Source organism: Phragmites australis, chromosome 7 (genome assembly GCF_958298935.1).
Source record: "Phragmites australis chromosome 7, lpPhrAust1.1, whole genome shotgun sequence".
Classification (NCBI taxonomy): Eukaryota; Viridiplantae; Streptophyta; class Magnoliopsida; order Poales; family Poaceae; genus Phragmites; species Phragmites australis.
Genome location: NC_084927.1, coordinates 16,932,543 through 17,076,721, shown reverse-complemented (window position 1 = coordinate 17,076,721; position 144,179 = coordinate 16,932,543). Strand labels below are relative to the sequence as shown.

At 44.7% G+C, this 144,179-nt stretch overlaps 5 protein-coding genes and 2 pseudogenes across 5 annotated transcripts; 6 read left to right on the top strand and 1 right to left on the bottom strand.

Moving 5' to 3' along the window:
• Positions 1-15,393: 15,393 nt before the first annotated feature.
• LOC133923455 (homeobox-leucine zipper protein ROC6-like) lies at positions 15,394-17,168 on the top strand. The gene is made up of 5 exons (XM_062368751.1): positions 15,394-15,456; positions 15,553-15,786; positions 15,942-16,092; positions 16,172-16,572; positions 16,785-17,168. The coding sequence occupies exons 2-5, from the start codon at positions 15,553-15,555 to the stop codon at positions 17,166-17,168; spliced, it is 1,170 nt and encodes a 389-aa protein (XP_062224735.1). The 5' UTR covers positions 15,394-15,456.
• Positions 17,169-46,089: 28,921 nt separating this feature from the next.
• LOC133924045 (phospholipid-transporting ATPase 2-like) lies at positions 46,090-68,363 on the top strand. The gene is made up of 25 exons (XM_062369417.1): positions 46,090-46,315; positions 46,986-47,168; positions 47,740-47,953; positions 49,609-49,725; positions 50,905-50,997; positions 51,072-51,246; positions 51,363-51,529; positions 51,698-51,802; positions 52,968-53,065; positions 53,159-53,301; positions 53,887-53,983; positions 54,066-54,175; positions 54,255-54,419; positions 55,150-55,304; positions 55,420-55,500; positions 55,596-55,716; positions 56,500-56,603; positions 57,387-57,518; positions 62,169-62,322; positions 63,719-63,836; positions 63,966-64,139; positions 64,255-64,306; positions 67,469-67,596; positions 67,680-67,830; positions 67,930-68,363. The coding sequence occupies exons 2-25, from the start codon at positions 47,047-47,049 to the stop codon at positions 68,176-68,178; spliced, it is 3,225 nt and encodes a 1,074-aa protein (XP_062225401.1). The 5' UTR covers positions 46,090-46,315; positions 46,986-47,046; the 3' UTR covers positions 68,179-68,363.
• Positions 68,364-70,944: 2,581 nt separating this feature from the next.
• Positions 70,945-73,128, top strand: LOC133925425 (pentatricopeptide repeat-containing protein At2g13600-like). The gene has a single exon (XM_062371357.1). It carries the CDS (start codon positions 70,945-70,947, stop codon positions 73,126-73,128), a length of 2,184 nt encoding a protein of 727 aa, XP_062227341.1.
• A 14,151-nt stretch (positions 73,129-87,279) lies between these two features.
• On the top strand, positions 87,280-90,567 carry LOC133924044 (70 kDa peptidyl-prolyl isomerase-like). Its single transcript, XM_062369416.1, has 11 exons — positions 87,280-87,625; positions 87,869-87,955; positions 88,086-88,346; positions 88,425-88,499; positions 88,592-88,672; positions 88,761-88,955; positions 89,056-89,321; positions 89,409-89,534; positions 89,643-89,789; positions 89,874-90,001; positions 90,119-90,567. Exons 1-11 carry the CDS (start codon positions 87,382-87,384, stop codon positions 90,285-90,287), a joined length of 1,779 nt encoding a protein of 592 aa, XP_062225400.1. The 5' UTR covers positions 87,280-87,381; the 3' UTR covers positions 90,288-90,567.
• A 1,211-nt stretch (positions 90,568-91,778) lies between these two features.
• LOC133925670 (U1 spliceosomal RNA) lies at positions 91,779-91,928 on the top strand (annotated as a pseudogene).
• Positions 91,929-92,474: 546 nt separating this feature from the next.
• Positions 92,475-113,639, top strand: LOC133925424 (RING-H2 finger protein ATL47-like; annotated as a pseudogene).
• A 9,419-nt stretch (positions 113,640-123,058) lies between these two features.
• LOC133923454 (uncharacterized) lies at positions 123,059-123,914 on the bottom strand. The gene has a single exon (XM_062368750.1). The coding sequence runs from the start codon at positions 123,856-123,858 to the stop codon at positions 123,283-123,285; it is 576 nt and encodes a 191-aa protein (XP_062224734.1). The 5' UTR covers positions 123,859-123,914; the 3' UTR covers positions 123,059-123,282.
• Between the last annotated feature and the right edge of the window lie 20,265 nt (positions 123,915-144,179).

Genomic DNA, 144,179 nt, shown 5'->3' with positions numbered 1-144,179 from the left:
TAAACAGGGTTCCATCTAAGGCTGTAGAGAGGACACCATATGAGATATGGACCGGGAAGCGTCCCGGATTGTCTTTCCTTAAGATATGGGGTTGTGAGGCTTATGTAAAACGTTTGTCGTCTGATAAGCTCACTCCCAAATCTGATAAATGCTTCTTTGTGGGATATCCTAGGGAAACCAAAGGATATTATTTCTATAACCGGGAAGAAGGCAAAGTGTTTGTCGCCCGGAATGGTGTCTTTCTTGAGAAAGAGTTTCTCGCGAAGAGAGTTAGTGGGAGTACGGTGCAACTCGAAGAAATTCGGGAACCACTTGAAAGTGTTTCAACTCCTATTGAACCACAACTCGGTATGCAAGATGTTGCAGAACCTGTTGTCGAGACACCAGCCCCACGTCGGTCGGAAAGGTTCAGTCGTGCACCCGAGCGGTTTATGTTCCTAACCACGGGGCAGCGCGACATATTATTGTTGGACAATGATGAACCTAAGACTTACTCGGAAGCAATGGTGGGACCAGACTCCGAAAAATGGCTTGGAGCCATGAGATCCGAGTTAGAATCCATGCGAGAAAACCAAGTTTGGAACTTGGTCGATCCACCTGATGGTGTGAAAACTATCGAGTGTAAATGGGTTTTTAAGAAAAAGATAGACATTGATGGAAATGTTCACATCTATAAGGCACGATTGGTGGCGAAAGGTTTCAGGCAAATTCAAGGTGTTGATTATGATGAAACGTTTTCGCCCGTCGCAATGCTAAAGTCTATTCGGATTCTTCTAGCAATTGCTGCATATTTCGACTATGAGATATGGCAAATGGATGTCAAAACGGCTTTCCTTAATGGAAACCTAAGTGAGGATGTGTACATGACACAGCCTGAAGGTTTTGTCAATCCGAAAAATGCTGGGAAGATTTGCAAGCTGCAAAAGTCCATCTATGGACTAAAGCAAGCTTCTCGGAGTTGGAATCTTCGTTTTGATGAAGTAATCAAAGGGTTTGGTTTCATCAAGAATGAAGAAGAGCCTTGTGTTTACAAAAGGACTAGTGGGAGCGCACTTGTGTTTCTGGTCTTATATGTGGATGACATATTATTGATCGGAAATAATATTCCAATGCTCGATGCTGTCAAATCTTCATTGAAAAAGAGTTTTTCAATGAAAGATTTAGGAGAGGCAGCATACATATTGGGTATAAAGATCTATAGAGATAGGTCGAAAAGACTAATCGGATTAAGCCAGAGCACGTACATTGACAAGGTATTGAATCGGTTCAATATGCAAGATTCCAAGAAAGGTTTCTTGCCAATGTCACATGGCATCACTCTCAGCAAGAATCAATGTCCTAAGACATCTGATGAGCTCGAGAGGATGAGTGCGATCCCGTATGCTTCTGCTATCGGGTCCATCATGTATGCTATGTTTTGTACACGCCCAGATGTCTCCTATGCTCTAAGTGTTACGAGCAGATATCAATCGAACCCAGGTGAATGTCACTGGGCTATAGTAAAGAATATCCTCAAGTACATGAGAAGAACTAAGGATATGTTCCTAGTCTATGGAGGTGAGGAGGAGCTCGTTGTAAATGGTTACACCGATGCTAGCTTCCAAACCGACAAGGACGACTCGAGATCGCAGTCTGGTTTTGTGTTTTGCCTTAATGGAGGTGCGGTGAGTTGGAAGAGTTCCAAGCAAGAAACGGTTGCTGATTCCACGACGGAGGCCGAGTATATCGCAGCTTCAGAAGCTGCAAAAGAGGCTGTTTGGATCAGAAAATTTGTTTCTGAGTTGGGTGTGGTCCCTAGTGCGTGCAGTCCAATGGACCTCTATTGTGACAATAGTGGTGCCATTGCACAAGCCAAGGAGCCTAGGTCGCACCAGAAGTCCAAGCACATACTTTGGCGCTATCACCTCATTCGAGAGATTATTGATAGAGGTGATGTAAAGATATGCAAGGTGCACACGGATTCGAATATTGCTGATCCGTTGACGAAGCCTCTCCCACAGCCCAAGCATGAGGCACACTTGAGCTCTATGGGTATTAGATACTTGCGGGATAGACTCTAGTGCATGTGAGAGAATGTGTTCTGTCTATGCTAATGTACTTTTGGATAATTGTTATCTGGTTCCATGAATAATTATCATTTACATTGATCAGCAAGTATGTGACTTGTTTGTGAAACTCTTTGTTTTTATGATGTTATTCTAAATAGTCCCTAATCTCATATCATTGTGTGGGACAATAATGATTTATAGATTAGCACATTTGACTGAATGATGATCATGTTTCACGGATCATAGATATGGAGATATCAAATCAGTAATGTGGACACATGTTAGAGAACATGATGTTGGATAGACCCACCCTGAGATACTGCTGGGATTGTTATTTTTAATGTGCCATCAGTTGTTATCTCAAATGGTGTACCTACAGAATCCTTTGACCTGAGATCATCATTGATTCCAGAATGTGTAGTAACACACTTAGGGGCTTCCAAACGCTATTCCGTAACTGGGTAGTTATAAAGGTTGCTTTCGGGTATGTTATGAAACATGTCGTGGGATGTGAGTGATCAAGATGGAATTTACCCCTCCTAAATAACGGGAGAGATATCTCTGGGCCCCTCGAGGTAGTTGGATTGGAAAGTGCATGGCCATGCCAATGTGATTAAAGAGTTAATCATGGTGAATCCACTACTTGATCGAGTGAATGGTCGAGCTATCACAAGGGTGGCACGAATCTCGCCTTGAGCTTGACTGGTATCGTGTGGTAAAGGGATTGGTGCATGAGTATATCAAGGTTCAGCCGATATGATCTTTGTGTGCATTCGGGAGTCAATATGTCCTGCTAGGTACCGCTATTGACTTGCAACTTGGAAAAGGGTTTCCGGATAGCGGCCGTTTACACATGAACCTAACGGGTCACACACTTAAGGGGATGGAATATAAAACTTGTACTGACTCTAGTGCAAGTGGGAGATTGTTGGTGATATGCCCTAGAGGCGATTGAGTTTGCGGATTGGATCTGCTAATGGGCTTTAATATTGATTAAAGGACCATTAGGGTTTAGAGTCATAATAGGCTTTAATGTTGATTAAAAGCCCATTAGCGTGCTCTATATAAGAATAGGCAGGGGCCAAGGCGCAAGGTGTTCTTCAGAAACCCTAGCCGCCTCCTATTCCCGAACTCCCTTCGAAACCCTAGCCGGGCGCGCAGTGCTAGCACACCGGCGCACGGCGATTCCATCCTTGTACGTGTGGATACCGTGGAGGCGCTGCTACTGTTGCGGTGCTGATCTGCTCGGGAGTACTCGGGACGTACCCGCGAGTACTCGGAAGGTGCTCGGGACGTGCTCGGGACGAGGTTGACGATCGACTACTTGACGCGCACGACGTTGGATTGGTCTGCTCCAACTCTTCTTCCGCTGCACTGCTCGTCAAGTGGTAACGATTCATGATCCCCTACTCGCATGGCTTCCTGGTTGAATGCGGTAGAGAAAATTTATTTTGTGCTAGCGTAGCCTACCCGCAACCCTTCATATATTACAGAATGCTTCAGTCGATAACAAAATGTTCAAAACCCAACACGACACTTCACGCTTTTTCTTCACACCTTCCTGGGTTCTTTGGCCGCCATGGTTATCCCCTTAGTCAAAGGGTCCTCCTTCGCTTTCGCTTGCAGCAAAAAGGTTCAATGAACGACCCTCTAATAATAAATACAGACAAAACATGTACTCACTGGCGATTGATTTCCACCTCCTATAGGTCGAGCTCGCAGCCGTGTTTACACCAATAATTGGTGGTGAATGACCGCTTAGTGGCCTTCAACGCCCTCGACATGGCCGAAGTTGACATATCCGTTGGGTAGCAGAAGGTGGGTTTTTGAAGTACAATGTGATGGTCACAGCCAGTCATTTCAATTGACTGCACTAAACTCCTGGCTGAGACCATGGCTTAGAAGTCACCGTACAAATAGGTCGCAGGCAAAGGCTTCAGCTGGTTTCACTCATCCATCTAATAAGTCTACCCAGCCCGACAAGATCAAGCGTTGGAGGCAGGGCCGAAGCACCAATTCCATCAAAGGTATTGCTAATGGCTTCGCAGGCTGCAACAGCCTTCGGCTCTAGCTCTCCAAGCACAGTGATGGCATCTTCAGATAGCGCCTTCACCTCATCCAGCTCTTCTTGCAGCCGCTGTGTTTTAGCTGTTTTAGCGGTGCAGAGGGCTTGTAGCTCTGAAACTTGAGCTTCCGATGCCATTAGATTCTGCTGGAGGCATGTGACCTCTTCCTCAGTGCTCTGTTTGCCTGAGCGAAGGGAGCTCACTTCCGTTTCAAGATGCTACAGGCACAGATCAGCGTCCCTCACTCGGCATGCGAACTCACATTTTTTTGGCTTCAGCCTTCTCTGCCCGAACCTGAAACATGTCCCTCTGCACCACTGCATTTCTTGTGTGGGCCTCGAAATTCTCCGCCTGCTTGCGCTGAGCGCGTGAGATAAACATAGCTTGTGATAGCGCGTGGGTATGAGAACGAATAACCAAGGAGATGATGTAGGGCGGTAATAAATGAATAAACATAATAAAATATATACAAATACCTTCGCAATGGCCATGTCGGAAGCGTCGATGAGTTCAGCAGTGGGCTTTCACACGAGAGAAATCTCAAGCTTGGGTAGAACAAAGGTGCTTAAAATCTTCTTCACATCACTGACCTCCCCTGAGCTTGGCTCAAACGATGAAATCTTGAAGCCTTCAGCTTCAATAGCCTTCGTGTCAATTAAGTTGATGTGACTCATAAGCCCCTTTCCGCCACAGTGGAGCATGGGTGGCGAAGTCTCCTCTTCTGTCTCTATGGCTCTGTGGCCACCGGACGACTTGTCAGAGGAGGAACTCACGAACGAAGAGGAGGACGATGAGTCAGCTACCGCCTCAACATTCTTGGCTCCTTCAGCCTCAGTTTCCCCTACCGCTGGCTCAGCGGTTATGTGCGGATCTGAAGGCTCCTCCTCCTCGTCACTAAGAATTAGTGTGGGAAGGTCCACGCGCACGCAAAAGGATGACTTCAGAGAAGAGGAGTGAGGATCTTGTGTGCCCTTCGGGGGCTCCTGTTGAATGGGTACAGCTCGGAGGGCCAGTGAGCCCTCGGGAGTCAATTCCTCGCGAAGGTCGTCGAAGGCCACTTCGCGAGGTCTCTTCCTTAGGGCGAGTGCTTTCTTCTTTTTTCCCCTTGCGGCGACGGGTTTGTGTTTCTTCGCTTGCTCTGGCTGCCAGTGGAAGGTTCTCCGTTGATATCGGTAGTCGAGGAGCCATCTCCGCTTTGACCCGATAAGGGCGCTGTCACTTTTGGTCTGTCCTTGTAGCCAAGACCTCGAAACTCAAAAATCTGGTTGAGCCGTCGGCTGAGACCTTGCTCAATGCAAAGCTGGGCTTCGCCCTGGGTGAACTTCCCAAGCAGCATCATGGCCTTAGCCTCCACTTCGGCTACCGTTAGGTCTGCCACAAAGCAAGAAGTGTAAGCAAATGACAGCTAAGGTGCACTTAGGAGCGTGATAAAAGATAATACCTATGAAACCTTGGAGAGCAAGATGGGGACGGCAGAGCCCCTCCGACCCTTTGTCTCCAAATTCTTGGATGGTCCAGTCCCGGCTGAGGGGCCATACTCCGAATGCCACGAACTCTTCTACGAGATCGCGAGTTGACAGATACTTCTCACACATGGCGAAGGCCTCAAGTGCCGGCCTTTGAGAGGCTTTCAGTTGCACATCGGGGGCGCGGTTCCCCTTCACTTCTTCGCACTTGGATACAAGAAAATCTTCCTGGTGCACTTTGTGGTAGAACCACCACTGCGTCCAGTCCTTCGGCCATTTATTTTTGTATACCACGACTGGCGTGGTCAGGCCAGCGTGGTAAGTAAACTTTAAGCATCCATAATGGGCTTAACTCTGCATGCTCTGAGTGAAGACCGGCTTTGGCTGATGGTGAAGCCTGTGGGTGGCGGCGAAGGCCCTGGCTGACGCCTTCGCTCCTTCGAAACGGGCCGCCTAGGTGAACAGGCCAAGTCGGACAATAGCGTTTGGCGTGAGCTGATGCAGGTAGACTTCAAACAATTTCAAAACTTTCGAGACCATCTCATCGCAAGGAAAGCGGAGACCCGCTCGGAAGTAGTCGACGAAGATGATAGCTTTGTAATCTTCGGGCTTCAACGTCTCGTGGCTCCCCGGGAGCCTAACCTTCGAGACATCACTAATCAAGCCCTCCCTTACCAGCCCAACCAGGACCTCGTCATCCACCTTAGATTGTCCAATCTAGTAGGTCTTCGGACGGTTTGCCTTGACCTTCAGAGCCATTGGCGTTGAGCTTCGAAAGCTAAGAGACTGCGAGAGACTGTGAGAGACTTCGGAAAGAAAACCTTCGTACGGGAGTTGTGGTTTCAGTGAGTTCAAGCGATAAAAATTAAACCACCACATGGAGCATATTTATAGCAGTGAAAACAGGGGGTAGCGACAGTTAAAATGAGATGCGTCGGAAGTTGAATCATAGTCGTAAAAGATGTTTCGGTATGAAGCGAAGACATTTAACGTCCCAATGAGTTTGACACAAAGAAATTTATGCTTATTAAAAAAATTATCCAACTTCTTAAGCAGAAGAGCATCATTTTGTACACTGAGCTTGATTACACCAAGTACACCTTCATTCTTGGGCCTAAAAACCATTTCTAAGCTGCAAGTGGTTGCATCCTAGCATTAATATCTGAGCCTCTCCACAAACAATGTTTTCTATATATGCCACTTCTTTTAACCACAATAGAAGGCAATTTGAGTGTACACATATAAAAAGTGCGCAGTGAGATCAGTCAAGAATTAACCTTTTCTAGTTCTCCTCTTGAGTAAAAAATAATGAGCAGTTGACCAATCGATGTTTAATTCTCTGGACCAAAGGGATAAAATCATCAAGTTTTGGTTTAGTTAGACGAAGAAAGGTAAAAGGTTGGGAACCCTTTTGGCAGTTGAAAGTTTTGTTGAGTAGGTCCATCTTTGCCTCATCCACATTAATGGTGTACATGCAAGATTTACTATAATTGACTTCTAGTGATGTACATTCAGCAAAAGTATTCAAGAGGACCTTAAGAACAAAGAGCTATTTAGAACATGCTTCCATGATGAGCAAAGTACAATCGTCATACTGAATGATTGGGAAGTTATTGCCAGTTCTTGGTATGGGCAAGAACAATAGTCCCATGTCCTTTGCTTTATTAATTAAGAACTGCTTGTAGCAAATCTGCACCAGTCACAAGTAATAGGAGGAAAAAAAATCTCCTTGAATTACACCCCTGTGACAATGAAAAACCTTTCCTAGGACTCGATTAAAAAGAATAGATGATGTGCCAGAGTTCATAATCCCTTGAATCCATTGTTTATAAGCATTCCTTAAGAGAGTGGCTTTATCCTCATGAACAATGAAAGACTGACCAGCCTGATCCGGTAGGGTTGTGATCACACTCTTCCTATATTTCATCGAGGCAGTTGCATGGAAGAAGTAAGTACCTTCATCACCAAATTTTACCCATTTGATTATTCCTCTCTATTTCTAGTAAATTTGTTGTCTCTGCAAAAGTGTAACAAGGTGGTGTTGTTGGAGGTTTCTGGAGTTCCATTTTTCTAAGCTCTCTTACTTCTTCTAGGGTATCCAGGAAAAAAATGGTGAGTTTGGTGTTTGATATGACTGTTGTCAGATTTGAAATCTTTGTTTGCGAGGCACGGAGCACTCTTCTTTGGTTTGTTTAGTTTTGTCACAATTCTTTTAGCCTTATCTACTAAAATTGTTTGAAAACACTAAGCATGTTGAACCACCCCTGCAGGAAATCATCGTGTTCCCTCCAGAAATTTTCAAACCTAAACATCTTGGCTTTAGGTATTGGTGGTGTGATAGAAATGAGGCATGGGACAAGATCATATGTGTCTCTAGAGAAATGGATTTATATGGGTTGTTCAATGTTTTTTGTGGTCACGATTTACTCTTATGGTACATGATTGCTGATTAGACAAATGCACTTATAAATTTCACTGAAAAGTTATGATTATCCTTATTTCAAATGATCTAATAATAACTTGGCAGGATAGGCATTCTTCAATTAGTCATTCATCTATTTATACATTGTGATACACTAGAAGTCTTCAGAGTACAACTTAGCCGTGCATCTTTGTATCGAATGTTTGAAGGATGGCGTCGATGGTCCTTTCCATGGTTTAACTCTACTGTGTTGCTTAAGAGCGAAATGGGGGAAAACCAGCTTGACCTTTCTTATATATGTATCCATTTCTAAATAACACTTTGTCATCATGACAGTTGGCCGGTCATCTCTTGATGCAAAACTTGTCACGGATGGCTTATGTTCAAGCGTATTATCAAGTGTATCAGCATGCTTAAATATGATGTGTTTGGATGTGATATGAGCGATTTCGTCCATGGCACATGTACAGAGCACATTGGGCATTTAGGAATAATATCGTGTGTGCCATGAGATTAATTATCAACAAATTGATCATTTTTAAGTTGATTGTAACAACTTATAATATCTGAAAATATGGTTGTATGGTTCTCCAATGTCAACAAAGGAAATATGCTTAGTAAAGAATATATCATTTTTTCTTACTTGATTATTAGCCGGATACACCTAAATTTAATCTATAATTGACCTAAAATCATATAAAATGCACCTAAATAATTTAGAATGCACCTAAAATCATCTTATACATCTAAAAGTATTCTATGATTGACCTAAAATCATCTAAAGTTCACCTAAATCATTTAGAATGCATCTAAAATCATCTTAAATTCAGCTAAAATTCTTTAAAATTATCTAGTCATGATCCATCCATTCATACTTTGTTTTGGTAGCGGTGTCGGGTTGGAGGACAGTGCGGTGGCATGTTGTGGAGGATGTTTGGGCTGAGGCGGCAGCGGATCGAAGGAGGTCGTGGTGGCTCATGGTGGAGGAGGTATGGGAAGGGGTGGCAATGTTGGTGTGGAGGAGGCCATGAAGGACTCATTACTATAGAAACATCCATCCTCGACCCTCTATCACTACCAGTTCCATAAAAATTGGCAGTAAAAAATCATTATCACTACTAGTTCATGTCATAACCCGGTACTAATAGATGACTATTAGTCCTGGTTTGTGTCACGAACGGGTACCAATAGCGGATTACAGGCAAGGGAAAACAAGTGTCAGTTTGTTTGTTTTTAGTGAGATATTAAAAAATTCATAAAATATTCATACTGAGTCGGATGCAAAAATCATTTATATGAGAATTGTAGCTCTCACCGAGATCTACAACTTTGTACTATACAACTTTTCATTTGAAGTAATTTTGAAGCCTAAATAATCATCAAAAGCAAACAACTTCAAACAAGAGTTTAAACCATTTGTATGTATAAACATATATGTATATATACACCTTTAGGTTTTAATTATCTTACTAATTTATTTTCTTTGTATAAAAATATGTTTTTTTCTATTATGAAATTGGGCTATTACAGGTTACCTGGACGTGTTATGTTTGGAGCATAAATGCTTATATGCTGGTCCTTACCTAACTAAACTATCACTGTTGACTCATCCCACCAAACTAACACATGGCCCGTATGAGCCTGCACCACTACTAATATTCTACAGTACTACACCATGTTGTTGTTGATTAGGTTGAATAGACCCACATATCAGAGTATTTGCTAAATACATTGTAAAATCTAATACATGCGTGGGCCAACATCACCACCAATGTGTTGATTCAATTATTTGCCGTATAAAATTATATATGCATGGGTCAACCCAACCTCGTCGAATCAGCCCATGATTTGAAAACACTCATGCAAAAACCGAAAAACTGACAAACAGAAAATCCCTATTCATTGATAAGAAAACATTCATTCTAAAACCAGAAAATCCTATTCCTTGACAGGAAGAAACTCATTCGGAGACCCAAAAATCCATATTCCTTGATTGGAAAAATCCATTCCGTGATTGGAGATATATGTTACCTTAACTGGAAAATATAGATTATGGTGACTGAAAAACGTATGTTGGAGTGACAACAAAAATATATGTTGGCATTACCGGATAATATATATAGTGTGACTGGAAAATATATTTTGGCGTGACCGGAAAACATGACTTAGCATGATCCAGAAAACATATGCGCGCTGACATGACTAGAAAACATACATGTTATACTCGAATCTGCACAATAAGAATTGGATGGTCACACAATGAATCGTTTAATAGCACACACACCGAAGTGTTTATACTCAAATCTACACAGCTGCCATAACTTGACCTCTGTATGCAATATAATTTGATTTAGTCTGACCAGTAATAACATATTTTCTGCATGGGGATTATTGCGTGAACTTCTGGTCTTTCTTTTTCTAAAGTAGTGGTAGGCATTGAGAAAGAGTTACTATGCACGTAGGTAGCCAAATTCTAAACAGTTGATCCTCGTTGTTTCAATTGGATTAGGAGACATATACTAAGTTCCATTCGTACAGAAGATAATGTTTTCTAAACAAACTACCGTACATTTAATATCATTTAGAATTTATAAGCACTGCATATGATGGTAACACTATTCTACACCTTGGGTAGAATAATATTCATACTGAGAAAAAACACTGTGAATTACTTAACCGGAATGCACGTAACTACCGAACATGCCCTTAGTAGTCACCATCTGTAGTTACTACTGATTTTTTTTTTCATTAATTCAGTGTGGTGTCACCTTATATTCCTATGACTCAAATTTTTAGTTTCCATCAGTGTGGTGTCACCTTATCTATCCTTGCATATATCTTCAACACGAAATACTGCAGGTTTATCGATCTTGTTTAGATTTTGATGCGCATGGACCTATATCTCAGACATGGGCCTGATAGATTAGAATGCCATTACTTCTTCCTGTTTTGATGGCATCGATTACTATGTTGTATATACTCCTGTTTTTCTTTTCAGTCTGCGTTGTTTATTTCCTGCCATCGTCCATTCCACAACTTGATCCGGGCAAACGAAAGATCACATGCCTGCAATATAATCCAGGACAACTGCAAGTCCTTCGTTCCTTAGTCAGCTGCATTGGATCAGGTGCGAGTCGCATGTCCTTTCTATGAATGAGTGGGAAAAAGAAGACGCTCAGGCCAAGCTTGTCGTTTCGCTGTCAGAAATTTCTGACGCGTGTAGATTAGCTGTCCCTGTCTAAAATTGACCACTGGAATAACTTAGAATTGAAAATTTGTGACATGGTTCCCCAATTATGAACAAAGCAAATATGCTTAGTAAAGAATTTTGTCAATTTTCTTTACTTCAATATTACACTAATTTGAATTTTTTGGCGGAATAACCATAATATATGCTGTCCTTCTATTCATTTTTTTCCCCAAGGAAAAAAAGGTAGCACTGTTTGAATGACATTAAACCTTACCAAACAAATCATAATTCACTAAGACACAAATGACAGTAGTGAAGTAGTGCTAGTGGTGACACCCAAAAATGGAGTGTGCCATAATGAACTGCATAAAGAAATAAATGTACAAAGGAACATATCCAGATTATTTGACAACATAATTAAATATTCGAATATTTCTGTATAACATTATTTAGTAGTACGAATTAATGTACTCCAAATATAAACACACTTATACTGTCACATTGACATCTGTACAATTATTCCATCATACTTTGACCCACTCTAAAACCTTTATATTTCAATATAGTTTCCCATTTCGAAACCAGTTTTATGGGCAGCTAGCTAATTCATAGGACCAGAAGAATCCTTAAATAGGGAGCAAGGCCACAGGTGTTTCTTGTCACCATAGTTCATACCCCTGTCTGTTGGAAGTCCCAACCACACCACAGTTTTTCCAAACCCATATTCCAGCAGTTTTTGTCATTCCCTGCGGTTCTTGTGTAGGGGACAACAGCTTCAACTCAAAGGTATATCACATGGAACACAAATCGCACTAGCTATTTTGTTGCATTGTTAAAGGTCATTGATTCATGTTGATTCCAGAATCATAATGATTTTAAGTATTATACACCCACAGTTGTGTCTTAGGGGAACATAGATGCTGGTAGTTGATTTGATAGAAGTACTTTCTGTGACAATGGCATCATGTGAAGAGGCAATATATGCTTCTGAATCAATCGTAAGCTAGCGTAGATCACACGGATCTGACCATAGAGTGTGTGGTTTTTCCTTTTTTTGCGGCATATGGAGAGTATGCAATTTGGGGTATTTGTAAAGGGGGCGCTTTTTCACACGTGCACGTGAGTACACACGATTTGCCCGTGCACACCCGCTTCCCATTTTCATGTTGTTTTGTTGTTTCCATTTTGACACACTGCTTTAGTTTGTGATCAATCACGAGGCATTTTGGCACGCATACAGTATCCATTTAATCCTTTTTTTCATTCAATCAGTAGTGGCACGTGGAACCGCACATAGAAAAAGTTACTACAACTATGTGTCATAAGGGTAAAAATAAGAATGAAAGCATTTGTAAATCACAACGGTGGTAAGATATCATATGTAGTCCAGATCCAATAGCGCAACTCCCCGTGGGCCCTAGTGTGCAGCCCTGGTCGCCTGAATACTTACATCGTTATGCCAGTGCATAAATTATCCTTTTCAATTTATAAAGGCAAATGCACTTGTTGTCTTTCTTATACTAGTCATCAACCCCTTCAATTTCTAGGCAGAGTATATGTTAGGTGATCTTTTGTTGCTGGAATATGCGCTTATCAATACTAGTAGTCTCTAAAGAGAGTACACGATATGGGGTCTTTTGCTGCTTGAATATGCACTTTAGAGAGATATTATCTTTTCAATCCAAGCGTGATACAACTCATTCATTAAGAGTACAGAGTTTTGATTGGGGATTTACTGTATTACTGCCTATCTTATATTATACAATATCATGCATGGATAAGATTTATGCGATTCTTCGAGCAGAATCAGGTCTTCTACATCTATCAATGGCTGCCATAACTTGAGCTCTCTATGCAATACAATTTTATTTGGTCTGACCAGTTATAACTTGTTTTCTGCATGGGGATTATTGTGTGAACTTCTGGTTTAATTTTCTTTCTAAAGTAGCGGAAGGCATTGAGAAAGAGTTCTTATACATATACGTAAACAAATTCTAAACAGTTGCTTCTCATTATTTCAATGAGATTAAGGGGTACAGACTACGTTTGATTTTCCCAGAAAATATTTTTTAAAACAAACTACCATAATTAAAAAGTTACCATACATCTAATATCATTTAGAATTTAAAACCATTGCAAACAAGATAGCGCTATTCTACACCCTAGGTAGAATAATATTCTACACCAGTAGTTGCTACTAAGAAAAAGCATTGCGAATTACCGAACCTGAATGCACAGAACTACTGAACATGCCCTCAATGTTGAAAAGAAAATAAGAATTCTCCACAACATTTATGTGGTACATTACATATATAGTTTTCTCTACTGTTTTAGATAAATACTTGTATATACCTTTGAGGTGCAAGCGTACAAGCCTTTTACACTATTTACTTTTGGTTGCTACTCTTTATTCTACGGTAGCAGACAACTCTTTACCCGAGAACATATCATGTGCTTGCTGTTCGTATGGTGCATCATTGTACTTCTTAGGTATAGAAGTTTAAAAAGATTCTCAGAAAAATGAGAAATATAGTAAAAGAGAAATCTTACATGAATATAGATCATCAGTGTTGTTAATTTTTGTACTTTTCAATTTTGTTTCTCTTAACTGCAATATGTCATCTTAAAATTTGTATGGTTCTAGGGAATGTCCTCCCCTACATCTCGAAATTAAATGTTTTGAGAATTCCTCAATGTTACTCTCACTTTTGGCTATCAGGTCACCATGGAGAACGAGGGGCCCATGAACAGCAACAGTGGCCATGATCTGAGCCATGACCTTAGAAACGATGACACCACCGACCTGCTATGGAACAACCTTGAGTATGATATGGATGCTCTGCTCGGAGCCAATGTCAATGCTAGCGCTTATGTTGCTGAAGAAGACGAGGACAACCATCCCAAGGACAAGAAATCCTCCAGGCGTGTAAAACGCCACACCATGGAGCAACTTCAAGCACTCGAAGTGTAATAGATTAAAAAGAGATGAATAATGGCATGTTTTGGTTCGAAGAATATATATGAGCTTATCTGTCTCTTCTAATTTTGCCCAGATTGTTCCAACAATGTGCTAACCCGGACGAGGAGACGCGGAAGACACTTGGCACAAAGATTGGATTGGAGGCTTGGCAGGTCAAGTTCTGGTTCCAAAACCGGCGCTCCCAAAAGAAGGTAGATCAACATACAACTTGTTACCTTCTTATAACATCGGTCGTCCTTTTGAGTATAATGCATGCGTAGCTCCAGCCACATTGAATATATCCCAAATGCCTGTTACTGCAAGCTTTCGATCATGGTAAAGATTAAAAATAATATATCTCTAATGCCTGTTACTGCCATGCATTGAATATGTCCCAAATGTGTAGTACTCAATGTATTTGACGAAGTAGAAACAATGGATAACAGATGTAGTTTGTATATGGTTGTGTCCAGGTGACATGGAAGGTGTTAGAAATACTTCGCGGTTTCGTGTGTATTATTAAATGGACACCATATATTTAGTATATTTTTTATTTATGAACGAACAACTAATATGTGGGAAGTTCACCTATTCATTTTATCAACTAATTAATATGTGCAGGTGAAGGCATGTGGGGAGGAGAACAGGCTGATTCGTTACCAGAATGCTGCCCTGCTCGCTGAGAACGCCAAACTTGAGCAGGAAATGCTGGCGCGGTCATGCTTCACGTGTGTAAGACTGGTGGCGCATGCCGAGCAATCGTCGGAGAAGCGGAGCTTGCTCATTGAGAATGCAATGCTTAAGACTGTCCTCAGTGAGCTCTCCCGCGGGGCGGTGCTTCCTCTCTCGGTGCCATCCATCCGCGACGGCGGCGCAGACCTTGCCAGACTTCTCCGACATGCAGAATGTGCCATGAAGGAGTTCCTAACTCTAGTGACGACGGCGGAGCCACTGTGGATGCCAACAATCGACGGTGAGGTGTTCAACCACCGGGAGTACAGCCCCAACGCGTTCCCGAGGCTGCTTGGACTCTGCCCAGAGGGGTTCGTCGTGGAGGCCACCAGGGAGGCTGCCATGATCAGGGGAACTACCACGGACCTCATCGGCATCCTCACTGACGCAGTATACACCCCTATCTGCATCTCTATTCCAGCAACGCTCATTACGTGTAATGTTTGTGCGCATCTCTGTGTTATCTCATAGGCCCGCTGGTCTGAGATGTTCTCTGGCGTGGTGGCAACAGTGAGCACCCAAGACTTCGGCTCCGGTGGCATTGCCCCATCATGTGACGGGCTAATTCAGTTGGTGAGTTCATGCATGCACTAGTGCGTCTATAGTCATGTTTATCGCGATCAATCACCCTGACCGATATGATCAATTGACTCTATTGAGCTCTTGCAGATGAATGCAGAGTTGTGGGTGCAGTTGCCACGCATGCCGAACCGCAGGGTCAAGTTTATGAGGTTTACCAAGCCGATGGCGAACAGCCAGCAGTGGGCTGTTGTGGACGTGTCCATTGATGGCATGCTTGGAGAAGGGCAGGAAGGCAGCATCGTGCCACCGGCTGGGCAAACGGGCTGCAGGTTGCTCCCGTCTGGCTGCCTCATTGAGGACATGGGCAACGGCTACTGCAAGGTACTGTACCACACAATTCAAAATACAAACCATTGGATCTGCCCTAGTGATATGTGACACTAGACGTTAGTTGATAACATATTATCATATGAATTTGCTGCACAAATTTCTTCTACTGTATGGGTATGACCCTGCAATTTGTTTGCGCATTCCAGGTCACATGGATTGTACATGCAGAGTATGATGAGACCACCGTGCCACCGTTGTTCAGGCCACTTCTCCGCTCCGGGCAAGCCCTTGGTGCACGACGCTGGCTCGCGCCGCTCCAGAGGCAGTGCGAATACATGGCCGTTCTGCGCTCCTTCCGTTAGTGATGTTTCTGTGAATTCATATTTGCATCGAAACTAAACATTTTGTTGATCTGTTTGCACTGAAAATTTCACAGCCACAACCGATGGGAGAAGGGGCATCATGGAGTTGGCCCAGCGGATGACAGCGAGCTTCCACGCTGCCATCTCCGGGCCGGTCACTCTGGCATCGAGCAACGTCTTTGAGTGGCGTGGCGGCAGTGGCACTGGCTCAGAGAGATTTGAGGTAGCCGTGCGCATGGTGACTTGGTGTGCTAGCAGTGTGCCTGATGGACAGCTTCCAGGCATGGTGTTGAGTGCCGCTACAACGGTGTGGCTGCCCAGCACGCTGCCACAGCATGTGTTCGACTACCTCCGCGATTGGCGGCACCATGGCGAGTGGGGTACACACACGCATGGTGCCACAGTGAAAGAGTTAGCCTATATCTCCACTGGTGGCTACCTCGAAGGCAATGCCGTCTCTGTCCTCCGCCCCAATGTATGTCTACACTCTTGGTTTTTCACATATTTATGGTTCCTTGTGTACACATTATTAAAAAGAAACACAAATATTTAGCCGTTACTCGTCGTTAACTTAAAAGTATTGTAGTTTAGAATTTTAGCACTCGATGGCTCAGTCACCTAGGTAGCATAAATGTTACGTATTCCATTTCTTTCATCAAACATTAGAACCGTTTGCTTTTCGTGCAGGTTACTGATGGAACAAACAGCAACATATTGATCCTGCAAGACGTGAGCACCGACGTGTCATGCTCGCTGGTGGTGTACAGTCCCATCGAAGAGAATGCGATGCTTGCTGTCATGAACGGTGGCGACCACACCTCTAGCTTCCTCCTTCCATCCGGGTTCGCCGTACTCCCCGACGGACACGGCCTGGCTCACCACAGTCCGAGCACCTCCAGCGCTTTTGCCACTGCAGGGTCTCTTGTCACCGTGGCGTGCCAGACACTGTTGCCAGGCATCACAACCGATAACCTTGCCACTGAGGCCTTTGACGATGCCGGAAAGCAGCTCTGCCATGCGATAGGGAAGATCAGGGCCGCCGTGGAAGCTGACATCATCGTTCCAGCATGATTACGCTGCTTTTTTGAGAGAATAAAATTTGGACACAACCAATATTTCCTTAGTGTAGCATATGGGACTGATTTATTCTGGTTCGTGCATTGGCTTTGTTTATGATAGGCCAACCCGTGATCGTTTCTCAGAATTTTACAATCATTTTTATTTCCAGTCATGCTTATTGTATTGAACCTCCTGTGTCATGGATTTCTATTGGTTTAATTAATTTGCATGATTTTAGGCTCAGCTTTTCAGGCCAAATGGCAACAGCTATATTTGCTTATCAGGACTACATTCTTTGGAGACTACATCCAATTAGAATTCACGGGTGCAGTGCTCCCAGGGGCACACTCATGCAGGTTCTCTGCAGCTCGAAAACTTGAACACACGCAGGAACTCGCCGGGAACGATCAAAGCAACGGAAGCAAAGTGAACTCGCCGAGACGCTGAACTCGACGAGATACAAGAAGAGCAGAACGAAGTCGCAAAGCTCAACGGAAGCAACCAGAGAGAAGCAAGCCAAGCGCTGAGAGACTCGAACTCGACGTGACTAGTACGTGCGAGAACCACCCGGTGACAAGCAAACTGGAACTCGACGATTTCGACGAGAGCAAAAACAGATCGATCCGATTTTCTGAGAAAAATTTTGGACTCTACTCAATTTACTTAAACCAGGGATTACAACTTTTATATATATAGCATCTGCTACCTAATCTAAATCGGATTCTAAACCGAATCAGATTCTAACTCAAACTCGAACTATACGTACTCTTTGTGTATACGAGCCATATATGTATTCCTTGCCGTGTAGAACCGAGTCTCCGACGTCCATGCTGGATTAAATTTAACATACTCCCCTCTAATCCTAGCACGGGCTAAGATCATGAACTCCCAGTAGATACCGTATGACTGCCAGCTTTACTGCCGACAATGCCTTCATCAAAGTGTTAGCTCGCAACTTCTTCGTGCAGATGAACTCCACCTCAATCTGGCCTCTTTTAACACACTCTTGGATGAAATGAAACTTGGTGTCAATGTGTTTACTGCGCCAATGAAACACTGGATTCTTCGTCAAACCAATCCTTGATTTGTTATCAACAAACAATTTGACCGCTTTCTCTTCTCCTATCAGCTCCCACAACAGACTTCTAAGCCATAGTGCTTGGCATGTCGTTGCCGTTGCCGCCATGAATTCAGCCTTGCATGAAGACAAAGCCATCGTTTTCTACTTCTGCAAGTTCCGTGACACCAGACTATCATTGATATAGAAAATCATACCTTCGATACTCTTCCTGTCATCCATGTCATTGGCCATGTCACTATCAGTATACCCAGTGATTACTTCTTCTGTTCCTCCTCTCATATACACAAGCCCATAATGAATGGTGCATTCAAATACCGAAGAATCTACTTCACTGCCTTGCGATGCATCACCGTGGGCTTCTCCATAAATCTGCTTATCACCCCGATAGCAAATGAAAGGTCAGGTCTTGTATGTAGCAAATATCTTAGACAACCAATGATGCGACGATACTCAGTTGCATCCACCGACTGTCCATTTAGATCCTTATGCAGCTGCGCCCTTTGTTCCATGGGGAATTTTGTGGGATTGCAATCCAGCATACATAATTCACCAAGGACCTTCTTCGTATAAGATGTTTGCTTGATTGTAATTCGCCCATCTTCTTGCACTACCTCAATCCAGAGATAGTAATTAAGCAATCCGAGATCGGTCATCTCGAACTCACTCATCATCTGTTGTTTGAATCCCATGATCTCTTCTGTGCTTTCTCCTGTCACAATGAGGTCATCAACATATACTCCGACTATCACACCTGCAAGACCTGATCCTCTTGTGTATACAGCCTGCTCTTCAGAACACTTGCTAAAACCAATCTGTTTCAAGCTTCTGTTAAGTCGAATGTTCCATGCACGTAGTGCCTGCCGGAGTCCATACAACGCCTTTCTGAGTTTGACCACAAGATTCTCTTTATTCTTCACTGCAAATCCCTCCGGCTGGGTCACGTGTACTTTCTCTTCGAGCTCACTATTTAAGAATGTCAATTTGACATCCAGATGATGAACTTGCCAACCTCGGTTGGCTACAACAGTAAGGATGACGTACGGTGTCCAGTCTAGCCACCGGCGCAAACACTTCTTCAAAATCGATTCCTTGCCGCTACACATATCCTTTCATGACCAACCTTGCCTTGTGCTTGATCACATCTCCTTCTGTGTTCTTCTTCAATTTGTAAACCCACTTGAATCCAATCGGTTTGTGACCAGCCGGCAATGCTGTGAGAGTCCATGTGTTATTCTCCTCTATGGACTTGATCTCCTTGGCCATGGTGTCCTCCCAAACCTGCTGCCCAGCGGCCTCAAGGTAGCAAGACAACTCCTCTGTCTCCACAAGCATGGCCTCTTCTTCCACATCTGCATCGAGATCCACTCTTGGAGCATCTCTCATGATGTCGTCGATGTGCCTATAATGCACAGGGCCCTCATCTGTGCTACTGCTATCGCTGCTCGACAGCGGTGTGGTCAGATCGTCAATAGGTGATTCAGGGGCCAGCGTCCAGGCTCTCTCCCTCCTGTATGCGCATGGTGTTGAAGTTGCTCTTCAACGTTTGCAGCCGCGCGTTCTTGACGCGATCCGCGCCAACGAACCTTATATTGAGACAATCCCATACCTCCTTCGCAGTTTTTTTTCTCGCCACCTGCATCAGGAGATCCTCCGGGAGTGCTTGGAGGACATGTGACTTCGCCTTCTTATCCTTCTTCTCGTCGATGGCTGCACCGGCCACTGGCTCGACTGCCTCCCAGACACCTTCATCTTCCATCATCGCCTGCATGCGAATCACTCAGCTCCTGTAATTTGTCGCCATCAATTGCGGGTACTGAAACGGCCCACTGCCGCTCTCCCGTGCCGCCTCACCCTGAGGAACATCGACATCTTCACAAGTTGGTGCCAACTTTGTTCCGAGAAGCAAGCTGATGACGCAGGTCAATCCAATGTATTAGACTTCTGCGTGTCCTGTCAGGCTCTGACGCCAGATATTGGTTTTGGCACCCACGATTAGGCGCTGCTACTTGACGAGAACTGCACCAACTCGAAAACTTGAACACACGCAGGAACGCTCAGTCTTTCCATTGCGTGCATAGACTTGTTGTAATTTTTTAGTGTTATATGACTCTACATATTTATGGTTTCTTGTGTACGTACTATTAAAAAGAAACACAAATATTTAGCCGTTACTCATCATTAACTAAAAAGTATTGTAGTTTAGAATTTTAGCACTAGATGGCTCAGTCACCTAGGTAGCATAAATGTTACGTATTCCATTTCTTTCATCAAACATTAGAACCGTTTGCTTTTCGTGCAGGTTACTGATGGAACAAACAGCAACATGTTGATCCTGCAAGACGTGAGCACCGACGTGTCACGCTCGCTGGTGGTGTACAGTCCCATCGAAGAGAATGCGATGCTTGCTGTCATGAACGGTGGCGACCACACCTCTAGCTTCCTCCTTCCATCCGGGTTCGCCGTTCTCCCCGACGGACACGGCCTGGCTCACCACAGTCCGAGCACCTCCAGCGCTTCTGCCACTGCAGGGTCTCTTGTCACCGTGGCGTGCCAGACACTGTTGCCAGGCATCACAACTGATAACTTTGCCGGTTCTCACCAACAACGCTCATGCCGGTTCTCACCAATAACGCAGAATAGGTCTCCCCTACAGTATTTCCCTTAATAAAATTACAAAGTGAAAACTGCAGCTTACCTCTTGGATTTCATGCCAAATGCTCGTTAACACTCTTCTGCCCATGCTCGATGGCGATCTTTATTTCTCCCTGGCAAGTTGCAACCTTTGCATCCGGTTTGGTTAGTGTTGCACATCCCAATAGACCTGCTGCTGCGCTAGCATTTAATTGTGCGATTTGCATGGGTGGGCCCCTTTGAACATTTCTCCCTCTTTCTTTTGATTAGTTATTGCTTCAACTTCATTCTATAGATTTGGCACCGATCATGGAATCAACATGAACACTATTTACATCTTTCTTGACCAATTACGGCCGCAATTAAAGCACACTGACCGACAATTTTCAAACATTCAAATGGAAAATTGTGAATCACATATATCAATTCAAATGGTTAAGGCGAACTTTTGACGAGACAATAGGTAATATATAAAATGGTCTGTTTGGTTGGTTAATGGGGCAAAATATATATGGCTGAGTAAAAATGTAACAGATCCGGTTGCGAGAGCTACCTTATGAGGAAGAACGTCGTAAACACCAGCAGATCAGTTATCCCATCAGTAGCTTCTAGCTTGTGCCACCAGGCCCCAGCACGGCTCGCCGCCAGGCACAAGTGGTTGCTCGCTCTCATCTGTTGAAAGGCTAGACGCAGGTTCATGTTAAAGGGCGTTGAGAAGAGCAGAGAACTTGGAGTGATGAGACCAAGCACAATCTGAGGATTCGGCCGGCAACGCCACGTGCCCCGGTTCGATGATTTTTGGAGTAGGCATAAAAAATGGAATGGCAGCCAGCTGATCTTGGTCGGCCCATGTGCCTACTAAGCCTTTATTGTATTTTTCATTTTCTTTATCTTTATTTTATATTTTATTTCTCTATCATGTTTTTTGATAATACTTTTTTTGGTCTTTCATATACACTCTACAATTCAAAAGAACAAAATCAACAGTTTGTGAAACCTAATTCTACAAATGTGGATGCTCAATTCAATATTTTGAAAAGTTGGGTTAAAAAATTTGCGTGACCTCTTTCATCATGTTGCAATAATGTATTCAATATTGTTTATATTATTCGTTGAAACTTATATTAGAATTGTTGAAATGGTGCATTTATTGGCGCAAATAAGTACAGCGAGAGTTTCTTCTACAGAGGAGACTCAAGTTTGGAGACAAAGTTTGAGAAGAAGAGACACCAAAAATGTATTGATAGTCGAAAAGATTGGTCAAAGGGTTTTTTGTGTGTATCTGTCCTTTTCCCCAGGGGACTATGGCCCCCCATTTATATTGTTGTACTTAGCTTGGTGTACAAGTTATCACCATGTACAAATATCTAGGACCCCGCTAAATTACATAGCCTTATCCTAAATAACTACTTTTAACCCTACATAGAAGATAAATATTTGTTATAGCAACTATCGCTGTACAAGCAACCCTGGGGTGAATCGATCGCTAATTGCGGCCTGGCGGTGCACTGTCAGGGGTGTCAGGATGACCTTCATTGCACTAAAGTATCAGGATAAGCACTACCTGCACTGGCATTAATTACCCGTCACTTCGTGTCAGATCGGTTGCATGGGGTGTCCTTTCTTCCCCGATATTATCTTTGGAGACCTGCTGCATCTTCGGGCTTCGAGAAGGCCACATAGGCACCGAAGGGGTGGGCCCGAAGGGGTCCACAGCCTCCAGAGGCTAAGCCTCCTGCTCAGAGTCTAGAGGCCAAAGACTCCGGAGGGACCATTGTGCGTAGGCTGGTCTATTTCCCCTAACAGTACCCCCTCATCCACTTGCCCCGATGTTCGAAGGGGGTGAGAGGACGTAGAGCAAAGCCAACTCCAGCCTGATATAGTAACAAGGATGCCCGGACACGATCCCTTGCCTCTGAGGAGTTTCTCAACGGGAGCTGTGAGCGTCGATGGTGAAGCTCGAGGCTAATAGTGTATTCTGAAGACATAGACATGTTTAGAGGAGACACTGAGGGAGGGAGTCTCTAACGTCTTCAGTGGCTCGTCATGATGATATAGGAGGTATACTTGTTTGTTGAAGCCAAAGCCCATCTAGGTGTCGTCGTCAGCACACGCTCCAGAGCCTATGCTGAGGTCAAAGGTGTGGTCGTTGTCAAGGCCGAAGACCAAAAAAGTATTGGCCGAGGTGACACGCTCCGGAGCCTATGCTGAGGTCGGGGTGTGGCCGTCGTTGAGGCTGAAGACCGAAGGTGTATTGGCCACGGCGACACGATCCGAAGCCTACGCTAAGGTCAGAGGTGCAACCGGCGTTGAAATCGAAGACCAAAGATTTATTGGCAGAGGATACACGCTCTGGAGCCTACGCTGAGGTCGGAGGTGCAATCGGCATCGAAGTCAAAGACCGAAGACGTATTAGCAAAGGAGACACGCTCCGAAGCCTACGCTGAGGTCGGAGGTGCAACCAGCATTGAAGTCAAAGATCGAAGACGTATTGGCAAAGGAGACACGCTCTGGAGCCTAATAAAGTTGGTACATACGGCATCAGGACCAGAGGCCGGAGGGGCGTTGGCAGAGATGACACACTCCGGAGTCCGCATTGAGGCCGATTTAGATCCTTCGGACTTCTTGATGACGAGTCCTCTCGCCACTTGAATTTGTCAGAGTGGAGACTACACGTGGGTGAGGGGGCTCCCCATGTTTTCCTATTTAAGAATGGAAGGATGGGATGTGTCACATGCGCGTTTGACTGGATAATACGTGGGTTCATTTGGGGTCTCATGCCTGTGCCCATGGCATGTACCGAAAGGAATCCAAGCCGTTAATACGATGGGATGTGCGTGCGAGACAACGAGGCATCACCGTAGGATATGGCTAGGGGCTCCGTGGGGAGTAATGGGGAATGCCATGAAATGACACCGCATCGGTTCTTCTTAATCTCCTGAGCGTACGTGGTTGCTTAGGAGATGTCGATAATCTCGACTAGTTCGACCCGGGTGGAGTCGTCTCGGTTGTCGGTGATGGCTTCGACGGCCGTCCTGCTTCCATCCTATGGGGAGGATAGCCGCCTGCCGCTCCGGCTCAACCCCTAATCCAAGGGATTGCGCCTGTCGAGATCATCGATACTTCTGATGACGAAGATGAGATCAACTGGGATCTCCTGGAGAGGGAGAGTGATGAGAAGGAGCAAGCGTCAACGACCCTAGCGGCGAAGGAGGAGGCCAGGAAGAAGGGAAAGGAGGCCAAGGTGGTGATTTCTTCGACTTCTTCCTCATCTTACGATAGCTCGGGGGCCGACTATTTCATCAGTTTCTGCAGCAGTAGGCCACAGATGAGGCACATATGCCACTTCATGCGCGGCCCCTGCCGGGACCCGTAGGAGGTGAAGGCACCCTTCTGGGGAGTTCTTATGAACTCGCGGGACATCCCTATCTCACGATCGACTATGGCTTCGTTGCAGGCCCTAATTGTCTTTTTCCACCTTGTACTCTTTCTCCCCATGGTTTGCTCTTTCGGGGTCTGTCTCCTCTGTAGCAACCTTTGTACTGTTCCTTCTTTGTACGCGCCCTCCGGATGCACAAGTTGCTAATAATATAACTTGAGCCTTTGGAGATGATTGTATTCCTTCTTGGGCCGAAGTGTAAGGGGATCCTCCAAACAGGTGACCACATGTCTGTGTGCCTTCGTGCCTTCTACCACGCCTCTCCAGCCATTTCGTAGGTGATGGTTGGTTTTGGTGACCGAAGTACCGAGACCTCGCATGGGTCCTAGCCTGAATTCGACCGAGGTAGGTGCCGGTGCGATATGGAGGGTCCGGACCTCATCGTTATGGCTGAGCATACTAACTTCATTCCTTCCTTGGGAGAGGTGGCCTCGGGGATCTAGTAGCAGTGCACATGCAGGGTAACCAAGGAGGGTCAGGCGAAGTAATGGAGACCTCGTCGTTCCCAGCCATCGCTCAGTTTCAGCACAACATACTCCTATGTCCTGCATCGGTATTGACTTCTTCCAAATTTGTTCCAGATTTCGATTCAAGGCAGTCCATCTGGAACTTTGGGGACAAGCTTCGGAGGTGGTCCTTGATCCTTCGGGTTCTTTGCCGCTGCCTGGCTCTGGAGGTATCTTTTCCGGAGCCTGGCGGTGGTGTGTTGAGGGTGAGGCCGATGCTAGGCCAGAAGGGAGGTCCGCAACCCCCTTGACCTTTAGCCGTTGCCTGGCTCCAGAGGCACTCTGTCCTGAGCCTAGCGGTGGATTTGTCGGAGGCCGATGCTACACCGAAAGGGAGGTCCGTGACCCCCTCAACCTTTAGCCGCTACCTGGCTCTGGAGGCACTCCATCTGGAGCCTGGCGGTGGTGTGTTGCGAGCGAGGCCGATGCTAGGCCAAAAGGGAGGTTCGTGACCCCCTTGACCCTTAGGCAGGCACCATGCACTAGAGCCTAGAGCACTTACAGCTGTCCAGACAGCAGGAGGGAGAGGGCAGCGAGCTTCCTCGAATCCAATCACCGCCTTCCTCATCCTCGCTGCCGCCAGATCAGGATGACCTCACCACCGTATCGAAGTGTGCTGAGTGAGGACGGCCCTAAAGTACTGCGAACCTAGCATCGCCCACCCTCCTCCTCTGTCGCCACTGCCGCCTCTAGAAGCTCCCCTCCCCCCGCGTGCCCCACCCGATGAACATGCCACCACAACCTCCCTCTCCCCGGATGCGCCGTCGCCCCCGGTAAAGGCTGACGTGTAAGTCATGACCTCGCAGCTACTGCACAACTTCGTCTCCGAAGCCGCACCCATGGACGCTGCGGCGGTGGCGGCTAGAATTAGGGTTTTGATCTGCAAGGAGCACAAGGTCGCCTTCTTCTTAGTCTGCTGCCATCCTTCTCAGACGCCTTTCGGCGATCTTTGGAGCATCGATCCCTTCGATATGATAGAAGCCGTAGTAGTCGTCTTAGGCCAACGCTCACCATCCATAGTACTCCAGGGCCACCCTCACTCAGCACACTTTGATACGGTGGCGAGGCCATCCTAATCTGGCGGCAGTGAGGATGGGGAAGGCAGCGACTGGATTCGAGGAAGCTTGTTGCCCTCTCCCTCCCTCCGTCTGGATAGCTGTAAGTGCTCTAGGCTCCAGTGCACGGCGCCTGCCTCTCAACCTGTGATGCGGTGACAACCTTCCCCCACCTCACCAACCTGCACCTACGGGCTTCATCAATCCAGGTGTTGGGGTCATTATTAAGGACCCCCAACGACCCTTTAGCTTAATTAGCTCAGCCTCCTAATGGTTGAGCCTGTCTCCGCCTTTCGAGGCCCCAACCTTCCGGATCCCAGCCTCCCGAAGGTTCGGTCTCCGAGGCTTCGGCCTCCTGAAGCCTCCCCCTTCCGAAGCCCCGGCCTTTCGGAGCTCAGCCTCCCGAAGGCCCGGTCCCCAAGGCTTCGGCCTCCCGCTGCCCGGGCCGGCTTGCGGAGGTTACTGGGTGAGTCATCGGGCCTTAGGAAAAATCTGCCAAAAGGGAAGAACCAGACGTACTTTGCCTGCTAGAAAGTGACCGCATTAAATGCCTAAGCTAGTGGACGCCGCTCTGACACCCCAGCATGATGGTACCTATCCTGACACCCCTGGCGGTGCGGCGTCGGGCCACAATTGGCGACCGGCTCGCCCCCTTCAAGGGACAGGCACCACGATAGTTACTACGATGGATATTTATCTCCCAAGAAGGGTATAAAGTAGTTATCCAGGATAAGGCCCAGTAATTCGGTCAGATCCCAGATATTTGTACATTGTGATAACTTATACACCAAGCTACCCATGGCCCTATAAATAGGAGCCCTGGTTGCCTGGGCAAGGAAAGGCAGGAGAAAACGGCAAAAAGACACAGAGATGGAAAAACACCAAGTCACGCTGTGATACTCCCCCCAAATCGATCCATTTTTTCTACCATCAATACATTCGTGGTGTTCCTTCCTCTTAAACTTTGTCTTCAAGCTTGAGTCTCCTCCTTAGAAGAAACTCTCACCATATTTGCTGGGGCAAGACGAACTCTTGCTCCAACAACGCGCCGTCCGTGGAGACTCGAACACCAAGTGCTACAAGAGGTAGGATGCCGCCCAAGAAAAAGACCACCAAGGTCGCATCGGCAGCAGCCGACCCCCGAGTCACGCCTTCACGGCAGTCCAGCTGACTATACGTGGTCGACACCGATAATGACCCCCCAGCCAGGGGGAACGGGAACCTTCCATCCACCACCGATCCATCCATAACTACAGCCACGGGAGACACTGAAGGGTTCTCTACCCCAGAAACCCAGCAGCAGCAAGACGAGGCCCCCACTGCTCCCCTAGGGGCTGTGACTGGCGCTGCCGCCGGAAACACCGCTCTGCCCGAGCGGCAATCATGCTTGGTGGCACTCCTGGCGCAGATGGAGGAGCTACGAACGGCCCTACGGGTCGAGCAGGAAGGTGCCCACACCTTCGCCGTCGTTCCCAGGACGGTCGGCTCATTTTTGACCCAAGCTCCACGAACAGGTGAGCCCCTCGGCGCAAGGACACGACCTGTTCGATCCCCGGAGCTCCAGGGCTGGCGTCGTGAGGACCCCCTGCAGGACCACGACTCTCCCCTGCAGACCGACCTACAGGCTACGCCCTTCCCAGAGGGTTTTTGGACCCCAAAGTTGCCCAAATTTAAAGGCGATTCAGACCCCGACGAGTTCGCCTGATCCTACACCCTAGCCATAGAGGCCAGCGGGGGTGAACCGGCCACCATGGCTAAATGCTTCCCCCTCGCCCTAGAAGGGGTGGCCATACGCTGGTTCTGGGCACTGGACCCCGACACCATTCACACCTGGTCCCAACTTCGAGACCTCTTCCGCAGCAACTTCCGGGGCACCTTCATCGAACCAGTAACCTCCGGCAGCCTGTTCACTATCAGGCAGGGGCCAGATGAAACCCTCCAGGACTACTTTTGAAGGTTCTCCCAGACCAAAGCCCAGATTAGGGGCATATCGGACTCTTCGGTCATCGATGCCGCAACCCAGGGCCTAGCCGAAGGCCCCCTATATGATCGACTAAACCGGCACCCAATACACATGGTAGAAATCCTCATGAGCAAGTTTGAGGAATATGCGCGGACAGAGGAGGAATAGCTCCACCGTAGGCGCTCACAATCTGGCGAAGCTTCCCATGCCAGTACCGAGAGACCACACTCGCAGGCCGGATTGTCACACACCCCGTCTCCGCCGACAAAAAGGAGCTTCGAGGAGGCCCTTATTGCCGGGTCCCAAAGGGGGCGGCAACGGCAACACCGAAACATCAGCAATATCAGCCCAAGCCACGGGGCTCCGAACCAAAGCCACCCCAGGGGACGCGGCCGAGGACACTCCAGAGGCCTCCCGGAGCGAACCCAGGCCCCAAACCAGCGTTCCGAGGAAGAATCCTGGTGCACTCTACATGGCGCGGGACGAGGGCACAATACTGATAACTGTCGAACCCTCACCACCTTCCGAGAGGAGTACCTCGGGAGGCAGGCGGTCTTCGCATCCAACGGTGGGGCCCCCAAGGGGCAGTTCGAAGATCGCAGGCCATCAGCCAACCGACGGGTAGACCACCTGGCCCCACAAAATCCTCCGCAACTAGCCCTACCTTCACCACTCCAGTCATCCCTAGAACCGCACGGTGACGAAGGAGCGCGGGGCAAACGGATCGTCCTCACCAGTACCGGTGGAGGGAGCTCCGGAGGCACTTCGAAACGATAGCGACGAGACTACGCCCATGGGGTGCACCACATCGGAGCAACTAGCATCCACTGACAGGCCCCCAACTGGGCCAACGCCCCCATAACATTCACCATCGATGACTCTGAAGGTGTAAAATTTCCCCACTCCGATGCCCTGGTCCTCTCAGCCAATATCACAGAAATCGAGGTCTGAAGAATACTGGTCGACAGAAGCAGCTGGCATACCTCCTATTCATGCATGCCTTCGACCAGCTCCGAATTCTGCGAAGTCGGCTCTCACCAAGCAGCAGACCCATCCAGGGATTCAATGGAGCCCCCCTCAATGCCTTAGGACAGATAGAACTCTCGGTCATCTTCAACAAGGGCTCTGCATAATGATCCGAGGTTATCACCTTCGACGTCGTGGACATACCATACGCCTACAATGCCATCCTAGGACAGGGGACCCAGAACAGATTCGGAGCTGTACCCCATCACAATTACCTCTGCTTGAAAATACCCGGACCCCAGGGGCTAATAACCATCCACGACGACCAAGATCTGGCTAGACGCATCGAGTATGGTCACCCTACTCCGCTCCCCAGTCGCCATATCCACACTATGGCATGGGAGGACTCGAAAGATCCTCCATCGGCGCACCCCGGGCACCGCTGCCCTCCGAGGCCACAGCCAGAAGGGGACATAAAGCTAGTCCCCATACACCAAGACCAACCCAACCGGACCTTCCAAATAGGGGCAGACCTCGCCTCCGGGCAAGAAACCCAACTTCTGGCCGTCTTGTGGAGTAACCTCGACATCTTCGCATGGTCCCCGCAAGACCTCCCAGGAGTCGAACACATCATCATCGAGCACTCGCTCCAGGTCGACCCGAAGGCAAGGCTCGTACGCCAGGGGCTTTGCAAGCTCTCCCCGGAGCGGGCAGAACCCGCAAAAGAAGAAGTCCAGAAGCTACTAAAAGCCGGTGTTATCCGAGAGGTTATCCACTCCGATTAGCTCTCCAACACCGTCCTGGTCAAAAAAACATAGCATAAAATGGCGTATGTGCATCGATTTCACGTCATTAAACAAAGTATGCTCCAGGGATCCGTACCCTCTCCCCCACATCGACTAGCTAGTGGATTCTACGGCCGGCTGCAAAATGCTAAGCTTCCTCGACGCCTACACCGGATACCACCAGGTGTGGATGGCAATGAAGGATGAGAACAAGACCAGCTTTATTACCCCCTTCGGAGTATACTGCTACGTCCGGATGCCCTTTGGTCTTCGAAACACCGGGGCCACGTTCTCCTGCCTAGTACACAAGGTACCGCAACAACAGTTGGGCCGCAACGTCGAGGCCTACGTAGACGATATCGTGGTAAAAAGCCAACTAGAAGCCACCCATATTGCCAACCTACAAGAAACATTCAACAGCCTCCGAGCCGCTGGCGTACAGCTAAACCCAGAAAAATGCGTATTTGGCGCTAGAGGCGGAAAAATGCTAGGGTATCTTGTCTCCCGAAGAGGCATCGAGGCCAACCCGAGCAAGATTCATACTATCATAGAAATGTTGCCTCCCGCCAATCCTAAAGAAGTACAACGCCTAATCGGCCGCCTCGCAGCCCTCAGTCGCTTCCTTGCTAAATCTGCTGAGCACAACCTCCCTTTCTTTAAAAGGCTAAGGGGCTCCGAGCCGTTTAGCTGGACACCGGACTGCCAGGCAGCATTCGAGGCCCTAAAAGGGCACCTTTCCCACCTTGAAACACTCATGATGCCCCTCCCTGGCGAAGGACTACTCCTGTACCTATCCGTCTCCGCATCCGCCGTCAGCGCCGCCCTAGTACGAGAGGAAAAAAGTAGCGGTCGCCCTACTCAAAGGGTCGTATACTACGTCTTGGAGGCCTTAACCGGGGCCAAGACACGTTACACTGAGCTCGAAAAAATAGCCTACGCCCTGTTGATTGCCTCGCGCGAGCTCCGGCACTACTTCCTTGCCTACGACATCAATGTTCCAACCTCGTACCCGCTAGGCGACATGTTTTGAAACTGGGAGGCGACAGGATGCATCGGCAAGTGGGCGGTAGAGTTAGCCCCCTTTGTGGTAAGGTTTGTAGCCCGCACTGCCGTAAAATCCCAAATCTTGGTAGACTTCATCGCCGAATGGATCCCAGCACCAACCGAACCCAACATTACGCCCACCCAAGACTTCTGGACCATCTACATTGACGGAGCATACTGCTCCACGGGCGCCGGAGCTGGCGCGGTCCTCATCTCCCTCACAGGCCAGGAGGTTTAATACACCGCTCTCCTAGATTTCAAGAGGACCAACAACATAGCCGAATATGAGGCCGTCCTCCTAGGCCTCTGAAAGGCCCGAGCCTTAGGAGCACCCAGAGTCATCATCCAAACCGACTCTCAGATCATCACCGGTCACATTAACAAGGACTTCCACGTCCACCATCCAGACATGATAACATACCTCGAGTCCATTCACAAAGTCGAGGCACACTTCCGCGACGTATCAATACGGAGCATACCACGGGCGAACAGCAATCAGGCAGATGCCTTAGAAAAAGTTGCAGCCACGGGCAAAAACCCACCAATGGGCACCTTCCTCGAGACCCTGCACCAGCCGACCACCAGAACCCTTGACGAGACAGTCGTCGCCATCCTCCCCATCCAAACTGCGAACTGGAGGGCCCCCGTGCTATCGTTCCTGAGAGGAACAACAGAACTGGACGACCCAATTACACTCCGCCGCATCCAACATCACGCCAGGGGCTACCATCTCATAAATAACGCCCTTTACAAGACAGGTGTCTGCGCTCCCCTCCTTTGATGCATTACTAAACAAGAAGGAGCCACCCTCCTCAGGGAAATACACGAAGGCCTGTGCAGCAATCATCTGGCTCCTTGTGCTCTAGCCGGTAAAGCACTTCGCCAGGGGCTCTATTGGCCAACAATCATGTCCGATGCGGAAGAACTCGTCCGCACCTGCCAACGATGCCAATGGATGGGACGACGAAGCCACTGACCTCCAACCTCTTTGCAACCAATCGCCCATATCTGGCCCCTGGCTTGTTGGGGTATGGACCTCATCGGTCCATTTCCCTGCGCCAGAGGAAACCTCCAATACGTAGTGGTCGCATTGGAATATTTTTCCAAATGGGTCAAGGCCGAACTCCTCACTGCGATCACATCAAAAAATGTCCAAAAATTCTTCTGGAAGAACATAATCTACCACTTCGGCATCCCACGACAACTCACGGTGGACAACGGCACACAATTCGACTCCAGGCCTTTTAAACAGTTCTTCGATGACCTCAGCATCGAATTATTCTTCGCAGCAGTTTGACACCCTCAATCCAATGGAGCCGTTGAAAGGGCCAACGACAACATCCTCTTCGGTCTAAATTAACGCCTTGTCGGCTTAGCTCGAGGCCTATGGTCGACAAATTACCCAAGGTTTTATGGTCCCTCCACACCACTGTCACGCGAGCCACCAGGTTCACACCCTTCCGCCTCTTATACGGAGATGAAGCCATGACCCCCACCGAGGTCAAGGCCTGCTCACTTAGGGTACAACTCCCACAAACTGACGGAGAAAGGGAGCTCTCCCTCGACCTTACGGAAGGCATGCGGCTCCACGCCATTCAGAACCTAGATCACTACATTAAGGAAACTAAGGCTTAGTACGATCCAAGGGTTGCGCCGCGAAACTTCAAACCTGGCGAACTAGTGCTTCGACGCGCCTTAGCCCTAGGAAAGCTACGCAACAAATGGGAAGGTCCATACCTGGTCCTCAAGTCTAACAGACCCAGCTCCTACCGACTGGTCGATACAGAGGGGACCCCCCTCGTACACAGTTGGAACGCAGAGACCCTCCGCAAGTATTATGTATAAAGAACCCCAACCTCAATACCCAAAAAAACCCCAGCATCTTGAAGGCATAAGCCTCCGTGCTGGACGGGCATTCCGTCCGCCATCTTTAAGATCTCACCAACCTACGTAGCGGATAGGCAAAGACCGCTCCAGGATCTTGAAGGCATAAGCCTTCGTGCTGGACAAGCATTCCGTCTGCCATCTTTAAGGTCTCGTCAACCTACGTGGCGGATAGGCAAAGACCGCTCCAGCATCTTGAAGGCATAAGCCTCCGTGCTGGACAGGCATTTCGTCCGCCATCTTTAAGGTCCCGCAACATGACAAATAAGCAAAGACCGCTCTAACATCTTGAAGGCATAAGCCTCCGTGCTGGACAGGCATTCCGTCTGCCATCTTTAAGGTCTAGCTAACCTACGTGGCGGATAGGAAAAGACCGCTCCAGCATCTTGAAGACAAAAGTCTCCGTGCTGGACAGGCATTACGTCCGTCATCATTTGGGCCTAGCAAACCTAAAATGTCGGATAGGCAAAGACCGCTCCAGCATCTTCAAGGTAGTGCCTTCATATTGGACAGGCATAACACCCCCCGTCATTCTAAGGCCAGGCCGCCCTAGGCATGGTGAGGGGATAAAACCCCCAACAAAACTGAGTATGTCACCTGACCCTTCCGATGCCCCTCGAAGTCTTGTGCCCCGTGGCCGCCAGACAACCACAAGATGCGAAGGGGCTGGGACAAGGGGCACAGGCGAAACGTCGGCGCGATCAATCATAAAAAAGGGAGAGGAAAAAGAACATACAAAAGTCTTTTGATACAGTTAACCGTTGTACATCGAATCTATGCCCAGCAAATTGGCTAGCCTACTATGCCCCCTTGTACCACTACGGCAAGACGAGGGTGCCCGACCGCCATGCCTCCCGAACACACCATAGGACCTGGAGAGTCGTCCACGACAACTGTGCACGGGAGGCCGACGCGAGCCCCCTCCACCAAAGGGGCTGCTGCCCGAAACAGAGACTCGAACCCGGGAAGACGAAAGATCCGCCGGGAAGGGATACGAGTCAAAGGCTGAGAAGTCCAGCTCTTCCCCCTGCCCTGCCGATGAGACCTCCGTGGCCTGTGCCTCCTCCACCTTCACCTCACCCAAGATAGACTCGAGGATTTCTGAAGGGACCCTTCCGTCAGAACCCCGGGGAAGGACGAAGCGCCGTAAGAAGCATGAGCCGCCAACCTCCTGGGCCGTTCGGGTCGCACACCAGTCATCTCTTGCGGTAAAGCATACATCCGGAGCGGACATCGGGGGATCCTCTGGCTCGACCTTAACCAAAACATTGGCAACTACCTGCGGGTCAACACGCCCATCAGAATCACAGGGCATAACAAAGCGACTCCACCGACGAACGAACGGAGTAGCCCACGACGCACTTGATCCCTCCCTGGAGGCACTATCCAAGGTATGGACGAGGCCTCCTCCAGCCTCGGGCCGCCATACCTATACATGCAGAGCAGACTCCGGTTAAAACTCAAAGGCTCAAACATCCCAGAAACAACACAGGTAAAACAAAGGAAGACAGGCGCGGTTTCCATCAAATAAAGGAAAGATTATATACATAAAGCAGAAGGAGGCGGTCAACATACTAGAACTCAGCCCCCCTCCCTGGAAAGAAAAGAAAACAAAGAGAGCCGCGATAGAGCTACACCTCCGGGGCATCCACGCTTGGCTCCGGAGGGCAACAACGCTAGACAAAGCTCCCCCAAAGGGCCGCAAAGCTCCTGTAAACTCCGGGTGAAGCACCAGGCCTCCCAACGAAGAACTCGGGCGAAGGCCCCCCGAGGCACCCGGAGTCCCCTGACCGGCCATAGAGCGCAACGTCATGCTCCGGCCATGCTTCGCCCATACGCCGCGACAGAAGCTCTCCAAGGCTGCGCCAATCTCCATTGGAGGTGCCTCTAGCTGGAAGGCCTCGACCACGGAGTCCGGCTCCTGCCGCTCCAGTTCTTGGAAGGGACCAACCCCTGCCTAGTGCAGTAGGGTCAGCTGAAGTGTAGCAGCCACACGAGCACTGGACCTCGCATAGACCTTTGCGGCCCTAACCATAACCTTCGCGGCAGACCAAAGCCAGAAGAGCGGCATGACCGACGCCTTCGAGTCGGAGGGCAGTGGCGGACACCGAGCCCCTCGGCTGCTCAAGGCATTAGAGGTAATTCGGGCCACCTCCGACGCTAGCGCCGTTAACTGCTGGCACTCCAAACGCAGTGCCCCCTCCAATGCCCGAACCTACTCCAACTCTCGCCGCATATTTTCCACCGCCGCCCGAAGGGTGTCAACGTCACTCTCAGCAGACACACGGGCTGCGTTGGCCGCATCGGCAACCTCCTTCGCCTCCCGGAGGTCTTCGGCAGCCTTTCGCGCCTCAGCCTCCGCACGCTCACGAAGCACCATCTCCTCATGAAGACGGCCCTCCGCGGACACCGCCCGTTTTCGGGCCTCTTGCAAAGCCTGGCGTCTGCCACCTCCTAGCGCCCTCATCAAAATTACTTGCTACAAAGCACCACAAAAAGATGGAAAAAGACAAGATAAGCTACCCAGGACCCAACACCGGACCCAACGATCATAACTAATACTACCGACCTGAAGGGCCGCCGCCGCCAATCGCGCCTCCAGCTCCTCCAGGGGACGCTGGTCCAACGATCACTCGACCTCCCCACTCCGAAGCAAAGAGGAGGCCGCAACGAAAGCCCTTGACGCCTCCAGGCGCAGTGTGAAGTCGTCCGAGGTCAGGATCCAGAGGCCAGGGCCCCCCTCAACCACTCCGAAGGGACTCCCGGTGAAGGGGACGGTGCCTCGGGCACCAGCCGCCGCGGGTGGGCCACCAGCTGACTCTGGGCCCCGCAGGAACGAAGCCACGTCCCCTAAGAAGGCCCTCGGAGACCCCCTCCGCAGGAGTCCGCGATCTCCGCTGGGCCTCCGAGGCTCCGAGGGGTGGAGTCAAGGTCGCATCTACCTCGAAGGTCCCTACAAAAAAAGAAATACAAATTAAGATCCCAGCGCACGACCAAAAGGGTATGACTAACCAAGCAAACCACACCTTGTTCCCCTGAACCTCTTACAAGAGGACCTGTAGCATGCTCAGCATCCGAGTCAATAAGACCGAAGTCAAAGTCCACGGAGGCCACACCTCTCCGTTGGCTCTGGCCGTGACCCGCAATATCCGGGGAGGCCCGGTCCTTCCCCTGGTCATCGCCACCACCCTGGCCCTCACCTCTGGACTGATCGCTCACACTCCTAACCCGCCTCAGGTGCTTCTTGCAAACTAGGGGCACCTCTGACGACTCGAACATCGAACCAGTATTCGAGCCTCCGGATGCTAAAGGCCGCCAGGCCTAGAGCGTCCTCGTACGAATGGGGGGGCCTGCACGCGCTCGTTTTCCAGCAGCCCTAGGTTCTGGAGGATCCCGCCATGCCAGAGCCCCATGCCAAGGTAAAAGCAAACACAATTGTACCTCTCCCAACTCCGTGCCAGGGCCACTTGCCGCTCCCGCTCCGCAATAGTAGGGGGGCCAGGATCACCTCCGCGATCTCCGCCGCGCGCTCCAGCAGGAGGTAGCTCTCTAAAAGAAAAAAGACAGCTCACATCGGCAGATTGAGAACCCAACTACAAAAGGAACTCACCAGCGCTGACGGGCGGACTGAAATACACCTTCGGCCACTTTTTCGCACCTTGCTCAAAAATGCAGTTCCAGCCCGTTTGAAGGGGCCGGACACGCAACATAGTGACCTCCTCCACGAGGTCACCCATGCTTATCTTCTCAGCCACCCTCCGGAGAAGGGCCAGCCGTGAGGCGAACTGGTTGTGCGTAATCCCCGTCTCTGGCTCCAGAACATACGTGATATCCCGGTTCATGGTGCGAAGGGACGATGCAGGGCTGACACTGTAGTAAAACCACCATTGCAACCAGCCGGTATACCACCGGCCATTGATGGCCTTCGCTAGGAAGGCATCGCGATACTGCGGCCGTATCTGGAAGTTGATACTCTCGAAACTAAGGGGCCTCCTCGTCCCCTTTACCTTGATCAACTTTGGCTGGCAGCTGGCAAAGTGGAGGGCCGCGAAGAAATCCGCCCTCCCTTCACACCCCTCCGCCCGCACGGCCCACTCAAAGGTGGCCAGGCGGGCAATGGCGTTGGCATGGAGCTGCGGGAGCACCCACGTAGAAGTGGCAGAGCACCTCTTCAAGCAACGACACTGAAGGAAAACCCAGGCCCTCCTCGAAGAAGGCTTCAAACACCACGACCTCATGGGCTAGAGGCTTCGGGACCTCCTCACCCAGCAAAGGCCGAGCGACGGCTTGGGAGGGGATCTTCCCCTCTCTAACCATCTGGTCGAGCTCCTCGTCACCGATGACAGATGATCTCAGCGCGGTGGTTTGCCGGGAGTGGCTTTTGCTGGCACGCCGGAGCTCCACTCCCAGCGGCGGCCCCATCAGCAACGGGGAAGCAAATGACACCTGAGGTTCCCCGTCGCGAATGAAAAGAGAACAGCTTTCGAGAGATGGATTAGACTGAAAATGAAATGCTGATTTTTCGGAACTATCTTCCTATGGGAAAGACTTTATTTCACAATCACTGTGTCAGGCTTGACAACATCATTGCGCAAGATTAAAGAAGTGTAGGGAAGACTAGACTTCGCTGACTAGGCTTAGGAGAATGATGGGGCACTGACTTGTCATGCTATGCGAGTAATATCTTAGATTAAAGAAGGAATACGCTGAGATCTAGTATCGACCACCTATGATGGATCAAAAAGGCCGAAGGTTGCGCTTCTAGGTTTAGGATACTATTGGTCACTCTATGTAGCGGTTGTGGTTCGGGTTTCGTCGAAGATAGCGATCGGGCGCGTGGCCACAGACATCGATGTCGGCTTCAGTGGTGTTTCAGTGAAACGAGGGAAGCATGGCGTAGAACGCGGAAAGACTAACTTAGCGGCATGGTTGGTTTTGGAAGGGGTCATCCGAGGTAGTGGCAAAATAGCGATTACTGCTTCTAGGTTTGGTGGTGACCGCGAACAGATGCAGGAACGAAGACGCTCGCGTTCCAAGAGATTGGCTATGAAATTTGAGAAACCATTTGAATAAAGATGTTCATATAACCCGGGAACACAATGCTATGGCATGGGTTTCGGTAGATCATCCACTGAGAGGAAGAACAATCAGTAGAGATGAAACGGGTGATGGCTGCGACATGCTGTGGTTGGCAATGCCGTCCTGGTCGTGTCGCTGCACAAACGGGGATGGGCTCCTAGGGTCATGTAGAAGACTCCATGAGACACGTCGTGACATGGTTGGTGCATCCATACGGCTTTCGGATTGATGGGGGATGCCAATGCAAATCCGGTGTGCGTGTAGAACACGTCCAGAAACCGGACAGCGGGTATGTCGACCTTGATTGCGGTAGTTTGGCTGCTCTACTGGCCGAGCTGGTTGGTGAGGGCATGGGGAACATCATGGGACATGCACCGGTCAAAGGGCTTGGTGATTTGACCTCTGCTCGGTAGGGAACATTGATGCCAATCGGCTACAGCGCGGCTGTCTCGCGGCTGTCCGCGACGGCGACGACTGTGGCGGCGTAGATCGGGCTTTGGCCGGGGCTATGGCTTGGCTAGGGACTTAGTATGATGCTAAAACAATAGTAAGGGATGATAAGAAGGGGTCCTCACCTTGCTTTGGTGGTCGAGGAAGAAGGATTCGCGGAGAAGACGACGTAGCGCATCACGGGCGACGACGACGACAGCTCCAGCGACGCACGGACAGGGTAGCAGCGACTTCTAGGGCTTGGAGGCGTGGAATAGAGGTAGGAGAGGGCGTGAAACTCATATATATAGGGCTAGGGGCGGCTGGATGAGGTGGAGTTCAAACCGAACACGAATCGGATTCGAGTTCGAGTCGGTTACGATTTCCTTTTTCGCATCTCTGTATTCCGAGGATGATATCTCTATCGTCCGGACTCCAAATTAGACGTTTCTTGATTTTAAATTATAGTACTCGAAAAGATCTACAATTTTGGTAGTCATTGGAACTTCTGAAAACGTCATCTTGATTTTCCAAAAATACACCACAAGATAAACTGTTTGAACTCGAACTTATCTGCGCAGCACTGATTTCAGGGGCCATAATTCACAGCTCCATTTTCCAAAAGGGGATTCCCATAGGTTCAAATCAAATCTCTCGACGTGACCTACAACTTTGGTATTGTCAAAATTTGCATTTGAGGCCGTTTTGAACTCCGAAACTTAATGACAAGAAGAGGCTGTCTAGGACTCCGCGAAAATTTGCAGATTTCGTGGATCCTTTGTTGGGCCATCTAGAAGACTTGGCTAAGGGTTTGGACTTGAGCAAGATTGAGCCCAAAGATACTTTAGGTATATCTAGGGTTTAGAAAAGAAACTTTTGCAGAGAAATTTGAATAGGATTTGAATTTAAATTGAGTTTGGAGTGAATTTAAGTGAAACGATTAAGATGGGGTTGAACAAAAATAGGAGCAGATAAGAAATTTGAATTTGGATTTGGGTAGAATTTGAGAAAGAGAAGAGATTGACTTTAAACAAGGATTTGTATAAGATTTGAATTGACCTGGAGAAGGATCAGGTATGATCAAGGATTGAATAGATGATGAATTCAAAGATTTTGAATTTCAACCATTAAGATCCTTAACTTATTCACTACTGAGTTTTGTAAAAACCTTTTCAAAATCTTTTTCACTCAAAACACCAAAGAGAAAAAAAAAAGAAAAAGAACTCTAATGCATTTACCTGCCTCCTAACAAAACTCAGCATGTAATGCACAAGAAATAATAACTTATATTGATTGATTGATTAAGAAAATAGGTTTTAAACCTATACTACTGTTGAAGCTATTCAATAATCTTGAAAAATTTTAGAAATCTGAAAATCAGGGTGTTACATCCGGCCATCTCCCCCGCCGCCCAAGTTTCGGCTTCACTCAGGGTACTCAGGTCAGCCATATGAACCGCAAGAGGGTGGCGAAAGGTGCTGAATTATGAGAGAGAGGGGAGTAGAGATCAAGGAACAACTCACGCAAGGCAAAATGTGCGAAGACAATGGCAGATGAGAATGAGGAGTCGGTAAAAGGGTTGCTCTAGGCAATCCCCCTCCTACTATAAATAGGGAGCAACTTGCCCCCTCCAGGCGGCGTGCGCACACGCCGTCCTTGTGCCTGCCAGGCCAAAATCATAGGGGAGCGAAATCGACTCTCTTCCTCCCCCCCAAAGACAAGACGACACGCGTCCCACGCTCCACCAGATAGGGCAGGACTACACCTCTTCCCAGGGTGCATTCAATACCCCATGTCGGCAACGTCATCCAACATGCCGTTCCATCACCTGGGTCAAATCGTCCCGGGCAAGCCAAGCGATTCTCGAACCACGAGCCATCAACCATAAGCCAGGGACCGCCGGGAGCCCTGCTCCGAAGGAACCACTGGCCCGATCGCTCCATCAGCCGCCCCCGCAAAGGGGCTACTGTTAGGGGTCATTGTTAAGGACCCCTGACGACCCTTTGGCTTAATTAGCTCAGCCTCCCAAAGGCTGAGCCTGTCTGCACCTTCCGAAGCCTCGGCCTTCTGGAGCCCAGCCTCCCGAAGGTTCGGTCTCCGAGGCTTCGCCCTCCCGAAGCCTCCCCCTTCCGAAGCCCTGGCCTTCCGGAGCTCAGCTTCCCAAAGGCCCGGTCCCCCAGGCTTCGGCCTCCCGCTGCCCAGGCCAGCTTCCCGTTGGTTACTGGGTGAGTCATCAGGCCTCAAGAAAAATCTGCCAAAAGGGAAGAATCAGTCGCACTTTGCCTTCGAGGAAGTGACCAGCATTAAATGTCTAGGCTAGTGGATATCGCTCTGACACCCTAGCACGATGGTACCTATCCTGACACCCCTGGCGGTGCGGCGCCGGGCCACAATTGGCGACCGGCTCACCCCTTCAGGGGGCAGGCACCACGATAGTTACTACGGTGGATATTTATCTCCCAAGAATGGTAGAAAGTAGTTATCCGGGATAAGGTCTAGTTATTCGGTCAGATCCCAGATATTTGTACATTATGATAACTTGTACGCCAAGCTACGCATAACCCTATAAATAGGAGCCCTGGTCGCCTGGGCAAGGAAAGGGGGAGAAAACAGCAGAAAGACACAGAGATGGAAAAACACCAAGTCACGCTGAGATACTCCCCCCAGATCGATCCATTTTTTTTACCATCAATACATTCGTGGTGTTCTTTCCTCTTAAACTCCGTCTCTAAACTTGAGTCTCCTCCTTAGAAGAAACTCTCGCCGTACTTGCTGCTCCAACACCAGGTTTCCTCTGTGTTCCCATTTCCATTTTGTCCTAATTTGACTCTGAATTCAGATATATTTAGCACTCTTCCATCCGTCTCCCATCTATTGATATTTGTTGCAGTTGTTTTACTGATTTTTGTGGCTGGCTGATTCAGGTAATCCAGCTTGGAAACAGCACTTAGAGTGATCTATTCTTCCCGTTCCTTTTTACCTGATGGAATAGAAAGACCATGAGTTTCCAAAAAGCGGAAACTGCTTTTGAGTCCTAATTGCTAAATCAGACGTCTATAGCCAATCTTTATTCGAAAGATTTTGAATTGTCTTGTAGGGATACTATTTGCATGACCTCCTTGTCAACACTACCTTTCAGGTCGGATTTGTAGTCTCTTCTTCTCTTTCTCCTCCTTATCATATTTGTTTCTGTTGCAGATGAGAATTCCTACCGATCTGCTTCCAAGAGACAAAATTTTGTTGGTATTAGCTTATACAGCACATAGAGGTACAGTCTTATGGTAGCACAAATGTTTTCTTACTGCTATCCAATGACAAATTTGTTGACTAACACGTTCTACTATGCTTACCACAGGCTACACCGACTGTCAATCTGGATTATGCCCAATCCAGCCATCGTAATCCTCCATTTTCCCTGGTCTGCCTCTCACTGTTGTGGCTTTTGTTACATCTATTTTCAAGATTAATATGATGGTATATGCTCAACGTTCATTTGTTTAACAAAACCGTGAAGGATAACTTAAGTTTTAATTTGTCTTTAACACAAATTGGCTGTGTTGAAATTGTTATTTCAGGATTGAGATCATTTTTTTTTTCAGGAACAAGTTCTTCCGCATGGCAACCAAGTACATGTGTTTGATGGGCTAAATGAATGATCCCATGGAGATAGGGTCTATTTTTCTGTATCGCTTTCTTACCTTTATGATCAATGTGTGTTTCCTTAACTATGTTATTGTCGTGAATGACTACAAGTGGTTTTGGCTGATCATTGCATGAATTATGGATCTAGCATTTGCTTCTATCAATGATAAGACAAACTTCTCCCAACTGAAATTGGCTTGCATTTTCTTCTCTCAGTGATAGGACAAACTTCTCCCAACTGAAATTGGCTTGAAACAATAATGCCACGTCTGTGATAGGTAAAAGAAATAGGAAATAAAGAGGTTAAAGAAATATGGTGTTTTACTGAGATCGGCTTGAATTGCTATCATATTCTCTAAAATTGCACATCCACATAGGTATCAGTACGTTTCAATGGTAATTGGTAAACCTCATATGACATATCCTTTCAAAAGTAAACCTCACATGCTGGTAATTGATAGCCCTTTTAGTTTCAGCTCTAAAATGATCTGGAATAACCATTGGCCCTCGTGGTGCTGGTAACCAGCTTCATTTCTACATACCACTTTCAGATTGCATGATTATGTTAAAGATTTAGAATTTGCTTTATCTATAGGTTGATTGGATGTCTCAAGCTCTGAATATACAGTGCAGTCCAGCAAATTCTTCAGGTGAGCTCAAAGTTCCTTAGAGTTGAATAAAGTGTGTTTTCTCTTCTTTTTTTTGTGCATGTCCTTTATTGGACATATGTTTCTGTTATCTGCCTACTGATTGCTGTCAATTTGATATTGCCACTTTGCTTGCTGTCAGCTTCAGCTAGTATTACTACTAGACACTAGACTAAGATTACTGTGACTTCTCTTATCAGTCATAACAGTTCCATCCATATTCTCCATCGAGATAATAATCTGCAAGTTGATTTTCATTTTTTTTTACTCTTTGTTGCGGTGGAAATGTTAGACATTTCCATGCATGCTGCTAGAGTTTTGGGTTTTCTATTGCCACCGACATATAGCTGCATCAAAATTTTAATGGTCATGCTTAGTAGCGTGCTCTATTTTATTTGCACCAAAAGATTAAGGTTGGGCACAATCTTTTGATGCAGACTGATCCAAACCAGAGTAATTTTCTTTACTATGAAGGCGCAAGTCAATTCATTCTTAACTGGAGTAAACTTTGTTGGCTGTTGTTTTCATTTGGATCATTATGTTGGGTTATCTAGATTATTTGCTCTTTAAATTGTGCAAACAAAATGATATGGTTTAGTGGTGGTAGGTAATGCACAGGGAACTCTTTCTTTATTCTTAATTCCAATGAGACGATGAGCTTGTGGTTGAATCTGAGAGGAATTTACAGCTGCATAACAGGATCTAATTTTTCTTCGCTTACAGATAGTTGTTGGATCTCATACAGCTGCACAACGAGCAGCCTATGCCATACCTGTCCTTGATTGATAATTGTTGGCTCTCATACACTGATTATGCCATGGATAAGGGATTCCCTCCATTGAGAAAAAAAAGATTTGATTATATAGGTTGTGGTGATGCTGCTAGACTGATTCATATATGTGTATGTTAATTGCCTAGCTATTTCCTGATTCTTCATCTATCTATATCTCTCTTGGTTTGGTTTCAGTGATAGTGATAGGATATGGTAGGTCAGCACTTGAGCAGCTTACAACAAAGCTAAATGCCAGCTGTATGAAAGCAGTAGCTGCAGTACCGAAGGTTGTTGGAATTGAGGCTGCCATCTCTTATGATATATCAATGATGGTATCTTTATCTTTTTTTCATTGCAGACTTTTTTTAATTTTCTCAAAAGTAGAGTGTTGTTTTCTATCTGAAATAAGGGTTCATAAAAATTTCTTGCTACAAACTTTGAAGCAAAAAGAGTTACAAAATCATGAATATTGTTAGGAGATGCCCAATAATAGAAGCCTCTGAGATTATGTATTCACATAGAAATCATGAGGGTGTGTGTATTACTGTCTACTTTATCGATGGAATATGTATTCTTCAAAATCAAGATGGTTTGAATTCAACGTTTAGATGCAATTCAGACATTAGTTTTGTCTTGAAATGATATTACTTTCTAGGATATTATAATTACTAGAGATTTTTTTACTAGAGCAACGATTGCTCATACTGTCAGACACGTGAAGATTCGTGCGGTCTGATTCTCCGGCAAGCTACTTGTCCTCTTCGGTGAGGTTTAGGGTTGGGATTACGGTAGGGCTTGGTACTGGGGTATAGGATTTAGATGTTGGACTCCTGGGCTGTAGAAGGGGATGAGGTCGACTGGGGAAGAAAAGGTGGCAACGATGGTGGAGGGAGGTTGAGCTGTAACTGCAAGACATTGGGGAGGAGCATGGGAGGGATGAGTGTTGGTGTAGAGGGTGTTGTAGTGGTGGCTGCGGAGCTAGGTGGGATAGGGATTAAGTGGGCTAGTTTGGGGTTGAGGCGGCGAGGGAGATCAAGACCACTCGTGCATCATTTGACGGCCGAAAATTCGACTAGTTGGAGTTTCAATACATCTTGGGGTAGAACTGCAAGCTCATGACTGAACTGGTTTGGATTGAGAAGTATCACAAATTTTGTTAGAAGCAAGGATTACACATATGTTTTTTTTCCTTTTTTGATAGTTTTTTACGCCTGCTCACTAGGCATCTGTTCATACGCGTACACACATCACACCCACTCACACTCCACGCACATAGTCAGATTTACAACTGCACACAACATAGAAGACCGCGTCCCTAAAAAGAAAGGTAGAGCCGAGGCTCCGCAAGTAACGGGCACATCATAATCCTCTTGTGGCATCACGTGAGGAGCCAATGAAACCATTATTTGGGGGCAAGCCCAAGTGAGCATGTACGTGTTGAGCTGCGCTTGAGCACGGTGGGGCTCACCGCACTCCAGATGACTTACCACCTGAGCTACCGCTCGGTCACCTTTTTTTTTATTATTGTTGTTTATGTAGTACCTGCTCATTTGTTCACTTGGAAATCGAATGTTGGGGGTAAGGAAAGAGTAAAGACGTCATCGACTTCAAAGAACTCGCTTGGTATATATTCTGGTGTGCGATGAAAACTGAGAATAGGACTAAGGCATGAGAAGCTATGTAGCTTTATTAGTAACAGAAGGGAATACTAGAATATATCATAATATTTGAAACAATACTTAATATCGAGTAGAATAGAATCTCCACTCTTGTTTTTTTTTACTCGGGATCTAGACGCGATGTAAATCTTATTCAACAAAAGGATAAGTGAAAAGAAAACATTTGTTGTTTTGCTCAGTTTCTTTCAGTGCCATAAGATACGATACTAATGAGTTATAAGCTTACAACTAATGAACAATTTGCATACATTCTAGACCATTTGTCGATGTATCTGAAGCCGAAGGGAAATAGCTCCTTGGTACAATGGTGCAAACATCCTATCCTACCCTTAGCTCACAATCTAAAGCGCATGCTTTGTCCCCTGTGGCACAAACGTGCTTTCATGAACACCTCTGCTCGGAATACCTTTTTTGCGAAATATCCCTCACATTGTCACCCACATTCGCGGTATGGTCGATTTGAGTTGTTATGGTTTTATCACCAGGCTAATTAAGGGTGTGTTTGGTTGCCTGCATGCCCTCAGCCTGACTGTATGAGTCATACAGGCTGAGTTGAGACAGGCTGTAGAGATGCAGTAGGGTCTGTTTAGTTGGCTGCATGTGTTCAGTCTAGTTGAGAAGAGATTGTGTTTGGTTGTCTGCATGAGTATATATTGTATTACAAAGAAACTCACTTTTTTTTTACCAAATAACCTATGTTGAAAATATTTTTATAAATTAGTACATCACTGGATAAGAATATTAGTGAATTTTTTTTATGATTTTTAGAGAATTTTAATTAAATATTGACTTAGGATTTTTAGATCAAACTAATTAAAATAGGTTGTTAGTGACCTCTAATTTACTCAAAAAATATTTAGAATTTTTGGTTCTCTAAATAAAATTAAAATTTAAATAAAAAAATCGTATGCACAGTATTCCCAGCCAGGCCCGCCGGAAATGACCGATTTCGGCGTTTCCCCGAGCCTGGTTGGACGGATGCAGCTGCATGAGCGGGTGCAGGCCATCCAGCATCCAAACGAATGTCTTCACGAGCGTACTGCATGAGCGGGTGCATGCACGAGCCGAGCCACCCATCCAAATACGTCCTAAGTTGACAGCGACACATGCTATATCGTAAAAAGTATTTAGTTACCGTTGCAAACACACATGCATATAACTAGTACTATAAAAATAGACCATTTAGCCACTCAAGAACTTTAACGTGAAAATAAGTTCAGAGAGAATAGACTAACAAAAATTTAATTAAAAAATCTAAGAAGTAAAGAAAAAAACTATTTTTTTTCGGCCAAATTGGGTGAGCCGAGATCGGATATTCGGAACGCCAGAGCATCATTTTTGTCCAGCCCAGCCCCGTGTTTGAACGGGTCTGGCCTGGAAGCATCTCAGCGAGTCGCACACTCACTCCATCGTTCTCTTCTCTCCGCCGGCGCCGGCGCCCGCGCCGCATCGAGTCTTCTCCCGCCGGAGAACGCCACCCACCCTACAGGGACTCCTTCCTCCTAGTCATCGCGGAGTTAAGATTCGTCTGGATTTTGGGACTGGTTCCGCTTCTAGGTAAGGAGCCCTACACCGAATCCAGATGCCTCTTTCTCTCCTCCATCAATTAATGACGGATTCGTTTTCTGCACGGTGGAGTTCTAATCGAATCCATTCATCCATCCTTGGTTCTGGTTCGGATCCAATGTGTGGCTGTGCGGATGCATTATTGATGGCTGGTAGCCTGGGATACTTGGGATCCCATTCCTTAAGATTTTTGGGGGCATTGCGTAATCCGTAGCGGTTTCTGTTCCTTCGCTTCCCCGATTGTCTGATGTGCGGTTTGGTCGGAAAATCTTTTTTCTTCTTTTTTTTTTCAGTCATTGGTTGGAAAATCTCAATCCGTGCACAATGTAGCGTGTTTCTTTTCTTTTGGCTAGGAGTATCGATGGATAGTTGTATATTTTGTTTGCTTAGCAGTAGCGTGTTGCCTCGTTTAGTAATAGTGGTGGAGCGACGCGGGAGTAACTGAATAACCACATGTTCAACACATGTACACCATTTCGTTTTTCCCTTCTGTCTCAGGGAGTCTTCAAAGATTATACAAGATGTACCAAAATGTATTCTTGAAAAGAAATGTTCTTATATGTTCATTGTTCTTCTAATCTTGTACTTGTTTTTGTTGATATCATGTCCATTTTTTTGGGACCATCGTTATCATGTCCACTGATGTTCACATGTTTAACAGCGTTTTTCAATCATAGTGATCACACCGCGAGAATGGCACGGAAGTGATGTCCTAGTCAACAATGAAACGTTTTGTCTATATCAACGATGATTCCTGCCAGAATTCCTATTGTGACAATCGAATATCCAATACCAAATATACTTTATGGAATTTTCTCCCGAAGAACTTATGGGAGCAATTCAGGTTTGTATCTGTTGTTGAAAAATGAGCAGTTCTGTCTCCATCTTAGCCTTTTCAGTTCTTAAGCAGCATGCTTAGCTGTGACTTTGTCGCCCTGATATTTGCAAGCTGATCAGCTTTGTGGGTTGCTTCATTTTTGCTTGAATACCCCAGAGATTTCTATTATTTGGATGTTCCCAACGTAAAACATTTTCCCACCATTTGATGCAAGCTGAAATTTTAGTGCCATGTTGCTTAATGCTAGTAGATAATACAATGCTTCAGCCCATTCTTGCGGGCCTCTTGTTTCTCTGCAAATGAAAAATACCAGCTTCATTTTGCTTGGAGAAGATGCTTAGTAAGCATAAACAATGACTTATTTGTAATTGGCTAGCTCTAATACTTGTCGTTGACCAGAACTCCAATATGGTGCTCTTACTTGCATGATGAAGCTAGCTGTAGAAACTCACTGTTTCTGTTTGTCTAATGAATTTTAATCCCATCACAATTTGTTTTTATGCACTAGATTACTTTGTTTTCTGTGTGCTAGACAACAAAATATTCAGAAAGATTATGTTCACTCTAAATATTTCAGGCGTTTCATGAATCAGTATTTTCTGCTAATAGCCTGCCTTCAGTTGTGGTCCCGTATTACTCCTGTAAGTCCTGCAACTACATGGGGTCCACTTATCATCATCTTCATAGTTTCTGCTTCGAAAGAGGCTTGGGATGATTACAATAGATATCTTTCAGACAAGAAAGCAAATGAAAGGAAAGTGTGGGTGGTAAAAGATGGCATCCATAGACAGGTTTTTCTTCTTTTCTTTTCTCCATTAATGTTTGCTCTCCTTCAACATGATTGAAAACATTGTCCTGTTGCGCCTAGTATAAGTTGCATGAATATTTTAGTTAATTATGTGATGCCATTGCCAAAAGCTGTTTGCTAGGCATAGTGTGTTATCTTGTTCAGATCCGCAGTCTGCACCACAAATTTGTTTATCCTAAAAGGCATTATAATTGTGCATTCAGTAGTAGAAGAAAAGGAACTTCTGTAAATCCTTAGATGCATCCTATTATTCTGCTTGTTTGGCCATCTCAGCTTGCCGCAGATGAGACATAAACCCGGCATGACACTGTTCAATAATGCTTGCATTAGAAATATCATGCCTGTTCTTGTTTGATATATCTGTTATGTGCTATCTATTTTAGAGATCAGTTTTAATGCACAGCCCTTATGCATCATATGTTACCTTAAACTTATGCTGACTAACTTGCATTACTTTCAGAGTTTTAGGTAATATGGTTAAAAAATATAAAGAGTGAATTTTCTTAATTGGCTGGTAAAGGGGTGTTTGCTTCTTTTTTTGCCTGTGTTGGAACTAGTGTAGCCATTGGTATGTTCTGAATACCAAGCAGTGTTAGCACTGGTATATGGAAGCATTGGTATTGATGAATGTGGATGAAAGTAAGGAGTTCTGCATGGGAGTTCTTGGCATTGACGTTGGTACGTGATATAAAAGGAGGCTTATCTACATCGGCTTTGTTTCAGTACCTGCAGCTATGGGATATTCTACAGCATTTTGTGCTGCATCCTGGAGAGGCCGATCATCACACATGGCTGTGGGATCCCTCATGCCAATTCAGCACACAGTCGGCCTCTCTCTCCTTTTTCATTGGTAGTGTGCGCTTTGAACCATGGAGAAGGCTATGTAAATCTTGGGTGCCATGCTGCTTTAAGTTCTTTATCTGGTTCGTGACCCTCAATCGTTGCTTGGCTCGCCGTGGTATGCCTCATCCGGTGAGCCGTCCCCTCTGTGACCAAGAGGACGAGACGGTTCAGCACACCTTGTGTTCTTGTGTCTTCGCTCGAGAATTGTGGTATAGACTTCTCAGCCGGGTTGGATTACAGCAGCTCGCACCATCCAATGCCGATGATAAATTTGCTGATTGGTGGCGCCAAGCACAACGAAGGGCAGGCAAGGACATGCAGAAAGGACTCAACACCTTGATCATCCTTGCAGCTTGGTGGTTATGGAAGCATCACAATGATTGCGTATTCAATGGTGCTGCCCCAAGAGTGGAGGTCGTTCTACAAGAAATATCCGTGGAGGCTCGACTATGGATCTCGGCGGGGTCAAGGGGACTAACTGCTCTATGGCATGACTAGACGCTGGAGTTCGCTCTTGGCCAGTTGGCGTGTGTGTAGCTGTGACTTGTTTTCAGTTTTGGTTTGGTTTTGTTTTTTTCCGTGTTCGCTTGCTACTGCTTTTAGGGGCATTGTAAAGGGACCGACTCTTTTCTTCTATCTATAATACAAAGGCGCGCAGCTCTTCTGCGTGTTCGAGATTTTTTTTTTTCATTTCTAAATTGAAACAAATTATATTTTTAATGATGCATTTATGATTGCTTGGATTTATTTTTGGAATATCTGTCATTTGACTGTCCATGTGCTTTTGTTTTCCAGATGAAAGCACAAGAGATACATGTTGGAGATTTAGTGTGGCTCCATGAGAATGATGAAATACCATGTGATCTTGTTCTTATTGGAACTTCAGATGCTCAAGGCATCTGCTATGTTGAGGTAAATGAAATTAACATTGGCTGCAGTCCATGTTTATTTGTTTTACACATTACAGGAATTTATGCTGTAATCCACTGGTACATATTACAGGAATTTATGACCTTAGCCAATGCTTTGACTACATAAGAACTTCATGTTAAACAAACCAAGCCTTAGACTTCATCAGAATCCGGTGGAAAATTGATTTTCCTTAACTGATGACCATGCGCGCTAATCCCACTGCATAAGTGGCCTAAGTATTTCATTATATTACTATGTAGAATATGAACCTGATATTTCCATTCCCTCAACTTAGAAAATGAAAGATACCTATTATGTAATGAAACAAAATTCCCTTCTCCTTTGCTTCATTCCCTCCCTCCCTCAAAACTTCTCTGCTTTGCTGTCCCAAGCTCAGTTTCTTCTCCCCTACTGTATTTCCCTAAAAAAAAGTTTCTTCTCCCCTGTGTCGTGTCAGCCCTTGAGCTTTAACACATTTTTCTTATGCCTTCAACATTGTTGCTGTCCCTGTTCTCCCCACCCCCCACCAACCCAAACAATATTGCTACCACTAATGCCCAAGCTTTGTACTGCAAACGCTTGCAAGTTTTCTTATTAGTTGGCCAATTATACTACTTTGGGAATCTTTTGAGTACTTGTGAGCTTGCTGCTCCTTGATTTTCTTGCTGCTACTACCTCTTCTCACCAGAACTGTTGTTTGCTTCTTCTTGTTCTTCCAAGATTGCGCTTCTTTGCTTGATGCACCCTTGTGGTGGCTTGTGGTGGCTTACCATGATTGTTGCCATTGGTCTGATATTTTGTTCTTTTGGAAAAAAAAATCTGAGAAAGAAGAAAAAGGGCTAAGAACATGCATGGTAGTTTGATCCTAGTAATTTTGTTCATATCATGACCTTTGCTATCTTAGTAGTTTTGGTCTTTTCAGATCTTTGTACACTCACTATTTATGACTTATAATGTATATTTGCTGCGGGGAACTCCCCCACAGTTTTTCTTAAAAAAAAATGCATGGTAAGCAAACAGAGTGGTACCATGATAAGCTAATGGAGTAGTAAAAACCTAACCGTTAGGAAATTCTGGTGGTATTAAACTGAACTGGTATGTCTTGGTATTTCTCTAAAGGCATGATACTTTGATAGTATAGCTAATGCTTAAATGTTATTATTTCCACATTTACTTCAGACTGCTGCTTTGGATGGTGAAATTGACTTGAAAACAAGAGTTATTCCTTCAATTTCTGCTAACCTGTCACCGGAGCAATTGGGGAAAGTCAAGGTGAGCCTTTGTGCCCTTCTGCTTCTTGGAGATTTCCTATGTCTTATCTGATTACCTCTCTTTGAACTGAGCAGGGTGTAGTCGAGTGCCCCAACCCAGATAATGACATACGAAGATTTGATGCTAACATGCGCTTGTTCCCTCCTATAATTGATAATGAGAAATGTCCTTTAACAATCAACAATACACTTCTTCAATCATGTTACTTAAGATACACTGAGTGGGCATGTGGAATTGCAGTTTACACAGGTAAATATAGAATTTGATGATACTATACTTGTTCTGCTTGAGGCACTTGTTGTGCAAGTAGTTAATGTGACGATGTTCTATGAGATATGATTAATCTTCCAAATCATTCATGGCAGGCAATGAAACCAAATCAGGAATGAGCAGGGGAACTGCAGAGCCCAAGCTCACTGCTGCTGATGCAATGATAGACAAGCTCACTGTTGCGATATTCATGTTCCAAATTGTTGTTGTTCTTGTGCTCGGTTTTGTTGGCAATATCTGGAAGGACACTCGAGGTCTTAAGGTGGTATTCTTTATGATAAGCATTGTCCAGGGGCAGAAAATTCACTGTAATTTCATATGGGCACTTTCTAATATATTTTGTTATGCAGATGATTATATTTGTATGGAATTGAATGGACATCTATGTGATTTGTTTTATTTGATCAGATAATTTCCTTCCTTTATGCAGCAATGGTATCTTATGTATCCTGCAAAGGGACCATGGTATGATTTCTTGGTTATACCGTTACGCTTCGAGCTGTTGTGTTCAATAATGATTCCTATCTCCATAAAGGTATGCTTGTAGATTGCATTGTTGTTTCCTCTTCCTGTGTTGCTTGTTTTGAAGCACTTTATCTTACAAGTATACAATGGATTATGCTGTGCTGGTTGTCGATGTTAATTTCTTAAAGGAGATTAACAAAGTTTTGCCTTAGTGATCCTTCATGTATATCGTTTACATAGACTAACACTGCCTGGCATGTATTTCTGTAGAAGTTCCAGTTTGTCATACTTGATTGAACCTTTAGAGTTGAGGGCCTGTGGCTAACATCCGACCTGGCTCGGATAGCTGTCCTGGCCCAAGTTTAGGGCCCTGTTGAAGGACTGGGGTAGAAACCAACGATCAGTGCTATTCTGCAAGACTGCAGTCTTCTGGACCTGCCAAAAAGTTCAGTCCAGTCCACCTATGTGTGTTTTATGTTGCTTTTGAAGCCAGACATGCAAAACCTTCCCTCACAGCCTTGACAGATCAACAAAGGATTGAGACTACATGACAGTATTATACACTATTTGAGATTTTTTTACCAGCTGCACATATATTATTTCCTCTAACAGAACTGCAAGTCTGCCACCACCACCATTGTGACCAAATTCAATTGCATACTTCACTAATCTGTTCCGGGAGAATACCTCTTTAATTATGTATCATCAATTTTTACACTGCTTTCTTCTCTGCATCAATATATATTCTATGTTCCAATAAAAAAATATTTATTTCATGTTTTGTTCATTGAGAGCTTAAGTGGTATGTAACTGCCAAAAATGCTTTGACTGTAGAAAGCAGAAAATTTCATGCAATATTACTTTTGGATGTAATCTGCTTGAGTGTTAAAAATAACTTCGATACTTTACTAAACTAGCTAGATTTGCTTAACCCTTTTTGAGTTTGGGAACAAATCCATGGAGAAGTTTTAGGAGGTTAACTTTATTTGACTATTGGATTACTGTTTTCTGTACGAAGGTTAAAGAGCTTTGACTGAGCTTAGCTTACCAGTGTAATGTCTTCACCCCTGCCATTGCCTGGTATGGATGTGTGTTGGAATGTCTAACTAGCAGATCCACGTAATGCGAGCGTAAATGAGTTATCAGTCACTTCAAGAATCCCAGATACAGTTAATAATTTTCTATACTCCCGTAATCTGTATTATCTTTAAATATTATTTATCCTTTGGTTGTAGGTTACTCTTGATTTAGCAAAAGCTGTATATGCAAAGTTTATTGACTGGGATGAGCAAATGTTTGATCATGAAACACGTACACCTGCTCATTCGGCTAAGTATGTGGTGTGATTTATCCATTTATATAAATTTAAATGTTTACCACATCTACATTCTTCATTTCTTAGAGCTTAGATAAGTGTATACTTCAGCACAGCAATTAGCGAGGACCTTGGACAGGTTGAATATATTTTGAGTGACAAAACTGGGACACTAACAGAGAATAGAATGATCTTCAGAAGATGCTGCATAAGTGATACTATGTATGGAAATGACAACGGAGATGCTGTAAAAGGTCATCCACTCATTCCTGATGTTAATTCCATACTAGTAGGGGACATTGTTTATCCTGTTTTCTCTATTCTAGTAGTGCTTAGTATGAATCATGTTATTTGTTTGAACAAATGTGACATCATGGCTGCTGGGAAGTGGCAACTCTCGTAGAAGAAACACATAATTTCTTGCAGCTTTGAATATCACTTTCTGTAGTTAACTAGTTGTGCCTGACAATGTTCATGGACTCCTATTTCTTGGGAGGGATGGAAAATAGTAGAAGAAATACATACTTTGCATAGCTTCATATAAACAAAATGTAGTTAAGAAATTTTATATACAGATGAAGGCGAAGGGATGAACTGTATTTTATTTTGTCGTTTTGGAACCACTAGATTTACTTTCAGAACTTCATGGTATCTGATTTTCCGAAGGTGCCGCCGCCGCTAGACTGCTAGTATGCTTCCAACATTTTGTGGTATTGTAACTCTCCTGGAAGTCCTATTCATGTCAATTTATTGTTACTGGTCAATAGTTTGTTGCGCTAAATGTGTTGCCAAACAGAAGCATACCTGTTATTTGGTCTCTGACAATTCCCTCTACTTAGATGTCAGACTTCTGAACGCCGTCTCAAGTAATGATCCTGATGTCATCAAATTTCTTATGGTCATGGCTCTTTGCAATACAGTGGTTCCTATCAAAAGGCAAGCGGACGGTTTCTTTCAATACTGTAATATGCAAATTTATGCTATTTAGTTGTTCCTTATATAGCTTCGATTCTTTCAGCAACGATGGTACTGTCTCATACAAAGCACAATCACAAGATGAGGAAGCTTTGGTCAATGCAGCATCAAACCTGAATATGATGCTTATAAGTAAAGACAGCAGTACTGCTGGTTAGTAAATGTTTGTTAGATTGTGATGAGATGATAATGCTTGTAATAATCCGCTTGATTTTCTCTGTTATTTCTACAGAGATTTGTTTCAAAGGATCTAAGTTTTATTACAAGTTATTGGACATTTTAGAATTCACTTCTGATCGCAAAAGAATGTCTGTTGTGGTAAAAGAAGGCCAGACTGGGAAGATCCTTCTTTTATCTAAAGGCGCCGATGAAGCAATTCTTCCTTGTTCTTATCCAGGTACATGTGCTATACAATAAAAGGTGCATTACTCTATCACTTGTTCTTATCCAGGTACATGGTATAGCAATGAAAAGTGCATTACTCTATCATACCCCGATATTGAATTTAGCCTATTATGCTTAAAATTTGGATCCACTCACAGGTCAGTTACATATTATACTTGAAATTTGGATATATTCTATTAATCATGAAGAGGAACAATTATAGATACTTATTCCAAACCTGTCTTTTGTTACATCAAAGTGACTAGAACAATTTAAGGAGAATTGTTTGTGTGTTATGGTACTGACCTCAATAAAAACTCTTCAGATGGGCCATGATATCATATGCTCCTTTGCTCTAGGCATCTTTTTTGTGGAGTGGTAGACCCTTAACATAACGTGTGCACCCACCACTCCCAACCCCCACCCCCCACACATGCATGCGCGAGAGGAGGCAGTCCTATGTGACCCATGAACCTACATAATTCAATTCCTAACTTGATTGGTGCCAATAGAAACAATATTACTGTGAACAGGTACCATTTTCCCCATTTTATTTAAATTTGCCAGGTACTTTTGGTTTATATTCTTCTTAGCACTAGTTGTGTTGTGGCTCCATTTAGCACAATCAAGAATCATGATATTTAAGATGTTGCACCAAATGATCAAATGGCTAACTGTTTTTCTTTTTTACAAGAGAATACTGTGTCCTTTGGATTCTAATTTATCTAGCACATGTATCACAGGACAGCAAATAAGGAGCTATCTTGAGGCAGTAGAAATGTATTCACAGTTGGGATTGCGGACATTATGTTTGGGATGGCGTGAGTTGAAAGAAGATGAATATAAGGATTGGTCCAAAAAATTCCAAGAAGCTAGTTGCTCATTGGACAATAGGGAGGTACTGTGTTCCAGGCCTTAGCAATTATTCTGGTTTAACTAGTTTTTTTTTTTACCTTATTAGTTCACTCATTTGTCTCACCAACTCTTTAACTGCTATGCTTCATCATATACAGTGTAAAATTGCTGAAGTCTGTCACAGCTTAGAGCGAGACCTTCATATTCTTGGTGTTACTGCCATAGAGGACCGTCTCCAGGTATACCTTGTTCATTAATTGCTCTCTTACAATCAGGAGAATATCTGTCACAATTGTACATTTGCCACCTTGCCTCCCTTATATTCTTGTGGCAGGATGGTGTTCCTGAAACCATTAAATTATTGCGGAATGCTGGAATTAATGTGTGGATGATAACTGGTGATAAGCAAAATACAGCTATCCAGATTGGACTTCTTTGTAACCTCATAACCTCTGGTACAGTACTTTTACAAGAAATTTGCTATATATTAAATTTGCCCAGTCACCATGTGCATCAATACGAGTTGTCCCTTGCAAATGTTTTCCACCACATGCAATTTATTGTCCTATCGCAGGATGAACGATGACCAGCATCTCTTCAGTCATTTTGTTGTTGCATTGCATGAATAAGAACTTTACCTTCAATCGACTATCTGTTAACATCGAATCCGTGGTTGAATAAAAACTTTATCTCCAGTATAAGATGGTCTTCATTCATTCTCTTCGGCATAGGTGCCCAAATGCTGGGCTTTGAGTTACAACTAGAAGATGATTATTGCAGTTTGCTTTTAACCTATGTATATCGGAAATAGTAAAAAAATACCATCTTATTTGTACTTCAAAGTTTACTAGTTGTATTAGTCAGAACAGAATGATGTTCCAAAATGGCAACTTTGCATTCTAGCCTAGTCAAATTAAGCATAAAATATATGGAGAGTAGTAGTTGCTGGATGTTATTACATGACTGTACTGAAGGACCCTGATAACTTGTCTAGCAGCCATATGACCAGTCTTTTCAATTTGTTTCTCTAAATTTTGGTGTAGGGCCACACATGACCTATTTGCCATATGAGTACAAAGGCATTTAACAGTTTTAGTCATGAAACCATTTTCTTTCTCATGAACTATTTTGGTTTACAATGTAGTTACTACTTCACTATGTTGACAATATGAATTTTTCATCTGGTATTTATCAACCTGTTAGCAAGATCATCACTTCATATCTCACACCTCCTTCAGAGCCCAATGGCCAATTGTTGTCTATCAATGGAAATTCTGAAGAGGAGGTATTAAGAAGCCTAGAGAGAGCATTGGTAACTATGAAGACTACACGCGAAACAAAGGTATATCTATCTTGGATTCCATATTGTATTTATCAGACTTGACACATACCAAGTATTTTCAGTATCTTTTTATTAGTCTATAAGTAAATGGTAGTCAACTTTAGCTCCAGCCAATCAGATGTTGAAATATTACCTTCATCAAACAGACTCTTCCTTATTTTTAGGCTCTAGAGGATTTTTCCCTCAATCCCTCCTCCTTTATTCAAAGGAGAATTGCAAAAACTTCCTCTGAGTTTTGATCCCCACCCCCCAGTCCAACTCATTTTTTAGCAAAATCCTCCCTACAAGTATGTAATGGTTTGGAATGCTCCCTGCCGCTAATCATTCCATGTAATGAAATTTGATGACTTGACACCATTATATGTTGACTGGGACTAATTCCACTGCCCCCTTGGTCTAATGGGTCTGGCTTGCGCCGTAAGAGCAGCCTGGCATGATGAACAAAGTCTGAAAATGTGTGCAAATCAAATGGTTTATTCATCGCACCAGGGCAGGCTTAAGGTGTGGGATCGATCCAGTAGGCCAGCAGGGCACCGAACTCCGCCCCAGATAGAATATAGTGGTGTTATGCCATCTAATTCTGTTAGGTTACAGTGACGTGACTAACGGCAGGGGGGGCTTTCAAACCATAGTGCACTTGTTGTAGAGGGGAGTTTGTTTAAAAATGAGTTATAGGGGGGGGGGGGGCTTAAACTTCAAGTGACATCAAGTATTTTTTTTCTGGGTGGACTCGCTGTTTGTTAAGCTGACTTGGAGTACATACTGCCAATTCTGTTTATCCAGGACCTTGCATTTGTTTTGGATGGTTGGGCACTTGAAATAATTCTAAAGCATTCCAAGGAATCTTTCACTAGGCTGGCAATGCTGTCAAGAACAGCAATATGCTGCAGAATGACACCTTTGCAGAAAGCACAGGTTTGCCTTCTGCCCTTACTGTCACTGTCTTTCCTAATCAATCATTTGACATGTGTTGGAAGTGCTCTAAAAACAGAACTCTGAACTCAGGTGGTTTTAGCTGCGATTCAGCACCTTCTCTGATGTTTTTACCCCTTTATTTATAGCCGGTGCTTACAACTAGATAAGGCCGTAGTGGCCTGGTAAACATGGCCTTAGTGGCACCTAAAACTCAGGCATGATCTAACTTCCTAACTACTTTGACTAAAGCCTTGAAGAATAGCTTCTACAGGCCACCAAGTGCTCCTTTGTTGGCCGCTCCATGAAGCGACTCACGAACCCGACGGCGAACGTCAGGTCTGGCCGCATGTGGACGAGGTAGCGGAGGCTGCCGACGATACGCCGATACTCCGTGGCGTCCACCTCCATGGCCGTGCTGTCCCTGCTGAGCCTGAGCCTCTCCTCCATCGGTGTGTAGACGGGATTGCAGCCCTCCATGCCGCCCACTGCAGGATCCGAGCGGCGTAGTGCGCCTGGCCAAGACTGATGCCGCCGCTGTCCTGCTGCACTTCGATTCCAAGATAAAATGAAAGCAACCAAAGGTCACTCATCTGGAATTTGATCTTCATCTCGCCTTTGAACTCCTCCACCACCACCATGGTTGACCCGGTAATGATCAGGTCGTCCATGTAGACCCCGACGAGCAGAGTCGTGCCGCCGCGGCCGTGCCGGTAGATAGCATGCTCATGTTCGCTCTGCTTGAAGCCGTGATCCTTGTGTGGTTGAGCTTCGCGTTCCAAGCCCGCGGCGCCTAGCGTAGGCCATAGAGCGTCTTCCGCAGCTGCAGGACCTTCCCCTCTTTTCCGGCGATGATGAACCCCGGCGGCTGCCTCACGTACACCTCCTCCCTCAATTCTCTGTTGAGGAAGGCAGATTTCACATCCATATGGTGGATGAGCCACCCCTCCTGGGCGGCAAGGGCGAGCAGCAACCGAATGGACTCCATGCGGGCGACGGGAGCAAACACTTCGTCAAAATCAATGCCGGCCTGCTGGATGAAGCCCCTCGCCACAAGTCGTGCCTTGTGCTTGAATACTGCATCGGCCTCGTTCTTCTTCAGCTTGAAGACCCATTTGAGGCCGATCGGGCGATGGCCGTGCGGCAGATTGACGAGCTCCCGTGTCTTGTTCCGTTCCACGGCGCCGATCTCCTCACGGATGGCCGCGCGCCACGCCTCGTCACGTTGAGCCTCGGCAAACGAGCATGGCTCGCCTGCGCTTGCCAAATGCAGTTCAGCCTCGTCTAGCTCCCGCATCGTGAACCCCGACGGCACAGCTCCAACCCTGACCAGATTGTCCACGGTGTGGTAACGTACTGGCTCGTCGTCGTGCGTTGTGTCGAGCCTGTCGGCGTCGTTTGTTGGCGGTGAGACGAAATTCGGCACAGGCGGGGCCGGAACGGGCGTTGATGTCGCCGGAGTGCTTGGAGTAGCGGCAGTAGTAGGCGACGTTGAAGCGGGTGGTGAAGGAGTCCGAGCTCCTTGCGCTGGCTGGATGGTCTTGTCTCCCCCGTAACTTGGCGCAGGACTCGCTGCCCGCAACTTGGGCGAAGGTGTACTTGATGATGAAGTCGTTGACAAGATGCGTGCCATCATTGTTCTCCGCCGCCCAATGCCAGCCTTGATCCTCGTCGAAAATGACGTCGCGGGCGATGCGCACGCACCGCGTCACCGGGTCCAGAAAGCGGTACGCCTTCACCCCTTCCTTGTAGCCGATGAAGACGACGGGGGTGCTGCGGTTGTCGAGCTTGCGGAGGTGGCCCTACTCCTTCACGTATGCCAAGCAGCCGAAGGTACAAAGAAACTGGACCGTTGGCTTGCGTCCGTCCCACGCCTCAGGGAGTTTTGCCAACGAGGCTTTTGGTAGGGGAACAGTTGAGGAATACCGCCGTAGTCACCGCCTCCCCCCAAAATTCTGAAAATTCTGCCGGCATGCCCCTCTGCTTCAGCAGCGCGCGCCATGTACACCACGGTCTGGTTCCACCACTTGACCACATCATTCTGCAGCGGGGCGTAGGGCGCGGAGAAGTGACGCTGCACTCGTTGGTCAGCGTAGTAGGCGGCAAACTCCAGAGACGTGAACTCGCCGCCGTTGTCTGTGCAGAAGACGCGCAACCGCTGCCCGCCCTGGACCTCCGTCGTCGCCTGGATCCTCTTGATCGCGTCAGGCGCACCACTCTTGGCCGCGAGAAGCACCACCCACATGTACCGGGTAGCATCATCAACCAGCAACAGGAAGAAACGCTGCCCGCTTGGTGTCGGAGGTGTGATGGGACCGCAGAGGTCGCCGTGGACGAGTTCGAGCGGCTCCTGCGCGCGGTACTTGGCTTGCTTCGGGAACGCCGCGTGCTGGTGCTTGGTGACAACGCAGGTGTTGCAGAGCTGCTCTACGTGTTCCAGTGGCAGCAGCCCACGCATCAATCCATAGCGGCCCATATTCTCCAATGAGTCAAAGTTGACGTGCCTGAAGCGATCGTGCCACCGCTAGGCGTTGTTGTCGTGGCATGCGGCGAGGCAAATCGGGCGAGCGACCTGGAGACGAAGGACGTAGAGGTGATTGTGGCCGCGCTTGACCTTGGAGAGGAGGCGGCGCTGCCGGTCCTAGATCCGCAGCACGTCGTCCTCAATCAGCACCTGCGATCCGCTCTCGTCGATCTGCCTGACGCTGAGGATGGAGTTCCTCAGCCGCGGAGGATGGAGTTCCTCAGCCGCGGAATGTAGTAGACGTCGTTGAGTGCCTTGTGCTCGCCATTCTTGCCGACGAAAATAACGGTACCGCACCCACGGATGTCGAGAGGGAGTCGTCGCCGAACTTGACAGTGCCAACCACTGCGCGGTCGAGCTTGGTGAAGACGTCGCTGCGGCCATCGTATGATTGGTGGTACCGGTGTCGAGGTACCATCCTTTTAGGCGGTCGCCATCGTCGTTGGTGTCGAGGAACACCTGCGCCCGCGGCTCGTCGATGTGGAGTGGTGCGAGCTCGAGTGGTGCAGAGATGGCGTCGACTTGAGCCATGAGGAGTGCTGGTTCTTTGTCAGCCTCCTCCGCCTGGACCAAATTGACCCGTTCCTTCTTGGCTGGCGGCAGTCCTTGGCCCAATGGCCACGGCGCTCGCAATTGCGGCATTTGTCATCGCATGGCCCTTCTTTGCCGCCGCCGCTGCTCATGTTCTGCGGCGCTCGCGACCGCCAACGACTTCTGCCGTCGCCACGGCCCGACTTGGTGGAGCCCTCGCCCGGCTGGCGCTCCTTCATCCGCTCCAACCACTGCTCTTCGGTGAGGTAGAGCTTGCTGGGTACTCGTGGCGGCTCCGGCGGCTCGAGCGGTCCTCCGCCGCCTTCAGGAGCCCAGTGACTTCCTCCAGCGACAACTCGGAGATGTCGAGCAGGGTCTTAATCGACAATGCGATCTGCGAGAACTTGCACGGCACAACACGTAAGAACTTCTCGACTACATTTGATTCGTCGATCGATTCTTCGAATGTGACGAGATTGGTGAGGCGCAACGCAAAATCGTCGACGTTTTCTCTGTCGCGGAATGAGATGGACTTAAATTCCTTCCTCAGCTGCTGCGCCTTGCCCTTCCGCACGCGGTCACTCCCGACGCGCATGGCTCGGATCGCCTCCCACGCCTCCTGCGTGGTCCGCTTGACTACGAGGCCGGACATCATCTCTGGGGGCACGGCATGGAGGATGACTTCCAGCGCCATGCGATCTTCCTGGACGTTGGCGGCACCGTACTCGATCATGTCCCAAAGACCACGAGCTTGCAGCATCACTTTCATGAGGAGGCTCCACTCGGTGTAGTTCATCCGCGTGAGCGTCGGGTACTTGCCGCCGTCGACTTCCTTAACCACTCGCTCGACAACAACCTCATGCCCACCATGGTCACGGTGTCGCGGTTGTCTTGGCGGTGGCGAAGGGGAACAACGTCGGTTCTGACGACGCGGGCTGCGGGACGCACCAGGGATGGGAGCAGACATTGCCCAGGACCCTCAACGCATGCTCTGATCACCAATTGTTGGAAGTGCTCTAAAAACATAATTCTGAACTCAGGTGGTTTTAGCTGCGATTCAGCACCTTCTCTTGTTTTCACCCCTTTATTTATAGCCGGTGCTTACAACTAGATAAGGCCGTAGTGGCCTGGTAAACATGGCCTTAGTGGCACCTAAAACTCAGGCATGATCTAACTTCCTAACTACTTTGATTAAAGCCCTGAAGAATAGCTCCTACAGGCTCTGACCGACTCAAACCAAATTGAGACATGCACACAGGATTACACTAACAACATGTGTGTTGATCGTTAAGAAAAATTGAATGGCCATCAGCATGCATCATGCTTTCATACTAAGATATTGGATGGCCTCTTGACTGAGAAAATAATATCGGGGATGTCACTAGGTTCAGTAGTATGGAGCTTAATATCTTCTGTTCAGAAGTAGTAAGATGAATAAATAAGAATGCATAATTGCAGATAGTCTTATGATGGAGATTGCATTGATTTTTTTTTTTTGTTTGTTTTGATGTAACAATTATGATTCTACTTAAAACATGGCATGTGGTATTGCTATGTAGCCGTTGGTCGATTAAAATACATTGTTGGCATTTGTGCAGCTTGTTGGGCTCCTAAAGTCTGTTGGTTACCTAACTCTAGCAATTGGTGATGGTGGTAATGATGTTAGAATGATTCAAGAGGCTAACATCGGAGTAGGGATTAGTGGTAGGGAAGGACTGCAAGCTGCAGGAGCTGCTGATTACAGCATCGGGAGTAAGTTTTTTTTGTTATTGTTGCATGAATTCCTAATTTTAGTCATTGTTTAATCTACACAGTAATCCGCATTATTGATATTATTATCTGGCAAAATGTAAATGTGGTAAGGAAAATCCGCATCCGACTGACAAACGGATACAAATACGGATATATCCAAAAAAAAAATCCTGGATATGGATATGAATGTGGTATGCAAATTCTTGACAAATAAGGATGTGGATGAATACCTTTCTGGAATCTAATTAGTCGGCCCATTCTATTATTTTCTCTTGATCTCTCACCTAATTCCTTCGGTACATGTTTCACTTCCCATATGTTAAAGGTTCTACTGTCGTCGCAACATTGTGTCACATGGAAGACTACTAGTGCTCATTCTGTTGGCTGTCTTTTGATTTGGTTGCTTTTGTGGGTCTGAAGTACTACTTGTGAGTGGTCACTTAATTATATAATGTAAGTAGGAAGAAATGTTAGTTCACATTAATGGCCAATGATCACTTGACACATAGTTATATATGTTGTCAAATTTCAATTTGTTATTAGCCATGGCTTATGAGATCCGTGAACAGCTAAAATATGTGGTTCCCTATGTTGAATTGCCATCATGCTCGTGTTATATAAAATCATTGTTCCGGAGTTTGTCATTAAAGCTGTAGGATATTCATATTCAACCGAAGTGAATAGATATTTGGATTTGAACAATCTGAGTTGTATTAGTATTCAAGGATATTCGAATCTGTATTCGTATTTGTATTCAAATTCATTTTAAAATATAGATACTAATGTGGAAAGTGCACTATCTGATTGGAATCCGATCCTTTTCCGCCCAGCAGGGTAAACATCCTTCGGAGAGGTTAGATGGTGACCACTTGAAGTAGAACAGCGCTAGGTGAAGGATATCACCGATTGGGGAAGAATAGATTTAAAACAGCTGGCGAAAGCCAAAGGAGATAGCTCATCAGCACGGGAAGGACTTAAGAGGATTCTCTTAAATCATCTTTGCTTGATTAAAGTAAAAGATAGCTTGAGACGCTTGACCTCTAAGAAACAATTTTTTACTTAAAGAAATAACTTACTAGAGATACGGACCTTAAATAACCAAATCAATCCAATCTAACACAACCGTGAACCACAGGGGATGTGGATAGTACCTGGGTGCTACAGTAATATTGCGCATAACACAAACATTTTCTTTTCTTTATCCATCCAAAATTAGTTCATTTGCCATCTAATGTAGTTTCTTTAATCGATAAATAATGTTTTCTTTATTCATGGTCTTTTTCAGTTTTCCTGTCATCTCATTGTCCTTCTGCACTTCACCTCCAAATTCATCTTTTTAAAAAAATCTAATTATTGATATTATTTCTCTCTCTCTCCCTTTTTTTTTTTTTTGCAGAGTTCAAGTTTCTAAAGAGGTTGATACTTGTTCATGGTCGATATTCATATAATCGAACAGCATTTCTTTCACAGTACTCCTTCTATAAGTCACTTCTGATTTGCTTTATACAGATTCTGTGAGTCTCCCTTCCTTCTAGTGCTCTTCCCATTGGCTGTATTTCTGATTATACTGATAAGCTACTGCTACTGCGTTGCCTTTTCATATGGGCTTTCTGCTACAACTGCTCACCTGGGTCCTCTGTTAGGTTTTCGTTTTTGTCGGGGCTCTCTGGAACTAGCTTGTTCAACTCGATTAGCCTGATGGCCTATAATGTTTTCTACACAAGTCTACCTGTAATGACTATAATTTTTGACAAGGATATCTCGGAAACAACTGTTCTGCAATATCCCCAGATTTTACTGTATTCTCAAGCTGGGAGGTAAAATAGAATGTTGCATTCCTTGCTTTTGATATTTTGGTTAACTTATACATGCGTCCTAGAGCTGATTGCATCAGCATTACTGTATTACTAAAATGAGTATTTATCTTGCCAGGCTTTTAAATCCAAGTACTTTTTCTGGATGGTTTGGGCGCTCATTGTACCATGTAAGATAATATTTTTCTTCCATTTCGTCTTCTATGTTGCATCTGACATTGCACATCATGAAGAGTCTATCAAAGATTTAAAGTGCTGTGCATTTATTATTGGGATAGTGATAGTCATCCTGGAGTCATTCTGTTCAAATATCTCCTTTTCTAGCAGCCGAATAGTACAATATTTTATGGGCAACGCACACCACTTGCTTACCGATTAGTGCCTGAGTTTATAACCTTTGTTCCCGAATAAACATGAACATACAAACTAAGATTCAATCTGAATATTGCTTTATGAGGAAAATGTATGTGAATGCATGCATTTATGCTTTTATCATCTTTTATGATTGTTCTTTTTGTCTGTAAATGGGTGCAATGGGTAAGTTATGTATGTTACGAATAGCACTTAATTGTATTGAGTAGCCCCATGGGCAATATATAGAGTACATGAATGCGTATAGGAAAAGGACTCTACTAATGAATACGTAAAGGATTCAATACTCCTAACACCCCCCTCCCCTCCCTCAAGTGCAAGGCGTATGCAACAACGTTACATTTAAAAGAGTGGTCACTAAGTGCTAAACGTACACAATATAAAATTGATACATCCAAAATCTGTCTCTTCAAAGCCGTCGTAGAGTGGAGCCTTGGTAACATGTCGAATCAAGTCAAAGAAGTGCAAAAAGAAGCACATAAGTAGAGTCGTGGCGATGAGAACAAAACTGTCCTTAGTCAAAAATCACAACAACGTGACGACGAGTAGCAAGATGACGAACAAAATCGCCTTTAGATCTAGAAAAAACCAAAACGACAAAAGAGTGCCCTAGATCAAGAATCGCAAACAAAGCGATGACGAGTAGAGACGACAAACGAAGTTGACACTAAAGCTACAACAAGACCTAGATGACAGTTTCATCAATAACGACGACAAAAAATTAGCTGACTGACGAATATGTGGACTCGCACGGCAAAGACGAACTCAGAGAAACTTGGATGTGGACACAACGGAAGTAAAGACTCTAAAGGAAAAATAGAGATACTAGCAATGAAGGTGGAGGCAACAAGACTACCAAGAGCAGCGGAAGAAGAATGAAGCCAATCAAACTCTCAGAGACACTGTGAATTATGGCGGCGAGGGCCAATAGCAACCAGAATCCTCTTGCAACAATCCTGAAGTAGAAGTGGAAGGTGGTAGAGTAGCCAAACCAGCATTACCCATCAAGGCAAAAGTTTGAGCCACAGAACTAGCAAAGGCTGATGGTGTAGAAGCCATAGTGACAGAACCAGCGGCGCCAGTAGGTGTAGAGACACCAAGGCAACGAAACAACGTAACAATCTCCTATGTGTCAGAACCAGTAAGACCCTACTGAGAACCTTCAGCGCCTGATGAGCCACCAACGCCCTTAAGAGAACGCCCTGTACGAAGATCCTTCTTCCGAAAACAATAGACCTCCAAATGGCTATCCTTGTCATAGTAGGTGCAATGAAGACCAGCACCGCCCCTGCCACTCCCAGAAGAAGGCACCATTGGTGGAGGGGTGGTAGAATGAGACGCAGATGAACAAGCTGCTAGAACTGAAGGTAGTTGTAGAAGTCCAGTAGCACAAAGAGAAGCCTTCTCAGCACGAACAACATCAAGAGCATCAATCAGAGACAAAAGGATCATGAGCAGCTGAGCACGAAGAGGCTCAAACTCGGACCGCGGATGTCATAGGTGCGACGAATCTCCATATGAGTCTTTTGACCATGACAAAACCGACACATGCTAGGAGATAGCTGTGGTCCAAGAGTGTCAAGTTGATGCCACACAACAGACATCTGGTCAAAGAAATCAACTGTAGAATCACCCTGCTGCAAGGCCTGCTCCTGGCGTATAACAGCAAAAAAAGTGGGCTGTCCAATAGGCTCATAGCGTTGATGAAGAAAATCCCACATTTGTTGAGCAGTGCCCAAATCAATGACATCACCGGCAAAGTGCTCCCGCATACTGGCGACAAGAATAGAGCATGCACAAGCATCCTTATCCCGTTGTGTTTTGTTAGCGGCAAACTGAGCCTCAAAGGATGCCATGGTGTCTTCATGATCAAGAATCAATCATCAATTTGCTTCCTCAGTAGCCTGATCAGAGATTGCATGTGTGGAGAGAACACGAGGACATGCTAGACAAGGTAGCTCTCCAATAAGAAAATCCCAAAGCTGCAGCCCACACATGTGAATGTTTATGTGAAGAACCCAATTTGGATAGTTAGTACCATTGAAAAGCATCGAGCAACGAGGAAGGAAAACATGACCAAAAGAGGACATTTTTTTTCGACCGAACCGCTACGCTCTTTTACCAAAGATAACAGAGATCAGACGGCGCGTGACACAGACCAGCGGGCAGAGGACGGCGACGCGTGTAAAGATCCAAAGATGGGCACGGCGGCAGCCCCCAACGTAGAAGAGGCGTAGGCGTGGGCGGCGGCGGCCTCCGACGAGTTCCTGCATGTGACAAGCAGCCGATGATGAAGATCCAGCGGCGGCGGTGAATCTTTCGATGGCGATGAAGATCCGCCGAAGAGAAGAGAGGATCCGCCTGCGCAGATCTCGATGGTGCGACCAAAGCAACGAAGATGATCCAGCGGGCACGGATCCAGTCGACGCGGTGATGAAGATCCTCCAACGATGAAGATCCTCAACGAAGAAGAGCTAACGGCACAGATCCGGTCAACGCAGTAGCTTTGATCTGGCCAATCCAGATGGGTCCGTGCCCACTCCTGTTGATGATGACAAGTCGGCAGAGAGAACCGACGGAGGAGTCGACAGGATAGACAACGAAGATAACCACAGGGACATCCAGAATGAAGGCAAACCAGCGACGAGTAGCGGCTCAAGATGAAGAGCCGATACTCAACGATGATGGTGATGTGTGCAAGTGCAACACACAGTGAGAGAAAACCCTAACCCTAAACTTGGCTCTGGTACCATGTTATGAATAGCACTTGATTCTATTGAATAGCCCCATGGGCAATATATAGAGTACATGAGTGTGTATAGGAAAAGGACTCAACTAATGAATACATAAAGGATTCTATACTCCTAACAATGTACAGTACCTTACTTCCATTGCATAAGCCTCTAAATGCATTTGAAATTTATTTTCTGTAATGAGATTCTAATGTCTTGAAATTTCAGGCGCTTGTTATTTTCTTAATCACAATATGTGCATATGCTGATGAGAAAAGTGAGATAGATGAACTCTCAATGGTTGCACTATCAGGATGCATTTGGTTGCAGGCTTTTGTCGTGACGCTGGACACAAAGTGAGTTCTCATGATCACTAGTTACTACAGACGCATTGGAGTGATCTATAATGTATCACTGACATCATCTTCCGTGCCTTCAGCTCATTCACTTACCCACAAATCATTCTCATATGGGGAAACTTTGTGGCCTTCTATATGATCAACTTAATACTCAGTGCAGTACCAACCCTTCAGATGTATACAATCATGTTTCGCCTGTGCAGTCAACCTTCATACTGGATCACCATGGCTGTAAGTGTACTATTTTTGTACTACACTATCTATCGTAATTCGTAATGACAACCAAGCCTGATCTTTTCTCCACTACATGGTGAAAACATCTTCTCCCAGCTGATCGTTGCGGTAGGAATGGGTCCGGTGCTGGCTTTCAGATACTTAAGAAACTTGTATCGACCAAGTGCCATCAACTTACTTCAGCAGATCGAGCAGACCAACGGATGTGTACAAACGTCCAGAGATCTGGAGCCGGCACTTGAGTCGGCAAGATCCAATCTCACTAATTTACTGACTGGTTTGTGTAGAAACAGGGGTTTAAATTATCAGCCTTTGCTTTCAGATTCTGCAGAGGCTGCGAGATGATCCATGAGTGTATTGGCAGGCGGCAGCTACAACTGATCGACTAAGCTTTCTTTCAAAGTATAGAAGTTTTGGAGGCAGTTAAACAATGAACTTAACCCCTAAGAGTAGTAGGCTTACTGACCAAATGTTTCATGATAGCGTTCTGAAATAAGTCCTGTCCGGCAAGTCTCCTGCCCGTGAGATTTCATGGCCTGTTTGGATGGGCCTAACCCTCAATGGTTCGTTTTTGTTTTTGGGCGAATTTGGTATGAAGTTGCATGAAAGCTTGGTTGTTTTTTGAGCCATTTGTGTATTTGGAGCCTGCCTTATTCTGAGCTGTCCCTCCCCTCACTCTCCGCCCCCTCCCCTCCTGTCTCCCACCAACCCCTTCGTGAAAACCTAGATTGGACGGAAGGGAAAATAACACCGAGGACACGTGGACTGTGATTGCTCAAGCAGGTAGGAACTGGAGGATGGATTCAGTGGATTAAGGCTTCAATTTTGAAGGAATTTCAGTTGATTGTTCTGAATTTTTTTTTATAAATTTCATTGAAACTTCTCACTAACTAGGTCCAAAGCTTATGGATTTGAGTTGAAAGCTTATCACTAACTGGGTTCAAATTCAAAGCTTGAAAAATCAACTTAGAACTTTTTTGGAATTGAGTTCGAATACCCCTCAAAGAATTCAGAGTTTGAGAAGTTAACTTCAAAGTTATGGAGTTCAATGCTACTCTTTCACCGAGTCCAATGGTACGGCATCATACGGGAGGAATTATATTAGGAGAGTAATTTGTTGTCGGAACATGAGTTCTCTTCCGAATTTGGGTGGAAAAATTGACTATGTCTCAAAGTTGATGAACTTTTGATAAAATATTCAAAGTTGATGGACCTTTGATTATATGTTCATAGTTGGTTGCATAGTTTAATGATATATCTGATCTCTTTTCACAAATGAGGAGCAAATTACCCTATAAAACGATAAGTCTACCCTTCATAAACAAAGATCTCATCCAGAAGCTTGAACAGTTGCAATCAATGAATGATGAAGCTGCAAAAGCCAAATAACTCATGGCATCAAGCAATTCGACTACAGCCGGTGGTGCGAGTTTGTGTCGGAGATCGCCAGCATGAGCTGGCTACACCATCGCAACTTGGTGTAGCTCGGCTACCGCCGGTGGCGAGGCGAGCTGATGCTTGTCTATGACTACATGGTGAATGCAAGGCTCGACAAGCACCCATTCAACGCCGGCAAGTCGGTGTTGAGCTGGGAGCTGCGTGCCAAGATCGTTTGGGGCGTCGCCGTCCGGCTGTTGTACCTACACGAGGGGTGGGAGCAGGTGGTGGTGCACCGGGACATCAAGTCCAGCAACGTGCCCCTTGACGCTGACATGAACGGCAAGCTTAGCCATTTCGGCCGCGCGAGGCTGTATGACCATGGCAGCAACCTGTAGACAGCTCGGGTACCTCGCGCCAGAGATGAGCAAGACGGGCAAGGCCCGCAACCACAAGCACCGACGTGTTTGCCTTCGGCGTCTTCCTGCTCGAGGTGGTCTGTGGCCGGAGGCCCATGGAGAACAGCGACAACAAAGATCACCAGTAAGCTTCGGAAGTTGCCATCAATGAATGATGAAGCTGCAAAAGTCAAAGAACTCATGGCATCAAGCACTGCAAACAAAGATCAGCAGTATATCTACGAAATACTCGTAGCATCTGGTCTTCTACACAAATTCCTATACGAAGCCCATGGATAAAAAAATCCATCTTTCGCAGGATTCTATCCTTCCCTCCACTCTGGCTTCTAAAACCACCACAGCGCAAGAGTATAGTAACTAAGCAGAATCGATTCTATCAGTTATCATGTAAAAATTTCCCTGTACAGAAAGGGAAAATAACAAATCTGGGAAAATTTGAACAAAGGAAAGAACAAATCTACCGATAATTCGCAGTTGCAGCTCAACCACGGCAACTATTCACAAACTAATCAATCAGCCCCGAACCATGCGGCCACTCAGGCAAGGACGCCGACAGTTGAAACGGCTCGGGGAGCTCCACCCCGTAGGCCCCGGCGACCGATCGGCCGCAGCGGAACCAGCTCCACCCGCCCATCGCTCTCAAAGTCGAACGGGTAGTGCAGCAGGGCAAAACAGTCATTTAATGTGCAGATCTAGTTGCAATACTCAAAATAAAATTATGTTACAAACTAATCTTTATGAAATATATAATTAAATGTTCATCAACTTTAAATATTTTATCAAAGATTCATCAACTTTTTCGAGACATAGTCAATTTTTCTAATTTAGGTTGTAAAACCCATCTAAAAAATTATAGTTTTTTGAGAATGTACAAGTATTTAGGGCATAATTTGATTGTCTGTACCGTAGACATCCTGACTCAGCTCGTGTGTATATTCCTGTAGAGAATGTTATTTAGTTGTTTGTATGTGATGTTCCTTCATACATCTACAAATACAATTATACTGTTGGAGTCTAACCTGATGGATACATCCGAATTGTGATTCTCTATGAAGCGTGGATGTATTGCATCTGCTACAGTGTGATAATAGATCTAGTCGTTTGTCTTATGTGTAGGAGCAATATATTTACTTATGTAGGCAACAAGATAATTAAATATTTTTTTTCAGACATACTACATCCACTTAATATATTTTTATTTATTCAAAATATACTTTACAGCTTAAAAACAACTAAATACACTATTAGTAAACAATGCACCACTTCACAAAAGTTAGTGACAGCCCGCCACCGCGCGACTCGCCCGCTCGCATGCATGCTCCGTAGAGCCGCGCCGTTCGCCTTCTCGAGACCGAGGACACCGCCCAACCATGCGCTACCACGGCCGCCTTCCCGCGGCTCATCGGCCGCGCCCGACCAGGACACTGCGCGGCGCGCCATCGCGCAGCAGCGTGACACACGGCTCGCCCGCGGCGGCGACACCGCGGGCGCCCGCGACATGTTCGATGGAACGCCGCGCTGGGCCGTGTCCTCCTGGAAAGCTGCGGTCGCGGGCCACGCCAGGCGCGGGAGCGTCGCCGACTCGCTGGACGCCGTCGCACGGATGCATCGCTCCGGGGTGGGGCTCACCGAGGCCACCTTCGCGTCGGTGCTCGGCGCCTGCGCCCGCGGGCGGCTATTCCGCGTGGGCGCGCAGGCGCACTGCCAGGTGGTGAAGTCCGGGTCCGAGGGCTTCCTCGTCGTCGGGGCGTCTCTCCTCGATTTCTACTCCTCATGCTTCGATCTTCGCGGAGCTCGCGTGCTCTTTGAGTCCCTTCATCCGAGGAACGAGCTGCTGTGGAGCCCAATGGTCGTGGCGCTCGTGAGGTTCGGCTTGCTGAGCGAGGCTCTGGGTTTGCTCGAGCTCATGCCAGCGCCTCGCGATGTGTTTGCATGGACCGCTGTCATCTCAGGCTACGCAAAGGGCACAGATGAGCGCTGTGGCAAGGCGCTGGAGCTGTTTGTGCGGTTAGTGGCTGATGATGGTGTCATGCCAAATGAGTACACTTATGACAGTGTTCTGAGGGCTTGTGTGAGGCTTGGAGCGTTAGACTTTGGAAAATCAGTTCATGGATGTCTGATTCGTAGCGGATATGAGACCGAGCAGTTAATCACCAGTGCTCTTGTTGATCTTTACTGCACTTCTGATGCTTTGGATGATGCCCTGCAGGTTTACAATGACTTGGAAAGGCCATCCTTGATCACATCCAATACGCTGATTGCAGGGCTTATATCAATGGGCAGGACAGATGATGCTAAGATGGTTTTCTCACAGATGCCAGATCATGACTCGGGCTCCTACAATCTGATGATCAAGGCATATGCAATGGACAGAAGGATTGAGGATTGCCAGAGGATGTTTGAGAAGATGCCTCGGAGAAACATGGTGTCCTTAAACTCCATGATGTCGGTGTTTCTCCAGAACGGAAGGTTGGAGGAGGGGCTGAAGTTGTTTGAACAGATAAAGGATGAGAAAGACACAATAACGTGGAATGCTATGATTTCAGGTTACATTCAACATGATCAGCCTTCAGAAGCTCTAAAGCTATTTGTGGTCATGTGCCGGCTGTCCATTGAATGCAGCCCTTCTACATTCTCTACTCTATTGCGTGCCTGTGCAACTATTGGAACTCTTGAGCAAGGCAAAATGGTACATGCTCACCTCTGCAAGACTCCATTTGACCCCAATGGTCATGTTGGAACAGCCCTTGCTGATATGTACTTTAAATGTGGTTGCGTGAGTGATGCACGATCTGCATTTGGTTGCATCACATCGCCTAATGTTGCTTCTTGGACATCACTCATCAGTGGGCTCGCCCAGAATGGTCACTGGCTGGAGGCTCTAGTACAATTTGGGAGGATGCTGAGGCATCATGTCAATCCGAACAAAATCACTTTTTTGGGTCTCCTTATGGCTAGTGCTTGTGCTGGTTTTGTTAACAAGGGGATGAAAATGTTCCACTCTATGGAAAACTATGGACTAGTTCCAACTGTGGAGCATTATACTTGCGCTGTCGATCTTCTTGGTCGTACCGGACGTATCAGAGAAGCTGAGAAGTTCATCTCTGAAATGCCTGTGCCAGCAGATGGTGTGGTATGGGGAGCCCTACTTACTGCCTGCTGGTATTCAATGGACCTGGAGATGGGTGAGAAAGTAGCTCAGAAATTGTTTTGCATGGGCACAAAGCAGAGGTCTGCTTACATTGCAATGTCTAACATCTATGCTAAGTTGGGCAAATGGGAGGATGTTGTGAAGGTACGGACAAGATTGAGGAATCTCAACGTGAAAAAGGAACCAGGTTGCAGTTGGATTGAGGTCAAGGATGCAGTTCATGTATTCCTTGTGGACGACCAGAATCATCCCGCGAGAGATAAAATCCACTTAATGCTTGAAGATTTAGTATCTAATATATCGTTACATTCTGAGCCTGATGATGATTTGTATGCAGATCCAAAATAGTCACAATAACGCAGTTGCAATTATTCTTTTCCTGTATATAGATAGTACTGAAACCTGTAGACAACCTCTAAGTAAGAATTTATCTGTTCCAATCTCAGCTATGTGATAACTGTTACTAAATTTGTGATTGTCTAAGGTACCAGCACCGTGGGTAAACTGTATTCAGATACGCGTTTATATGCTGATGCTTCTAATCCTCAAGGAGGAATAAAATGCGCTAATGAAAAAAAAAGTCAGATTCATCAGCTGCAACGAGTTTACTTAGTTCAATTTGCCGAACGCATGTGACTACAGGTATGATTTGGTTTTCGTCAGATATCAGCATGTTACGGCCAACAAAATTTGGGAAGGACGCAGCATCTATACGACTGCAGTCCTTGATATGTAAGTCATGTCTGTGACAGAATGAGATTCTCTTCAGCCACTGATGATGTGCCATTTCCTTGATTTGTATCGTTGAAATTTCATCACGCCAGGTTGATTGCTAGATTCTTTCTATAGTGCCAAATCTGCTATGGAGTTTTGCTGCGGTGATCTTTACACATGGCCATTTGGACCGTTTTTACGTAGGAAAGAGATCTTCAATTAGAAAAGGGTGAATAGATGTCCTAATAAATTTCTTGTGAAATCGATGATCTTATTCTATTTGGATGATCCAACGTACTTAAAACTAAAGCAGAAGTAAAAATAAAGAGAAAATCGAGACAACACGACTTCATGAATGATATATGAACATATGTTCTATTTAAGATCAATTCATATGTCTTAGCACTCGAAAAATCACAACATTAAAAAAAAAGATGAACACTGAGCAACAAAACTCTCTAAGTTAATTGTTTAGAGGTAAAAGAATTCAAGACCCCATCACACAAGCGTGTGTATGTGAATTTTATATCTCTAGCAACAAGAAGAATAACCACACAATATGCGGAAATTTCAGTCTAAAAACTAAAACGAAAATCAAAGCCGAAAACTAAAAAACTTGCAAACTTTCAAGGGAACCAATAGAGGGAAACTAGAAGGAGGAAAATTTAAGTATATGCAAAAATATAAACTTCGTTACTCAAAGAGGTCAGTCCTATTTTAGGCGGATTACAAATATTTATCTCTCAAAACTCTCTCATATTACATAGGCTAAGCACTCATCCTTCTCTCCTCTAAAACCCTGACTCTAAGCTCTCGAATGGGTGGCACAAGGTTGCTCAAGTGGCCGATTCAAACTCTCTTATAGCTCTACTCCTCTATTTATAGGCCTAAGAAACTTGATCACTAAGTTTATTAGTTTTTCCTAAAGTACCCCTCTCTTGTAGTACACTTCTACCACCGAGGACACTTTGATCCATTTTCTTCTCCATTCATTGGACAGTCATGACGCCTTCATGACTTAGTTTTGTCTCGACATAAGCTTCACGATGGTGCCACATATTCCTCCAGTCCTCCCACAGTTTTGAGGTCAAACAGCGAAACCACCTGCACACTTCTCAAAGCGTGACTCGTCACCTTGCTTACACCTTAAGCAAGCACTTCGATGTCATCAACACGTGTACTCCGTGATGCTATCCTAACTGCCGGCAAGTCTCACCCGCTCCTAATCCCTCGGGCAATCTTGTCACTTGCACCGGCATCCCCTTCACTTGACTTTGTCAACACCCCGTCTCCATCCGCCTTTGTCACATCCCAAATTCTATATTCGCATGATTAAGCTTAATCATGCGTCATTAGCGTCACAATTAAATTCGAAGCAAATCATTTTGGCACATTCGTTTTGAGTCAATCGGATAAGAGAAAGAATTTGGGGAGAGAAAATAATAGAATTCGCAGTTAAAACTAACATTTTTCTCTTATATGTGGGACCCACCGGTCGGTCCCACACCTTACTTCTCTCTCCTTCTCACTTGATTGCCCCCACCAACGGCCACACCGTACCCACCTGCTCCCACTCCCTCTCTCCCGTGCTCTACCGAGCTAGCAAGGGCACCAGCTCCCTCTCACTCCCATCTCAAGCTCTCTCTCCCTTTCTCCCAAAATCCGATCTTAAGAGAAGGATTTGAGGTACGTATATGGTACCATCGCGATCCTTAGATCATAAGCTTTCTATCCCTCCAATTCGTTTGCTCTTTCCCAAGGATTTGTGCCAGATTTGATATCTTTCGGTGTTTAGGGTTGAAACGTGAAGAACACCGGATTTCTTCGTCTCCCGAGTAATTTCCTCCATTTCCTTCATCATCTGACGGTCACCCAACTCTATAAACACCATGGGTGAGTCTCCTCGGCTCCCATGGCATGGATGCATGAATTGGTTGGTCAAAATTTAAGAATTTAGAGCTAGGGTTGAAGTTCATGAGTTCTTGATGTTTTGGTAGCAATAGCCAAGTTTTGGTCAATTTTCGGCTTATATGTGTGGTTCTATGCGGTAGAGGAGGTCAAGATGATGCTCTATGTCCAAATCCTCACCCGAAAGGTTGCTAGAATGGTCGCCGGTGAGCTCACCAAGTTTTCCTAGCCGCATACAGCGGTCTGATCGTTGTTCCAAGGGTCCGACTGCCCCTCGGGCCGGTCTAATCGGCAAAACCTAAACCTCTCTGCACACTGGCGATCTGACTGTGATTTCCGGTGGTCTGACCATGACTCCCGGTGGTCTAACCGCCCCTGTTGGTGGTCTGACCGCGGTCACTCAGACAGAACCGTTTTCAGCACAGTTTACTGTTGGCTGAAACTTGTAAAATTCATAATAAATTATCTGTAGCTCCAAAAATTATGAAACCAACTTTTTTGGTTTCATAATAACCTACTATAACTATTAAAAATGTCCCCAACCATTAATATTTAATTAAATTTCTGAGATTTATTAATTAGGTTAAAGCTTCATTAATTCACCGTTAATTCATCGCAAGCCCAAAATGGGTAAAACCAATTTTGCTAGTCTCCTTATGACTTTTTCTATCTAGGAAAAATATTTTCATGCTTTATATGGCATATTTTATGGAAATTCATCAGATGTATATTGTAGCATGCATTATTGCATTTCACTTATGCTCATCATTGCATGCGCTTTTCTTTAGTGAACAAGGAGCCGGAGCGTGATACGACTGTGGTTGAATACAACTCTAATCTTCTAGTTTTATACGAGTGTTGCTTGGAAAATTATAGGTAGCCACCTGAGCAGCAAGGCAAACAACTAAACATATTGCACGTTTGTTCAATTGAATGAAGTCTAAAATTTATAAACTATGCTTATGTATGTTTGCATGTGTCGAGTAGAGATCGGGTACAAGTGGGTAGATCCTATGTTGAATCCATTATTTCTACATTAAATTGTTGCTCATCCTTTCCTTGTCATCTTGAGTATGTTGTTGGTGTCTAGATTACAAGTTAAATCAAAATGCTTAGCAATGCATAGGTCATTTGGTAGAAGTCGAGCGGTGAATTATTTCATCGTTCGCGAGTATAGGTGTTATTTACTTTCATAATGATCACAATGTTGGATATGGGTTGATGATGGTTGGATGAATGGTGAGTATGAGACGTGATGTGGGCGGTGCTAGGGCTGTTATCTACTCCGGAGGAAAGTCCTGGGGCAAGCCGGGAGATGAACCTGGACACCGTAGACCGCTTGCATCATTTAAGCACCGATCATCGGTGTAGTCGGCTTTAGTACTTACCTTACTCACCACATGCTGATCTAATGGTAAGGCGAGCCGAATACCTCTATATCTGTGATCATTTGGGTGTGAACATTGACGGTGTGAGCGGGCGGGCTTGTAAGAGGTGCTAGTTTGCTCCTGAAGTAGTTCTAGTACCTCCGTGCCAAGCGATGCATGATCTAAATGGGGGCTTATTAGGAAAGGTTTACATGTGTACCCCTTGTATGAATCTGTGTGGTTATGCAAGCCGTATGGTCCTCAAGTCGTGTGGGTCCAGGAGTACCCCTGCAGGTTGTAAAAATATTTCGAAATACCGCGTTCTCGGTCATGAGCATGTTTCTGTCCATCTGCATCGGTCATAGAGTTTTCGCTTGTGGTTGATGGTTGGATATGTAGGAGATCGTTGAGTTGGTCTTTGTTACATGTTTGTTCATAATGGTTTCAGTTATTTATGTTCAGTTGGTTATAGCAAGGTAGAGTTATGTTGCTGTTAGTTAAGTTAGTTGCTCACACATATATGTCTAGGTTTCTTACCGCTTATGTTTAACTTAACCATGTGGTTTTTCCTTACTAATGGCTCAATGCATAATCCTTGGACTCGAGCTATGTATATGTGCTCTTTATGGTTTAAGTCTTGCGAGTAGTTTCGTACTCATGCCTGCATTTTCAGGTGCTGCTGGTGAGGAAGAGCCGGTGTTTGGCTACTTCTTGCCTGTGATCAGGGTGGTGGGCAAGAGTAGTTCACCCTACTCTCGAAGGTCGTGTTTTGGGGTGGAGCCTAAGGACACGTGGCTCCACTATCTTTTATTGTATAGGTTTATGTTTCCGCTGCGTAGATGTTGTTGCCTTTTGATGTAAATTTTTGAAAATGGTTGCATGTTAAAGACTTGTAGTATAAATTTTAATTACTCGCTCTTTATTAAGCTATATTGTGATGTGTTATGTTGAAAGGCACGTGTTCCGATCTTGGGTACAAAACACATGCTGGGACTACCAGGATACTATTATGGTTAATCGTTGAAGTCTTGATTATGGAAATAATCGACTTAATGATTAATTAGAATACTGTTTGGATGGTTCCTCACAGCCTTCCATGCTCTGCTTGACCTCCACATGTTCAGCTAGAACTACCCTCGACTCCACCCGGCCTCCTTGATCATCCAGCACCAAGCACTCCGCTTGGCCCCGTTCATCCCGCCGTCAACCACCAAGTTGCATCCATCACATGCACACCATGAGACAAGTAAACACATATCTCCAACTCCAATTCCAGTTATCCATAATCAATATGCTCAAATGAAATCCCAATCAATTTAAATCACATCAACGCTCATGCAAAACTGAAGATCATCAAACTAAAAATAAATACCAATGTCAATCACTCATCACAAGTAAACCAAGACACATTTCAACTTGGTTTCTCAATCTCCCCCTTGATGAGTGCATTGACAACCCTCAAAGTACAAAGTTTTTTATTTGAAGAAATTAAAACAAGATAAGCTTATCCAAGTGACCAAAAACTTGAGAAAGAAAAAAATATGTCACTTGGCATAAGAAAGGTTGCAAAAGCTCTAAGAGAGGAAAAGACGAGCCAAAAAACTCAAAAGATCAAGAAAAACTCAAAAACCAAAAAACACATGCTCCTCCTTAATGATTGCACATATTCCATTTTTTTTTTGTTTCATTTCTAGATAAATGCAATTTTCTCCCTGTTTGTTGAATATTTGTGCATAATATCTTTGTCCATATTTTCTTCCCCTTTGGCAATGCAAACATCAAGGATACATAACTATGCAAAAGATGTGCAAATAAAATACAAGCCTACAAAGCTTCGCATATAGATCACAAAGCACTTGCAAGGACTAGAGATATCAAAGCACTAGGAGGAGTAAACAATATAAATCATAGGCGCACAAAGTCTCAAAGTGAGTTCATGTCACAAGCACCGGGAGTGAAGCAAGTTTTGATTATATTGTTCAATTATCCAAAATATGTCACCATAAAAGCATTCACAATTTCATGATCAGTGCAAAAGATTAGAAAAACTAGTGCTATGTCAAGTTAAAACTAGACAACCAAGTTCAGCCCGACAGGCTATGAAAACACCCACATATCAATCCAGGCCTTAGTTTGACAACATGAAAAATAACATTCTTAGCACATTAAAACGCACAAGTTTAATTTCTCATTTGATTATTTAACTATCCTCAAGTGAGTTTTAAGCAACCATGGGTTCATTTCTTTAACAAACTACATGAAGGCTTAAGTCACCGTATTGGATTCAATTTTAGCTCAAAACTTGATCATTCATTTTATTAACTCAACATAGGATTCAAGATATGCAATTTTTCACAAAGCCAAAACAAGTTGTGCCTTTGCGACACAAAAGAGCACATGCTCTCACAAGGGTTAATCATGGGCTAAACATTTACATAAACAAAGATCAAATACCCCTAATCCGTTGAACTGAATAAAGCCGCCTAGCACAAGCTTTTTACGGAACTAGCCCTAATTTAAGCACTGATCAAGCTAAAGCAAACACTCAAATATGACAAGAGATTATGTTTACATTTCAAGTTCATTCTTAGAAAAGACAAGGTTGCTCAACATATTTTATGTCATATTTCAATAAGAGCATAAGCTTACACAAATTGTTATGCATCCACTATACTTAGAACAAATTCACAACTAGTACAAGAAAGTGTAAAGAACATATAAGTGAGGCTTGCTAACATGATTATCTTACAAAAATGCTATGCAGTGCAAATACAATAAAAGTAAGATAGAGTATGTACAAAGGCAACCCCCTCTCATACAATGCCGTAGGTATGGTACACACCAACCTCTCCCCTCAGAAAGACAAATCTTGTTGCACCTAGAGGCTTGGTAAAGATATCGACTAGTTGGTATTGGGTATCTATGTAGCTCAACTCAATGTCTTCCTTCTTATTGTAGTCTCTCAGGAAGTGGAATCTCACATCTATATTTTTGATTTTGGAGTGTTGAACTGGATTATTGGCTAAGCTTATGGCACTGGTGTTGTCAAACAAAAGTGGCACAGTCCTGAAATCTAACCCAAAATCCCTCAAGGTAGCAACCATCCAAAAAATCTATGAGCAACAGCTAGCAGCAGCTACATATTCAGCTTATACAGTAGACTATGCAACGCAGGCTGCTTACGAGAAGAACAACATACAAGAGAAGTATCTAAGAAATGATAAGTACCAGAGGTACTCTTTTTGTTAATTATACAACCAACAAAATCCGCATCCGAAAAGCCACGAAGAGAAAGCAAAGAAGATGCAGAAAACCATAGGCCATACTCAAGATTGTGCTTAAGATACCTTAGAATGTGTTTCATTGATTGGCGGTGAGACGTCCTCGGTGAAGCCTAGCAGCGAGCACACAAGTAGACAGTGAAGTGGATGTCGGGTCTTGTCGCCGTTAGGTACAGGAGGGAGCTGATCATGCTCCTGTACTCCCGTTGGTCCACCTCCTCATCATCTTCATTTTGATCAAGCACGATCGAGGTAGTCATCGGTGTCGCCAATGGTTTTGCATCGCTCATGTCGAACTTTTTCAGCAAATCCTCGGTGTACTTTGTTTGGTAGATGAATGTACCTTACTTGCATTGCTTGATTTGCAACCTAAGAAAGAAGCTGAGCTCGCCCATCATCGACATCTCGAACTCCCTGCTCATAGTTTTTGCAAACTTGGCTACAAGTGCATGAGAAGAGCCACAAAAAATTATATCATCCACGTAAATTTGAACAAGTAAGAAATCATTACCATGCTCGAGAGTGAATAAATTTTTATCAGCTGACCCCATCACATACCCATGCCCTGGCAAAAAAGATCTAAGCCTATCATACCAAGCCTTAGATGCCCGTTTAATCCCATACAAAACTTTCTAAAGCTTGTATACTCTATGAGGGTATCTGGGATGCTCAAAGCCTTGGGGTTACTTGACATATACCTCTTCCTCTATAAAATCATTTAGGAAAGCACTCTTGACATCCATTTGATACAACTTGAAACCTCGGGATGCCGCAAATGTAAGGAAGATCCTAATAGCTTCTTAGCCTAATTACTGATGCAAAGGTCTATCTAAAGTCTATCCCCTCTACCTGAGTGAAACCATGAGCTACTAGTCTAGCCTTGTTTCTTACTACAGACCTATCATCTTCCTGTTTATTTTTGAAAATCCATTTGGTGCCTATGGTGTGAACATTTGAGAGTGGCTCTACTAGGACTCAAACTTGGTTCTCTCAAAGTTTTTAATCTCTTAATACATGGCATTGACCCAAATCGAATCAGGTAAAGCATGTCCAACATCATGAGGCTCAAAAGAAGTAACAAATGCAGAATCAGTGACATGAGCATAATAAACAGATTTGGACCTCGTTACCCTCTCACCAAGGTCGCCGATCATCAACTGTGGGGGATGTTGCCGCTGAAATTTTTGAGAGGCTTCACGTTGTGAGATGACCTCCCCCTCAAACACTGCTGGTGCAAGCTCGAAAGCAACTAAAGTGGAAGTAGAGGTTGCAAGACCCTCTGCCGGTGTTGAGGAGGTAGGAACCAGCTCAGGAGCGAGTGTAGTAGTGGGAAGTAGTGGATCATCCTCGTTATCCCCAGAAGCGGGAAGGTCTCTTTCTACAAAAATGCTTTCGCTCATCTCCTGATCACCTAAACACTTAAAGACAGGGCTAGCACAAGGAGTTGATTCATCAAAGGTCACATCACATGACTCCATGATAGTGTTAGTGTCAAGATTAAAGATCTTGTAAGAATGATCATGAAGAGAATACTCCAAGAAAATACCATCGGAAGAACACGACTCGAACTTGTCAAGATTACCATGCTTTAGGATGAAGCATCGACACCCAAAAACTCTCAAATGTGAAACATTTGGGTTTTTTCCCAAAATGCAACTCATAATAAGTCAAATTCAAGATCGAACGCAAGAAAGTTCGATTGGAGATGTAGCATGTCATGCTAATAGCCTTAGCTCAAAACTTTCTAGGAGTCCTATGCTCATCGAGCATTGTCCTAGCCATCTCCACCAAAGTGCGATTCTTCCTCTCAACAACACCTTTCTGCTGAGGAACACATGGGACAAAAAATTGATACTCAATGTCATGCTTAAGACATAAAGCATCAAAGAGATAGTTCTTTAACTCGGTGTCATTATCACTGTGAATTGCTTTCAATGCACCAAGGAGTTCTTTGAACAATCTCAAAGCCAAGCTCCAAAAGTGTGAAAACACTTCATCCTTGCTCATAAGAAAGAAAACTAAAGAGTAGCGAGAGAAATCATCAACAATGACAAGTACATACCACTTCCCACCCGCCGAACGAACACGGAAAAGACCAACAATATCCATATGGAGAAGTTCTCCCGATTATTTAGTCATCACCAGATTGACTGGTGGGTGAGAGGTGGCAACCATCTTGCCATGCCGACAAGAAGTACAAACGAGGTTCTTCTCATACTTGAGCTTGGACATTCCTTGGATCAAGCCTATGGCACTCATATAAGTAAGCAAGTCAAAGCTCATATGCCCTAGTCTCCTATACCACATCCAAAGATTAGAAGAATGTTGAGCAATCAAACAACGAGAAGAACCAAGTGACTTCAAAAAATCAGCTCTAAAAACTCTCCCAACTCTAAAAATCTGGCAAATCAAAGCGCCTGAATAATCAAGAACTTGAAAGTATCGTGTTTGAAATGCACTTCCAAGTCCTCATCCAACAACTGAGATAAAAAAAGCAAATTGTATCCCAGATGCTCCACCAAAGCCATATCCTTGAGATTAAAACTCTCATTCACCATTACCATACCTTTGACTTTCACCCTTCCTTTCTGATCATCCCCGAAAGTGATGTACCCATGCCGCTTCATCGGGGTGAGGCTGGAGAAACATGATGTATCTCCGATCATATGGTGCAAACAACCGGAATCAATGAGCCACTTGTTCTCCAGGCCTCCACCTACCACCTACATGCGAGCAGAGTAGTAGGTGGATGGCTCAGTACTAGGGTTAGTCATAAACTTCTTAGGAATCCAATACTGGGTCATTCGCCTTGAAGCAGTAAAAACATGTGTATGCAAATCAATACTAGTACGTTGGGGGCAAGAACCACGAAGAGAAAAATATGGTGCGCTAAAGCGCTGGAACTCAAAACCTCTTAAACGTGGATCAAAACCATATGAGTCATGGTAAAATCCACGTCGGGCACCACCTCTAGGAAGAGACTAAAAAACGCTAGAGACTTATGGGTAGGATCGAGGAAAAGGCTCATGTATACCAACAGAGGGGCAATATATGTCCCGGGTATTCCACTCTCACTCACGCCGCTCATCCCTCCTACGGCAAGAGCAAAACCCAACCAAGTGACTCTCTCTTTGACAGTAGGTGCAGTGGTAGCGTCTCTCGGGAATTTGACTACCAGTCACTCTAGGCTCTTTTATAGGGGCTCTAATCTAAGACTGTGAAGCTCTCTTGGATTGTGGTGTGGACTTCTTCTTGATAGGCTATGGTGTGGGTTTCTTATTGTTGAGATGTGGTGTAACATTGATTTTGGATTTCTTAGCTTCTAGGGTAGTAGATGTGGTGAAAACAGTATTACTCTCCCCATTGTAAGCCATCCTCTCAAAACCTAACCTAAGAGCCAAACCCGCCTTATAAACACACATCTTGGTCTTGGTAAAGATTAAATTAATTTTGCCCTTGCCTTTTGAGCATTTTTCCACTAGAGAAAGGAGATACTCATTCTCGGCTAAAAGCTTCTCAACTTGCCCTCTAAACTAGCTGAGTTTGTTCTGAAAGATGATGTAGGTGGGACAGTTCGACTGCACATCCTTTGAACTCCTAGCACTCTCCAATCTATATTCCAACTCCTTGATGCACACTGCTTTCAGTTCAACATCCTTTGCAAGCAAAGGGCAATTCATGCAGACGCCTAAGAGAATGGATCTAGACTCCTCCTTAGAGAGTTTTTCTCAGCAGTCTCAAGTTGATTGGTAACTTGAGCATGCAAAGCCTGAAGCTCGGCAAGTTCTGTCATAACCACAAAACAACTCTCACACTCCTCACCATCACGCCTAGACCTAAACAATGCAAGCTCAGATGAAACAGACTCATACTTAGGCCTAATCTCCTTCAACTCACGCATAGCTTTCTTAAGTAACATATTCTGGCTAACGAGAGCATCATTCAAGGTATCGATTTGGATGGAAAGTTAGTCATAGAAAGGTAATACCTCGGAGGGATCAAGCTCGGGGTCACTGTCATTGTTGTCATTTGCCATGAAGTAGAGGCCGGTGAGGTCCTTGGCCTTCTTCTTGCTCTTCACTTGCAGTTCATCCTCCTCTGAGCTCTCCTCCTCGCTTGAAAAGGTGTCGATGTCGCTGAGAGCTACCACGAACGCCTTAGAAGCCGCCGTGGCCGCCTTTCTTGGTCATATTGCCACGATTCTTCTTGAAGAAGGGCTTCTTGTTTTTCTTCTTGTGCTTTTCATAGTCGTGATCGCGGTCTTCCTTCTTCTTGGGCTTGGGGCAGTCCACCTTGAATTGGGTGGTGTCACACACTCAAAGCAGGTATGAGAACTATCCCTTCTCCGTCTCGATGGTTGTTATAGAAGCGGGTGAATGTCTTCACGATTAGTATCCTCATCGTCAAGCACATCCACTTGCTCTCTTATGTTAGAGACTAAGGAAGATAAAGTAAATTCACTAGATAAAGTGTTAACACAAGAAATAGTAACTTCAGAGTGGTTGCCACCGCTAGGTCCGGAAACTAACGCCATGTTCTGAGACAAGGGGTTTCCAAGATCAATCCGAGACGTCTTGACTATCTCGGTAGACTTGAGCTTGCTAAAGAGTTCATCACAAGTTAATGTGTCGTAACTTGATGACTCTTCAATGCTCGAGGTCTTTACTTCCCATATGTTATGATCCAGAGCATAAAGAATCTTGATCACTCTCTCGTGATCAGAATAGGGCAAACCACCAGTTGATCAAAGATTGCAAATAATTCCATCAAAGCGAGCGAACATGGCATCCAAAGACTCTTCAGGGTCTTGCACAAACATTTGATATTCTTAATTATATGTGCTTTACGTCTGGCCTTAATCCGATTATTGCCTTCATGAAAGACACTAAGAGTAGTCCAGATCTCCCAGGTAGTACGGAGGTGTTAAACCCTGTCAAACTCATTCCGACTCAGGCTTGTGAACAAATATTTCTGGCCTTATTGTTGGTCTCATACAGTTTGATTTGAACTTGAGTCGTACGAGCAGCCGGGATCTCGTAGTTAGAATCAACTACCTCCTAGATTGGACTTTCTTAGCTTAAGAGATAAGCCTCCATGCACACCTTCCAATACGAAAAATCACGGCCATCAAACAACGAAATCTTCCCACTTCTCTCCATGTCGACTACGGATCACAAAGCCAATTATGGTCAACAAGTGATTAAACCGGCTTTGATACCAATTGTAGGAACGAGATTGGTGACTAGAGGGGGGTGAATCAGTGCATTAGCAATTTTTTTGCGAAATCGATAGTCTTCTCCTATTTGGATCACCCAACGCACCTCAAAACTCAAGTGGAAGCAAAAATAGGGAGAAATTTTAACAAGAGAAAATCGAGGCAAAATGACTCCACGGATGGTATATGAACCATAAGTTTCATTTAAGATTAATGCATGTGTCTTAGCACTCGAAAGATCACAACTTGCACAGAAACAAGAAAAGATAAATACCGAGTAACAAAACTCTCCAAGTTGATTGTCTAGAGGAAAGGAAATTCAAGGCTCCATCACACAAGCATGTGTATGTGAATTTTATGCCTTTAGCAACAAGAAGAATGACCTCACAAGGTGCTAAAATTTCAGCCAAAAATCAAAACAAAAATCAAAATTAAAAACCAAAAAACTTGCAAACTTGCAAGGGAACCAACAGAGGAAAACTAGACGAAAGGAAATTAAAGCATATGAAAAAAAATATAAACTTCATCGTTTTTTCTCTCAAAACTCTCACCTATTACATAAGCTAAGCACTCATCCTTCTCTCATCTAAACCCTAGCTCTAAGCTCTCAAATGAGTGGCACAAGGTTGCTCAAGTGGTTGGTTCAAATTCTCTCATAGCCCTACCCCTCTATTTATAGGTCTAGGAAAATTGACTTTTAAATTTCCTAACTTTTTCCCAAAATACTCAATTCTTATAGTACACTCTTACTACCACCGAGGATATTTTGATCCATTTTGTTCTCTATTCATTGGGCAGCCGTTACACCTTCACGACTTAGCTTCGTCTCGATGCAAGTTTTGCGTTGGTGCGACGTACTCCTCTAGTCCTCCAATGGTTTTAAGGCCAAACCGCGAAACCGCCTACACACTTCTCAAAGCGTGACTCGCCACCTCGCTTACACCTTAAGTAAGCGTTTCGATGTCGATACATGTACCCTGTCAGACGATCCTGACGGTCGGCAAGTCTCTCCTGATTCCGGTTTCTTAGGCCGCCTTGTCACTTACATCGGTATTCCTTTCGTTTGACTTTATCAACACAACGTCTCTATCCGCCTTCCATACTCTGCTTAACCTCCACATGTTCAGCTAGAATCACTCTTAACTCTGTCCAGCCTCTTTGATCATCCGGCACCAAACATTCCGTTTGACCCTGATTATTTCGCTGTTGACCGTCAAGTTACATCTATCACATATACATCATGGGACACACAAACACATATCTCTGACTTCAATTTCCATTAATCTATAATTAATATGCTCAAATAAAATCTTAAATCAATTTAAATCACATAAACGCTTATGCAAAACTGAAGATCATTAAACAAATAAATACCAATATTAATCGCTCATCATAAATAAATTAAAACACATTTTAACTTAATTTTCATTTTATCTGACCTGACAATCATGCCAGAGAGATACTTATTCTCCTTTCAAGAATAGCGTGCAGCGCGATTGTCAGAACATGAAAGGTACAAGAATATTCTTTCATGTTACAGCATTATTTCAGTTAAACTACGGAAATTTTTGTGGTGTCAAAACTAGAAAATTTGTCATAAACGTTGTACTAGTAGTATTTGTTAAAATGTTAAATAATTTTAATATTATTTTTCTAAAAAACACAAATAATGAGATTATCATGTTACTACCATTTCAGTTAGACTGAGGAAAAATTTGCGTTGGCATCTTGGCATTTTTTTTTACAATTGGTGCTTGTGAAAGAGAAGGTGTTGTTGAGTTAGCTAAGGACCTTGCCTTTGTTAATCTTAAAGAAAGATAATGGATGGCCTTTCCTTGTTGGTGGACGCAGGTTTGCAGCGCAGTCTCTGGAAGCATCCACGGCCTTCCAAAACTCTCCCGCTCTTGCAACCGCTCTCCGGAAGCATCCACCAGTCTCCTGCCCCCGTCGCGCGGTCCACCCCCAGAAGAACTCTCCAGAATCGCGTGCGCCCCTATAAAATGCTGGCCCCGAACGACCTCGCTCCGGTGGCGAACGAGTCGCGGAACCAGCAAGAGCGCACAATTAACTCGGGAGCATTTCGTTGGTTGATTGATCTTTCCCAGCCGGAGAACCGATGGCGGACGACGCGTACGACCTCCCCGGCGTCGGCGAGGAGGAGGAGGAGGTGATGGGGGACCTGGAGGAGGACGAGGCCATGAAGGACCTCGACGGCGGCGACGACGGGGACGATGAGGACAACTTCCCGGGGACGATGAAGGTCGGGGAGGAGAAGGAGATCGGGAAGCAGGGGCTCAAGAAGAAGCTCGTCAAGGAGGGCGAGGGTTGGGACCGCCCCGAGACCGGCGACGAGGTCGAAGGTACGTGCCGACTGTCGACGCGTCTAGTTGTTCAGTTCAGCCGCTGCACGCATGAGTTGAAACAGAATTAGAAACTGCACGCTAAGCTCTGAATTTTGCGGATCAGAATGCCCGCTGGCTAATAGCTATGATGCCTAATGCCATTCAAATGTGGCTGTGATACATCATGTCGGATCATGATTTGTGCTATCTTAGAATGGTAGACAAGATCGATATTTGACAGATTTGAATTGTTTACTGCAGTTCATTACACGGGCACCCTTCTTGATGGAACGAAGTTCGATTCGAGCCGTGACCGTGGAACCCCCTTCAAGTTCAAGCTCGGGCAAGGTACTGCTATGTTGAAACAATTTCAAGTTTTGAACATATAATCATTAATCCAACAATTGTAGCATCAGTTTTGCTCCATCGGTTGAGCATTAAAGTAGCATTCATCATGTGTACTATTTGCCGTCCGCAGGGCAAGTGATAAAAGGATGGGACCTCGGCATCAAGACCATGAAGAAGGGCGAGAACGCAGTATTCACCATCCCGCCTGAGCTTGCCTACGGCGAGACTGGCTCATCGCCAACTATCCCTCCAAACGCGACGCTCCAGTTCGATGTCGAGCTTCTGTCCTGGGCCAGCGTCAAAGACATCTGCAAGGACGGTGGTATCTTCAAGAAGATCCTTGTTGAAGGCGAGAAATGGGAGAACCCCAAGGACCTAGACGAAGTTTTCGGTATGATGCCTTGTATTGGTGCTGATATTTTATTTTGAATACAGTTTTTGACATGTTTTGCTCAAATGATTCATGCAGTTAAGTACAATGCGAGGCTCGAGGATGGAACTACTGTGTCCAAGTCTGATGGTGTTGAATTTGCCGTCAAAGATGGTATGTATCTTGTAAGCTTTGTCCGTCATGATGTGCATAATTAACTCTGAACCGTTAGTCCTCTAATAAACTAAAAAAAATAATGTTGACAGGCTACTTCTGCCCGGCACTCTCCAAGGCTGTGAAGACCATGAAGAAGGGTGAAAAGGTGCTACTCACTGTCAAGCCACAATGTAAGTCTCCAAAATTCTGTAATTAGGTCTATTTTTTTGTACATTTTTGGATTTGGCATCAGGCATCATTAAATTCATTTGTGGTCAGATGGATTTGGCGAGCAAGGAAGACCGGCTTCAGGAGATGAAGGTGCTGTTCCACCAAACGCAACTCTGCATATTGATCTCGAGCTGGTCTCTTGGAAGACTGTGACACTGATCGGTGATGACAAGAGGATCTTGAAGAAGGTCCTCAAGGAAGGCGAAGGCTATGAGCGCCCTAACGATGGGGCAATTGTGAGAGGTGTGTGGCATATGCTACTAGAAATTCATGTGCTTATGCTCATCCCACCTGCTAAATGTTGCAATTCTGTTACATAATACAAATTGTTGTACCTGTGCAGTGAGGCTTATCGGCAAGTTGGAGGACGACACTGTGTTTGTCAAGAAAGGGCATGATGGTGACGAGCCGTTTGAGTTCAGGACCGATGAGGAGCAGGTCATCGAAGGGTTTGACAGGACAGTGGTTACTATGAAGAAAGGAGAGGTTGCGCTGGCGAGAATACCACCTGAACATGCTTTTGGATCCACTGAGACGAAGCAGGATCTTGCCGTGGTTCCTCCTAACTCCACTGTCTTCTATGAAGTGGAGCTTGTTTCCTTCGAGAAGGCAAGTCTAAAATCCCTCTTACTTGCCTGTCTATCTTAGTTGCTGTTGTTAATCTGAGAGTGTTAAAATTGTATACCTTTCTTTCAGGAGAAAGAATCTTGGGATTTGAAGAGCAACGTTGAGAAGATTGAAGCAGCTGCCAAAAAGAAAGATGAAGGCAATGCGTGGTTCAAGATGGGAAAGTATGCCAAGGCCTCCAAGAGATATGAAAAGGCAAGTGACAATGGCCTCTTAACCTAAACTCTGTTGTACATTGGATGTGACTACCTAGCAATGGGCCAATGGCTCTTACCTCCAATTATTTTTTCTCCTTTTAATTAGGCTGCAAAGTACATTGAGTATGACAGCTCCTTCAGCGAGGATGAGAAGAAACAATCTAAAGCTCTGAAGATCAGTTGCAAGCTCAACAACGCGGCGTGCAAGCTGAAACTGAAAGAGTACAGAGAAGCAGAGAAACTATGCACAAAGGTATTGTACAGATTTGTTATGTCTTGTCTTTTTTTCGATGTTCTGGTCGGTGAAAGTAAACTGAATGTGAGCGCTGGCAATCAGGTTTTGGAACTGGAGAGCACAAATGTTAAGGCCCTGTACAGAAGGGCGCAGGCATACATTGAGCTTGTTGATCTGGAGCTGGCAGAGTTGGATATCAAGAAAGCCCTGGAAATTGATCCCGATAACAGGTAAATTACCACTCTGCCAATTGAACTTCCATCAATTCTGATCCTTGAAATCTTACAAGGACTATCATCTATGCTCAGTAGCTAAACAAGAATAACGCCCCCTGTTCTTATCATCAGGGATGTGAAGCTGGTGTACAAGACCCTAAAGGAGAAGATGAAAGAGTACAACAGACGAGACGCCAAGTTCTACGGCAACATGTTTGCGAAATGGAGGAAGCTGGAGCACATGGACAAGGTGCCTGGGAAGCAGGAACCTCAGCCCAAGGCCATAGACAGCGCTGCATAAAAGCTCTACGCCTTGTCGCAAGGCCGTGTTACTACCGACTGGTTTCCATGCTTTAACTACGTGGATCAGAGGAGAACGGTTTAGCCATCTCTACTGTCACCTGTGTCGTCTGTCACTTCGTGTATGCTGCGGCGTTGTACCCATATGTACCCATCTCCGTTCTACGGTGCACTAGACTATGCTATAATAGACAATAGATCTACTGTATAATTTTATGGTCGTCCTGCAATGATATTTCTCCTCGTATCAGTTATGAATCGAGCATGGATTTTGAGTTGTATCGGGCAGGTCTGTTCCACGCTAATTACCGATCTTTTCTTGGTCAATTGGATTCGTAGATTATTTGGGGATTGTAAATGTCCATACTCAGGGCCTCTACTGTAGGAGGGAGATATTTACGTTCCTAAATCTACACTTCTGTCCAACTTCGCTCAGGTAAATTGTCATCCTGACAGCTCCAGTTCTCTCAAATTCAAGCTCTCAATATCGGTATTGAAAAAAAAAGAGACCATCTATCATCGTACTTACCATACTCTTCTCCTTGGGTTTCGGTAAGATTCATTACTACATGCATGAAGCCAGCTTCGTCCCCGACTGACCGACCGCGTGGAGACGTCCAATGCCATAGGAAATATTTACCAACACAAAAGTGATCAAGACAAGTCTGCAAGAAATCGCCCTTACGAGTTTCTAAGGTAGCAATAAACTCTAATTTCTGTTCTCTAGATGTGTCAAACATAAACCTATATTTAGGCTATCTCAAAAGATTCCCTTCATTCAATAACTCGTTTTTTAATAACTCTAATTTCTGTTCTCTAGAAATACATCAGTTCAATTTTCATACGACGCCGTGCATGTGCTCCAAGGGCCATTCCACCAAACCAGCCACTTTATTCAGTTTCCATAGGCGCACTTTACTTATTTATAACTGGAAAAAATTCGAACAGACCCAAATTTTTTTGACCGAAATAATATTTTTCTTTCACGCCCGGAATAACCGAAGTTCTATGAAATTTCACTAAAATTAAGATCCCTGATCGGTGGACCTTTTTAATGTCTTTTAGTGAGGGGTTGCGCACCTACCTCGATGTAAAGAGATCAAAATGTAAAACTTTGTAGTGCAACTCTTCGAAGACTTACTCTCAATAATTCTTGAACTTTTTTGCTTTGTTTTTCTTTTGGCTGACTAATATCAGGCGCAATCCGGTGGCTGCGGTGCTGCAGCCACAAGGCTTCGCTTCCCTTTTGCGCCTGCGGTCCGTGCGACCTGCGCGAGGGAGCCGTGCCGTGAGGACACATGCTCGGTAAACAACATGGAAGTCGGCGGGCTCTGTAGGCGGGCCTCTGTTGAGAAACCAAGTCCAATACGAACCCCGATTAGCCCAGCAGCAAACCACATGTTTAGCCGGCAGAATAATACCATACCGGCTGGCAAACCGGAGGACAGAAGTAGGATCAGAGTAAAGCAAGACCAGGAGGCACCTTGCAAACATACTTACCTGGATGGGGTCCATGGCCGATCAAGAAGGGCCATGGCCTAGGGCAGGAGCCTCCATTGCACTTGGAAGGAGTATTGGCTTACCATCTCCTTAAATAGGAGATTGAACGTCATAATTTATAATATTAATTTTTAAATATTATGAATATAAATAGTTTTGTTCTATTTTGGGTAAACTAAATTAATCTTGGTCTTTCTCCGTGGCTTGCATCATAGTCTTTTACAGTGATTTTGGGTATACTGGATAGCGGGTGCGTCGTTCATTTCAAGAATCGATGTGTGCGCGTTTAATGAACTCAGGGGTATAAAGAGTTATACAGGTTCAGACCTCCCAGAGGATAATAGCCATACATTCTGTATGTTGTATTATGGAGGATCTCAATCGGTTACAAAGTAGTTTTAGTTCGCTGTCATACTTGATATTCCTTCTTTTACAAACAGGGTCCCCATCCCTTTATATAGTAGGGATGAAAAAAGTTACACGTGGGTCCAAATAGAAGACCCTACTGATCCTAATATCTAACCTAATACATCATTACAAAGGACCGTTTCTGACCACTTGCTTGATTGGACTGTTTTTAGTGCCACCCCTCGCCTTCTTTCTCACCCTCATGCTTTTAGTGCCTAGAATCCAATTGCCTCCATCCCATCCTGCATTCTACCTTGTAGTGTCTGCAGGCCCGGAAGCCATGGCGTATTCCCTTCCCTCATCGCTGGAGAGGTCGTTGACCTCGGACGGCTCGACAGGGGAAAAGTTGGCTCCGACTCTGGATCCGCTCGCCGCGGCGCTTCCGAAGATGGCGGTTGCTGCAGGTACGCTTATGAGATTCAAGCCAGCGACCATCGAGCTCACACCCTTCCAAATAAGACTGCCCCCCTTCGGTCCGTCTTGATCTCCCACCCAAGCAGATCCCTCAGCCGAGGTTATCGATATCTCCAATGACTAGGAGAGGGTCGATTGGGACCTTCTGGAGAAGGAGATCGATGAAGAGGAAGAGTCACAGATGAAGCGAAAGGGAGGTCTGCATGGTGCGCCGGTGCCGGTCAACAGCCCTAGCAGGGTCTTTGCGTTGGCCACCTTCCCTGAACCTTATGCCGGTCATCGTTCGATCCCCAGAGTGGTGAGCTGTCGCTCCAAGGAGGAGTACAAGAGGTTCCTTGACGCATTCAAGGGAAAATAGAGGCGAGAGTTCAGCGGACTCTTTCTGTCAACTTTGCCAGGGAGGATAGGGCAGGCATATAATAGGATAGTTAGTCCAATTAGATGCAACTAGTTGCCATGTAACCTAACATTTCCATGAATGAAAAAGCATGGGGGTTGAACGCCTATTCTTACTCTATCCGCCTGCTAGTCAGGTTATTGGTGCGCGGAACAAGACAGGGCTCGACAAGTCCGTTGGGGGCGAGTAGCGCTCAGCCCTAGCGAGGACTTGTGGCATGGTGGTCGCTGTCTCTGGCCTCCTGGTCGCTTGGCATCTTGGTCACTAAGTTATATAGTGGCCGTCAAGCGTGGCCACATGCTGTGGTCAGAGAATAATATGTCGGGAGCCCATGCTTTGGTTGTGAAGTCCTGCAAAACAGAGAGTCTGGGTTTCTTTGTGAATTTAAGAACTTACAAATTGCATTCCACACTCGTCCAGAAGGTCCTACAAAATAGAAAGACAAGCCCGTCTTCGAGCGACCCAACACAAAAAACCTTTGCAATAAGGTAATGTTCCAAGAGTTATGTAATTTACGACTGTCCTCCATAGCTAGCTTGATCGTGCTAGGTCGGGTGATGGTGGCCACTTTTTAGGGTCCCTCCTATTTGGGGGAGAGTTTATTCTGGATTTGCCTAAGGATGAGGTTGCCTACGACCATTGTTCGCTTCCACACCTTTTGATCATGGTAGGGTCTGAGGCTCTGCTAATAACGGGAGGCTCGAATTAGAGCGCGATCGTGAAACTCTTCAATCAGGTTTATGTCATCCTCCCGTCGTGCCACCTGGTCGTTATCCAAGTAACTGTTGACTCAGGGTGACTGAAGGGCGATTTTAGAGGGGAGCATTGCTTTGGCGCCAAAATCCAGGAAGAAAGGGGTTTTGGCTGTGACCCGGCTAGGGGTCATTTGTAACGACCAGAGTACTGTGGTGAGTTCATCCACCCAGTGTCTTGAATAGTTTTTAAGCTGATTGAAGACCCGAGTTTTGATCCCTTGCAGTATCATCCTATTTGCCCTTTCGACCTGTCCGTTTCTTTGGGGGTGAGCCACAGATGCATAGCAAACCTTGGTCCCGATCTCTTTGCAATAGTTTTGGAAAGCACTACTGGCGAACTGACTTTCATTGTCCGTGATTATGTGAGCCCTCGTATGAACTTAATCGCTACTGTGGCGGTGATCTTCCTGACGGGCTCGGCCTCGATCTACTTAGTAAATTTGTCGATTGCCATGAATAGGAACTCAAAACCGCCTAGGGCTTTAGGGAATGGTCCTACGATATCAAGCCCTCAGCCAGCGAAAGGCCAAGAGAGTGGTATGATTTGCAGTGCCCAGGCTGGTAGGTTGGTATTTTAGCTATGGTACTGACACGACTCACACGGTTTCACCAGCTTGTAGGCATCCTAGGGGGCAGTGGGCCAATAGAATCCTTACCGGAACGCTTTTTCAAAGGGTGCGGTATGAAGCGTGGCTACTACATATGCCTCAGTGGATATCAGAGAGCAATGTGCTCCCCTCTTCTTGAGTGATGCATATCAATAAAAGGCTGTTGCTCCCTCGGCAGTAGAGGCGTCCCTCTACTAGGGAGACCTTTTTTGCGTCGCATCATCATCAGGGACTACTCGATTCTGAAGGTAGTCCAAGATCTGATCCATCTATTCTGTACCCGAATCGAGCATGGCGACCATATGATGGCCGCCCGAGATCGATGACACCGAAGGAGGCGTTTCCTTTAAAGATACCTTTAAAGGTGCTGCCTCAGGTTCTTCGTTTCCGAGTGGAGCATCCCCTTCATCTTAGCCCAAGACCACACTGGATGGTCGTGAGAGTATTTCTTCAAAGACTCTAACCAGGACAGGTTCACGAGAAGAAGCTAGATGGGCCAGCTCATCGGCTAGGAAGTTATCCTTGCGAGGGACGTGCTTGACCTCAAAGCCAATGAAGCGTCGCTCTAGTCTTCTCACTTCGATGAGGTATTCCACCATTGTCAGGTCAGATCACTGAAACTCCTTTTGCACCTGTTTCACAACTAGTAGCGAGTCCCCTATCACCAATAGTAATTTAATTCCAAGTGTGGAGACTGCTTGCATTCCGGACAAGAGACCCTCATATTCAACAGTGTTATTAGTGGCTGGAAAATATGATTGAACTATGTACTTGAGGATGTCGCCGGTAGGTGAGGTTAGAACCACTCCAGCCTCGACTCCCTTTAGTGTGAATGATGCATCAAAGTGCATGGTCCTGTGTTCGTCTACCTCTGGTCATTGTACCTGCTCAGGCTCGAAGGACGACCACTCAGCTACAAAATCGACCAGCGCCTAGGACTTGCTAGATGTTAGGGGGATGAACTGGAGATCGAATCCCCCGAGCTCTACTGCCCACTTTGCTATTCTTACTGTTGCATCTCTATTATGGAGAATTTCCCTAATTGAGAACAAGGAAATCACCTTGATTCTATGAACCTAAAAGTAGTGTCTGAGCTTTCTTGAGGCCATTAGGATGACGTATAACAGTTTCTGAGCCTGCGGCTACCGAGCATTCACGTCGTGCAGGACCTCACTGATGTAATACACTGGTAGCTGGAGATGTTCCTGCTCAACGATCAGGACCGCGCTCGCTACCTGTGGTGTTGAGGCAATATAGAGCAAAAGCTCCTCGTCGGGTCGAGGCGCGGTCAGTATGGAAGGGGAGGAGATGTACCTTTTGAGCTCTTGGAATGTCTCCTCTGCCTCTGGCGTCCACTGGAAGTGGTCATTTTTCTTCAGGAGTTTGAAGAGTGGCAGTCCCTTCTCTCCTAGCCTTGAGATGAACCTGCTCAGAGCAGTAATGCATCATGTTAGTTTCTGAACCTCCTTTAACTTGGTCAGGGATCTCATCCGATCGATGGTATAGATCTTGTCAGGGTTCACCTCTATCACTCGATGAGACACAAGAAATCCAAGCAACTTTCTTAATGGAACCTCGAATATACACTTCTCTAGGTTTAGATTCATGCGGTACTTCCGGAGATTGTCGAATGTTTCTTGAAGGTCTACGACCAGATCTATCTTGGTCCTACTTTTGATGACCACATCGTCCACATATGCCTCGATGTTTCTTCTGAGGTGTGGTCAGAGAATAATTTGAATACACCGTTGGTAAGTGGCACTGGTACTTTTTAAGCCAAAAGGCATTTTTTACATAGAAAAAGACCCCAAAGGGTGTAACAAAAGTCGTCTTTTCCTCATCTTCCCTAAACATACTAATCTGATGGTACCTCGATCGAGCATCTAAGAAACATAACAAATAACTGTCGGCCGTTGAGTCAACTAGCTGGTCGATTCGGGGAAGAGGGAAAAGGTCCTTTGGGCATGCCTTATTAAAGTCGGTGAAGTCGATGCATATTATCCACTTGCCATTGTGCTTCCAGACCATGACTGGGTTAGCCAGCCATTTTGGGTACTACACCTCCCAGATGAAGCCTACTTCTAGGAGTTTGTCGATCTCCTGATGAAGCGCTTCCTTTCGGTTGGCTGCGAATCGATGCACTTTTTGTTTTACTGGTCGTGCATGTGATCACACAGACAACTTGTGCTCAATCACATCCCTGGGGACTCCAGGCATATTAGATGAACTCTAAAAAAAGACATCCGTGTTTGCCCAGAGGAAGGTGATGAGCATGAGTCCCTATTTGGAGTCTAGTGCGCCCCCTATCTAAACCGACTTGGTCAAGTCATTGTCATCCAGGATCACTGCCTTGAGCCGATAGTCTAGGCTGGCAACGACATGGACCTTTACCAGTCACCCGCTGGGTTCAATGGTCACAAGTTGTGATCCAGGAGTCAGCTCGATCATGTCGAGGCTCCTCTTGTCGTAGTATAGGGCCATTTTGGCATTGCCAACAATGGTGATGGCCCCTGTTTGCCCAGGTATTTTGATCATTTGGTATGTGTAGTGGTCAATGGCCATGAATTGGGCCATCGATGGTCATTTGAGGATCACGTTATACGCGATCCCGAAGTCAGCCACATCGAATAGGACCCTTTCAATTCTGAAGTTGTTCGGTGAGCCAAAGGTAACGGGCAGCTCAATTTGCCCTAGAGGCTTAGCCGAGGAGCTAGGGTGATCCCGAAGAAGGGTGGGGATGGCCTTAACAAGCTCCTTGGAATCCGCAGGGTGTCCAGCGCGTCGGCGAAGAGGAGGTCGATCGAGCTCCCCCCATCGATGAGTACTCAGCCCAGCCAGATGTTCTACATCGTGGGTTCGACCATGATGGGGTAGTGACTAGGGTGTCTGACGCATGCGGGGTGGTTGGCCTGACTGGAAGTGAGCGGGACCTCCGACCACTTCACGCATGGACTCAGGTTTGATGCGGTCGCCCAGACCTTCCGGACCACCGACTTGTATTCCTTGTTAGAAGAATATGTCACGGCGCCTCCGAAGATGTGGTGGAACATGTGAACGGCCTGCTGGTATCCCAGTGCCGACTGGTTGGGGGCAGCCCCATCCTCATCGTCCTTGCCATGCTTGTGCTTGTGCTCCCCGTTCTAATTGTCGATGATGCCTCAGACGGCCTTGCACTCGGTCAAGTCGTGGACATCTATACAGTAGATCGGGCAGTAGCCTTGACCCTTTTTCCAATCTTTCTTCTTGAAGCGCCGGCATGTTAGGCTGGTTTGCTCGACCGCCAAGACCTTGGGAGGTCCGACATTGCGCTTGCTCTTCTTGTCCTTCCGGTTGACCCCTTCAGAAGAGGTAGGCTGGTCGGAAGCAGGTCATGGCCTGGTGTCGATTTGTCGCTCTCGGGCCTCGGCGGCCTACGCGCACTTGTTCGTGAGCTCAAAGATCTTGGTTGTGGTTCGGATTACTCATGTGGCCAGCTTCTTGACCATTTTCTAGTCTTTGACCCCCCCTGCTTGAACGCTATGATCACAGATCCTTAGAATGGTATTATGACATTTAGTGAAATGCCGTATGAAGTCTCATAGTGACTCTCCTTATCGTTGCTGGACTTGATATAGGTCATCCTTGACCCCTGGTCGGGCGTAGGTCCCCTGAAAGTTGATGACCAACTGGTCACACCGGTCCTCCCAGGAGTGAAATGACCCATGATGGAGGTTCATCAGCTAGGACTGGGCAGAACCAGTCAAGACAATAGGGAAGTGGTTGGCCATGAACTTCCTATGGCCTCTCGCAGCCTACACCAAGGTGGTGTAAATGTGTAGAAACTCCTCCGGGTTAGCCAAGACGCTATACTTCTTGACTAGGACCAGTTGAAACTTGTCCAGCTAGCACACCTCCTATAACCGGACGAATAGCATGTTGCACGTAGTCCCATAACAGGGAGCCACTCATTGTTGGGTGGCGGCACGCATCTAAGGGGAGAGACAGTTGTCTCGGGGTCCTGATGATGGGGTGGAGCTGTCTGACGCCTCCCTGCAAGGGGAAGGCGTGCAGTAGGTCTGCTTGCCCCCGCCTAGCCTGGTCCTCCTACTCTTTAGTGGCCACATGGCTCTGGATCACGCCACGGAGGTCACGTTGGCGTAGAGCATCACACAGGTCAAAGAAGGTTGGCCGTCCCAACGTGGCGGTGGTCCACGAGTACCTCTGTGGTTGTGGGAGCATGAGACTTATTCCGTCGTGGGCCCTACCATGACCCTTTGTAACTGTAACCCTCATCGACCTTTGCCATGGGCACGGTGCCTGTTGACACGATTTGGCGTCGGGTGGTATCGGCCAGGAGGGCGAGATCACGCAGCCACGGTGTGACAGGCGAGCCCTTCGGTATAAGTACTGGTGGGTGGCTAAGGAGTACTCGCAAGATCTGTAGGTTCTGTGCCAGCGTCATGGTCTCATATTCGAGACGCTAGGCGTGGAGCGGTGATAAGTCACGAAGGGGGAACCCCCGATGCTTTTGCGGCGCGATGGCCTAGGCGATGACGCCACCATAGACTACACCCTGTGTAGGGCTCCTCATGACAATGCTAGGGATGCAGGGGCTATCTCAAAGCGACTGTATGTCCTGAGTCGGTCTGGTTTCCCTCTAGGCATATAGCAGGGGGTTTGCCACCCGTGCTTGGGACGTGAGGGCCTCCAGCACCCTCTGCTACATGGTCCGCCATGCAGACCTCGCGTTGGGGTTCGGAGCTCCCGAACTCCATCTCAGTGTCCCATGCCTGGAGCACACCAGGTTCATCTGGGTGGTACCCCATGACGAATACCTCGTGTTGGCCGGGGTCCTTGGAATGGGACTCAGCGGTTGCTGTGGATCCATTTTTGGGTAACCTGATCAAGCTTTTCAAACTTGATGAAACGACGAAAACGCGCCCCTACCTAGCGCTCCAAATGTCGAGGGTTAGTCCCTGATAGTGATTTCGGGGTATGCTAGACAGCGGATGCATGAACACCATTTCAACAATCATTGTGTGCACGTACAATGGGCTCAAAGACATAGGGACTTATACAGGTTCAGGCCTCCTGGAGGATAATAGCCCTATGTCCTGTGTATTATGTTATGGAAGATCTCAATTGGTTACAGAGGTAGTTCTAGCTGGCTGCCAGACTTGATCTTGCTTCTTTTACAAACAAGGTCCTCATCCCTTTATATAGTAGGGATGAGGAGAAGTTATATGTGGGTTTAAACAGAAGATCCTGCTCATCCTAATATCTAACCCAAGCCATCATTACAGAGGACTGTCCTCGACCACTTGCTTGATCGTCTTGCTGACAACGTCCCATCTATCGTGCGACACCACGTCGACCTGCAAAAGTCCCACTCTGTAGCATAATGCTGCGAAATGGGACAAGGCCCCATGACATCGCACACTGGAGTTGGCGCCTGTGATAGGAAAACACTTGAGTGGATGTCAACAAATGCGTTTGGATAGGTTGTGTTAGATCCGACCCTACGATCAGTGAGGCCGGTCGCGGGTTTATGTGATGGTGCAGGGAGACTGGTCGCGTATGCCTCGTACTGGTCGTGAGAACCATACCCTTGTCACGCAACCGACCAGTTTTAGGAAATATACGCCTCTGGCCGTTACATCCCTCACAGAGCTTGTTTGCCAGGGTACCCCTTTACTCTATCAAAGCAAGTTCAAATATCTCTTTCACCCATTACCACTCAATTCCTTATACTGTTGAATGAATTTACGTGTTAGACCAAATAAGAAAATATAAATAGGGAAAATATGAAAAACCTTCTTTATCCTCTCTTCGACCACACGAGCGCTGGATTGAGCTCGGTCTAAACAGGCATTGTCATTTATGCAAGCCACCATCCCTACCCTTTCCTTATTGATGCACATATTGCACCTCGGTCTTGCCATAGGTGCAAAATTCACGGCTGATGACGATGAATATGTCGACCCAAAACAACATGTACAAGGGATGAAGTTCCCTAACCCCACCACAAAGAGATGTGAAAACCTAACCTAGACATGTGGAGGGTGTGCGCGGATGCAGGGCATGAGAACCTTATGGCCAAGCTTAACTATAGGGGTGAAAACAATTCGGAAATTATCCAGAAAATACATATTCAGATAGTCTCAGTTCAGATATTTTGTCGGATCGGATTCGAATTCGGTTATTTGTTTCGGATATGGATTCAAAGTAGCATTTTGTGTCAAAATCAGATAATTGTCGGATTGGATATTTTGGCTATCCGAATTTTAGCTCATCCTTAACTATTTTTCAGGCCCATAAGCTGCTTCAAAACATGGTGGCGGTCTGAAAATGGAGAGAGAGAGAGAGAGAGGAGGAGATGGGTTTCAGCTCAGGAAGATTTATATTTTGGCCCAAGGTATTTTTCAGGATTTCCTTTTATCTTTTCTTTTCCTTTTCTATTTTCTATTGTCTAGTAAATATAAAATTACAAATAAAAAACCAAAGAAATAGTGTTACACTCCAAATAAATCTAGAAAAATTCCAAGAAACAAAAGATCATGATGGTTCAAGCAAAAATATTTCTAGCTCCTGTCCATAACTCTAATTTAACTCTAAGTCTAATTTAGTTATTTCTAATTCATTTTCTATTATTTAGATAATATCTTTAGTGTTAATTAACTTATGCACTATTAATTAACTTAGATGTTGATGAGGATGTGAAGGTGGAGGACTTTTTGGATGAAATGGAAGAATGATAATGTGGGTGCTAGCCGCTCTATTTGTTATGGCATCATTGGTCCACTATTTCTTTTATTTGAATTCATAGGCGTATGGCTTAATTTTTATCATATTAGATTTCATTGAACTAAAACATGTTAGAGTAAGAGGATTTAGATGTTGATGAGGATGTGGAGGTGGAGGACTTTTTGGAGGAAACAGATGAATGATAATCTTAGAGGCCGGCTACTCCATTTGCCAAGGCCATCAATGATAATGTGGAGGCTGACCACTCCATTTGTACTTTTAAATATCTAAGTATTGTTGAACTTGCAGTCTTAAGTATTTGGGCATATTTTTCTAGGTCTTGTGAAAAATTTAAGAGGTTTCCTTTTTTCAAGAAATATCTGTAACTGTATTCGTTTCGATTCATATTCGCTTCATATTTGTATCATTATATGAAGGTATTCGTATTTGATCTGAATCCAACAAAAATATGAAAACAAATAAGGTAAATGCATTATCTGTCAACATCCAATCTATTTTCACCCTTACTTAACAATATATAGGCCCAACAGCATGTGAACAAATAGGCCTAGCTTGCGGTGGAAGAGGTCCAAGTCCACGATGTGCCCAGAAACATGTCAGCTCATGTTCTTTCTTTCTTTTCTAATCTTTGCGATTATCATGTTTTTGTGTGCCTTTCAACAATTCAAAATAATTGATTCAATATTTTTGTGAATTTAACTCAACAATTTCATAATACACATTCAACATTTTAAAAACTTGACACAACAAATTCATAAAACTATAGAAATAACTCAGCATTTTTTGAAACTTGATTCAATATTTTTCGAAACCTAGTTCAAAATTTTGAATGCACTAGTTCAATATTAGATGTGAAAATGTTGAAACAATATATTCAAGATGTTGAACTATTTCATTCAAACTATTGATTTTTTAAAGATTTTTTTTGAAAAATCTATTCATATTTGATCCTATTTTGTTGAATTAATTATAAACAACACCATAGTTCATATAGATTTATAGTTTAAACAAAAAAATAATTTTAAATTTTAAATACAAATAACTTCTCATCCTATCACATCCCATCCCATCCCATCCAACCATGGCACATGTCTCACAGCTTCCCAACTTGTGCCCGCATCTTCGCACCGTGCCCGCGATCTTAGCCATCGACTTCGGGTTGAATGAATCTCAAACACCACCCTGCTATTCGTGACATCTTCAGGGGCGCACTACCTATAGGATTTGCCTTGCGTCACATCAACCCGAGCCCATCCGGTACCTACTAGGTAGGTGGTAGCCGCTACCCCACTACTCATACCAGCCAGGTTCATGTTCACGCTGATATGTAGGGATTAAAGCGGTACGGGAAATCCCGTCTCGTCCCGCAACCATTTTCTATTTTTCCTGGTCATTTTTGTTTTCACGGTTGTTGTGCAGGAATGGGACAAAAACAGGATGGTGATGTCTGGAAATAGGGCCAAAAATGGCTACTGTCTTATCCCGCATGTTTTCTTGCAATCCTATTTTTTTTGGGGAAAAATATAGTTTTTATCTATGTTCGCGTACCTAGAGATCATCGTGGGCGGCGATGGAGATAAGGAGCCATTCAACTACGCAGTGCGCCTGTGCGAGTTTGACGCGGAGCATAGGCTCTGACTACTTCCGTTGTATGGGCATGCCTGTTGGAAATAATAGCATTTTTAGATTTAATCTAATTCAATTCATGATATAACAAGAACATGAATAGATGCAGATAATCAATTATCAACTAGCTTGGATGAGCCCCGACAAGATTCAAGTAGAATCAATTAGAATTGGACCAACCCCAATCAACCTCGACTAGATACTCGAGAAGAATCTTAACTAGCTCACTCGAGAAATGTATTGACTAAAACACTCGAGTAGTACATCAACTAGTTCACTCGATTAAACACAGTGTAGGATTTTAGTATACGTATCCGATGGCGACGTGATATGCAGAAACTCTCATGATGTTGATGCAGTAAGCGATGACAAAGACGAAATAGTCTAGGTTGATCTTAATGTAGCAAACGGCAACGACGGTGGCAATGTAGATAACGATGATGTAGAGGAAGCAAATCATAAGCAGTCGCGATGAGCGCTTCCCAAAAACCTTATTCGCCCTCTCCTGGTATAGGTTCTCAAGAGCAACGGGTTCTGGAGACCTGCTCTCCTGTTTGTCGGTGCATGCCAGTGCAGTGGGATGGAGTAGTCTACATGCAATGGCGCAACAGAGAGAAATTGCCCAAACCCTAATTGCGAATATGCAACTTGCTTCTCCCCTTGGTGTGGTGGCTGACAGATATATATAGAGGGAGAGTCATGTAGTTGAGACGCACCACGATCAGAGTCGGTTACGTTTCCATGATCTGAATCTTAACCGACACGATTTTCATATATTTATCCGTTTTCCCATGTAGCAAAAAGGAATAAAACTGCAAGAGGAAGCCGGACCTACGCAAGCAAATGGACCTAATTTTGGTGAACCATTCATGCAGGTGCTATGCCCCAGCAAGAAGAGACGAGTGAGCGAGTGCGTATGTTTTTCTAGTCCTCTCATCCACACATGCTAAATGGTTGGAGGAGAGAAACCCTTTTAATTTGGTCTTCGTTCACATCCACTAGCAAGGTGGGAATAAAGAAACACACCTCTCTCACATGGTTGGGCCTTTGAGATTTATTTGGAATTATACAAATATAATGCGCTTGTCACATCTCAAGGTGTTAATTACATAACTAAATATGTATAATCATCATGGCATCTTAAAATCATGTTTTAAGTGTTTAAAAATGTTTCAAAATATGTGTCTTGAGTCTATGCTTTTTTTCACCATTTATTTTGAGTAGAAATAGTTTGTAGATGGTTAGGAATACCCTAGACCTTTAGGGAGAATGGGAAAAGACCCTCCCCTGGTCCAACCGCACCTCCGCCAGTCTGATCGCTAGAGACATGCATAGCCATTTTTGCCTCTATCCCAAGGTGGTCTGACCGCCAGCACTCAATAGCTTTCCACTTAAGCCATCGATCAATCTCTCTCTTACTTCCTTCTCATGCTCACTCACTCTCTTCACACAAACTGAGGGATAGAAGGGAGAGGATGGCCCCGACAACTGGAGATCAATGGGAGAGGCTCCCCCATGCTCCTCATGGACTTCCCCTAGCTCATCCCCTTCCTCCTCTTCGCCGGAGGAGTTTCTACACGTGTTCATTCACCCCAAGCCCGTACACCACCTCGGAGCCCGATTTCCAAATCGGAGCTTCCCTGGAGTGATTCCCTCCAATAGGAAGCTTCCATACGCTAAGGTGAGACACCTCCTACCGTTTGTTTCTTGTCGTTCTCAAGCCCTAATCGGTCAGCTCCACCCTAGCTTAGATCCCATCCATGGAGCTTTCCAAGTTTGGCTCAATGAATATTGTGCAAACCACCTTAAAAGCACTCTACTAGTCTCCTAGAGTGTTTTGGTACCCTTCCTGGTCAAAGGCAGTGCCAGAGCATTCACCAGTGACCACGCCAAGGTGATGTCAGTAGGGCCTAGTAGTCAGACTGCCATTATGGCGAGATGGAACTTAGCCAATTAGTTTCAAGTTAGACTTCGTAGTCAGGAGTCAGACCACCGCTAGGGCCAGTCTAACCGCCTAGGGGTGTAGTCTGACCGCTAGAGCATGAAACTCTATGCATGCTGACAGTCTAACCGTCACTTCTTCCAATTTGACCACCAGCTACATAGTGCACTATAGTCTTTTGTTGTTTCATTTGAGGTTCAAATGTTTTATAACCCCATTCGTTTGCCGATCTTTAGCAAATGCTTTTGAAATACAGTGCTTTCCATACTAGTTGCGGTTTGTGCATCATAAGCATACATTTTCATCATCATTTTCTTATTCGATGCATTCTTGACTTATTTAGAGAGCAACATGCTGACGGTTCAAGTGATCGAAGGTGACACCGAACTACCGGTATTTTGTGAGTGCTGCACAGGAAGGGTCAGGCAAGCGTCGAAGAAGAAAGGCAAGCATTTAAGCATATTCCACCTTGTATTTTGGATCAAGTCGAGTCTAAATAATAAATTATGCTATATGTATGTTGTGCATTTAGTGAATCCGTATCGAGTTATTTGGGTAGAACCTATGTTGATGCATTACCTCTACCTTGAATGGTTGATGATCCGTATCCTTGTAGCCGGGGTTAACAATGTTGTTGTCTAACTTAAAAGTTTTCTACGATATGCTTAGCAATGCATAGGTTCTCGGTAGAAGTCGAGCAGTGGTTCAACCATTGTTCACGAGCTTAGGGTTTATTTATTGTTCACAAGGATAATGATGATGTTGGAAAGTATGAGTTGTGAGTATGAGGCGAGATGTGGGCGGTGCTAGGGGTAGGTCGGGAGAGGAACCCAAATGTCATAGACCGCTTGCATCATTTAAGCATCGACCATTGTTGCAGTTGCCTCTAGCACTTTTCGTACTAACCACATATATAATATGGGAAGGATGAGCCGAATACCTCGTGTAGCTATGACCTTTGTCTTGCACATCTTGGGTTTATCAGCATAATAGGCTTATAAGAGGTATCTAGTTTGCTTGGGGAGTAGTTCTAGATGACCGCCGCTCCTAGAGACACATGTTAATACAGTTTGGGCTTACTTGGGAAAGGTTGTAATGAGTACCCCGTTGTGTAGACATGTGTGGTCACGCAAGCCGAATGGTTCTCATAATGTGTGGGTAAAGATGTACCTCCATGTAGGGTGTATGAACAATTCGAATTGCCGCGCTCTCGGTTATGAGCATGCTTCTATCCAGTTGTAGCAGTCGTAGAGTATTGATGTGGGGTGATGGTTTGATATGTTGGGAAATGGTTGGTGATGTCTATTGTTGAGATAGGATGGTTCTGTTACAGATATGTTCATGATGTTGATATCAGGATAGCATGGTATATGTGGTTAAGTGTAGATGTTCACACCTTTGTGTCAAAAATTACTTTTGCATATGAATTTACTTAACCTTGTGGCCGATTCATTGCTAACACATCCAAATACATAATCCTTAGATTCGGGTTATTATATGTACTCATTATGGATTAAGTTTTGCGAGTACCTTCCTACTCACGCTGCTTTTACAAGTGTTACAAGTGAGGAGGAGCTAGTGTTTGGTTACTTCATGCCCGCTGATGTAGGTGACAGGTAGGTGTAGTGCAAACTACTATAGTGACTAGGTTTTTGGGTGATGCCTTAGGGCAAATGACTTCACCCATCTTTTGTTGTTTATAGATTTTATTTTTCACTACGTATTATCTATAGGAGGCTAGGAGGTGAGACTATTCTTTTATCCTCCTAGTGTTCGAGTGTTGTAAATTATTATAAATGATAATCCTCTAAAGACTTATAATATAGTTTTATTACTTGCTCTTTATTAAGCTTTGTTGCGATGACTTATGTTGCGAAGGCGTGCATGCCGATCTTGGGCACAAAACACATGCCGGGACTACTGGGATTACATCTAATTAATTATTGTAGTTATGATTATGTAAATGATTAGCTTAATGATTAATTAGAATTCAATTTGGACAGTTCCTCACAGGGCTAAGCCCATATATTCTAACAATCCCCCACCAGATCTCAAAGTCCCATGAAGATTTGTCTTTTCCTCAATATTGTTTGATATACCAGTATTTTAGTGAAGACTGTTAAGTTAAACATCCACCTAGAACATCAAGCTACACTCATTCACAACTTAGATAATGGACTAAGCCTTGAATTATAAGTCTTGTGCAAACAAGTTTCACTTGAAGTCATAACTGATACTTGGCTGCCAGTAGGCTACCCCGCTGATGGAGCATATAAGTCGTACTTCATGGTCTCTTCATGAGTTTATTAAAAATCACCCATATCTCATAGACTACGACCAACAGTCAGGCTCATATATGTGTGTTCTTTCAACAATGCACTGTAGGTTAGCATCTTCACTAATTAAAGCCAACAAAACATATTAAGGCAATGTCAACCTGCCTTACAGATTTCAAGAGTCTTGCATCTTTACTCAAGTAGGTTGTGTGGTACTCTTCTTCAGTTAACCAATAGTTTGTTTTTCTCAGGTCCTAATTCACGGGATCTCTGATCACATAGGTTAGGTCACCACTACTATATAACTCACATGGGTCTCATACCCATCTCCTTCGATGCTTTATCTTTTACATATCATGATAGTCCCTTTGTAAATTGATATGCCAGGTTTTTAGCTATTTGGATATAATGCAATGTTATCACTCTGTAGTTTCTCAATTTTTTGACAAATTTCAATATGCTCTTTACATGTCTTGAGGATTTCATGTTGTTCTTAGAACTGTTCACTTTGACAATAACTGATTGATTATCACAGTTCATAAGGATAACCACTATCAATTTTTTGACCACTGGCAAATCCATCAAGAGCTCACGCAGCCATTCTGCCTCAACAGTGGCTATGTCTAATGTTATGGATTCTGCTTCCATGGTTGACCTCGTCAATATGGTCTATTTGCAAGACCTCCATGAAACAATAGCACTGCCAAAGTGAATACATATCCACTTATGCCTTGATCTCATCAATATCATATATCCAATTGGAATCACTATAACCCTCCAGTATAGATGGGTATCCAGTATAGTGAAGTCCAAAATTCATAATACCGAGCAAGTAGCGCATGACTCGATCAAGCGCATGCTAATGATTATCACCCGGGCTAGAAATAAACTGGCTTAATTTTCTAACAGCAAATGAGATGTCAGGTCTTGTAGCACTAGCTAGGTACATGAGTGATCCGATTATCTAGGAGTATCTCAGTTGATCCCTAGTAACTTTTTTATTCTTTTGAAGTATTAAGCTAGGATCATAAGGCGTTGGAGTGATCTTGCTATCCATGTAGCCAAAACGGCTCAAGATCTTCTCCATATAATGTGATTGCGAAAGTGTAATTCCATTCTCACCTCTGATCAACTTAATGTTTAAGATCACATCAACCTCTCATAGATCTTTCGTATCAAAATTTCTAGACAGATACGATTTGATCTCATTAACCAAATCAAGATTTATCCCAAAAATCAAGATGTCATCAACATACAGGCACAAATAACTTCCTCAGCCTCACCATGGCGTAATACACATATCTATTGGCTTCATTAACAACAAAGCCCGTAGATGTTAATGTTCTATCGAACCTCTCATGTCATTGCTTAGGAGCTTGTTTGAGTCCATACAAATATTTCAGCAACTTACATACCTTGTCTCCTGACCTTCTACTAAAAACCCATCAGGCTGATCCATATATATTTCCTCATCCAACTCTCCATTAAGGAAATCTGTCTTAATGTCCATCTGATAAACGAGAAGACCATGTGAGGCAGCCAAGGAGAGTAGTACTCTTATTGTGGTCAGTCTAGTGACAAGTGAATAAGTATCAAAGAAATATTCGCCTTATTTTTTGTATAACTCTTGGCCAAGTCGAGCCATATACTTTTTGATAGTAGCATCAGACCTAAGCTTCTTTTTGAACACCCACATACAACCTATAAGATTACAACCATTAGGTTGATCTGTGACTTCCCAAGTCTCATTGGTGAGAATGGAATCCATCTTGCTATAAACAACCTCCTTCCAGTAGTCTATATCTGGAGATGCATAAGCTTCTGAAATCGACTTGGGAGTGTCATCCACAAGGTACATAGTGAAATCATCACCAAAGGATTTTATTATCCTTTGTCTCTTACTCCTTCTTGTAGCTTCACTGTCATCCTCCTCAGGGACTAGCTAGAGTGGTTGTTCAGAATACTCGAGTGGTGTGACAGGTTTAGGAATTATCTTAGAGGTTTGACTAGAAGTGTTACGTATATCATTCATAGGAAATATGCTCTCAAAGAAAGTGACATCTCTAGACTCTATAATTGTATCGACTAGAATGTCATATACCTAAGATTTAACTACTAAAAACCTATAGGTAATGCTCCAATGAGCATATCCAAAAAGATACAATCCACTGTCTTAGGTCCCAACTTGCGCTTTTTAGTTATAGGTACATTGACTTTCGCCAAACATCCTCAAGTGCGCAAATAAGAAAGTGATGGTTTTCTCCCTTCCTATTCTTCATATGGTTTTTTCTCCTTATTCTTAGTAGAAACTCTATTTAGAACATGACATGAAGTCAAGAAGCCCCACCATACCTTAGATAAATCCGCAGTGTTTAACATGACATTAACCCAGTCAGTCAGGGTGCGATTCTTCCTCTCGGCTATCTCGTTTGATTGGGGCGAATAAGGAGGCGTTCTCTCATGAATAATTCCATGTTCCTTATAGAATAAGTCAAAATCACTCGAGAAGTACTCTCTACTATGATCCGACCTAAGTCTTTTAATTTTTATTTCCATTGATTTTCAACTTCTGCCTAATAGATTTTAAAGTAGTCGAGGGTCTCATCTTTTGATTTCAATAAATACACATAACAAAATCTAGACGCATCAATAATTAAGGTCATGAAATATCTTTTTCTACCATTCGTCAACACACCATTCATCTTGCACAGATCTGAATGTATGAGTTCTAACGGTGCCAAATTTTTCTCCTCAACTGTCTTATGAGGCTTACGAGGTTGCTTAGATTTCACACAACTTTGGCACTTAGAAATTTCGACAATGGAAAATTTTGGAATTAAATTCAAGCTGGAAAGCCGAGTCATACAACCAAAGTTTATGTGACATAACCTTGAGTGCCAAACATTAGCCTCATCTCCATTAATATTGTCACAAATACAATTCACAGATTTATTACATAAATCAGAAATAGAAAAGTGGAACAAGTCCATGTTTAGACATAACTACTTTATTGGACTCGAGTACCACCTTAAACCTGTCTCTACGGAGAAGGGAATCGCTAACTAGATTCTTGTTTATTGAAGAGACATGATGCACGTTCCTTAGCTGCACAATCTTTCCCAAAGTAAACTTTAGATCTTCTGTGCCAACACCATGAACAGAAGCATGACACTCATTCCCTATTAAGATGGAAGAATCCTAAGCGGCATGATAAGAAGAGAATATTGAACTATCAGCACACACGTGTACATTAGCCCTAGTATCAATCCACCAACTGGTAGACTAATTCACTGAAAGAACAATATGTAGATTATCATACCCACTAGTTTTATCTCCAGTGTTGTCAATGGTCATATTTACAGACTTGGTGTTCTTCCCTTGATTAACCTTTCTTCCTATGCGGTCTCGGCAATCTTTGGCTCAATGGTCAACTTCGTCACACACAAAGCAAGGTTTATAATCTTTGTTCATCTTCTTCTTGAAGTTGGTGGTTTTTTTTGGCCTTGTTATTTTCCCCTTTGTACTTGCCGTTAGAGGATTGTTGCACCACATTTGTGCTAGCTATCCATCGCCTCCTTTGTTATGCACATTCTTAGCTTGAGCTTTATCCTCAATATCAAAAGACGTGATCAGACTCTCAACAAAAATCTCTTATCTTTTGTGTTTTAGAGCAGTGATAAAATTCCTCCACGAGGGAGGCAATTTGGCAATGATGCCCCTAGCCACAAACGTGTCGGGTAAGGTTTTAGGAGCTTGAGTTCTTTTACAATGCACAGAATCTCATGAGCCTGCTTGACAACCGATCGATTATCGACCATCTTGTAGTCATGATATTTCTACATGATATATAGTTCACTGCTTGCATCTGATGCACTAAATTTTGGATTCAACACGCCCACAACTCTTTTGCATCCTTTATGTGCAAGAGGGCTAAGAACACATCTGAAAAAGAGTGTGTTGGCTTCCTTGAACTTCTTCTCCTCATCAGAGAAAATAGTTACTTCAGATCTGCTAGACGCAACCTAGCAGTTGTTCATAGCCGTAAGCCACAGAGTGGCTTTGACCTGCCATCTCTTAAAGTGCACACCGGTAAATTTGTCCAATCTCAGTGCATTGGCAAAACCAGCTATCATTAAATCAAAGTGCCTACAATAAGGATTTTAGATTGTTAGAAATAATAGCACTTTCATATTTAATTTAATTCAATTCATGATATAATATGAACATGAATAGATGCAGATAATCAATTATCGATTAGCTCGAATGAGCCCCGACAATATTCGAGTAGAATTGACTAGAATTTGACCAACCCCAATCAACCTCGTCTAGATACTAGAGAAGGATATTGACTAGCTCATTCGAGTTCACTCGATTAAACACTTGAGTAGAATTTCAGTGTACGTACCCGATGGCGATGTGAGATGCAGAAGCCCCAATGATGTGGATGTAGTAGGCGATGACGAAGATGAAGTAGTCGAAGTTGATCTCAATGTAGTAGACGACGATGACAGTGACAATGTAGACAAAGTACACACGATGATGTAGAAGAAGCAAATCGTGAGGAGTGAGTACTTCCAAAAACCTTATTGGCCCTCTCCCGGTACAGGATCTCAAGAGCGATGGGTTTCAAAGACCTGCTCTCTCGTTCGTCGATGCATGCCGATGCAGCGAGATGGAGTAGTCTATGTGGGTGCCGGCACCCTTTTATAAGTGGGTGCCGAATCCCTTGGATCCTCGAATGTTGGGGAGGGTCTGCTATCAAAAGCAGGAAGGCCTGCTTGCGTTGGTTCAGATGGACCCACCATTCCCCTCTCGGGGGATAAAGAGGGAATCTTGCTGATTGGCGGAAGATCGTAGTTAATTCATGAACAATCAGCCATCGCACTGTAAAAATAGGATATGTTCGATCTATGGTTATTGGAGCCTCCTAAAAAGATCTACTAAATTCATCTAGTTGTTCTAAAGAATCAAAACGGTCGTTTTTAATGGAATTCCTTGTCAGCTTTCCGTGAAATACTCGTTTGGCTGACGAAATAAAATGACAGTGGCAAATATGTTGGCTCATTAACAAGGATTAGGCATTTCTTTAACTGTTCCTCCCCATAAAAGCCTTATGCTCGCTCTGGAAAGTAAGATAAAATTTTGACTAGTATGGTTTACGATCTGTAGCAATCCAATAGATAATTTAGATCACTTTTTACTATTGAATTGACCAATTAAGTAGCTCTTTCGGTTGGTGCTTCGCTCACTCATAGCGAGCAGTAAGATAAGAGTAGTTCTTACCAAGTGTCTTTAACTCTTTTTTCCATGTGGCCCCAGCTTTCAATGCAGGTCGAAGCATATAGTTGTCTGGATGGTTGAATGCTGTTAATGAAAATAGTAATTTGCTTTTCTTAACAATAGGACCTGAAGATTTTTTGGTTTATCATGCTATTGCTCAAGGTTTGCATACAACTACATTGATTTTAGTAAAAGGTGCTTTAGATGCACGCGGTTCCAAATTAGTGTCGGCGTGCGACGGCGCAATAGAGGGAAATTGACAAAGCCGTAATTACGAATATGCAACTCGCTTCTCCCATTTGTGTGGTGGATAGTAAATATATATAGAGGGAGAGTTGCGTGATTGAGACGCACCTCGATCGGAGTCGGTTACGCCGCCACGATCGAAGTCTTAACCGACACTATAGTATATATTTATCTGCTTGCCCACACAACAAAAATGAATAAAACCGTAAAAGAAAGCTAAACCTGCGTAAGCAACTGGACTCGATTTTGATGGACCATTCGTGTAGGTGTCGTACGTCCGTGCCCTCCGTCCTGGCCACGGTTCAGTGAGGCGAGCGTGAGCGCATGTTTTTCTAGACCTCTTATCCACACATGCTAAGTGGGTGGAGGAGAGAAACTTTTTTAAATTGGTCTCCATTCATATCCACTAAAAAAGTGAGATTAAAAAAACACATCTCCCTCATATGATTGGAACTTTAAGATTTATTTAAAATTATACAAATATAATGAGCTAAGCCCATATACTGTAACAACTCCTTCCACCTCAATTACATTGACACGTGGCTGCTCTCCAACTCGATGTGCCCGCTGTGCCGCGGGGGCTCATGGCCGAGGACAATCCGATGTTCGATTTCGAGGAGAGGCTGGAGGAAGGGCAGCTGTCCGAAGAGTGTGACGACGGGTTCGGATTGCCTGTGCCGAAGGCTGCAGGGGTGGCGCAGACGCCGGTGGCTGAGAAGAGGGTGTTCCCTGTGAGGCTGGGGAAGTTAAAAAATGTCGGGACCCAGGGTGCCGTGGAAGGTGGCAATGCCAATGCTAGTGAGTTGAGTAGTGATCAAGGGAGAGTAGCAGCAGCAGCTTGGATGAAAGGAGATGCTTCTCCATGGGTACTTCTGAGCTCCGGGTAGCTCTCCAGCCCGGCCAGATTAGAAATGGCGCTGCTGGTGGTGGTGCAATGAGAGGAAGGCCCGCTGGGTTAAGTTTGATCAATGCCGACATTATGGAGGGAAGGAAGATGCGCACGGAACAAAGGGGAGAGTTTGTCCGTGTCGAAGATTTGGCAGTGGTCTAATCTGAAGGGCAAGCTAGCTACCTGCTGCATCCCTGATGCTACTCTTAATTTATTGCTAATACTACGTGAAGCCTACATTCTAATTTACAATGTAGCCATTAGATGATTATTCTGTGAGCCTGCAGGGCGCATTTCATGAAGATTGGCACATATGTTGCACATTAGGTTGATTTCTCTAATGGTGTGTAGCTGTTTATGTAACTGATGTAAGTCCTATCAAACGGACAAGGACAACTCAAATTTGTTTTGCTGATACATCGGTATAAAATTTTATTGGTGTATTTGCTACGGCAACTGTGATTACAAACTCGAAATGAACGAGATAGAGTTCTCCTAAAGCAATAGTGACTAGACAATCTAAAAACAAAATACTTGTTTTTTATAGTGGCAGGGTTCAGAAAGTAAGAGTGAAGTATGTATATATAGTTGATTCTATGAGAAGTTTTCTAGCTCTTTAAGATATTGAAGTCCTAATTGGATGGAATTCTATAACCAGCATAGACTCATAGTTATGAGGTTGGGTCTTCCAGATCTTAATTATTGGTTTTCATCTGATACCGATATATTTTTATTTGGATTGGTTCGTTTTCGTATAACTGGCAATCTATTGTTCATTTTTGTTTCTGATTTTCTAATTTTTGTTTTTGTCCGGTTAAAAAAATATAAAAGTAAAAACGGCTAAAGGTTTTTCAACCGTTTCTATCCGTTTTCATCCTTTGGCATTGGCTTGGCACACGGGCCGGGCTGGTGTGGGCAACTGCCGCTGCCGCGCGCAACGTTTGCTCCCGCATCTCTCTGGCTCTGGATCAATAAAGCACGGGTCACGCTCCCCACGGCTGCAATGATGCAGCCCAAGGCCGTTTTGATTCCCTTGCGCCTGTAGAAGCCGCGGGCCCGTGCTTTATTGATCCGCTAGCTACACATGCTCGGTTAGTAACATGGAGTTCGTGGGTGGGTTGTGTAAGCGGGCTTGTATTCATGTATCGAGAAGGCGAGTCCAATACGAATCCGTGAGACTGCTGACCGACGATTTTTTTTATATATTTTATTTTTGTGATATTTTTTAAGAATACACGGTAGTTTCAGAAAATCACAGTCTAACTTACCGTTGCCCGTTTATGGACGAAAATAAGGTCTCATATATTGAATGAGCGAGATCTTGCGAATTAAATATTAACAGATGAGATTTTATGGACCTTGATGATCAGCGAATTAAATAACTGGAGACAGTAAGATCTCACCCGTTCAGCGAACGAGTACATCCCTGATGGTCAGCAAATTAAATAACCGGAGAGAGTAAGATCTTACCCGTTTAGCAGGCGAGATCAAGTTCTCGTCCGCTGAACAAGTGAGATCTTCATGTCGCTCATTCAGTGGGTGACATGTTGTACTCGTCCACTGAATGGACGAAATGTGCATATATAGAATTTTTTAATTTAACTGTTTTGTATAAGGCAATTTGAAAAATAATGCACATTCATTTGATGAGAAATGTTAGTTATGCAAATAGTTGTCGACAGTAGTTATTGTTTTGAAAATTTTGGTTGGATGTAAATTTATCGACATTTGTTTATTTATTTGATGTAAAATTATATAAGTAATCTTTTAGTGAAATAATGTTGGAAGGATATAAAATCTATTGTTTTGAACAATTGTAGTTGTGAAGCACTATTAGTATAGAACCCGACACGGAGGTTATATATACCGACAAACATTACATGGGACATGGGGTTTATCATCCCTACACGAAAGGACCCTAATCATAAAGAGATGACTAAAACAAACGTTGATATGTATGGTACGTCTAAAGACTAACCTAATAGCATGCCACTATTAATCCTAACATGCCTTAGCGAATGAAAAATTGCCAGGTTACAATAGATGTTCCCTACTGAGTGCACATAGGATATTTGCCCTTTCGCAGGGCTTCGGGGCCCTGCGTTTTAGCACGACGGACCCTTTCTCACTTTCTTTCCCTCTCGGATTCACATCCTTCAGCCGCAGCGTGCTCCTTCGCTGTTTTCCACATGAGTTGCTCCTCCTGACGCTTTAGTCGTAGTTCCTCATGCTGTTGCCCGTACTCCTGACGTCGACCCACCGCTTCTGGTGCTCATTTTGCTCTATGTCGAGTCATTCTATGAAGTCACAAATAGGTAGAGAAAACTAGACAAATGAAAGAAGATGGGAGATTAGTAAGACAGTGCATGAGATCATATGAAAAATACCACATGAGTGATCTATGTCGCTATGCCAGTGAGTACTCGTAAGTTCATGTCGAGGCTTGTCATACTGGTAATCGACACACATAAAGAAGTGTAGGCCATATGTGTAGAAGATGTACTGGGACTCGCGAAGCCTACAAGGTTGCCACCGAAGCACATTAGTTGTTCGACCCCTTAGGGAATGAAAATCCTTCAATATTTCTTATGTGAGCTTAGTGGAGCTGAGAAAGATATTATAGTTGAGAGAGCTGAGAAAGGAGCAGTGTATCAATGGATGAGGGCGGGGTTATTTATAGTGGTTGGGACTGGTGCGTGGACTGAGTGCATAGGATTCGCTATGAAAGCCGGAAAAAGTTATGGCATTAATGCTTGACAGAGATTTCCTGTGAAACTTGTTGCACAGGATGTAGTACTTCGCAGCCAGCACAGCTAAAGCCTAGCTGTACTACGGGACCTCCCTGGGGTCGGCATCCGCAACCTCTTTGGCATAGAGGATCATGCTCATCGAGATCGTATTGTCGTGGGTCTCGGTGAACATGACCCAACCGAATAAGCATAGGACGTACGCCTCCAGGTGGTGGGAGACATCCTCGTTGTTTGCTTGTGGGTGGATGTTGTCTGACTGTAAAAAAAGGAACAAGTACCAATATCTTATTCCGTTAGTAACGTAAGAGAGATGAGAAAACAATACAAGATATACTACAAGAAACTGAATGAGAAAGGCCTTCGTTGGACCATGCTTCTCGGTCCCTGGAAAAGGCCTGAACGGGGCTACACTGTCCCTTCGTTCAATGATAGAGAAGCGAGCCAGCATCTCATCGCGCCAGCCCATGCCCACGTCCCTAGCCCCAACAGTGGCATCCGCACAAGATAGGCCCATCAGGAGTGATACGTCCTCGAGCGTGGACGCCATCTCACCGCACGGGAGGTGAAACATGTGCGTCTTGAGACCCCACCTATCGACAAGGGCCACAAGGAGGGCCCTATCATAGCTGAATGGCTTCACTGCCTCTGAGGCCCCCACCAACATGTCCACCTCCACCAGCCGGCACAACGAAAATAGGCTAGCAACACGCAACCTGCAAACATAATACAATTAGCGACGAATAACAATAAAAATCGGTATGAAACGTTAAATGTAAAATGGACAAACCTCGGAATCCAACGCTCGTCAATCCTCATGAACTCATCTGGCGTATGAAGTCGTAGAACTAGGAGCTCCTTAGCCTACATTTGGTATGCTCCAGGTATGCCATACCTGCTTGTTCACAAGTTAGTTACATTTGTATATGCAAAACAAACACAAAGTAAGAAGTGTCGACCACTCTAGACTTTGGTCTAAACTAATCTTTATTTATGGGAACTGAACAAGTAAACGTCTAACATATAACATGATATAATAGATTTTTGAAATCGTACATAAATATGTGAATAAATCATAACCTAACACGTTACAACATTGCACATAGTGACAATCTCAGTACTAAAATAGTAAAATACAATGTTGTGCATATGAATATCCATCACACCATGAATTACAACACTAATCAATCTAAATGAGTCGACGAAGTCAACGACCGATGACACTGAGGATGTCTGCCATCTGCACCAGACCTAGAAGGACCTGCTTCTGCGGGGTTCACACTTGGGACACCAACGGTGTATTTCTTGTAAGTGTGTCCTGTTCTGTTACACTTGTTGCACAATTTTACGTGATGCCCAGCTTATACTTCATCCATGTCATTATGGAGCCTCGTAGTTCTGTGTCGTCCCTTCTTCTGCTTCATCTTGTCGGGATTAGGGATGAACACACAATCGGGTCCAGGTTCCTTAGTGAAAGAACCATAAATCCCGAAACCGTAGACCTCATAGTTCCAGGTGTCGAACAAAGTTTCCTTCTTGAAGTAGTTAGAGACGTACCTCTGAGTCCTCATACCCATCATAGCACATGGGAGCATGGCTTATGCAGTAGCATCAGCTTGTAGCATGTGCAAACGCACCTGTCATTGAAGATGGTGCACTCGTGGATAACTCTCTCTCACTTGCCCCCTCTCCTTCCTTTGTCCCTACATAGAATTTTATATATGTGCTGTAGTTCCCATGATCTTTACCCGGTGCATCTTTGCCTTCTCCACCTAGTATTTCATGTACTTAGTCATCTTCATCCCATAAATCATACTAGCATTATTCAGCACCGTGTGCGCTACTGTATAGCGGCCCCTGAAATACTTGCATGTCACTTGAAGTATGAACTCTACAATCCCCACCAGCGGCAACCCCCTCACACCTTTCATCACCTAGTTGTAAACCTCTGCAAAATTTGTAGTCATAATGCCGTACCTAGCCCTATTTGTGTCATAGAGAAGAGCCCACTTCTCCTTCGACTCATTCTCAATCCACTCACTAAATGACCTAGTAAATGACCAAATCCTCCGCGTGATGCCAGCTTTATTGTCCTTTGGTGGGGACTGAAGAGGTACTCGTTCGTCCTCTACCCCCCTCATGGGCATCCCTGCACGCTCCTATGTTTGCTTCTTCGTCGGCTCATCCAGTCTTTCAAAGAGCATCAAACTTACACTGCTGGTTCTGACTACACAACCGCTTGAACATGTTCATGAGGTTCTTGTTCTTGAATTGGTGGAAGAAGTTTGTACCCAAATGCCTCATGCACCACTTACTTTGCAAATCTGGTCACACAGGTCCAATCAAGCCATCGTCCGTTGTATTTTGAAGATCCAGAATTGCATTGAGCATCCCAGTACGCCGGTCATGTATAATGCACATGTTCGACCAAGCACAAACAATTATCATCCTCACACGGTACCAGAACTAATACCAACTGTTGTTGTTCTCGCCCTCCACAGATGTGAAGGCCAACGGTAGAACTTGATTATTCCCATCGACCCTAATAGCAGTTAGGATCTGTCCTATGAACTTGTCAATAATGAAAGTACTATCGATGCACAAGATAGGTCGACAATGTTTGAATGCTTTGATACATGCCCCTGTTGCGAAGAAACATCGCTTCAGGGCGTACTTGCCAGGTTTTGCAGGAATGAGTACTTATCAAAGTTGTAATACGTCCCCGGGTTTCTTCGAGTAATGGTCCACAACAAATATGGCAGATTCTCATACGACACTTCGTAGGTCCTGAACCTCATCTCAATTGCCTTTCTTTTCGCCCTCCATGCTTTGTTGTAGTTGATAGTGTACTTGTAATCCTACTTAATTTGCCTGATTATGGATCCTAGTTCGTAGTTTAGGTTGGTCACAATCTGGGCGTACATCACATTGGCAATAAAGGATGAGGTTATGTTCCTGCGGCTGGGCTCAGGTTCATCCATCATGCAAGTGTGCTCGACTACAATCGACACCTCCCAATAGTCAAACCACTTCCCCTTGAAGTCGTGCACCTACCACGGGCAACCCTCATTCGCGCACTTGACATCATATTCTTTTTGCTTGACTTGACAACATAAAACTACCATCGAAGCGGTATCACCCATTGAGTCACAACATCCTTCATGGCCTGACCGGTAGATTTATTTGAATAATCCGATGAATGTTCACCATTCGAATCGACATCCTCTTCATACTCTTCCTCAGCACCCTCCTCCTCCACGTACCCCCTGCCCTGCATCTTCCTAACTGCCTCCTTATTCTTTCATTGCACAAGCAACATAGGAGGCCAACCTCTGTGCACAACATCTTGCAGGTACCTCTTCCACACTTTATCTTCCCAGAGCGGGAAGACCTCCCAGTACACACCTTCTCTGTAACGGTTGCCCATAATACTAATGGTTATCTCTTAAATTTCGGGGTCTATTTTGAAACCCCGCATCAACCAGCCATAGAAGTGTCCGATACTTTTGTGCATAGGTCTGGAGATACCTTGATCCATGGACTGAAATACGGACAATACTACCCCTTCTAGACCATATAATATTTCATTGTCCCTATAAAAAAAATCCTAAACTACCACATACCCAACATACCTGGTAATTATTGACAAAAATCGTAACATTATTGCAACAGAACATAAACAATTATGTAAAACTACATCTACAATAGAAAATGCATTATAAACATAGCCCAACATGCAATCTATACTGCAACAAAATATTCCCGGGTCGTACATCAAACACATCTAAATCCTGCATCTACCACATCAGTTATGACTATACTATGTCTAAAACCTACATTTAATACCTACCATATGTATAAATACTACATCTAATTGCTAAAATATGCGTATAAATAAAATATAATTGCTAAACTATATCAAATCCTAATTCTAAAACTATATCTATATTCTAACCTACGTCTAGTGACTATCCTACCAGATTTATAAACAATTCTAAATCTAACATCTAATCTATGTCAAAACCTAACACTACTAATTATCCTACCGGGTTTGTAAAAAGAACAAAGAAAAAATATATCTCTTTTCTTCAGCACAGCTTCGCCGCGTAATTTTTCCTCCCCTCTCCTCTCCTTTCGGCTCAGTGGGAAACAAATGAGGCGTGACGTCGCTAGGGCCGCCGCACCGGTTTAAATACCTAAAAGATCTCACCTCCTCAACGGCGATACCTTTTGGATTGGCCCACACGATGAAGACGCCACAAAGGTCTCACCTACCGAATAGGTGAGATCTTCTTCTCTCCGGTTATTTAATCGTTAATTGCTGAGACTCATAAGATCTCACACGTTCAACGTACGAGACTTTATTTTCACCTGTTGAACGAGTGACGGTAAGTTAGACTAGCGATTTTTTAAAATATCGGTGTATTTTTGAAAATATTAACGAAATAATATATATATAAAAAAATTCACTGACCGACCCCCGAATCCCTGATCAGCCCAGGCACAAACCACGTGTTTAGCTTTAGCGGAAAGAACAGTACCATATCGGCTGGCAGAAGGGGTACGCGGTCTCTACCAAATTAATGCTCAAAGGTTAAGTAATTTTAATTGATTTTGAGTAGGCCAAGTTAGTTCAAAGGTTAGGTAAATTAGTTTTTGTTTGGTTGAGCAGTGCCAAATCGATAGTTACAAGAAAGTAATTATTGAATTTGGATCCGTTGCACCCTGGTTTCTGATTTTGACTAGGTTTGGGGGGGGGGGGGGGGTGGCGCTGTCGTTTGCCATTAGCCAATGTGCTCCATTCAGGAATGCTGTTAGAATTCAGACTTGAGGCTACCGGCCGCTTTTTACTCTTGTCGTTAAACGGTGAGGGCACTCGGGAACTGATGATTGCCGCATTGTTTGTTTTCTTTTTGTGGCCCAATACTCTTGGCATGCATCCGGCGCGTAGTTGGGAATTTGGTAGCCGGAAGGGTGCTTTCGGCTTCACCAGCGGCGGATCAAAGATTCAATTGTGGCTACAGAGAAGCTACCACTTCTAATATCTGTGACAAAGCAAATTACAATTCACAAATCATGAGCTCAAATCTGATTCGGGATTTACTAATCCCTAATCGGTTGAATCCAACCTGAGCTCAAATCTGAGCCAGCTGCAATACTGTAAACCTCAGCTTGAGCTCGGTTGACGGATGGACACATCCACCCCTGCTCAGCATTCAGTAGTCAGTACTTGCACGAGCGCGCACCCAGGTGTCCTGCTCATCGACAGCCGCCGTGTCCGCGGCATACGAGACCCGGATTCCCGCGAGCCCGAGGCCACCTGCACCTCGATCGCACGCCCTAGCTTGCGCTGCGCCGGCCTGTCCTTGTGTTCGTGCCCGGCCATCTCTCGGCAGACAAAAGCAGTGGGGGTTAAAACCGTCGACGCACGCGTGCGCGCATGTGCGCGTGATCGATGGATCAGGGGCATGAGCATGAGCCCGCCGCCCGGGGAACGAAGCGCACGCCGGCCGGCGCGCGCCGACGTCCCTCGATAGCGTGCTCGCGCGTCGGGGCGCTCGATCGAACATGTGGCCCGCTCGTGCGCGCGCACGCACGCGCAGTGGCGAACCACGTGAGCCTCAGCAGTCAGCACGGCACCCCCGCGGCGGTCGCATGTCGTGCCATGTGCGCGCCATGGGTGGCATGGCGTGGCTCGCCGTCGCCATTGCCGATGTCCGCGGCGTGCGCGTACGCGCGCACATGACGCCACGAGCGTGCGCGCGCGACCGGGTCAAACATGGCTGCGTTACACGAGGAGGCCGGGCAAGGGAAACAATGGAGGAAGCATCCTTGCTAAAAAAAAAAACGGCAACGCATGCCGTAGTGCTTTGTCAGCAACGCAGCATGCTTGCTTAGTTAACTGTGACAATTCCTAAAAAAAAAATGTGACACAGCATGCCGTAGCTAGTATAAGCACGAATACCGATTCTAGTATCCGGGGCCAGTCAGTCATACGTGGCTGTCATGTTCATCTCATGGATACATTCAATTATGAGATTAAAACTTTGAACTAAAAATTAATGTCCATGACTTCAAATTTCGAATTTAAACTTTTGACTGCGAATAGGAATGTATTGTAACGTCGTAAAAACGGTGGTATTTTGTAGGATTTCAATCCAATGGGAAAATCCATATGAACGTACTTAATTGGATTGAGGAAAATTTGCATGTGTCATGTTAAAATTCGCTAGAGTTATCCAATGCAACATCTCACATTCTCGTTACACTGTTTCTCTTGTTAGCATATACTGTACGTCTATACTCTTGCAAAGTTCCTGTGTTTGTATATCCGCAGGAAGGAACGTGCTTTGAGCATCACATCTAGTTCCTAGGTCTTCCTGCTATAGGAGCATGCCATTCATTCGTCTCCTATTTCTTGCAAACCCAGATCAACCACTAATGAGAAGGCCCCTTTGAAACGTGGATTTCCCCCCTGAATCCTACGTACGGGAATTGAACTGATTCATCTGAAATTCCTGTATTCGAAAAAGGGACCTCAAATAATACTCCATCCAAATCCCTCTCCAAATGTAGCATTCCTGTGTGTACTCTATGTAATTCAACTTTTGGTTCTTATTGCAACACTGGGTTTCTTGCTTGGGAGATACATTTCGTTTCTCTTTTCTTTTTTGCGCAAAACATCAGATAAATTTTCTGATCTGGTCATAATCCAAACACTAATGAACCTAAAAAGAGAAGGAAAACAAGGCAACCCCACCTGACTACAGAACAAAGGCGCCACAGTGCTGACATTTATGCTTGTTCGTTGTCTTATTAAATACCGTCCGCAACGAGTGGCAACATTTGATGTGAAATTTGCTATTTTAGTTATACACAAGCATGCTGAGCTCGACCAGCTGAGAAATTTTCAGAAACATGAAGCAAAAACATTGCATCTTCAAAACTTACATGCAGATTTGAATTTTGATCAATACAGCCAGCCACATGTGCCCCCGTAGATTTGAATTTTGATAACAAAATAGAAATGAAGGCCTAACATGCGTGCACAGAGTGAGCAAGAACTCTCGATCAGTTCCATCTGTAGATCATGAGAGGTAAAACTCTAGCTCAGTTATACATGGCCTAGCATGCTTTGCATAGCTCGTGCTGCTGCTGATGCTTTCAGCTGGAGAAATTAGCTTGCACCATGGCCATGGGGCAGCTGAAAACGGCAGACGAGCTCGCGGTGTCGTCGAGCTCGTCGTCGTCGTCGTCGAGGACGACGATTTCGGGGCACTGGCGCGTCGCCTCCTCTCCTTGGACGACGACGGCCCTCCTTGCGTCGCTCTTCGCCCCGCCCTGCAAGAAGCTGCGAGACCACGTAGAAGAACCGAAGCAGCCGGAGCCCGAGCCGGAGCCACTCGCGCTGCGATGGCAACTGCTACTGGAGTAGCTGCTGTGCTGGCCGAAGAATCGATGCTGGTGCCCGAAATCTCGCCCCATCTCGTCGTCTTCCTCGCGCAGACGCGGCCGAGGGCCGGAGGACGCGTCGGAGACCATGGAGTCCTCTGCTTCCTCTTGGTCCTCGCCCGCGTGCAGCACCATCCACCTCTGGGCGGGCTCGCAGTGCATCGCGTTGGAATGGTCGAGGTACAGAGTCCAGCCGGACTGGCACCCGCTGGTGCACCGCGAAGGCGAGCTCTCCATGGCGCCGAATGCCGCTTCTCTCGTACTCCACGGCACCAAATCTCTCTCCATCGACGACGATGATATCTGCTTCTCTACCTGTTGCTCTCTCGGAGAGTACTGCAGGTGCTCACTTGCAGACTTGCTAGCGAAGGTAGTGAACCAGTGAGCTGAGGTATATGACGAGTGTGGGGTGGGGATCTCGAGGCGAGTGGAGGGCTTTGTTTTACCCCATCAGCCTGCCCGCCCGCTCTCGGTTCCTGTCCACGGGCACTGGCACATGCTCGCGGACGTGGGAGGCGTGCGCGCGGACGAGCCCTGCACGTGCGCGCGCCGACGGGGATCAGCCGAGCCGGCGACCGCTCGACAGGGCTGCAGCTTGGTGTTGAGCTCGGCTCTGACGGGGAACACGGCAGCAACGGCGAGGTGGAAGTTCCTAAAAATTCCAAAAAAGAATCTGAGCTTTCTGTTTGCAGATTGGACGGCCGGTAAGCGCATCAAAGCCACGGTAACGTGGAAATTCCAAGAAATTCGAAGATACTACGCAATGGGCCTCATTATGGAATAAACATACAAATGCACAGATAATGGGCCAACGATGGACCCCCATGACAAGGTCAAACTCAAAACGTCGAGGAAGAAGCAGCAGCATTAGTCCACTAGCCGTGTGTGCCTCCGCCCCCGGTAGCTGACTAGTATTACAAGTTTGAGCCTGACAACGTTAGACCACTTCAGGGTTCCAAAAGAAAAGAAAAAAAATCCATTTACCATGAAATAAATAAATGCTCGTCAAGTTCGCCTTTATTCTTGAAAATATAGCTACCTTTTTAGTACAGTACCTCTTTTTTTTTTCCTTTTTTTTGGTTGCAGGATGGGTTTCTCCTTTCATTTCCTACACAAACGAGACCACTGCAAGAACCGGTTTTTTGGTATTTATTTCCCTGCTGTCAATACCTATGTGATAACGGTATCTGATACCGGTATCCAATGATATGCTCGAATATTTCGTCTTTGAGAAAAGTGGTATAAACCAGAGTCGAGTACCGGTAGAGTCGCTAGTTTTTTGCCGGTCCAGACTCGACTCCAATTTTCCTAGCGATCGAATGCGAAAAACCGACATTCCGACACAAACGATGCTCGATCGAGCTGGATCGACCGTGTTCAGGGATTTGGATTCCATTCAGAGTCGTCAGTCTCTTTACACCTACCGACCAGAATCTTCCAGACGTACACCAACTCTGTTTTGGAGGCAGTTTTAGTTAGGCAAATTGTTTGTTTCCTAATAAATATTTGCATTGTCATTTTTTTCCTTCCTGTTTTTTCGGCTTGTAAATCGGAAGAACAAAATGGCGGTAAGTTGGAAGAGCTACTACTATGTTTCCGGGAACAACGAGAGGACCTACTCTGAGAACAATAATCATCTACTCTGCTTCTAAGAAAAATGAGAACTGCACCTAGACAATTTGTTGCCACAAGCTCGGAGACAAAGAAAAGATGAGATTTCCATAAAATTATATGTGGACTGACAAAAACATTTCGTTAACATCATAGCAACAGTGGGAAAAAATATGGTGGCGATATCACCGATTGCTTAAAAAAATCAAATTAATTAAATCACAGAACATGACCTTGCATGCCCCTGCCATCACAATTACATCTCCTTTCTGGCAAAACTAATTTGTTGCCCCCAAACAAAAGAATGATCCCCTCTCCATCTATAACAGAGGGAGAGGCAAAACTAAGAAAGATCACAAACAGAGTATTGCTACATACACCTTGGTCATCTGCAACCTATTGCTAGCTCCAGTTGCAGGAACAGCTGCTTTGTTAGAAACTGCTACTAATTACAGCAGTGCGAGGGAGGATTAGATCCCGATTTCATGTCGCCGAGAATATCCACCACCATCCTGATCTCATCCTCCAGCCACCCTTCTCCCCTCAGCGTTCTCGCCGACACGACAAGGACGTTGAGGATTTGGATCAAGAACACGAGCAGCAACGCCACCTTCGCCATCGCCATTGCCGTTGTCACAACGACGGGAGACAGAGAGGGAGAGGGCTTGAATTGCCTGGTTCCGACTTCCGAGTATGGTGATGGAGTTCAGGTTCTTGATCGAGCTTGGTTTGGAGGAAGTGTTGCATGCCCGACCTCTCTTATATAGGTGAGGGTTGGGTGCAGGGGTTTGCGCCTGACAGATGCATGCGCATACGTGTCGCGCTCCCGCCGTGTAGAACCGGTCGCTGTTTTCCGAGTCCCACCTCGTACTTTTCGCCTGCCGGACAGGTTCCAACTCTTTGACCCTGAGCGGCAGCTCAAATGAAGGAATGGTCAGCACCTTTGATCTGCCAAAAAAAGAAAACCGACAGCAAAAAATCATCATGACTCTCTAACCCTGAAGTCAATCTTTCTCATGCGTGTTGCTTCATGGCAAGCACGGTATTTGACGATTGGAATTAACAGAAGAAAAGTCTGGCCCCATTGAGATACTGTGTTACAGGACCTAGTATTTGCTTGCAGTAAGATAAGAAATTCAGCACAGGGGCCATCTCTTGACCTAGTAGGTACTAGCAGCGATGGATCGACCGTTTCAGTACGACGTACAGCACGCATGCAACCAAGTAACTGAACCGTCCTTTCGTGACCAAGACCGACCCATGCGTTCAACATTTCACATCCTTGTTGAATAATCGCACATTAAAAATTCGTATTCTTTTCGTTTGACCTGAAGCTGTAAACGTTTAGAATTGAAAAGCACGCTTTCCGTCGCCGCAATGCACGTTCTTGGACTGGACTCTTCACCAGACGATCGATCCATCATCCCAAGAACTCAAGTGTGTTGCGCCGATAAGGAGATCGATTCAGACCGGAGCCCCCGCGTGGGAGACCAAAAGCTAGCGCGGAAAATTGAACGAGTCCCGCACGGGTTCGTCGTCCTCGCGCGCGTCTGAATAAGAATCAGAACGGATCAGAAACCAGCCGTAAACGTATAATAATACTGCTCCAAGAAAGAACACAAGACTTCAAACCATGTGTGCAACTGCACGCGTACTGTACTGACTACTGAGCCGTACGCCGCCTGGCTGTATCTCCATTGCACTGCAGCAGCTATATAAACGATCTCGCCATGGAAGGCTTTCCCAACCACAAGAGATCATCAAGCTCGGAAGCAAGCTCCATCGCGCTCTGTCTGGCTGTCTGATCTCTGACTCTGAGCCTACCTGCCTGCCTGCCGTTTGTACGACAACAGCGGTCACGATGAAAGCGACGGTGGCGTTGCTGCTCGTGCTCCTGGTGCAAATCCTGAGCGTCCTTGCCGCGGCGGCGAGGCCGCTGGAGGGGCACGCCGGAACCGACGACGGCTGGATGGAGAGCGGGATCGGGATGGTGACACAGTTGCTGCGCGGCGCCAAATCCGGGCCCAACGGACGCTCGCACTGCTGCTAATCGAGCGCGAGTGAACACGCACGCATGGGAGAGCAGCTGCTTCTGACGAATTCTTCCTTGTTTGAAGCAAGCATGGACACAAACCAAGCGAAGCCGTGTGACCATGCCTCAATGCGCACCAGGATTCTTTTTCTTCAATTTTTTCCCTTTAGTTTCGATCTCCTGTTTGTTAGGGGGATCAACCGTTTTGTTTTCTTTTTCTTGGAAGCCTGAAGTTGTAATTATCATACCGTGTACATGCATGATCCCATCTGTTGAACGCAACAGTTCATTCATTTCTTTTGACAAGAAGCTAGCGTCGATTTGCGTGATTGTCAATACAGATTTTGAATTTTGGACACTTGATATTCCAAGAATTAATGGAAACACTTAGGCTCTGTGTTTGCAACGGATTGCGGCAAGCTTATTTGGTGAAACAACCTTCTCATATTTTGGATGTTTGCTTAGTTACGCTACAAGATCTCCAAGCTTTTCCTAGTGTTATCTTTGAATGGACGACAATTATTGTTTTTTTTCTCGAATTTTTCTCGAATGGCTGAGGGTATTTTAGTGCAATTTGGATATTCCCCAAGCATGAAATTAAATTAGCAACAAAACATCACCAAACAGTAATTCCCAACAAGTCAATGGCATATAAAAAAGTGTATACATATTTCGTATACACTCAATTGCTCTACTTTGATTTCATACTTCAACTAAATCCTTTAGATTTGGCTCCCAACAGCCTAACAGTCTTGGTTTGAGCGTAGTGCAGCTGCCCGCTATTAAAGTATAAATAAATTGCTCGTGTTTCCTCATTAGCTTATTGGAGTCAACTGGCCCATGTAAACAGCTCCGTATCTTCCTTTATTCAAGAGAAATTTTTACGATAGTCCAAAATTTATATGAGTCACCTATTTTTAGAATTCAACGGTCTAAATTAGTCAGGATACTACTCATTTCTCAACGATAGTATAGGTAGTATATGTGAGTAGTATGATAGTATTAGGGTTATTTTGGGAAGAAAAATACGTGGTATGAAAGTAATTAATTGTAGTTATATGTCTCTAAATAGAGTAATATTTCATTGTCGTTTTGACATTTTAATCTGCATTCGGTATGAGAGTTCATTTACTACCCATTGGTTAGGGTTAGTGATCCGACGTTTGTGGCGTCATCTTTCTATTAGCAAAAGCATGGTGGGTAATTTTAACAAAATTATCATAATTACTAAAATATCCAATTACGTGGATCGTCGGATTAGATTTATACTACCTCCTACCTCTAGGTAGTATGGACCATCGTAAAAAAGCTCTTATCCAAACCACCGGATTTTCCTTGATCGTTGGTATAACACAGACACTGTATATGTGGAACTATTTTGTAGTTCGTAGCTTGTGTTCTTCCCAGGTGCGAAGCTACAGGTGCTCACCTCAGTGCACTGGCACCAAGGAACACTACTATGCAATATGGCTTCACTATTGGTTCTAAATTGGTTTTCATTGTCGGTTTTGGATCTGGCAGTACGTAAGGGGCAATGATAGCTAGGTCGTTATCACTGTCGAGCTTTCTAACCGGCAGTGATAGTATTTTTTTAAAAAAAGAAAGAAAAGACAAAAGCCCAGGCACCACCACGCCTGCTCCGCCGCTCCTAGGTGCCGACGCGGCTCGTCCACTGCTCGCGCCTTGCACAGTAAAATGAGGCGGCATGAAGGCTGTCGCCACAACACACCCTACCGATGTAAACCTCATCGGATCCGTCGCGCCCCGTACCACCACTCCACCGTGACCGCACACTCACTTCTCGCCGTGGCTCGTCTACCGCACGTCCTGCCTAGAAAAAAGCAGCGGCACGAAGGTAGTCGCCACAACACACCCTATCGATGGAGCCTTGTTGGATCCTCAAGCTCCACATATCCTCAAGCTCCACATCACGCCGCGCTCCTCGACCTTCACACGCTGCCGCTACAGAGAGATAGAAGGTGGTGAGGGCGGTGGCCGTGAGCTCAGAAGGAGGGACTAGATCTCGACAACGGTGGTCGTGAGAGAGAGAGAGAGAGAGAGAGAGAGAGAGAGAGAGAGAGAGAGAGAGAGAGAGAGAGGGATGGGAGGTGGGCGCAACGGTGGCTGTGAGTGAGAGTGGAGGGATGGGAGGTCGGCGGTGGCGGCAGAGATAGAGAGAGGAGGGACGCGAGGTGGGCGGCGGTAGAGAAAGAGAGAGAGCGAGGAGTATTGCCAAGTTCGAACTTAGGGATTTTCAGGCCGGGGACGGGACGTGGATGTGAACGCGAGACGACTAAAATAGATTCAATTTGATATTTGGATCCAGCTCCTAGGTTCACTATCGGTTCATAATAAAGACCGACAGCGACACTATCACTACTGGTTATTGTTATCAACCGGCAGTGATAATGACTTATCAGTGCTGGTTCTTTTCTAAAACCGATAGTGATACTGTTTTTCTTATGAACCTGTAGTGAAAATAATATCATTACTAGCTTATTATTGATTCAGTAGTGATGAGGCGGCAAATAAGATCATTTCTATAGTAGTGAAAAAAATCTCAATTATTAATAATTCAATTCCATCTCTTATGCACAATCTAATCTCAAATATGTGCACTACCAAGATTCAAATATATTAAGTGTGCCCTGGTTCTTCAATGTGTACACGTATGACATGCTACCTGCACTGTCTAGTCCCTGCGGCTGCTGTATCCCAGCCATCACGCTGCCGCCGCCGCTGTGCTGTGTGCCCGCCGGCCGCCCCTACCACACCAGCTCAGGATGGGGATGGAGACGGAGATGAGTGGGAAGCAGAGGAGGCTGACCGCTTGGATTATATTTTTTTGTTGTCTATGTATGCACGAATATCCAGCAAATGAAACCACAGGAGAACATCTGTTTTGACCTGAAAGCCCTCCAAAGTCCAAAAGTCAGCACACTGTAGGCGTAGCTATCGATATATACACCAGTATCTTCACTTGGTTTCGCTTCTGCAAGTTCTGGGACTCTTTCTCCTCCGGCGACTCAGGAGCCCGCTACCAGTCCAGAAAACCAAGAACTACTCGCAAACCAAAGTCCATCGACGAGGCCATTTCAAACCCCGCGTGGGCACAGGTATATGCAAACCGAGCTGTCAAGAAATTGAACGAGTCTCGCACGAATTCCGTGGCTGCTGCATGCGTTCGAATCCTTCACAACAAAGGAGAAGCAACAACACAAGACTTCAAGCCATGCGACCGTACGTACATACGCCCATTAGCCGACGCCCCCATGGCCCCATCGATGTGCCCTGTCTATATAAACGAACAGAGCTAGCTCACCGTGCAGATGCAAACCATCTTTCCCAAGATCGAGCTAGCAGCCTGGCACAAGGATCAACAAAACCTCAAGCTCGAAAGCAGGCAAACAGGCGCCGTGTCTCGCTCTCTCACACACTGACACACACGATTTTGTCTGCCACCATCGTCTCTACGACAGCAATGGCGGCGATGACGGCGAAGATGGCCAAGGTGGTGGTGCTGCTCCTCTTCTTGGTGCAGATGCTGAGCGTCCTCGCCGCGGCGGCGAGGCCGCTGGAAGGGGCCGGCCTGCTGGAGAACGGGGTCGGGATGGTGGCGGAGATGCTCCGCGCCGCGAAATCAGGGCCCAACCCACCCTCGCACTGCTGCTAATTGTCCTAACGATCACATATTTATATCGTTCCTTCAATTGGATGGATGGAGCTACCTCGAAGCAAAAATCTGGAAGTACCTACTTGAAGACAATAAGTAGCTAGAATGAACCCTAGTGTAACTGTAAAAAGTTGAAGCTAGTTACTTCCTTTTCTTTTCTTTTCTTGCTAGAAGATTAATGGACTTGTAATTATCATACGTGTACATGAGTCTAGCTTGTAAATATATGATTTCTTCATTTCTTTGGAATAAATTGACTTGCATATATATTAGCTTTTCGTATATATTGGATTTGCCGTTGTAAATGTCGTCCCAAGCTTTTATGCGTTTTCTCAATCGGGGTGATGGGTTTATTCTGGTGTGCCTAAATGACTATTTTAGTCGGAAAATGCTTCTGGCAAGATGGTTTGTAGTCCCAGTGATCTCAAAGATGGTTGTGTCCGTTAAATTTCTAGCCAGCGTTTTAGGAGATTCGCAAGCACAACAGTCTAAGAGGTTGTGTGTTCAATTCTTAGGAAATACCCGAGCGCGTATGTCGCATGAAAAATTACGTGACTTACGACTCCGGAGGGAGGGGAGGGTACATGTACATGCATTTTTTTTTTCTTTTTTGGCTCTATAGTAACTCGATCATGTAGCATATTATCATCGTATTGATGGTTTCTATTTGTTAACACTGTCTGTTCTATAACAAATGATAATATTCTGGATTACTATTATTAGAGAATCACTGACGTTTCAAAAATCGATGATAATTACGGTTCTGAACAGACAGAATGAAATGTTGAGCGGGCTTGTCACGTGATCTCTTTTTCTTCCTTTTTGTTTTCGTGTGGTCTTTTACGTCGTCTTCTGCATATAACTTTGTTGACGTCACCTCGTACGTATTGTTGGTGTTACGTACGTACTTACATGAACTATATTTATGCCTTGGTAAAAAGAAAACTATATTTATATATGTTAATTTTCTGCATGCCATAGAGAGACTGATTCATTATCTGAGAATCGGTCAGTCGGTCCAGCTGCGTTTCGCGTTGTGGTTGCACTTTCGGTCTCTCAGACGGGGTTCCTGCCTGCCTGACGGATAAAAAATTATTTTTTTTCAGTTTACGTGTTATAGATTCGTGCTTCACAAGTAGCCGCGGCGACTCATTCATTTTGAATGTATAAGTTGACTAATGAAAGTATTAGTACAGTCACTTGTTGTATTAATTGATGATCGAGTTCTGGCTGGAATTAGTATGTGTCCAATATCTCATCACCTCTTCTTGTTGAAAAAAAAAATCATATTATTTTGTTTGACCTAATGCTCGTTAGGAATCAGACGATGACGGTCTCCAAAAATGAAAGAACGAAAACTATGGACGAGTCTTTCACAGACTCTCACTACTACAGAATCCCACATAATAGCCGTCACCTTCAGTGCCGGTTCAAAAGAACCGGTACTGAAAGTGGCATCAGTGCCAGTTCTAAAACTCCCGCCTGCAATCGAGGGCTTAGGGTTAAGAACCGGCACTGAAACACCACTATCAGTGCCGGTTCTAACCACAAACCGGCACTGATACCATCCTATAGTATATATAGCCCATCTTCTTCCCCGTCTCGACCCAGAACAGAGCCGCCGCCGCCGCAGCCTAGTGTTACAGCGCCTCCTTGCCATTTTTTTTGGCGATTCAAGGTTTTTTTTTTTTTTTTTTTTTTTTTTTTTTTTTTTTTGCGTAGGAGCCTTCAAAATTTGGAGGAGTCAACTGTTTTAAGGTTAGTGAGATGATCTATATTTCATTTTTGGATAGATTACTTGGTAGATTACTCTAGGGTTGTTGATGGATGATGCTTGTTCCATAGTTATTGAAAGAACAATGATGTTGCCTAGAGGGAGGTGAATAGACGTTTTTACAAAAATTCGTCCCCTTTTACCATTGGCTTAAACTTGCAGCGGAATATAAACTAACGGGTTTTTCATAAGTGAAAAGTCTAAATATGCTAGGCTCAACTGGTGCACAATCACCCTAAATAAATGTGGAAATTACAATCCTAAGATGACAAAAATTACTCTAATCTAGCAAGAGATATGCAACAAAACTTAAATTGAAAAAGGCTGAAACACTGTTCATATAACTGAAATTACTGTTTATCCGGAGTATCTGGTGTAGTCCGGATACTCTGGTGTGTACAGGTTCGGAAACTCCGGTAAAGTCCGGATTCTTCGGGTTCTGTACAGAACTGAGCCCAAAACTGAATATAAAGGATGGGTAGAGAGTTCTAGCTCAAACCAAGTGACGTCGTTTGTTCCTGGAGATGATTCCAAGTAGATCCACGGAGAACCTACACTCAAATACACACAAACAAGTAGATCGAGCAATATGCACAAAGATTTGAGCAAGAACTTAAAAGTAAAAAAACAAGAGAGTAGACACAAGATTTGTTTTCCGAAGTTCAGATTCACCACCGTGAATCCTACGTCTCCGTTGATGAAGCTCCAACGAGCCGGGTCTCTTTCAACCGCTTTCCTCGATCCACTCTTGATTTCTTCCCTTGCGGAGGTGAAATCGAGCCCTTCATAAACTTTCCCACGGCTCACCACAAGCACGGGAGCTCACCGGCGACACCTAGCCGGCTAGGAGGCTTCACCTCCACGAGTAACAAACGCTTCGAGAACTTCTTGTCAAGAACTCAAGTGCTCAAGATTGGATTTTAGCTCACTTGCACTCAATCTTCTAATCTCTCAACCCAACTCACTTTTCTCCTCAAATCACACACTAGAATGGAGTGGGATGGAGTTCTTTTGGCTCTAAAAAGTGTTTCTTTCGTGCCCTTGCAGCAGCCCCAAAGGATGAGGTGAGTGGGGTATAAATAGCCCACTTCAAAAAACTAGCCGTTAGGCTCTTTTCTGGAATTTACCGGAGAATCCGGCCTACACCGGAGTCTCCGGCCACTCCAGGTACCGAAGAATCCGGTCTTCACCGGAGTCTCCGAGTACAGCACAGCTGACCTCCGAAAAACGGCGATAACTTTTGATCCCGGAGTCCGATTTCGACGATTTTGGACTCTATGGAAAGATTATTCAGAGGGCTACACATCCCAACTGAATTCATGACCTAAAACACATAAGATCAAATTATGAACACTCCAAAACCCATTTTGGACACTTCCATATTTTCCGCTTTGGACTCTTAACAAGAAACTCTCACTTTAGGTTTGATTAGGAACTCTTGAGCACTGAGACGCAACAATTAGCTCACGTTGTATCCCTCTTAATAGTGCGGCATACCTAGACTCAATTTCAAAGATAAAACACATTTGAACCAATTTGAGCCTTTTGAATACTTTCAAGTACCGCTTTTTACTTTCAAACCTTTGAGGGTTGCCAACTTCCATAAAATCTTCTCTCCATCTATTTTTGATTCCTCATGTGATTGATGTGAATCATCTATAGCTTCCCATGGCCTCGCACGGTCCATCGGCATAAAGCCTTTACTCGCTCTTCACCACCGCCTTGGTCCTTCGGCTCAAGCCATTTGTTTGCCCTTCACCACGGATATTCCATTGCAGCCGAGTCTTGCTTTCCCTTCACTGTCTTGCCATAGAAAACCACTTTGCATTCGACATCTTCAAGGAATTCATTTTTTTCGTATATGGAGTCCACTTTTGTTCTTGACTCTTGGCACATATAATTTCAATTCAACTTATGCCTTCTTATGGATCTTAACCCCAACTCACTCTCAAACATAAAGCACATGAGTTAGTCCATAAAACCTAAATGACAACTTTTATACCTTAAGTTACTTGATCTCCATAAATAACTTATTAGCCTTCATGAATATTGTCAAATCTTCATATAGAACCTAACCCCACTCATTCTTAAACACATAGCACACGGGTTAGTTCATAAAACTCTATTGACAAGTCATACCTTTAGTTACTTGATCTCCACAAGTAACTTAGCCTTCAAGCTTATTGCTAATCTTATTTAGCTTCTTCTTCTTCTTATAAGAATCACTAAAATCGCAATGACTTTTGATGCAATTCTTTGAACTCATGGCATTTCTCAAAGAATTCATGCTTCATCATTTATGCATCTCCTATGGAATAACCTAATAGCGATTCTCGATATGATTGTTAGTTCATAGGCATTGTCATCACTTACCCGAGCATCACCTAGAGCTCATTCATCTTGATGCATTTTCAATCTCCCCATTTACCTAGAGCTCATGCATATCTCTCATCCATGCATCATCTATGGAACAACTTATTAACAAACTCAACACTATTGTTAGTCCATAGGTATTGTCATTAATTACCAAAATCACACATAGGGGCTAGATGCACTTTCAATCTCCCCCATTTTGGTAATTGATGACAATCTCACTAGATGATTATATTTGACAAAAATTAAAGTTTTAAGTATACATATAATGAGAAGATGAATGTATACAAAGAACAAGTTTTAGAAATATCAAATATCACATAGATATTTGAGATTACCAAAACAAGTTTTACTAGCATCAAACACCACAAGGGTTTTAATATTAGTAAAAACCAATATGTATGTAGTAAACTCCCCCACAATCTATGCATGTGTGAATGAATCTTGAATATCATTGCATATATTGTCTATCTCAAATTTTGGAGGGAGTTTTATTTATACATATCAAGCAAGCATGACAAAGTATATATGAAGATGAATATGCTCATGCAAAGCAAAACTTTCACCAAATTCTCCCATAATTGACATTTTCCTCCTATAAGCAAATTATCCTCCATAGGCAAAGTCATCTTACAAAATATAACATCTAGTCCAAATTCTCCTCTAATTGACATCAATGCCAAAATGGAATCATCGAAACGAATTCTCCCCCAATTGACATCAAATTGATAAGAATTAAGTAGGACTTGCTAAAAGAGAAATTTTTCTCCAAAACACAATTAGCCCTATCCCACAAGAGGGAATCATCGAAAGCTAGTGCATAACCATATATAGTGTAAACTTCTCATTGTATGTGTATTTTTCATAATTTGAGTTAAACCGAATACACTTATCCAATTATGAGCTATGTGAGGAGAACAAGCTATAAAATAGGTCAAAGGGGTACAAAAAGATGCCAAAAGAGATTTCAAAAGGAAATACCAATTAAAACTTCAAAAGATATCAAATAGATACCTACAAGAGATACCAATTGAAAAAGATGCCAATTAAAATTCTGAAGGATATCAATTGAATACCTATAAGAGATATCAATTGAAAATTCAAAGCATACCAATTGAAACAATTGAAAGAGATACCAATTCCAATTGAAACTAATTCAATTGAAGGCAAATCAAGAATGAGTCCAAAATAAATATCCAAACACAAATGCAATGGATTAGGCTCTAAGTTGAACATAGCAAAATTATTGACAATATAACGAATTTCTCGTTTATCACAAACTGTCAACATCTCATAAGCATATATGTCCAAAAGTGCAATTTAAAGCGGACTACAAACCTCAAGCAAAAGATTTTGCAATTTTCATCAATATTGCATATAGGAGCAACTCAAGCATTTGATATGAAATCTTTTGCATATTTGGGATTGGATGAATCATAAACATGATTATAGAGTTCCCACAAAAATATGCTACTTCAAATTGCTCATATTTGCAATAAAGAGGTTTTAAGCACTTGCAAGAAAAAACATATTTTTGCAAGACATTTTCATGATATGATGCAATCTACACAAGATTGAATCTTTGAAATTAAATTCATAAATCAAAAACAAATTACTTGGAATGATATTGAATTGCTCACTTTGATATGATCCTTCTCTTGATTCCAATTGAATTGAAGCAGATTGTCTTCTTTGTAGATACCAATTTAAAGGACAAAATCATCTTCATGAATTTCAATTAAAATGATCTTCTACTTGAAAGGACCTTCATTATGATTAATCCAAGTATCCAATGCATCTTCATTGTACCTAAAACTCATTCAAGTACAATTTGGTCCCCAAACTCATTGGATCTGAAGAGGTTAGCAAAAACACCATATAGAGCAAACTCTCCCATAAACTTGTGCATATTGATATGACATGGAAATGATAACAATTGAAGTTTATACTAATAGATAGATACCAATTGAACATATATACTGAATGAAGGTATATACCAATTGAAATCAAATGAAAGCTTTATGCACCTTTTAGACAATAAAAATACTTGAGAGAGGCTTACTCTAAATGTAGGATCAAAGAAAGCAAACATATTATAGATTTTAACATTTAAGTCAAACAAGCATGTTTGTCACTTTCAAGATCCGATGAACATATAATTTGGACAAAAATAGCATATGAAACTTGAAAATACCAAATGAAAGACAAATATCAAAAGGTTGTCCAAATTACATCTAAGACAAAGATCAACAAATGATCGCTCTCAAAGTTCAATAAGTGAACTAAGCAAGATTTGAGCATATAAAGAATAGAATTGCATTCATGCTAAAAAACTTATCTCAAGCAAGTATATAGAAAATGATATAAGTATTGAGATAGCAAGCTTCCAAAGACTCCAAAAAGAAAAGTTTCCTTGAAGAAACCAATATTCCTAACATAGGAGATAAATGAAATCTTTCACATAAAAGGAAGTCACTTGAAAGCAAGAATTCTCAATATGATTGTTAGTTCATAGGCATTGTCATCACTTACCTGAGCATCACCTAGAGCTCGTTCATCTTGATGCATTTTCAATCTCCCCATTTACCTAGAGCTCATGCATATCTCTCATCCATGCATCATCTATGGAACAACCTACTAACAAACTCAACACCATTGTTAGTCCATATGTATTGTCATTAATTACCAAAATCACACATAGGGGCTAGATGCACTTTCAGTTATGGATTTAGAGATGTAGTTGAGATCTAATTTAGGTAAAGTTTGCAACTTTATCGTTGTTAGATGTATAGAGATGATCTACATTTGATTCTTAGTTGGATTTTAGTTGCTAGATTTCTTTAGGTTTGAATTTAGGTGGTTGTTAGTTGGTGTTGAAATTTGGAATGAGCAAGAGCTCAAATATCCATATAAATTAGAGAAAGGTCGCAATTTTATCATTGTACATGATTTAACGAGTAGATTAAAAGTCACATGTAAATAGAGTTGGGTGCCTACATTAAAATCTATGGATAATTTCAAATTTTCCACTTGTTGAACCGTTATTGCCGTTCAAAAATTGCAAAAATACCGCTAGAACTGTCATTCGAGTGGCATCCAAAGAATAAAAAATTAAGGAGGCATTTGCAAAATATCCCTAAAATCAAGCTCTAATTTTCTAGTATGTGGATTGCATATATTTTTAAAGTCATGAATTTTAGTAATAATCCAGTGGATTTTCTCTGTTAATTAATCAACATAGTGAATTTAACATGTACAGTTGATAAAATACTGTGTTGTAGGGATGGCACGTCCACCCACGGGTCGCAATCAGACTCGACAGCCTTTGGAAGGCGGGTCCCTTGACCCGGCCTAAGTACTGGAAGGAGATGGGCCCTCAAATAGGGACCAATCAGGATGCGAGGTAATTTGATGAATATGTTCTAGATTTTGAAATATTTAATGATTATAAGTCCAATGTGTTTAATTATAATGATTTGCAGATAGACCGGTCATGGATGTACAAGGAACGAGGGCCAGAGTTCATTGTTGGCATCGAGGCTTTTTTAGGGCTGCCGCGGCGTACAAGAAGCCAAAAGGAAAGCATGACGAGCACTATAGATGATGTCCGTGTGTCGACTTCAAGAATGAGCAGCAGTTTTCAAAGATAGAGCAGATTCGTGCACACTTGATTCGCAGGGGTTTCAAGGCTGGCTACACCCGTTGGACTGAGCACGGTGAACTTGCAGATGTTGGGCGTGAAGAGCAACCAACAGTCGAAGGAGACGGAGGCAACGATCCGACGGCTAACGAAGACTTTGATATGTCGACATTTGAAGATACTTTTGTCGAGAACGATGATTGGGACACTTTTGTTGGCAACAATGAAGAAGGCATAGAACAAATATTGCGCGATGGGGAGGGGGACTTCACCATTGAAAGACAACATCAAAAGTACCAGCGCATGATAGAGGACTCTAAAACACCAGTTTACCCGAACTGTAAAGATGAGCACAGCAAGTTGCATGTGGTGCTGACACTGATGCAAATGAAGGCTAGCAATGGTTGGGCCGATAAGGGTTTCAATGAATTGTTAGAATTCTTGAGAGAATTGCTTCCAGAGGGGAACGTGTTGCCCAAAAACACGTACCATGCCAAGCAGGTTGTCTGCCCGTTAGGATTGGAAGTAGAGAAAATACATGCATGTGGAAACGACTGCATGTTGTTCCGCGGCGAGGATGCAGACTTGGAAGCGTGTCGCGTTTGCAATGCACCACGGTACAAGAGCAACGTTGATGATATCGAGAGCGATGGCGTAGGGGTGAAGAGAAAGAAGAAAAGACCCCCCATTAAGGTGGCTTGGTATTTTCCTATAGTCCCCCGTTTAAAGCAATTGTTTGCTAACAGAGCGAATGCCGAGCTGATATGATGGCACGCCGAACAGCGCAAGAAAGATGGAATGCTTAGACACCCTGCTGATGGCATGCAATGTAGGAGATTCAATTCGAAATACAAGGAATTCAGAGATGAAGTGAGAAATATAAGGTTCAGGTTGAGCACGGATGAGATGAATCCTTTCGGCAACACGAGAAGTACTGATAGCACTAGGCCTATGACTCTCTGTATCTACAACCTTCCACCTTGGATGTGTATGAAGCAGAAGTACCTTATGATGCCTCTGCTGATTAGTGGGCCAAATCAACCAGGCAACGATATCGATGTGTACCTCAAACCATTGGTGGAAGATCTTCTTGTACTGTGGAAAGATGACGTACGGGTATGGGATGAGTACAGACGCGAGAATTTCACCCTGTGCATGATGCTGTTCGTGACAATTTCAATTTGGCCTGCTCTTGGTAACCTATCAGGGCAGACTGTAAAAGGGTACAATGGATGTGTTCAGTGCTTGGAGGAAACGGAGGGGCGGTGGCTAAAAAACAACCGGAAAATGATCTTCATGGGTCACCGTAGGTTCCTCCGTCCGGATCACCCATACCGCAAGAATAAAAGAGCTTTTGATGGGACAATGAGCTTCGTCAAGCTCCGAAGATTCGCAGTGGAGAACAGGTATTTAAGATGGTTAATACACTTAGAGTTGTACTTGGAAAGGGGCCAGGCAGTACAAAAATGCAAGCTGGGCAAAATGCTCTCATGTGGAAAAAGATGTCAATATTTTGATTGCTGCCTTATTGGAAGTATCTTATGGTCCGACACGCAATCGATGTCATGCACATGGAGAAGAATATGTTTGATAGCTTGATTGGTACCTTACTAGACATACCCGGCGAAACAAAAGATACACTAAATGCACGACTGGACCTGGAAGAAATGAACCTCAGGAAGGACCTACACTACATACAATTAGACAACGGCAAAAAGAAACTTCCCACAGCTTGCTACACTATGAGCAAGGAAGAGAAGATCCGCCTGTGTGGTTGCTTGCGTGATGTTAAAGTTCTGACCGGTTACTCCTCCAATATCAGGAACTTTGTAAACATGAAAGATACAAAGTTAGTTGGCATGAAGTCTCATGATTGTCACGTGATGATGACGCAGATGCTTCTAGTTGCAATTCGAGGTATTTTGCCGGATAAGGTCTAAGACCCAATCATTAAGCTGTGTTCGTTCTTCAACACAATTTCATAGAAGGTCATTGATCCGAACAAACTGGCAAAGCTGTAGGAAGACGTGGTCCATACTATATGTCAGTTTGAGACTATTTTCCCTCCGATATTTTTTTGATATAATGTCCCATCTAATTGTTCACATTGTGGGTGAGATAAAGAGCCTTGGCCCCGTGTTTCTGCATCAGATGTATCATTTTGAAAGGTTCATGGGGGTTCTGAAGAAATATGTTCGTAAACAAGGTCGTCCGGAAGGTTGCATTGCCCAAGGGTGGAGTACGGAGGAGGTCATTGAGTTTTGCATTGACTATATGAAACTGAACGCGATTGGTATGCCTATATCTCGCTATGAGGGGAGGCTAAAGGGGAAAGAGACGATAGGTCATACTTCAATCCATATCAAAGATCGTGCTTCATTCACTCAAGCACACTTCACAGTTCTGCAACAGGCAGTTGTAGTGATCCCATATGTCGAAATGCATGTGAGCATGCTATGCTCCACAAATCCAACGAAGTCAGATGATTGGATCGCAAAAGAGCACAGAGATAATTTCGGTAATTGGTTACGTCAACTCATGATGGGTAAGGATACCGATGATGCTCTATTGGAACTGTTGGCAAATGGCCCGTCAACTATGATTCGCACGTTCCAAGCATACGAGATTAACGGCTATACATTTTATACACGAGCACAAGACAACAAGAGCACTAACCAAAATAGCGGTGTTCGTACTGATGCCTGTGACCGTGCTGGCAACAGGGAGACCTACTATGGATTCATAGAGGAGATTTGGGAACTTAAATATGGCGAGTTGATGGTCCCTCTGTTTCGGTGCCAATGGGTCAGACTCACAGGGGGAGTCAAGGTCGACAAGTACGGTATGACTATTGTGGACCTCAAACTCGTCGGATACAAAGAACAACCATTCTTGCTTGCCAACTATGTTGCATAAGTCTTCTATGTAAAGGACTCAGACCCAGCTAACAAGGAGGAGCGTGACGTGGTTCTTCAAGGAAAAAGAAAAATCGACGGTGTTGAGAATGTTGTCGACGACGAAGACTGCGACAAATTCGAAGACCTGCCTCCTTTTGGAGAGAATGTCGAACTGCCTCTCATTGATGACACTGCGGAAGCTACCTACATACGCCGCGACCATAACGAAGCATTAATCGTTCAGTGAAAGCAGTTTTCATGTATTTGGTGAAATTTGTATAATATTTAGGTTAAGCTTTATTTTGTATCGAGTGCATATTGAATTTTTCTAGAATTATTTTTCAACATAAAACAAGTTAAAAAGATTTTATAAATTTATTTGCAATTTTCTACAATTAAAACTAATTTTATATGCAACAAAGCACATTAAAGCATTTATTTTGTCAAACAAAGCACATTATAAGAATTAATTTGCTGGGAAAACTTGTATCAGTGCCGGTTCTATGTAGTAACCGGCACTGATACTTCAACTATCAGTAAATATAACCGGCACTGATACTAATATCAGTACCGGTTGCTAACTAGAACCGGCACTGAAACTAGTATCAGTGCCGGTTAGAAAATAGAACCGGCACTGATATGTCTCCTATATTGATCTCCAACACTTAGCCGTATCCTCATTCCTCTATTCACCCTAGCGCTGCCTTCCTCGTTCGCTTCAGTCACCCGAGCCCCGACGCGTCGTTGCCTCCTCCCGACGCCACCCCGACGCGCCGCTGCCTCCTCCCGACACCGCCCCGACGCGCCGCCGCCTCCTCCCGTCGCCGCCACCTCCGGACGCCGCCCCGACGCGCCGCCGCCTCCTCCCGACGCCGATTCATCCCCATAGCCGCCGCCGCCCCTGACGCCGACGCCGAGGACCACCTCTCCTGTTCTCCTCCATCCCCTTCAAGCCCAACGGTCGGTCTTCTCTTCCCACCAACCTCTCCTGCTTGCCAATGTTAATGTTGATATTGAAATGCAAAATTTATTATGTCATTTCAATACAAAAATACAAGATGAGAATGAATCATGCAGGTGATTCAGTTTTGTGATGGCTTAGATACAAATGTTCAGTTCAGTGTGTGTGTGTTCTCGCCCATAAGCCATTTCCTGGATGCCCTGCGTTGCGTGATTATCATGGTTGCTTCCAGGGTTGGCCGGCCAAAAGAGAAGCCAGCTGATCCTCGCATTGCAATTAAGAGGGCAGTGCGCTGCAGCAGGTGTAGGGGTTACGGTCACAACAAGGCAACTTGCAAAGTTCCTATCACCACATAGTCTCTAATATCGGTTCAGTTCTGCAATGTACATTAAGGTGGAGAGTCTTGTTGTTCTCTGCAATGCTAGTGTGGCTGTGTCCTTTGATAATCTGTGATATATTCTCTAGTGTTGATTTTAGCTCTAAATTGTTTTGTATCCCTGCATTGTCTGTGATATATTCTCTAGTGTTGATTTTAGCTCTAAATTGTTTTGTATCCCTGCATTGTCTGTGATATATTCTCTAGTGTTGATTTTAGCTCTAAATTGTTTTATATTCGGTTTTGACATGTTTGCTGTGCTATGTTTGTCTTACCCAAGACCAAACAAACTCTAAAACATAGAGCATACTAAGCAAGGCCGTGAGCTATTTCGCTGTCGCGTTGTAATAGTTGTTTTACCATATCAGAACCTGTGAGTTCATAAGTCATATTATATTTGTCCATGTGATTTTTTCTTTGATGAAATATGATATTTGTTTCCTGGACCTCTTAAGATGCATCGTTATTGTATTTTCAAGTAATATCTAAACTGATGGCCGTGATCTGTTTGTCAAGGATGTTAGGCACCAAGGGCATTCTGCTACTGTGATTCTGTGATCACGCCTTTGTGTTCTCTGGATGACAGAATCAATAGCCCATGCTGAGTGGCATTGGCGCCACTGGGAATTGTTTTGGATAGAATTTACAGCTTAAATTTTCTTTATAACTGAATTTTAATCTATTCATGCTGTAATTGTTGGGGTGGATCATTTTTTTTCCTACGGTAATCTATTCATGGTGTAATTTTAGTCTTGTTGTTGGTGTTGCCGTCTTGTTTGGCATTGTGTTGGTCATTTTAGTCATCTAGTATTCTAAATCAGTTTTGGTGGGTCGCTAGTTTAAATTTCTGATCTGACCGCATAGGAACTCGGAACTCGGAATTATAGTATTATTAAGTTCATAAAATAGTTTGTGCTTACATTAGTTTGTAGCATCATGAATAGTTTGTAGCTAGTGTACTGCTCAAGTGTTGCAAATAAGCAGCTAGCTCGGACATGGAAATTATCCTGGGTGGAGTAGCTTCTCTCAGTGATGAGCTTTCTTGGTTCAAGAAGGAAGCTACCTCGGTTTTCTCTCTTTACGTCTATATATATCTGAGGCAACAGTCTTTGGACTAATTTCTAATAATTGGACTAGCTTTGTATATATAGTTTTGTCATTGATTCTAATATGTGCCTTTCATTTGAATATATAGCTTTGTATATATAGCTTTGAATATAGCTTTGTATATATAGCTTTGTCATAAATTGGTATGTCATATGTGTTTTCCTA

Coding starts and splice junctions, on each gene's coding strand:
- LOC133923455 (XM_062368751.1), top strand. CDS start 15,553: ATGAATGCAGAGTTGTGGGTGCAGTTGCCACGCATGCCGAACCGCAGG. Junction 15,787..15,941: donor TGGGCAACGGCTACTGCAAG/GTACTGTACCAC, acceptor TGCGCATTCCAG/GTCACATGGATTGTACATGC. Junction 16,573..16,784: donor TCTCTGTCCTCCGCCCCAAT/GTATGTCTACAC, acceptor CTTTTCGTGCAG/GTTACTGATGGAACAAACAG.
- LOC133924045 (XM_062369417.1), top strand. CDS start 47,047: ATGAAACGTTTTGTCTATATCAACGATGATTCCTGCCAGAATTCCTAT. Junction 49,726..50,904: donor AAGGCATCTGCTATGTTGAG/GTAAATGAAATT, acceptor CATTTACTTCAG/ACTGCTGCTTTGGATGGTGA. Junction 64,140..64,254: donor CTGTATTCTCAAGCTGGGAG/GTAAAATAGAAT, acceptor TTATCTTGCCAG/GCTTTTAAATCCAAGTACTT.
- LOC133925425 (XM_062371357.1), top strand. CDS start 70,945: ATGCTCCGTAGAGCCGCGCCGTTCGCCTTCTCGAGACCGAGGACACCG.
- LOC133924044 (XM_062369416.1), top strand. CDS start 87,382: ATGGCGGACGACGCGTACGACCTCCCCGGCGTCGGCGAGGAGGAGGAG. Junction 87,956..88,085: donor CAAGTTCAAGCTCGGGCAAG/GTACTGCTATGT, acceptor TGCCGTCCGCAG/GGCAAGTGATAAAAGGATGG. Junction 89,790..89,873: donor CAGAGAAACTATGCACAAAG/GTATTGTACAGA, acceptor GCTGGCAATCAG/GTTTTGGAACTGGAGAGCAC.
- LOC133923454 (XM_062368750.1), bottom strand. CDS start 123,858: ATGGAGAGAGATTTGGTGCCGTGGAGTACGAGAGAAGCGGCATTCGGC.